This window comes from Gossypium raimondii, chromosome 8 (assembly GCF_025698545.1).
Source record: "Gossypium raimondii isolate GPD5lz chromosome 8, ASM2569854v1, whole genome shotgun sequence".
NCBI classification, from domain to species: Eukaryota; Viridiplantae; Streptophyta; class Magnoliopsida; order Malvales; family Malvaceae; genus Gossypium; species Gossypium raimondii.
This window is the reverse complement of record NC_068572.1, coordinates 2,783,900-2,924,907: the sequence shown is the minus strand read 5'-3', so window position 1 is coordinate 2,924,907 and position 141,008 is coordinate 2,783,900. Positions and strand designations below refer to the sequence as shown.

The window sequence follows — 141,008 nt, the reverse complement described above, 5'->3', positions numbered from 1 at the left end:
TCCGTCTTCAGGTCAGCCTCCGGTCTCTCCTTGCTTTTTCTCCGATTCGGCCGACGGCATCATCCCTTTCCTTTTCTTTTTTATCTGGAATTTTTGAAAACTATTTTAATTGTTTTTATACGGAATCGGCGGTAGCCGTTCGATTTGCGTTCGACGGATCTGGTGCTACCCGTTCTTCATAGATCTGAATCTATTGTGTTATTGTTTGATTGTTATAAAAGAAATTATTGATTTTATCAATTAGGTCAAAGAACCCTAAATAAAGTTTTAGGAGAATCCAATTGATCAGCTGATGGTTGTCATCGGGTATTGGGAATATAGGAACATACGTATTTTGATCTGGTGTTTGTTTTGTGTGGGTTATTGAAAAGAAGACATGAATTCTGCTTTTGCAACTGTGATTTTATCGTTTTGTCATGCTTTTTAATTGTCGAGCTTATTTTGGTGCTTTCTTTGTGTGTTATAGTAAATACTATGTGTTGTTATAATGGTCATACCTTAAGACCCTCCGCAACATCTAAATATCTTGGAAGCTTTACTTGTCCAGCAGCAACTTCCTGTCAATAGCGTTTTTAAGTGTTGTTGGCCCTTTTTGCCAATGGAGAAAGGAGTGCCATCTAGCCTTTTTGTTAATGATGGTTCCTTCATGGAGAGGTTTAAACAGCTTCAACAACAGAAGGATGACAAGGACAAGGCTGCGGCTTTGGAGGAATCTAAACCCCCCAAAGTTGTAAAAGGGTCGTCAGCTCCCAAGCCTTCCATTGCTTTTAAGCCCAATGATGTACGCAAGACCACCCAACTTCCTTCAGGGGGCAAACTTGCTTTCAGCTTGAAACAGAAATCAAAGCTTGTGGCACCTCCTGTTAAGTTGGATGCAGATGAGGATGAAGAGGACCAAGATGCAGGGAGGCTAGATGACAAACCAGTTAAAAAGCAAAAATTGGGTCGATCAGATTCCTCTGAACAAGCTTTGAAACAAGTGGATGTTGGTAATTACTGCTTTTTTAATATTGTTGTGTTGCTGTCGGTGACTAGTGGTCCTCAAGGAATTTACATGCTTAGGTTGCATGTCAGATACATTTCCAACTAGAATGAGTTTATGATTTATGAATGTTTGAATTACTAGTTTATTGTGCCTGCGGTTAAGTTCTCACAGACTTAAATAGAGGTCTAGACAAAAATTCCTCCTTTCTCTTCTCATAAAGAAATTTTTTATAGTTGTCTAGGTTAAAATAGTCCCCTTCATAAACTGCTGTGATTTATGAAGTCATCTGGCCATCTTCTCTGATCTTAAAGTGGTGGATGAAGAGGGCAAAACATTCTTGAATATTTCTTGTCTCATGAATGCAGCTTATATCTTAATTACCAATCAACATTGGTGGAAAGAGATGTTCAATGAAAGATTTGGAATATGTGGCACGCCTGCTACAAGAGTAATTTGCATTCTCTTCTTCATGCTCTTGGTATTAATCAGTTTTGTAAGTGATATGCAGCACCAACTTCCCCAAGCGATCTCACTGTGAAGAAAGTTGCCGACAAACTTGCTAGTTTTGTTGCCAAAAATGGAAGGCAGTTTGAACATATTACTCGTCAAAAAAACCCTGGCGACACACCTTTCAAGTATGTTTTCTTGGCATTAGTCTTTTTAGTTCAGTTCCATGAGTGCATTGATTTTTTTGGCTCCTTTTTGTTTTCTGTGTTCTGTGTATTTGATATTTTACTGTGTCCAGATTCCTTTTCGATGAGAGTTGTTCTGATTACAAATACTATGCATACCGCCTTGCCGAAGAGGAAAAAGCTCTTTTAGAGAATAAGGAAGAACAAACTCCTCAAAGCGGTTAGTATCTTTTCTCTCCTTGACCACGGTATCGGATAGGATCTTTTTGGATTTGTATGCTAGAATTTTCTGTTGCTATTATTTCTTTCTTGTTACTTCATTCTGTTCTGCACCATAGAATATATATCGGAGTTACTGTTCATGCACAACTAGTCTAGGAATTAGCTCCAAAAACCTCAAGAAATTTATGATTGTTGCATATGTAAAGGTGATATGTCCCATCCTTCTGTAATGACATGACCAATGCTTTTCTATGTGGTACAGGCATTTCAGCTTCTAAGTCCCCAAGCAGCTCTAGTAGGGCAGCTCCGCAGCAATCAAGTTATCAAATTCCTGCCTCTGCTTTGTATGAGAATGAGGAGCCTAGATCTTCAGGGACTTCAGCGGGAAGAGCAGGTGATGATGCATGAGATATTTGTTGTTAGTTATTTCTATGGGGTGAATATGAGTCTGGCTTTCCTTGGTTTGCATGTCTAGGGTTATCAAGTTCTTTGAATTAAAATTATATTTCTTTCTTTTGTCTAGCAAATGTCTCCTCGGTCATTCTGTCTGTTTAAAGGTTGTCGATCATGTTCTGTTTTTTTAATTATAATAATCTGAAAAAGCAACTGTCCTGCTACTTTGTTTTAATAGTAACTGCATTATTTCTTTCTAATCTACACTTAAGATTGTCAATTAATGATATAATTTTTTTTTTCCTTCTGTTAAATCGTCCATGTAGATTGTAAATTCATACATTATCAATTTGCAGTTGTATTGTGATATCAGCAGGTATTACTAATGGACAATTTTGTTTGCCTGATGTTATATACATGCTTTTCTATGACACAGGTTCATCCAGTGCACCTTCAGGTGCAGATCCTATAGCAATGATGGAGTTTTACATGAAGAAGGCTGCTCAGGAAGAAAAGATGAGAACACCTAAGCAGTCCAAAGACGAGATGCCACCACCTCCTTCCCTTCAAGGTGAATGTTTGAAATGTGTGTACTTCTGTGTTCACATGGACATGATGTGTTTTCTTTTTTCTTATTGCTAAAACCCATTACCCATATTCTTTTGGCTAGCTGGTCCAGTGAAGAAAGGTCATCATATGGGCGATTATATCCCACAGGAAGAGCTTGAAAAGTTTATGGCTGCCTGCAATGATGCTGCTGCACAAAAAGCTGCAAAGGAGACTGCCCAGAAGGCAAAGATTCAATCTGATAATGTTGGGCATAAACTCTTATCGAAAATGGGTTGGAAAGAAGGTGCTTTATCTTCTCTCTCTAACTTGTATACTTGCTCGTCTCTAGCCTGGTTTGTGTTGACCAACAGATTGAAACTCAACTCTAAGTTCTGTCTAAAATGAATCACAAGAACTGAGATACGATAAACCATCTAGGACAAGGGATTTAAATGCATGTGACAATTAATCTTTTTCTGTATCTTGCAATCAAGCAATGACGTGGGTGCCAGTAATTTTTTATTGTTTATTTTGCCTTTGCGATAGTATTATCAAACTATTAATTACATATTATGAGCACCGTTTATAGAAGGGAGAAGTTTAATACCTTGGCTTGCATTGGGCTGCAGGTGATGGTTTAGGGAGTTCCAGAAAAGGCATTGCAGATCCAATCATGGCTGGTGATGTAAAGATGAACAATTTGGGGGTCGGTGCTCATAATCCTGGAGAAGTGACGCCAGATGATGATATATACGAGCAATACAAGAAGCGAATGATGCTTGGCTATCGATACAGACCCAATCCCCTGGTATTCGATCTGTTCCTTCATATTATATATATTGATAAGGGGTAGATAACATTTTGGCCTTGGAAGTTGATCTCTGATGATATGTTTGGTATTTTTGTGCAGAACAATCCTCGAAAAGCATACTATTGAGAACACAGTTGTGGAAGAAATCTACTATGTGTGGGGTGGGTGGCTGGTTGGAAGAATAACTCTAAAGAGTTGAAGGATGCTTATTGCATATCATCATATACATACTATATATTTATGTATATATTTGTGTTTATGACTGAGGTTTCTTTCTTTTCTATGGGATTCATTTCGTTTCGTTTATTCAGGTGTCTAAAGACAGCTTTTTTCCCTTCTTAAAAAACCCAAGACTGTTAAGTGTTAACTGACTATTTTGAATCAACTGGAGGGAAGGTAGTTTTGTATCAAGATAGCTTCTGTTTTGTTCTGTTTGTGAAAGGGCAGTGTTGGTCCAAAAATAATTTAAATTCAAAAACCAACGTGTCCAATTTATTACCCGGAAACTCCAGCAATAATCCCCATTTTCTTTTAAAATATCTCATTGATTATGCTTTCACATTTCTCATACCTTTTCCAATTTTATGATTTGGAAATTTATATTTCTGTAAATTTAATATTTTATCATTTTTTGGTAAATTTTATTTTTGCTTTTGTCTTGTATGAGTTAACATTCAAATTCTTGTGCAATTATTATTTTCAAGGATTACAGAGGAGGGGCAGCCAATAATTTTATTATTATTATATAGCTGAAGACCCTCTTCTCTGTCAATGGCCTGCTTGGTGATACTATCGGCTTCTCTGTTCTCGTCTCTAAGAACATATTTAATCAACCATCTTTGCAAAATACGCCTGATTACTATAGAATTTGATCTCTTCAGCTTTGATAACTTTCAATTGTATTATGTATTCTACCTTGTGTTAACATTACACCGTCGAGAATGCTCCACAATTTAGCTTAAAAAACATAACATTTACCAATTTGCGATTGAACTCGAATATCCATTCACTACTGTGATCTCTCAATACACCACCTGCTGTAGCATAACCTGTGTTAATTTTAACGGTTCCATCGGATCTTAATCGAATCCATCTTCTTGTTGTCACCGTCTTTGCTCTCGAGCTCGATTTCAAAGGATTCCTCGCTTGCAGGACAAAATATATTGGGCAGCCAAGAATCTTTAAAGTAGATGTTGGTAATAAAAGTATACTTTTTCAAAAGAAAAATGTTTTATAATATAAATAAAATGTAATCTAATCTCGAAATTAATTTGAAGTAATAAAAAGAGAACCAAAAAAAAAGAACCTATTTGATGGAGAAATCAGAAGCGTAAGGGAACATTTCTTACGTCATATTCCCGTTTAAGACTACAAAGAATAAGAAAAAACTTCGCTTGAGATTTATTGCTTACCCATCCTTGAAGCCGAAATTCAACTTAGGAGACATGCCTTTTTTTTTTAATATCCGATAATTATATTCCGAATCGAATTAATCGAGATAAGACTCTTCAGATATTTATTCAATATTCGTATTTACGAATTTACTTAAAAAAAAAAAGAACATTGGAATCTACATCATTGCGTTGGTGAGATATATGCTTTGGTACCATATTCACCAACATCAGATGCAGATGACATAATAAAAATTTAGATGCAAAGGGAAAGGGCATAGAAGGAAGGATAAATTCCACTCCTGAATCTCTTCTCTTGTTGGGTCTATTCACGGCATTCACATGCAACCACATTTCCCCTTTACTTCTCTCTACCATCATTCTTTTTACAATTTGGTCCTCCATTATTTTTACTCCTATTTAGGGAGATTTGCATTTTTAATCTTGAGGCCAAATTTTTTTTGGGTCAATTCCATCAAGTTCTCTCTCCTGGTTCATTTTTTGGGTTAAATTTTGCTATCAATTTTTGTACTATGCATTAATCCCTGTACTTTATTTGGTCAATTTTAGTTTATACTTTTTTCGAAATTTAAAATTTCAGTTCTAACTTAAATGCTAACAGTTAAATTTTGCTATTAGTCCCAAGTACGAGTAACGTTTTAGATTTAGATTGTGTTCCCCAATTAGATCTTTTTCTAGTCTCTATACTTTTCAGATATTGAAATTTTAGTCTTGACTCAAACGACAACCAGTAAATTTGCACCCATAAACGACAACAATTAGATTTTGAAAATAGCAACTTAAATTAATGGATTTAACATGTATAGTTTGATTAGGACGGAAATTTTAAAAATCGAAAACCACCCATAAATTTTGGTTCATTGTGTAATGCTATACATGAACTTTAATTTTTTTGCAATTTTGGATCAATTATTGTAAAATTATACCAAATCAAAGTTCATGTATCAAATTGCATATCAAATTAAAATTCACGTGTAGTTTTGAGATTTCTCCCGAGTTTGAAACAACCAAATTAAATTCAACTTTTTATTAAATTAGAAGTGACCAAATTATAATAAAAGGACTAAACCCATAATAAAAAACATATAACATGGGGACTTTTTATAGAATTTCACCTTTTCTTCAAGAATGATGGTGACATAAAAGAATCTCATTCATTCATCTCCATAATTATGACTTGATCCATCCATCCACCTATGGTGGCCACTTGAATTCATAAAACTATATTAAAAATAATAATAATCAATGCCGGATCTAGAGGCGTAGGAGAGACCTAAAATGAAATTTTCTTCTATTTACATACTTTATAATTATAAAATTTTAAACTAATAATAATAAAATTATATTTTAACCCTCTTTGAATGATAAAAGAATTCTCTAAAATTATAAAGATATAAGCTATTAAAATAACGAAATTACATTTTTACTATCATAAAAATATATAATTTAATTCCAACCCTCCAGATCTTTTTTCCGACTTTACCACAAACCCCAAAATCGTATTTCTAGATCTACCACTGATAATAATAATCAAAGATTAAGTTAATGAACCACATTTCCATAAACGTTAATATGTAATTAAGTATTGTTTAATTTATTATTAAATTTCCACTTTGAAGCTGTCTTTTAATGTGAACTTTACTAGAAATAAAAGTCAAGTCATCCAAAGTGGGCTTCAAAATATCGTCCTTTGGGTTCATATTTGTGGTAAAACCTTTCATTAATTTAATCTTACTCTTGAACGAACTTTTATTTTGACCCTTTATTTGTTATTATATTCAAACTTTTTTTGGGTCGAATTTTGCTATTAGTCCTTATATACTTTTTGAATGTTGAGATTTTAGCCTTGGTTCAGGAGATAGTGGTTAAATCCGTTGAGTCGGATTCTTTTATTAGTCTCGTACTACATGCAGGTTGTGAATTTAGTCCTTCTTATATTTTTCGAATTTTGGAATTTCAGTAATAGCCCAAACGTTTTTAGCAGTTAAATATGTTAAACCAGATTATGTTATTTGTGTCGTACTGCACGTAGGATGTGAATTTAGTCATTGTTCTCCAATATGATCATTTTTACTTCCTATACATTTTGCATTTTGAAATTACAGTCTCGATTCAAATGATAACCGTTATATCAACTAATTAAAAGTCGACATGACATTACACATGTGATGTTATGTCGGCGCATAAGATTTTGAAAATAGCACACAATTAATGGCCATCATTTGAGTTATCTTTGGAATTTCAAAATCCAAAATGAACATGAACTAAAATTGATCAAATTAGAATATATGAACCAAATCCACAACTTGTACATAATATAAGGACTAATAACAAAATTTTACCAAGGTCTCATTGATTTTGCTTATTTTATTACCAAAACTGTGGCTTTCTACTGTCATGCCATAAAATACAAGATGATATATATATATATATATATATGATGTTGATACAGCTTTAGAATATTTAACTTTAAATTTTTTTTTTTTGTCTAAAATGTTCTTTACATCCATCAAAAAGGCAAATTCGGATAAGCATTGCCATCGCATATTTTAGGATCAAAAAAAAAAAAAAACATAAAGTATGTTTTGTTTGATTCTTTATAGGCATATATACATATACATATACATATACAGGCCTGCTGGTGTTGCTGGAAAACATCTACAAAAGATAAGCTGTTTTCCTTCATTGGTGTTGGAATTCATTACGGTTAACTATTATTTAGTTTTTAAATTGATTCTTAGATTTTAAAATATTTTAATTAAGTCCTTAAAGAATCGACATCGTTCCAAGTAAGTTGTTATTATCTTGGATGTTAACGTCTTACATGTTAAATATATATATATATATATATATATATAGTGCCGTAAATTTAAAAGGTCGATTTTTTCGTATGTCAAATGAAAATTGTTTATGCAATAGGCACATATATGTTTACAATTTTATGCACGTGTTAGAAACATAAATTAGCTTTGAGGACTTAATTGAAATATTTAAAATTTAAAATCAATTCAAAATCTAAACGATAATTTGGGTTCATTGGTTCAATTATCTTTATTAATAATGATAAGGGTGTAGCCAAACGGGGTGGAATGGAAAAATTGCTTTATATAACCTCTTTCTAAAATTAAAAGATGTAATTTAGTCTCTTTTTTTACCTTTGATTAAATGGATAATTATAAGTTTAACCCTTTTAAAAATGTAAACATTTTAATACCAGAATTTTATAATCTTATCTCGATCCTTAAACAAAATTTCCGATTTCACCGGATAACAAAATTAGGTTTTAAAAGGATGAAATATTCTCCATAATCTTGCTTGTAGCTTTTAACCTTTGTTTATGATTATATATATATGAAGGTATTGATATTATCAATTGTGTGTGGATCATATAAATTGTTAAGAATTGGTCCCCAAATATATGCTTAGTTTCAATATTTTTTTAGAGTTGAATTAAGATTTAGGCAGCCTGACCTACCCTTTGACAAACTCTTAATGTTTAACACATGCTTTAATTGCTTGTTGGGCATTTGTTGAATAATTTGTCTTTCATAAATTACGAGTCGCCAATTAGGTTTTAGCTCGATTGGTATTAACATTGTTGTCAGCGTAAGAGAACATAAATTCAAGTATGCTGAAGCGCATTATCCTCCTATTTAAGGGTTGGGGAGGGGCTATGAGTAGTTCTAGGCATTGTATCAAAAAGAACAGATATTATAAAAATCTATAATGAAAAACAAACGAATGATACCTTCTGCTTGTGAAATTTAAAAACTCATCATCAATATATCAAATAATTATTCATAAATTTATAGGCGAGTTACATCCAATGTCACTAAATTATTCGAAAGTTTTCATTTAAATCACTGGACTGTTAAAAACACGTTGTTGTATAGCCTTTGTTCGAACCACCTACACCAATCGAAAACTCTCGTTCCCTTTCTTTTTCTATGAAACAACTTTAAACGTCACAAGTCTACAAACCAAAATCCAAATAACTTTATTTTTCGATCTTCGACATTGACTATCAGATCAATTTGGATCTAAGATATATTATTCTACTCGTTGATGAATACTAATTTATCATACTAATTGTTAAATTATCGCTTGGAGCTTGCTAGCTAGACTTCTTCTTCTTTTTTTAAGAAAACTTAATAATCTAATGATTAAAATAAAAACTTCCGAATAGATAAAGGATTTAAATGAAAACTTTATTATATAATTATATGATTAGGACATGAATACCGCTTGTAATAAAACAAGGAAACTCTCATAAAGTAAGTGGTTTTTTTTCCTTTTTTATGTCGGCGCAGACTTGTACTTTTAAATATATTATTTTCTTGGACTAAAATCCAAATTATTTTATTATATCTATATCATATTTAAATCCCTAATTTAGGATTACCAATTAATTCAATAAAAATACAAATAAAATAAACAAATATAAAAACAATATTACTGTTTTATATCTATATCAATAATTTTAATTTATTTTAAAAATCATTATTTTAAGTAAATTTTAAATAATTATTTAGTTTAAGAGTGTAAAAATTTTCAAACTTTTAAAACAAAAACAATTAAGCTTCTGTTTTATTTTTTTAAAGTTTGAGAGTTTTTATATCATTAATCGTAATTATTTTTAATTTATTATTTTTTAAATTTGAGTGCTTTTTACGCCCTTAATCCAAATTATTTTTGGGTGCATGTAATGAATGTAGTATAAAAGTATAAATATGGATGAAGGGTACATAGTATGTCTTACTTTATTTTGAATAATTAAGAGTTGAAAAAAGAGGGTTGACATTAGTACAAAAGTCAACTGATTACTTGGTGTAGGATAGAGCCATGAATATGGTTTTCTAAATTTGTTGAATTTTGTAAGCTAAGCTATGCTGTTAGAGTGGGAGTATGTATTCATAAGTCCCCTATGTATTTCGTAATTTTTTTTATTTACGAAAATATTTTTTAATGGAAAAAATTACGAAGAAATATGAGTATATCGGTCCAACGGCTTACCACGAATATGATCAGACAGTTAAGGGTCTTTTGTTCTTTTTGTTTTATAGTTTTTTTTTTCTTCTTCTGATTTCTCAGTTTTTTTTACTAAGTAAGATAAAATATTTAAAAATCTTGTCAGTGCCGCCTAACACACCGACGACACCATTAAAAAATATTTTTTTGTAACCCAGTATACCTATATTTCTTTGAATATTTTTTTAAAAATACATATTGATGTTGCCTGATGCAGTGTGTCAGGCAACATCGGCGGAAACCATTGAGTTTACCTATTTTTTGTAAATAACTTTTTACCTATCCCATTTTCGTAGTTATTTATTTTTTTATATTATTTGCATAAAAAACTTAAATCGAGCGAATTAAATTATAATTTTTAAAAAAAAGTGCACCCAAAAGAAAATTTAAATTAATCTATTCAAATTTTTAGTTCGAGAGTTTTAATCTTTAAGTAATTTTATCGAGTTTGAATTAAATTTAAAATAAAATTAAATAAAACTCTTAAATAAAAGATTTTAACATTGGGTGCTACTTCCATTACCCAAAGGGGCACTTATTCGCTTGTTAATGTGTTTGGAGACAATCAAGCCAATTAGATTATTGGATCTATTTAATTTTTAAAAATAAATAAATAAATTATAAAATTCGATTCAATCAATTCAATCACCGACTCAATTCACGAATCATCTGAATTTTTATCTTATTTTAAATTGATTTATCGATTTAATTGATTCCGATTCCGATTCTGAAAACATTAGAAAAAAGTCTTACCCCCTAAAGCAACTTTTTTAGACTTCGCAGTCTACGCGCTTAGACTTCGGCTTCACCCATAAGCCAAAAAAGGCCAAAAAGCAAAGGGTATCACATGCTTTGATGTCTAGATAAGGTTGTTTTCAAACTTTTCCTTTATTTAAAAAATAAAATGAAAAATTAGAAGTCTATTAATACTGTTTCCACAAAACCTGGTAAGCAAGTCTGTTCACACAAAAAGCAGACTGTGGAAAACAAAAACCATGAAATCTGCAAATCAGGGTTAGTTTAGTCAACCCTACCCCCATTTAATGAATACATCATCATCCATACCATGTCTACTATAAGTATCTCCATATCTTTTCATGGGAGCTTTGCTCAACAAACAAACAGTTCCTTAATGGTATCAAAGCTGAGAAAAGAACAAACAAAAGGTGAAACCTCTCTCTCTTCTTTCAACTTTTTTAGTGGAAGATTATTGTAAAACACTGTTCCATTTGTTTTAGTAACTTGGGTATTGTTTTCGTCACTAGAGAGAAGGGTTTTTTCCAATGGTGGAAATCCGGGAAGATGTATTGTTTTTAATGGTGTTTTGTAAATTTGTTTTGCTTTCTATTTTGGCAGCTGTAAAAGACCATTTAGTCCTTGAGAAGATCAAGAAAAGTTTCACAATTTGAATTTTATTCCGACAATTCAGATATATGCATGAAATCTAGCATTAAAAAATTTGGGGTTTTGATTGAATTATCATTGATGTCTGTATGGTTTTAGGGTTTCAACAAGAGAAAAAGAATGGAGACCGCTGATTATTACTATCTGCAACAAAACCAGCAGCAGAGTTGTGGTCTAATGCGGTATCGGTCGATGCCGGCCGAGAACCGTGTCGGGTACGACGAGTACGGTAGCGATTTTCGGTCATCTTCGAGTTCCGAAATGGAAACATTGTTCATGTTGTGTGGTAATGGTTCATCAGGGAATGTTTCAGAATATGAAGAGAAATCAGTGAAGCAAGAGGAGGAGATGATGTATCAAATTCAAAGCTTGCCATTGGAGAATGTTGAGAGTTCATTTGGTGTTGGTACAAATTTGGGATTGGAGAATTCAATGCAAAGAAATGGGAATGGTTCAAATCTTGTTAGGCAAACCAGTTCTCCATCTCAGGTTTTCTCTAGCCATGGCCTTGATAATGGTACTATTTTCTCTCTTTTCTTCCCCTTTCTTGGTAAACTTAAACATAAAAATATTAGTTCGATTGGTATAAGTAATCGTATTAGCTGCCATAGGTGAGTTTTTAAAAGGATAAATTTAGTGATTTTAAATTAATTGTTGAAATACGAAGAACATTTTTAAAATAATTAAATTATAAGCACATGTGTATCTAACTTAAATTTAATATGTTAAAAAATTGGGCGTATTAAATTTTATGGATATTACTTATTTTTTGAACAAGTTGAATCTAAACTATCCATGGAATAGGCACAAATACCCTTTGAGCCATGTGTTTTAAATGCTTCACCCCAACTACAGATCTTGGGATTATGTTTTGAGGTTCCTAGTAAAATTTTCAAAATATTTAAGAGTTGAATGAGAATTTTATTAAAAAAAATTAAGGTCTAATTAAAATTTGTGAGATTTAATGAGAATTTTCAAAAATTTGAGAGAAATTAATTAAAGGTTTTTAAAAGTTTCTCAAAATTTTGGCCTTAAGCCACCATAACGGTCCACCTCTACTTCATCTCATATTTGAGGGGTGTTTAACACTTAAACTAATGATTCCCGATTATAATACTTAATTAAAATATTTTAAAGTTTGAGAATGAATTCAAAAGATGCAGTTAACCCTTTTTAAAATTCCAATAAATGCACCAAAAATGTGTTTCCATTTACAGTTATCCTTTGGTACAAATTCTGAAAAAGGTTATTTCAATCCAGTCCCTTTTTTTCATGTTCTTGGCTCATATTTTCATATTGTCTGAAAAGGGAATGGTTTTTTATCAATGTAAATTCTTAGGTTTTAATGCAACCAGAAAAATGACTACTTTAAGGGCTTGCAATGGTATCAATGGTGAACCAACATCTACGGGTAGATTGTATAACCATATCAGCTTCTCCTCTGGGCCAATGCCTCAAATAGCTCAAGTTGAGAATGGAGGCTTAGCAAGCAATGGTAATGGTAGAAATGGGATGAACTTCATCCCCAACTTGATGTCTGATTCAAGGAATAATGCTTCACTTAGTGGGTTGAAAAGAGCCCGAGAGAGAGACAGCGACTTGTTGAGTGGTTTAAGCCGATTGCAAACTCGGGTACATAACTTAGCGATTTCGATTCGTTGATTGATTTTTCTCGGGTTTTGCGGTAATGAATGTGTGCTTTGTTCATCAGAACCAGGATTGCAGAGACTGTTCTACTGCTTTAACACACCAGTTGAGTTTACCTACAACCTATGAGGAAGTGGATGTTTGGCAGTTTCAAAGCTCGGTCCCTTGCAAGATTCGAGCGAAACGAGGTTGCGCTACTCACCCACGTAGCATCGCTGAGAGGGTATATAATATATATACACATATTGGTTTCCATCGTTTTATATCTCGATACCCTTTATTCATTGGCCGGTCTTTTGATTCCGTTTATATGCAATTTTCTAGATGAGAAGAACACGGATCAGTGAACGAATGAGGAAACTGCAAGGTCTTTTCCCGAACATCGACAAGGTAGTTTATTAGACCTTATATCTCTCTTTCTCCATATTTCGAATAAGTCCCTCAATTTCGTGCTTTCATGTCGGGTTTGGCAGCAAACGAATACGGCAGATATGTTGGATATGGCAGTGGAGTACATTAAAGATCTTCAGAAGCAGGTCAAGGTATGTACAATGAAGTAAATAAAAAAGATAGATAGGGTTAAAGAATAAAGATGAAGGGGCAATTCTTCTCATATAAATGCTGTTTTGTTTTTGTTTTTTTAATTACCGCAGATATTGAGGGACACTAAAGCAAAATGCAGCTGTTGAAGCAAAAATGACAGAAAATAGATAGCAATATAAAGTATCAAATATGGGGGAAAGTGAAGATGTAGCCATTTGTAATTATAATTGTAATGCAATGCAATGCATTGAAAGAATAATAGGGTCTTAGATTAGAATATCATAGGGCAGGAAAGCTTTGTGATTTGTGATTTTGAATGCAAGAGATAAGCTGTTGCTAAAGCCCTTTTTGTTTGTATGTATGCATATAGTGGTCTAAGAACCAGTATCCGGTAATCACATTGAGCTCCGACTAAATCTGGAGTTAAATTGGATCAATCCCCTAAATGGAGGGCAAAATTCTCCTAACACTGTCTTCTCTATCTACAAAGACTTGAAACCGGGACCTAACTTAAGGAGTATCGAGCTTCATACTGCTCGATTCAACAAACATTAGTAGCCTCATATGATGGTGCTAAAGCTCTTTGTGTGTGTAATGTGTATATACATATATATTGGTTTGAGACCCTCCAGTCCAGTAGCCACATTAAGCATTGACTAAATCTAAAGTCAAACTGGATCAAACCCCTAAACAAAGGACAAAGTTCTCCCAACACTGTTTTCTCTATCTACAAGACTTGAGCCTGAGACCTTACTTAAACAGATGTCGGATAGCTTCTTGGGTATATTCAACATATGTATATTTAAACAAACAAAAACAATGCAATGATGAAATCCAATTTATGCACTAAGGATAAAATCATAAGAGCGTATTATATTTTAAATTGAATTTGCAAGAATGAATAAAAGAATATCGTACCATTTGACATTTTGATATGCCATAATGTCAATCACCCTTCTTGCAAATAAATTATTTAAACCCCCTTGAACAAAGGATAATGTATGATTTGTTACAAGACACGAACCGGTTTGTCATGATTCCCCTTTATTTCCTTTCAGATTAATTACTGAAAGCTCTTGTTCAACAAACTCTCCCGTACATATGGATGGATATTTGCTAGCAAGGGGTGATTCTGCAAAGTGTCCGAGAGGCTTTAACACAGCATCCGAAGCTATGTGCGCAAACAACTGCATGAAAATACCAGAAAATATATCGGATATTTTTTTCAAATGCTGGCTCAATAACTACAACGTGGTTCAGTTTACTTACCGTTGAGGATACTCTCCATAGGCTACGATTTTGCTCTGATGCTAACTTTATAGCATTGATTGTCCTCTTTGTGACAACAACTTCATGCATACCAGCAGTACACTCACCAGCAGTCAACCATTCTATCTGCAAGAGACGGAAGTGAAATGAAATGCTTATATGTATGTAATGCATCAAGCTTATTCAATAAACCAAGGAAGAAGTTAGCTAAATTGCCATCCACAATTTTCAGAAATAGCAGGAAGAAAAAAAGATTAAATTGAGGAGGTATAAAAACTATAAGAATCAGTAGGTTTTCATCCTTGGTGCAATGGCTGAGATGTACGAAAGGTGTTCAAGTCCACTGCCAACAATCTGAGACTTCTATTACATTTTTAGCTATAATCTATGCCTCTATGGTACTAGACCATTTACAGCAATCAGTGGTGTCTATCAACCAATGCCAAAGCATTACATATTCTTTTGTACAAGATAGGACAAAAATAGGGGATTCATTGGAACAGTGCATGGATTTATATTACATTAATTACCAAGAACAGCAAACAACTTGGTTGGCTGGCCACTTCACAAGCAACACCATCATCATCAAGCAATGGAAATTAGTGCTCATGTCTCTTACCTGCTTCCCAGTCTGAATTAGAAGACATCCTATAGGAACTTTCACCTCAATCTTTTCCCCATTCCTTAGCCAGATGTTTAGACCAGGGAACCTGCTTCTGCCGTGAATAGTTAGAAAGTTAAGGTCATAGTGGTAGCCTGCAAAAACAGTGCCCTCCTGCCCATAACGTTTGAGGTCACTCCCTGTTGGAGCTAGAAGATGTGGCCCCTGGATTTGGAAGGATAAAGGATTTCTTGTCACGTGCAATGATAGATAAATGATAAGTTTCCTAATGCAAAATGGAAAACAACAAGCAATGTACAATGACTCCATTGCAAATAAAGAATATAAAGCCTGGCACTGAGAGATAGAACTTGAGTGGCACTGATATGCTTATGTCACCATGAAAAGGTAGGGGTATATTGGTCTTAATATAAAAAGAAAAAAACAAGAGATGTAATGGACAAGCCTGCATGCCAACAAAGCTTTAAATAGACCATTCAATCTTCATTTCTCTATATTATTCCACATACTCTATATCACAAGAATGAACCGCAGTAAATTGAAGGCAAAATCAATGCAGTACTAAAAAGATTGAATATGAAACTGGTTAAAATTACATACCTGTTTCATAAGGGAAGTGAATGCATCTTTAGGCAACCCAAATCCAATTGCTGCCATTTCAGCAACAGCCTACGCAAGAATAGAGACATCACAAACTAAGTTTAGCCTTTCCATAGGATGGATCATATAAAGGCAAGCAAACCAAACAATGAACTCACCTCTATTGCCGATATCATTTTGTATCCCCATGAGTCCATGGTCTCTTTCCATTCAGGGAAACCTTCAGGTATGACAGGTTCTGAATTAAGTTCCTGCAAGGGAAGAAAGGAGAAGATAATGAAAATAGTAAACCTTTATATCTTAACATTTCTGTGAGAGGAGACTGAAAATACCTGAAAGCGGGTTTTTGAAGGGCGAGGGCCCACTCTCCACATATATCGCCACTTCGGATCAGGGCCCTTGGGAGTTAATGGTTGGTGTTCTTTGGGCATTGCCCTTAACTTCTCTTGCATTTCTTCATCAACCAAGCTTCTTGGCACTTCCACTCCCTCTGGCGTTACTCCAACCTGTAATCTCCATTTGCATAAAAAAGATTAAATCAAGTTGTTATGCAGGTTTAACTCCAATATAAACGAATAGTCAGGTAAAAACTAAGAATTTTTCCCCATCTGAAATACAATCAAGCCCTTTAGTTAGGTGAAGATTTTAGCACCTTTTCTTTCTTTTCAACAAAGCAAAAGAACCTAATTGAGCCAATTTGAATAATTTAGCTATTTTACATGACAGCACCCAATAAGGCACAAAGAAGAAGTTTTAATCGCTTGAAACTATATTTGTAACTTGAGTTGGAATTGGATTCATTTGCTATAAATGTAGTTGAGATTCAATGATTATATATTTGAAAAGTATAAAAACAAGAATTTCAAAGTCACAATACCTATAGCTATTTCAAGTTATCCACTGAATAGGCTTTCAACAAATCCAATTTGTGAAAGTTACATCTACATGTGTTTTATCACACATTTGAACAAATTTTAAAAAATCCAAGCTCCTAAACATAACTTGAATATTATGCTAAAACTTTATTTGGGCAATGCAATAAACATACTGTACTTTTTCAATAATTTCCTCTCTTTTCCACATATCAATCGAATTTGTTTCCTTTGTAATCTTATACTTCTAATAAATCAAATACACTGCACAGTTATTTTCTGTACAAATATCTGAGCGGCTAGTCAAATTCTAGCCAATTATACTTTTTCGCAAACAAAAAGACACTGAAAAATAAAAAAACAAAGCATAAATTCGAGGATAGAAGATGAAAAAAAAAAAAACGGACCTGGTAATGTAAAAAGGGACGCTCCTGCAAGCGCTTGAATTCAGCTGGCTTCTCGAAGTACTTCTCCATCATATCAATGAACCTATCGTTATCTTCAGCCGTACAGCGTGGATCCTTAACCAGTAAAGCCCCGGTTTCTTTGAGGAGTCGACTCACCTCGTGGCACAACTCGGTGAGTCCACTCGCTCGCTTTGTAGACTCACTTCCACGATTTCCGGCATCGGCAATCGCCAAATACGGTGCTAGATCTATCACCGGCAACTCCATCTGTTGATTTTTCGTTTTAGACAAAAATCTGTGATGTTAAAATCTGGATTTTCTTTTATTTATTTATTTATTTTTCCTTTTTAAAGAGGGAATACGTAAAGCAAGTAAAATTGTGGGCTGTTTTGTGATGGCGGGAGAGGGGAGTTTTATAGGGTGCAGCGGGGCATAGGATATCAAGCTAAGGTTCTCCAATTATGCAATTAGGAATAATAACAAATTTAGCTCCTTTTTTTATCAATTTGGACCTTATTATTTTTTGAGCTAAAATTAGTCATTAACCTTTCAAAAATAATCAAACCATTTTTTTAAACAGCGACACTAACTAAAAAATTATGTTTTTCATCATATTTCGTGGCAACTCACATGATAGTCTGCGTATACTTCATGCTAACATGACACTATTTATTTTATAAGTCACGCCAATAAATAATTTTAATATTATTTAAATTTTAAAAATATAAAAATTTCATTAAAATTTTTAAAATAATTAGCATGAAATTTATATGGATCGTTAGACTCTCTTTAAAATATTCATGATTAAATTTGATTCTTTTAAAAGATTAAAGGTGAAATTTAACTAAAAAGAATAAAAGTCAAATTAATAAAAGATGTAAGTGTTAAGGACTAAATTTATTATTATGCCATACAAATTGCAGTTACTATAATTTTCTTTTTTTGTGTGTGTGTTTTTATAAAATCCAACCATAATAAAATTGAAGAGAATATTTTCAATTTTTAAAAATGGGAATATTTGTTATTTTGTTCATTGTTTTCTTTGAAAATTAATTTTATATAATATTTTTAAATTATTTTATAAATTTAAATTTAATATATTGATTTTATATTATAAAAATAAATATTTGGCAAAAATTATTATAAAAATAAATTTAATTATAAATTAAATAATAAAAATTGATTCAAAATAAATTAATTATAAATTGGAGACAACACTACCATAAATAATTGTATTCATTTAGTATTTTTAATAAGATGTGTTCATGTGTTTCAATTTTGTTTTACTTACAATTTAATCTATTTTTTATTTTAATATCATACATATTTCATGTGTTATTATTAGTAGTAGTTAGTTTCAAACCATATATTTCGTTATTTATTATATGTTATTTTTAAACACACATTTATGTTCTAAATACTTGGTTTCCCCACGCATACGCATGTGATAGAGTTTCTAGTATATCTAATGATCGAAAGTATTTTATATAAAAATAATTAAACATTTTTAATTTACTCAAAATTGATATGTGTAATGCACATAATATAACATAAAATGCAGTGGTCAATTTATGCGAATAGTACTCGTACAAAAAATTATGCACGTGCATAAAAGTACTATAATTTTACATCAGTATGAGTAGATCTCTTCTCTCTGTATATATTATAGTAAAATTGATTAGGAAAAAAGTATTCAAATCCCTTGAGGTTTGATTAAAAAATTCATTTATCTTCTTATGTTTTGGAAAATACTCGCTTATTCTTTGAGGTTTAACGAAAAATATAATAAAGTTAAAATTATTACTATTTAAAATAGGGATAAATCTCAAAATTGCACACGAGCTTTGGTTCAATGTGCAATTTGGTACGTAAACTTTAATTTGGTGCAATTATACACATGAAACTTTGGTTGTGGTTCAAATGTATACATAAAACTTTAATTTGATTCAATCATACATATTTAAAGAAATAAGTACATCAAATTATTTTATATTGAACAAATTAATTATTTATATATGCAATATGTAAAAATAAAATGATGTTATGTAAGTAATTATGTTAATAGTTTGTGAGAATTTGATCAAATCAAAATTTCTGTATAAAATTGCTTATTAGACCAAAGTTAATTTATAGTTTTGAGATTTATCCCTTTAATAAAATTTTATATACTACAAATATAATATATACTTGTAACGGGATGAACTGACCAATATATATTTGAATTAGATTTTGAATGAACCGTTCGAACCGGTTAAGTTGGACTAAAACCGATTGAATTAATTTTCTCTATTTTTATGAATTTTAAATAATTAATTTAATTAGAACCGGACCGATCAATTGAATCGAAACCAATAATTTAAATGATTCGACTACTGTTACCAAAAACTTGATTTCTTTTACCAAATGGGAAATGATTGACCATTTTAATTATTAAATATAAACTTGTTTTTTTTGAAATTATTAAATATAAAATTATTATTTAGTCACATATTAACAAATATAAACATATTAAACGATAAAAACATTTACATTATTATTTAATTATATAAATGTTATTTATTCAAAAATTATAATTTCAATAATAATATAAATAAATATTAAATGAAAAATATGACCTCAAATTTCAATATAAAATCATAAGTTAAATTCCTCGTATTAAACAAAGTAATCTTTGAAACACTAAACTTAATTTGAAGATCTCTACTTGAATAATGAGATTTTGAGTTATCTGCTTTACTTTCATATTTGATTTTCTGTTTTCATTCTTTGTTGCTTGTAACTTTCTCCCTTTGTGGTTTACTTAGCGGAGGAGTCAACATTTTCTTATCGCTGCTTACTCCATCGCCATTTGAGACCCTAAATGACGTTTTGGGAGTTTTTTTTTATGCGTTAAGTTGATTGGGGTTTCTGATGTTTTTGCATTCATCTAATTACCAATTTGTGATAATATGAATGAATGAATCTCTGATTTTTTTATAATATTCACTCGCGTAGAATTATGATTGGATCAAATCAAAATTTTTTATATAAAATTGTACATTAGACCAAAGTTAATATATAGTTTTGAGATTTCTCCTTTAATAAAATTGTATATACTACAAATGTAATATGTACTTGTAATAGGATGAACTGGCCATATAAATTTGAACCGGATTTTGAATGAACTGTTTGAAACCATTTAAGTTGTTTTTCTCGATTTTAATTTTTATGACTGTTAAATAATTAATTTAATTAAAATCAAAATCAATTATTTAAATGATTAGACCACTACCATTACAAAAAACTTATTCTTTTTACGGATTGAGATCCTCTCTATTACTCTTTTAGATGAGAAATGATGGCCATTTTTAATTATTAAATATAAACTTATTTTTTTGAAATTATTAAATATAAAAGTGGTATATTATCACGTATTAACAAATATAAACATATCCCATCTGTCGCTCATGCTAGATTTCCTTTCGCCGGACAGAATCAATCATTTTGTCCCGTAAATGAACAAGCTGCGAGTCATGGTTATCTCCCTCCGCTTTCTTTACAAGAAGCGCAGGCAGATGCTAATAATTGGTTGAATCGAGCTATCCAACGGAAGGTTTTACTTGCTTATATCCAGCACAAGAATTCAGCGGCATTTTCGGGGAATGATGCTCCGGCTTATTTTGCGGACTATTTGCATTCGACTGTCTGCTGTCGATATGCCTGTAGATGCACCAAATTCTTCTCACTTGCATCCATTATGACGGCTGTCGTGATGCTAGATGTCACATTTGCAACACTGTTCGGTATAATGCTGTCGTCAATACATTTCATCCTGACTTTGAACATGTAAAAGGTCTTCTTACTGGTAGTGGAGACTCTGGCCAGCCCAGATATGGTAGTTCAGAAGCCATGCAACCTTTGCCGAAGCGTTTGAAGCTGGAAAATCCTACTGCTCCCAGCTTTCCTCATCATGGTATGTTTTATACAATGGCTCCATTGAATGTTCAACCAAGTTCTACCGAGCTTCCACCCTTGGTGCAGTTGTCAGAATCTCCTGTATCTTACAATTCTGAGGCGGGCGTTGAATTGCTACCAAAGCTTTTAGATGATTCTACAATGGCCAACAGGATGGGTATGAATATGGAGGTGAATACTGAATTTATAGAAGATTCTACTAGTGCTAAAGAGATGGGTCATAATATGGAGCAGTGGCTATCACTGGTTATAAAGTGGTGGAAACTGATGCTGTTGGCAGTCATAGAGAAGAGGATATTGGCTTCATAAATGCTATTAATAATGCAAGAGGCCACTTTAACAATTTGGAAACCAATGCTTTGCCCAGCTTCTCTGAAGAACTTGCAGCTGGTTGTGAAGAGGGAGAAACAGAAGCCAGGGCTAATTACACAAAAAGTTACAAACATATGTATAACAATTTTGAAATTGCATTAGTGTATAAATATTATTGAGTGATTCACTAATTTTTACATTCGCTTATATCTTTTTCAAATCCATCTGACATGCCTATGATATCTTTCGAAAACATACAAAAATCAAGAGCACTCTAAATAAATAATCTAATCCATGTATTGAAAACAAAGTATATACGATTATCCCAACTTGTTCCTGTAAATTACACTGTTCAAACAGTCCGCTAAATCCATCCTAGAGATTCTGACAATTTTTTCTTCTCTAATATTCTACAAAAATTTTCAACCAACCCCCATAGCCAATTTTCGGCCATCATCATCATTTTTAGCTACACTGATTTGGATGGATCAACCTTGGATAACATTGAAGGATTTAACTGAAGTGTTATATCACCATAAGCTTCTTCTTGTCGTACATCAATCATTCCATAACTCTTCAATACCTGCAACAAAACTCAATCAATCAATACATACATTGAAATGCCTTAAAAACTTACCAATGTCTCGAAGAACATTCGAGCACATATTTGCCTTGTTTTTCCTTCTAAAATACTTACATACAGCTAAAAGCCTACATTGAAATACCTTAGAAACTTACCACAGTCTCGAAGAACATTCGAGCACATATTTTTCTTGTTTTTCCTTCCAAAATCTTGTTTAAACTAAGATCTATACGACCATCTTCTGGGATTGGGGTAATAGGGGAATGACTATTCAAGTATTTAGCCACTGCCCTGCAAATGCATCAAAACAATCGATGTTGGTTTCTTTGTTTCTAAGAAAAAAAGTTGAATCTTGTGAGTGGTCTAATAAAAATAAGTTACCTTGTTCTCGCAGATAAGGAACCAACCCCTTGGCTTGCTGCCGATTCTGCAGTAGAATGCAAAGAGAATATGGATATGAAAGAGATAATTAAGACAAGACTGTATACATAGAAACTTAAGGTGTACTCAACTTACCTGTCGGTGTATTAGCATCTTCTTCCAGAAAATAAAGATCCTGCAATACAATTCTTATGTTTTAAGGCAAGACACCATCAAGGCGCGCCAAAATGGACTAAAATGGAAAACTATTAAAAAATAGGAGACATCAATTAAACATTCGGGCAAAAGACATACTGTTTCAGAAGTCTCAAATTCGGGAATGGTTGAAAACCCGGAGTTTCCTAGACAAGATTGCTCTTCCATAAATGTCCTAGGTGTATCGATGTCAGACCAACGAGTTGCAGTTGATGCTGCAAAGTTTGTTGTGCTAGCAGTTCCCGCTGTAGGTGCCAACTCTGATTCTAAACTGCGAGCTGAGAAAGGAGTATCCTCCCTTCTGAATGGAGAAGGCATGGATCCAGCTGGGAAAGACTCAAATTCAGGGAAAACATTGTCGGCAGCATTGCCTTCGATATGCCGAAGACGTTCAACTTCCATATCCATTCCAGGTGCTGAACCCGGAGACAATCCAGCTCTAGGATCTGGTGTAGCAGGCCCAACCCTAAGCTCGGAGCTGGCTTCAGTTGTAGGAACAGTGGACTGTGGTACCATAGGTTCGGGGACAATTTCCTCTGGCACCACCAACTGGGATTTTATAGAGATACCATCTCTTTTGAACATATTACATATACCTTCACTCAGCCCTGCCAGTGTACAAGTACCAACTTTCTAAGAACCTATCTTTTGATTTTAAATTTAGAACCAAGCAGAACGTACCGGTTAATGAAGGCTCATTAAAAACCTGGTCCATTTTTCGATCATTATTTGACTTCCATACGCCAAAAGCAGAGCAAGGGATTTTCTTTTTCTTCCTTACCAGATCACTACAATCTTCAAGTGCCCTCTTCATAAATCTTTGCATACATACATATCAATAATCAGTAACAAAGAAGGACAAAAGGAGAGAAAGACTATATAAATAACAAACGAGCTAATACCTATTTGGTAACACCAATTTCTCGTCAAACTTCTGCCGTGTTTTTCGTCTCTGCCTTGGCTGCGGAGGTGGTGGAGATGGTGGAATGACCAGTTCAGGTGATTCATGCACTGAGACAAAATAAAAACTACAATCAGTTCAGTTCCATTTTACTTAAAATTGAAAAAGACAATAGTTTTAGGCATCATTTCACACAGTTCACCCACCAAAAGCCTCCGGAGGCCCATTCGAAGCAGAAGTAGGTGGGTTTGAGTGCTGCTGAAAAGGCAAAGACAGCTCTCCGGAAGCTAATAAGTGCAAACTAGGAGAACATATTTCCTTCTCGTCCAAGGCTTGCTCCAAAGCGTCTGTGTTTTTGTCATCCGGACACATTGAGGGGAGCTTTTGGGTGGAAAAATCATGAGAAGCATCACGCATCATTTCAATTTCCGGAAGATCTTGAGAACCTTCATTGCTAACAGACTCAAGTACTTGTGTTTGATTACTTGGACCTGCATACTGAACACTAGGCACTTGTTCTTGATTGTCTGGACCAAGATCTTCAAAACCTTCATGGCCACTCTCTGGAGGTTCATGAAGGTTGCTATAGTTGTGAAAAAGAAAAAACAAATCATAAATGTGAAACAAGGATTGGCCTTTAAGAATATCGATGAAATTATGGGGCTTACTCATCCATCTGAGGTAATGCATCATCCATCATGATATCCTGCAGAATATATGTTTTTGATAGCAAAAATGTAATCCCAGCAGTTTAAAACAATTGATAAATGAACCCTAAACTTCAATTTGCTAAAGGAAACGAAAAGGACTTACATCATCAAAAGTTATAGCAACATAAGCATCCCTCTCTACAGGAATTTGATCTGTCAGTGTTATATCTTCAGGACTCTTGAGATGATTATCTGAAGCACTGAAAATGAAAAAAAAAAACAAAGTTGCACATTTCATCGCATTACTTGATATCTAGATATCACACAAAAAATATAAAAAAAAAAAATTAATTTATCCAGAAAGTCTTACTCTTCAGTATACACATCAACATCCAAATCCATGGCATCCAAATCCAAAGTTTCTGGCAAAGTGATTGCTTGAACTGGTGCTTGTCTTGCATCCTCAGGCAAATTAACTTGTGTTGTAGCAAACACCTTGCTTAAACCAATAAGGATGATATTGCAATCATGAAAAAGATAATCAACTTTCTTAGAGTATATACGAGAAATGCCTAAAAGCAAATGGGCTGACATTCTTAATGCAATGGGAACTTCAGGGAACATAATGTGATCTGCATTTAGAGGAAAACCGGGTTATTTAACGGCATTTTTTTCAAAGTTTCATTAATACAAAATATAATTACAAATACAAATATATGTCCACATCGTAGAGTCAAACTAATACAATGCACAGCAAATGAAAAATCAAACAAAAGCTGAGCTAATCCAAAAAAAAAACTAGACAAAACTCACATATGACATTCGCACATAGTAGGAGAAAGATCCACATATCACAATTACATGCAGATTAACACGCATGATGATTAAAGAGAATAGATGCTAAAGTGATTTCATTTCTCAATTCAGTACCAAGCAAACTTATAAATTGTCGTTAATGGTTGAAATACTCAATTGCAAAACGAAATATACAACACACTAAGGCTTTGTTTTAAAAGAATGGGGCCAAACCCAAATGTGATAGCACTTGGCATTAGCAAGCACAGCAGATTAACATGTATAATGATTAAAGAAAATAAAAGCTAAAGGGTTTTTTTTTCTCAGTTCAGTTCAAAGCAAAGCTTGTAACTTTTCATCAATGGTTGAACCATTCAAAACCGCAAAGCAAAAATGGGGCCAAACCCAAACGTGATAGCATTTAATAATAGCGATGGCAAGGGATATTAACACGCATATAGATGCTAAAAGGCAATTTTTTTTCTCAATTCAGTTCCAAGCAAAGCTTAGAGATTTTCATTAAAGGTTGAACTATTCAAATTTGCAAAGCAAAAAGAGATACAAATGGACTTTTATTGATCCAATGTCTTTTATAATCTCTTAAAAAATGTTAATGAAAAATAAGAACTAATAGGTAGCAATGAAAAAAAAAAGAAAGAAATTGGGCAAAACCCTGGCACTTAGCATTAGCATTAGCATTAGCATTGGCAATAAAAAAAAAGGTGGAATTTAGGGTTCTTGAGGAAGACGGACCGACGGTGGAGAGGATATCGATGGAGGCGTAATGAGACTTCTTGAGGCGGTGCTGGAGATGAGCGGCGGTCCACACAGTACCAAGCGGCGCCTTACGAGACAAAAACGTATGGGAATAAAACATCTTTCGATTTTTTTTCCACTTTGATTAACTATTCTGTTCGTTCAGAGATTAGAGTGTGTTTGAGAAGAGAGAGACAATCGAAAAGGAAGAAACTTTCGGGTCGGAGCTTAAAAACAGTTTAAAACTCAGAACTGTGTTAAAGGCTAAAAACAGGGAGGGAAAATGTGAGCGCGGGAACATGAGGAGATTAAGCGCCAATTTAAAGATTTTCTACAAAAATGTGTTATTTATTACGGAAAACGGACTTGGCTTTCATCAATATTTACGGTGTTGCCACTGAATTTTTGACCGTCCGCCGTCCGGAACCGGACCTATTTTGTATTGGGTTAAATTCTGCTGTTAGTCATTGTACTTTATGGTAGGTGTGGGTTTAGTCCTTGTACTTTAATTTGATCATTTTTAATCCTTGTACTTCTTGAATTTTAAATTTCAGTTATCATCAAATGATAATAGTTAAATTCATTAAATTCAGTTTGCTATTTCTAAAATCTGATGCTATGAACATATTATCATATGTGTAACGCCATGTCTGTAATACCCAAAAAAAATTACTACAGAAGAAAGTAAGATAATATTCCTAATATAGTACAATAAGGAAATAAAGCGATAAAAGGATAATTTTGAGTTATGTCAACATTGAGAAGTATATTATGACATATTAAATCAAGAAAGGATTAAATCGCAAAAGTAAGAAAATTTTTATGGCCTAAGAGTAAATACTCAAAATTTAAGGGGTTAAAGTGTAAATGTGAAAAGTTGAAGGACCTATAGTGCAAATATTTAAGGGTTGAATAATCTAGAAACCGAGGAAAATGGATGAATTAGAACCAAATTGAAAAGGTGAAGAAATTTAAGGGACTAAATCACAATTTTACCAATTTAAGTGATGACTCAATGATGGAATTTTCAAAGAATATAAAGGGCAAAATGGTCAATTAGAAGAGAGAGAAATCTAGAAGGCAATGATGATTTTGGTGATATTTTAGATTAATTAATTAATTAAATATTAGTTTATTAATATTTTAATTTGATTTTTAAATGATATTTTATTATTTTATTATTAATTTATTTAGTATATATAAATATGTGGAAAGAAAGATGAAAAGCCACCATTCCACCATCTTTCCATGCATTTCATATTGGAAGGGAAGAGAATAAAGAAAATTTTGCTTTCTTTACAATTTGGTCCTTTTACCAAAAATTTATCATTTTCACCTACAAATCAAAAGAATTTCCATATCCCTCAAGAGAGAAAGATAACAAGGAGACTATGAGGAGCTAAAATATCAAGTTAGATTCAATAACTAGAAGCTGGAGGAGAGAGAAAATCAAGTTAAATATTGAAACCAATAGGGCAAGGTAAAAACATCAAGATTTCAATATGTTTTTAAGTTTGATATTATTGAAAAAGTATAGAAATGATGTTATAGTAGAGTTTTCTTATATAAATTCTTATGTTATTGATATATTAGTGAAGGAAAATAAGTAAAAGTGATGGAAAATATTATAGAGAAAGGGAATAAGGAGTTATAAACTTAGTAACCAATATATTGCACTAAAATAGTTTTAGACAACAGCAGTAGGTTAACTTTGAAAAATCACCATAAATTGTGGAAATTGAATTAGAGGATGAAAAAATTATTGAATTGAAGCTTATTGAGTCTAGTTTCTTATAGAAGAAACATTTTAAGTAATGGAATTGTAAATCATGAGATATAAAAAATTTTGTGAGACAATGTCAGAATGAATTTGGGTTCCCCTGTTCTGACTTTGGAAAATCATCAAAAATTTGAGAAAAATAATTTGAGGCTTAAATTTATATTTTTAAATCATTAATGAGTCTATTTTCAATAGAAACAAACGGTAACATCATTCAAATTCTGTACGAGGGGATAATTACTTTTTAGTGAAGAAGGGTCGGAATTGTCAGACAGCAGAACAATGATGACTTTAAAGAATAAATTGTACTTATTGGCTAAACCAAAAATTCTGAAATTTTTAAGTTCTTTAGCTCAAGATATAAATAATTTAGTGACTATGACTCAAGTGGACAACTTTGAATGAATATATAAATAAATGGTGAAATTATAGATAATGTTACATATAAACATGTTATATACATTAAGGATGTGGAATGAAGAGGAGGAGAGGAAAATAGATGATTATTCAACTAGCATGAGTTTTCATTAAAATGACCAATTTACATGTTTTAGGTTCAGGGACTAAATAGAACAAATGTGAAACTTTAAGGGTAAATATGTAAAAATGTCAAAAAGTGACTTGTATGAAATGAATTGTTTTATTATCTAAATTAGTAAATTTAATGAAATATTAATTTAGATCAAGATTGGGTGGAAATTGAGAAAGATAGAAAATTTTAAAATGTCTCTAAATTTTGGTATTTACGCAATTAGGCACAGTAAGTTCGTATGAACTATATTTTGTATAATTTTAATTGAAGTGAATGCTATTTGGTATTGAATATTATATATATGCTATTTGGTAATGAATTATTATTCGTATAATTAATATGTATAATTATTAGATGTTTTGAAATGATTATCGAAGCTCGATTGGGTTGGAAGCTTGTTGGAGATATATCACATTATCCATTGGTTCTATTGGAAATTTTGGATGATTTGATTCTGGTTATAATGACTTGTATAAGTTAAATTGGTTAATGTTAGCTCATAAATGTTTTGATTTTGATTGGTTATAAATATGAATGCTTGATGAAATGAAATGTCTAAAAATTAAATTGTAAACTCCGGTAATGCTCTATAATCCTATTCTGGAGAAGGATACGAGTTAGGGGTGTTACAATATCAGTTTGTTGTTTTCACATATTACTCGTTGAAAATTCAGTTAATGGATTAACGACTATCATTTGTGTCCAGGGGCGAAGCTAGAAAATTTTTTTAGGGGGGACCGAAATCAAATTGCAACTGTTACAATAATAAAAATATAATTTAATCATTTTAATAGCCTATATCTTTATAATTTTTGAATTATTAAATCCAATTTTTATTATTTTTAGGAGGGCTAAAATGAAAAATTTTCCATTTAGAGGGGTCAGGGCCCCTGCCAGCCCTCATAGCTATGCCCATGTTTACGTCAATATTGAAATTCCAAATTTAAAAAGTAGGGTTTAAAATGATCCGATTAGAGAATATGGACTAAGTTTACAATTATACGCATAGTACAAGACTAGTAATTAAACTTAGCCTAACAGATTTAAGTAGACCTGTCCATGGGCCGGTTCGGGCCGGGCCCAGAAAAAAAGTTTAGCCCGCTTCCTAGGCCCGGGCCCGGCCCGACCCGAAATATGGGCATGAGATTTTGTCCAGGCCCAACCCGGGAAAAATATGTGACCCGAGCCCGGCCCGACCCGTTTTTAATTAAAATTACTTTTTTTGATAAAATTAAAACTAATTGTTAGTAAAATTATCAATTTTTTAATTGTTAATTGTATTAATTGTTGTAACAAAATCTAACATTTGATTAGTAAAATTATCAAATTATTAATTGTATTAATTGTTGTAACAAAATCTAACATTTGATTAGTTTACATTTTTGTATTATCAAATATTTTTGTAAACAAATAAGTTTACATTTTTTTTATCTTAAAACCAACCAATATTACATGTGCAGGATTTACCAATGTTATCACTTTCAATTGCTATCCTGTCAATTGCTATCAAGTTTACGACTTGATTTTGAAATGGGAAAAAAAAGGGAGGAAGGCACAGGTTAGGGATTTTGGAAGCCTTTGTCGGGGGAAGTGAAAGTAAAGGAAACAGAAGTTAAAACTTAAAACTCAATATAAAACTATAACTATTATATTTTAAAAATAAAAAATTATATTTAATATATTTTCGGGCCGGGCCAGAAAAATTTTGCCCGAGGCCCGACCCGTTTTCTAAACAGGCCTCATTTTTTGCCCAAGCCCATATTTCGGCCCTATATTTTTACCCGAACCCTCCCATATTTCGGGCGGGCTGTCGGGCCGAGCCTGGCCGCCCGGCCCATGGACATGTCTAGATTTAAGCATTACTATTTAGGCTTGGACTAAAATTGATCAATTCTAACTGTACATAGACTAAACTTGATCAAATTAAAATATAGAGACTAAATTCACAACTTTTTCAAAATGCAAGGACTAATGGCATAATTTAACCTTTATATTATCAGTATTATATAAACTCGATTAGGGCTCACTCACCATTCCCCATTTAAGTGAATATTTATGTTTTTTTTTTAATTTACATAATTTAAAATTACTAAATATAGTAATATTTATTGTTATATATATATAATTGTTTAAATGAGTTGAGAACTAATTAATGGATGACTCTAGTTCAATTAACCCTTTAAATATAATATGATTTTTATTTAAGAATTTTGTTTGGCTAAAAAAATATCAGCTTTAAATTTCATTTAATCTATTTATATTTTGTAAACTAGTTAAAAATTTTAAGTTTATTAATTATTTTTTTATTTTCTAAATTCATGTATTATTAAAAGTATATAGACTTGAGTTACTTGACCAATAAGAAAATAACACTTTCTTTGTCTTCGGGCAAGTATGGTTAACTCTTGACTTATACTCTATTTTGTTTACTTGTAAAATTTTATACTCGATTATTTAGTATATTGATGGTGGAAATTTTAATTTCACAAATAAAGTTAAAATTTTATCACGTGTCTATAAGTTATATTTAAAAATTAAAAATAAATAAACAAGATATGCAACAAAATCTCAAACTCGCTTATAAAATTAAAAATTTTCAATACCAATATACTAAATAACCGCTCTAATCTTATACCCAATTTTATGTTACGATGATGAGTGAAAATACCTTGAAATGCAATTCTAATAAAGAAATTGAATCAAATTAATTTTTATACTATCAATTTCACCGATTAAACTTATATATCTTTAAAAATTAAATAAAGCTAAAATAAAATAAAATAAATATTTTATATTAAAAATTATATATATTTTCATTTGTAATTTAATTTTAAATAAAAAAATTACAAATCATAAAAGTTTTGAAAATATTAACTCTATTAAATAGTAAACAATAAATTTTAACTTTATTAAGATTTAATCTTATTTGAAAATTATACTAAATCCATGGATAGAAAAATAGTTTGCATACAAAATTGGATAAAATTGAAGAGAATGTGTGAAAGCACGCTTTCTGCTGACATGTAAAGGAAAACACATCCAGTTGGACGATTTTTCTTTGAAATTTTCAAAAAATATTTTTAATTGGACGCACTTTTCTTAACATGTCAGTAGAAAGTTCACTCGGCTGGACGAACTTTCAACACTCTCTTCAAATTTCAAAAAACCGACCTGTTGAGCCAATTAACAATTTTCTTTTGACATATATGGCTAATTTAGCCAATATATATAATTTAAGAGTGGAACCATAAATAAAACCTTTTACTTAGAAGAACAAAAATTGATAATATATTTTTATTTTCTTTCCCCTCACTCACTCATTCACTTTTCTTTTCTATCTATCGTACTCAAAATGATTTCCATTTCACTTTTTCATTTTCTTTCCATCCCTGCATTTTTCCACCCTTTCCAAACACATCCTTAGGGTGAGCAAATTCAAAACGCCTGCACCACCAACAAAGATGACACCAGCATTTATTTTCACAATTTATAGTTCAATTAGCTACTTACCTTACCAATACAGGGTTTATCATCAAAGCAAAAAAAAGAGAGAGAGAGAAACCAAGCAATCTGGGCATCTTTCCACATGTTCATGGAAAATGTGGCCTGTATTTAACCCAATGATGCATACAACATTGAACAGAAAGCTTACTGCATAACTTGTAAGCTCTTTAATGGAGTTGAGTATGTTCCTTGTCATTGTGATGACAAACCAGCTCTTTTCCAGCCGCCGTCACCTGTCCTCTCAAACACTCGTGGTTGCCTCATCGGAAAAGTCGTTCTCCAGTCTGGATTCTTAATTAGATAGTTCCACAACCTTTAACGGAGATCGAGTATCTCACTTAGAATAAACTCATTGACTTGAATGTAAAACACAGTACGCAAGCCAAACCATCCATGCCGCAACCAATTTCCAGGCATAATCACTTTTTTGTACCTCCAACTTTATAAAAAAAATTATTTTAGCTCTCTATTTATTTTTTAAGTCTTTTTTAACTCTTAAATTTCTGTTATTATTATTATTATTATTATCAAATCAGCCTGGATAAAAAAGTTAACATTAGTTAAGTATAAAAACTATAAAAAATATTTTTAAAATTTTAAAAATTAAATAAATGCTGTCATGTTATCTACATGGCAATCTACGTGTAAGCCATGTTAGTAAAGTTAACAAATGCTAATTTTTCTACCCATTTTTGGGTAATTTGACCAAAACATACCAGTTCAAGAGTTAAAAAAAAATTCAAAAAATAAAAGGACTAAGATAACTTTTTTTATACAGTTGGAGAGCCAAAAAATTCAATGCACCACATTTCTAGTTAATTATCAAGCTAATATGCAAGTGCAATATCACTTAGAGACCCTTTATATGTTCTAGTGTTTGCAAATGTCTGGAAGCTTCTATCCTCATAATGCTACTACTATCCTATCTGTACATTCTTTTCTTTTTTTTCACTTTAATTTTGGAGCACCCTTTTTTACCTTTTTTTGGTAAACTTTGCTATCAGTTCTTGTACTTTGCAAAAGATGTAGATTTAATCCCTGTACTTCTCAAATTGGAAAATTTTAATCCCTGTACTTTACATATGATAATATATAGATTAAATTAGATTTTTAGTGAGTAATATGTAGAAATAATAAATTGATATGACATTACACATGATAATATGTTACTCGCACCAAATTTTAGAAATAGCATAACTTAACTTAATGAATTTAACAATTATCGTTTGGTGAGGACAAAAATTTTAAATTTTAAAAGTGCAGGAACTAAAAATGATCAAATTAAAGTACAAGGGTTAAATCCATAACTTTTGAAAAAATACAGGGACTAATAGTGGTATTTAACCAATTTTTTCTTATTATTGAGAGATTGTCATAAATTGTTCCAAGTCACTTGGAAGCCAAAATGCAAAATCACTTAATTCTGAACTAGATGAGTGCTAGCTTAACCTCTTAATTGCTTAACATCCGACAGTCAAATTTAGATACTAACCAAGGCAAGTGCAAATGTATAACAATATGATTATATGTATGTATGTATGCATGCGGGTGTGTGCGTGTGTGTGAATGTGAAGAACCATAAACATGAACTTTGCCTTTAGAGATGTGCTGACCTTCTCTCATTATCCACAAACTCTGGACCCTCAGCAAGAGGTGAAGTAGAGCATGAAGCAAGTATTTCTGAATCAGAAAGGCTTTGAAGTGACAAAACAATTTGTACGAGGCGTTTGGTCCTATGTCAACAACAAAAACAAAAATAAAATTAACAAATCCGAGTTCATAAAAGCATATTTATTTTTTGAACTATAACTTCTGATCATATTTATTCTTTCTGACACAATGCCTAGAACTACCCATAGCCCTTCTTCAATTCATAAATAGGAAGATAATATGCTTCAGTGCACTCGAACCCACATATTCCTGCATTGGCAACAATACTCATGCCAATCGAGCTAAGACTCATTCAGCATAAAAGCATATTTATTTATTTTTACAGGAAAAAGATTAGCTAATAATGTAAAAAAACATGATTTGTACAATTGATAGTCATAAGTAGAAGAAACAATAAGTTGTTAAATAACATTATACCAACTGCAAGGAGCAATGATGAATCTATCAGTTTTAGTGTCATAAGTATCCAGTAATTTTCCCTGCCAACTGGGGTCTTCATGCGAAGAAGAGACTCGAAGCCTCCGAACAATTTCATCCGGGCATCGTGAAGTTTTATCAAAGCTGGCAGGGATGAGGGTTCCTGAAGAAGTTTCCACCTGAAAACATGTAAAGGAAAACAACTATTGGAGCTTGAAGTTTGCAGCTATTCTCGCATTGAGGATTGAACTTTTTTTTTACAGGATTCGGTTTCTGGACAAAAATTGAACCGAACTGCTCCATTCAGTTTTTAACCTTTGAAACTGAAATCATATGGAATAAGAACTGAAATAACCAAAACCGATAATTGCAGTTCGGTTCGATTTGGTTCGGCGATTTTTAGAATATTTGGACTTTGTAAAAAAAAATATATCACTTTGTTTTACGCTCAAAAAATCTAATACAATACCTGCTCTAAATTCAATTTTACATTTATAAAGTGAGTTAAATAATTAAATTAATATCATAATCATCATAAGACTATTTAAAAAATCATTTTAAGTTAAGCTATTATATTGATAAATCATTTAAAGTTGTTAAAAGGAAAGCTAATACATAAATCATTTATATAACTAATGTTTTATTGTGTCATTTCCGTTAATTAATTTAATTAGTTGCTAGCTTTGATTAGTTATAATTGACTCATTACAGTATGTCATATAATTAATTAAATTTATAACTATCAAATATATATACAATAGACAACTTATGAATAATTATTTCTTTTATAAATAAAATATTATAAAGTTTAATAAACTATTTTTCTAAAATTAAAATTATGCATATAATTATGATTATTATATTTAAGAAATATTCACTTACTCCGATAAAACTACACTTTCATAATCTTTTGTAAAATATTTACATAACTTAAAACTTTTTATGATCATATCTAATTTTAATAAAAATAATAATCGGGTTAAATAAATTAGTCCATATATACATTAAAATGATGAATTTATTATTCTATTAGAAGTATTGCTTTATACATATATTTTTTTCATTCGTTTTTATTTGGATAAAATGGGTTTTATGTGGAAAAACTGAATCTGAACCTATTGTACAGTTTGGGTGATAATATCAACCCAAAACCCAACCAAACATTACAAATCGGTTCGGATCATTTTTTGGTTTTATTGATTTATTTGCTCAGCCTTAGTCCAAGTTAAGCCCTGAACTTGACAATTGTTCTCACATTGGAACTTAAATTTTTCTTTGTCCAAGTTAGTTCCTAAACTTGGTACTTGTTCTCATATTGGGGCCTGAACTTTGCAATTGTTCTCACGTTGAGGCCTGAACTTTAAGTTTTTCAAGGAAATATCAAGTACTAACTTAGATTTTTAAAAAAGTTGAAGTTGCAATATTAGAACAATTTTCAAGTTTAAGGCTTAACTTGAACAAAAAATTGTTCAGGCCTTAACGTGGGAATAGTTACCAAGTTCAAGCCTCAAAAAGTGATTTAACCCTTGTATTTATAAAAAAGTTTCAAACAGCAAAAGTGACATAAACTCGTAATCTGAAATACAGCATCTAGCCATCAGACTTTAAGAACCATCCTCTTTTGTTTTTCTGTTTTCGTCATTGCGAATTTAAACAAATTTCTTTTGTCATGAACCACTAAAAATGGGATAGAATGCTTCACTAAGCCCTTAACTTCCATTTTCCATTTTAGATAAAGGAATTGTGAAAGCTTGAACTTACCAGGAGTCCATTGAAAATGGGAAGCGCATTTCCTTGAGAATCGTATTTCGTGTTATGTCGAAGAACACAGAGAGTCTTTACATGAAATTTTTCCGGCCTCTTCTGCATGGTTTCCACTATTTTTCTGCATAAAGGAATGGAATAACCATCTCGTTTCCCCTGTGATATACTTCGGCCGCTAGCATGCTGTATAACAGGTCAAAAGATTCAACTTAATCATTCTTTTTCCGAGCAGGTAACTACAACTCTGTTAAAATCAACAACAAATGAGAAGATCAAGGACCATACATTAGGTGAAACATCTTCGAAAGCACCGACTAAATGCACCTGCATTTTAACATTCAAAAGCTTTAATTTGAGAACCAGTATCATGTTTCGATTATGATAAATCACCAATGAATCAACAAAAGGGAAATATAATTAAGATTACATCCAAACCAGCATCTAAATTGTGATCAACAACTAGTGCCAACATCTGGTAGAAGCCAATATCTACAATTTTTGGAGAATCCATATGGGAAACGGATGTCCTGAATGAAAAACACGAAATGAGAATTACATGTCTGGTAAAGAAAAAAGCAATCAAGCAATTCTGAATCTCTACAGCAAATTCTTACATCCCGTTTTTTCGGTTCCGAATGACAACACCCACGCAGGTTGTGGCTTCATCAGTGCCGACATACTTTCCATGCAAGAAATGAAATAAGGTGAAGGCAATCAATAGAGCTATTGAATCGAGAAAAAGAGACTGGGGTGAAACAAGGCAGAATATTTATGGTAAAAAAGATGTTCAAAAAACAAGGCAAAACACATGAAGAAGGCATATAAATATACAATGAGTAAGCACCATTCGAGACAAAGTCTACAAAAAGATGATGAAAAGGTTATCTTCGGTTGAGGATTCGATGAAGGGAAGCATTGATCCATGCAATGTAAGAAAATGAAAGATAATAACCAAATACTCTTTCAAGTCTTAAAAGAAGATTAAACATCCCACAAGGTATTCAGAAAATCAAATGAAATAAAATACACATGCATGAGATTGGCATTAGTCTTTCAACTTTCAAGTCTCAGCTAAAACATACAAGAAAACTGATATCCTTTCCAGCCCATGACATTTAGGTCTGTAAGCTTCTACTCACCATGAAATATAATTAATCTCCCAAATGCTGCAAGAAAAAAATTTGCCTAAAAACCGAAGCTTAACATCTGTGCCAAACACGACATTGAGAGCTAAGAACCTAGGAATTTTTGTCTTCTACATGTCATATTGCAAAATAATTAGAAACAAGAAAACTTGGAATGAGGTATAGATTAAGGCTTCCTCTGGATTACTGGTGAGGTTAAAATCAGCAGTGACAGTAAGATTAGTTACTATAGCGGTGAAGTTGAGTAATGTACAAGTAATATTAAAATCAGCAGTGAGGCGTATGTTTCGATTCAAACGCAGCTGTAGGAATGAGTTGAGAATAGAAAATGTTCATTTAAGACATTAGATATTCATAAAATAAAAGTAGATGTGACTTCAACAATGAAGCAGCAGGAATTTATGTCACATGAACTTGGGCATGATTAGACTTTTTTTTAACGATTTTCCATATATTTGGAGGATTTTTAGAGTTCATATCTTCATATATGCTGGATATATTACTTTAAGAAAAATAAAAAGTCTGAGCAACATAGGCAAGAAAGTCTGTATCTCAGTTATTCACATTATATAATTAAAGTAAGAAGTTTGAAATGAAATTCGGAAGGAAGTAAAAGAGAAAAACATACATGGACAAGTGAGGGATCTACAGTAGCGTATTCCCTCTGGAATAAGTAAACATATCTAGAGCTGTTAGACGATGTTATTAGCTTGGAATCCATGGATGCTGAGACTTTCCTTTCCTGGATAGACTTGAAAGAATGTGTGGCAGACACTAAAACTTGGTGTTCCATCAATGCCACTAATAAATCCGATGGCTGTTCACAAAAAAAAAAAAAACCCATCAAAATGAAAGAAACGTGGGGTTGAATTCAATATGACATAATCCATCATCGATTATCAGAAAGTGTTAAATTGAGCAAATAACAAAGAAAGCGAAGAAATGAAAACACACGCGCGCGCGCACACAATACTTTTGAACAGATCTCTGTAAATTTGAATTTGGGTAATTTGAAAGGAAAATACCTGAGACTTGGACGATGATGATGATGATGAAGAAGAGTTGAGAGAGAAGGGAAGTCCATCCACAAAAATCATGATGATGATGAATTGATGATAATTTTCAACTCAAAAGTCAAAACTAAAACCCTTCACTGTCTTGAGCACCTGAACCCAAATTGATTTAAAAAAAAAAGTTTTCCAGATTTTGTATTTGATCTCGAAACGAAACAATTTGATCTTTGATTACAAGTTTTTCAAATCGAAATTCTCCCTCTCCTAGTCTCTCAGCGTACTCTGTAAGTTCTTTATTTTCAATTAAATTTTAAAACATTGCGTACATGTGACGGGTATTTTTACTTTTTATTTTGGGTTAATACCATTAAGCATTCTCAAACTATAGCATAGGTTTTAAATTAGTCCTTAAACTTCAAAACATTCTAATTGAATATTAAAAGTATTAATATTGTATCAACCAAGTCCTTATGTCACGGACTTAGAGTTTTCTCACGCGATTCGTGGGGCCTTAGGCAGTTTCTTTGCTCAAAAACGCCTAAGTCAGCCTAACTCACAACAATTATGGATTCAACAGAATTTCCTTTAAGGCAACCACGAAGAATAGCAGAAGAACGAACTTGAAAGATGAACAAAAGCAACAGAAAAGTAAGAAAGCTTGAGAGAAAAGTTTGAGTGAATACTCTCAAAATTCTATTAACAACTGAACAATGTACAATGAGCAGAGAGTCCTCTATTTATAGCTGAAGCTCTCCAAAATCAACGGTTTAAATCAAAATACATCAATGGCTACAATTAAAAGCTATCAAAATATCAAATCTCTAAGATTACATAATCGTATCTTCTAAAGATTACATTTAATATCTAGGATCACATATCTCAAAAGATCACATTCCATATTTGCCAAGCATATCTTTAGAATATCATTTTCCTTATTTGCCAAGCTCCAGAGATGGGCTTTTAATTTCTCCAGGCAATGGACCAGTCCAATTTGGCCAAATGACTTCCCTTGAATGCGATGGATCGTACGAGTTCGTCATGGTTGCGATATCTCATGCGCAACCCATGACATTCTCCCCCACTTGTTTTAGTGACGCCTTCGTCGCATCCTCCTCATGGAACTGGTTAATCTTTCCTTGAAACTGCCACAATACCTCAGCAGGTTCCCAACTTGCTTCACTATCAGGAAGTTCATTCCATCGAACTAAGTATTCATGACGTGGTCGATGGTACTTTCGTCTAATCACACGATCTGTCTCAATGGTTTCAACGTCACGGTCATAAGAGACCTTTAACCCCATTGGCGCTCTTTCAAACTTGTCCCGATTCGGATATTCTTGGTCCTTATGAAATGGCTTAAGCATACTTACAAAGAACACTGGGTGGACTTTAAGTTTTGAAGGTAACTTAAGCTTGTAGGCCACCTTGCCCACTCTCTTCACAACTTTAAACAACCCATCATACATTCGCACGAGCCCTTTGTGTAAGCCCGTATATCGCAAAATCAAATGTTATTTGGTAATGACTGAGACACCCATTTGAAATTGCACATCTCTTCGATTCTGATCGACCCACTTCTTATTGCGTTTATTTGCCTTGTGTGAACAAGCCCTAGCCAAGTCGTTATTTTCTTGCCAATCCTTCGCAAATCGATAAGCTACCGAATTTGGTCCTGTATAACAGGTCAAAACAGCATTGGGTGTGAGTGGCTGGTGGCCCGTCACTATCTCAAACAGACTTTGGTTCGTTGCCCCACTTCGCTGCAAGTTATATGAGAATTGAGCCACATCCAATAACTTTGGCCAATCCCTTTGTGTGGCACTCACATAGTGTCGCAGATATGTCTCCAACAATGCATTTACTAGTTCAGTTTACCCATCGATTTTCGGATGCATACTCATGGAAAAGTTCAAATCTGAGCCCATTGACTTGAACAACTCCGTCCAGAACCGACCTGTAAATCGCCCATCTCGATCGCTGACAATAGACTTTGGCACTCCCCAATATTTCACCACATCTCTAAGGAATAAACGAGCTGCCTCATCAACAGGGCATTCCTTGGTGGCCGGAATGAACGTCACGTACTTCGAAAACCTGTCCACCACAATAAGAATACTCATAAACCTATCAGACTTAGGCAAACCAACAATAAAATCCATGGATAAACTCTCCCATAGTCTTTCCAGAATGGACAAGGGTTGAAACAGATTGACTGGGGTCTTTAACTCGACCTTATCTTGTTGGCAAACTAGACAAGTTTTCACATAAGTTTCTACATAATCACCCATGTGAGGCCAATAGTAAGGTTCCTCCAAAAGGGCCAAAGTACGGTGCATCCCTGGGTGGCCTGCCCATCTCGAGTTATGACACTCATTCATGACTTCCTTACGTAGCTTCCCATAATGAGGCACATAGAGGCGATGCCCATGGGTGTATAACAACTCTCTATCAAGCCAAAATCTTATTGTTTTTCCCTCATTGGCCAGCTTAGTCAAATTTTTGGCTGTGGGATCATGGGACAATCCTTATCGAATGCACTCCAATAAGAAACCATCAGGTTGGCTAATTACCGTAAACTCCATCTTTCGGCTAAGTGCATCAACCACAATGTTGGCACTCCCCAGCTTATACTCCATTGTGAAGTCAAACTTAGCTAGAAAAACCTGCCAACGAGCCTGTTTGGGAGACAACTTTTTATGGGTTAGAAAATAACTGTTGGCAATACTATCGGTAAGGACCACAAACCTGGAACCCAATACATAATGTCTCCATGTGCACAAGCAGTGCACCACCGCAGTCATCTCATTCTCTTGAATTGTATATCTTCGCTTCGTCTCATTAAATTTTTTACTCTCGAAAGTAATTGAATGTTCATATTGCATTAGTACTCCCCTGATAGCATAATATGATGCATCCGTACGTACCTCATAAGGCTTCGAAAAATTTAGCAAGGCAAGCACAGATTCCCTCGTCATTTATTGTTTCAATTGATCAAAGGCCCTCTCACATTCCGGATTCTAATCCCATACATTCCATTTTTTCAACATGTCCGTCAAGGGTGTGGTAATTCTAGAGTAGCCTTTAATAAAGCGTCGATAGTAATTTGCCAACCCAAGGAAAGATCTCAACTCCGTCACCTTGGTTGGAGGCTCCCACTTGGAAATGGCTCGAACATTGCTCATATCTATTCAGATCTTACCCTCTCCCACAATGTGGCCTAGGAATGACACCTCTTGTTGGGAAAATGAGCACTTCTCCTCCTTAACGAACAACTCATTTTCCCTCAAAGTTTAGAACACCTCCCTCAAGTGTCCCACATGCTCCTCGAGAGACTTGCTATATACCACAATATCATCAAGGTAAACAACCACAAAACGATCAAGAAAAGGTTGAAGTACCTTATTCATTAGGGTACATAATGTAGTTGGGGCATTCGTGAGTCCGAAGGGCATCACAAGGAACTCATACGAACTATACCGTGTCACACAAGCTGTATTTGGCTCATCCCTATCGGTTATCCGAACTTGATGGTACCCCGATCTCAAATCCAACTTGGTAAACCATCTTGCACTACCAAGTTAGTCGAACAAATCTGCAATAAGAAGAATAGGGTACCTATTCTTCACAGTGATCTTATTTAGAGCCCGATAATCGATGCACATTCTCAAGGACCCATCATGGTTCTTTTGAAACAACACTAGCGCACCGTATGGGGATTTAGATGGTCTAATGAATCCCGCATCAAAAGCTCATTCAATTATTTTCGCAACTCTTCTAACTCTGGAGGAGACATATGATAGGGGGATTGCTAGCGGCACCATGTTGGATACTAACTTAATTTTGTGGTCCACCTCCCTCTTTGGTGGTAAACTTTTGGGTAACTGAGCAGGCATCACGTCCCGAAAGCACTGCAACAATTGGCTCACTTCTTTCGGGATTTCACTAACGGACTTAACTGTATCCTCAATCTTCAAGGTGGCTACATAAGAGACTTTATCCCTGCGCACTCCTTTAGCAAATTGAATTGTTGACAGCGTTTTTCCCTCTAAGCTTCTTTTCCTTGTCATTTTCACCATGCATGGATGGTTCGAACCCGAAATCACCATGTAATTACTTGAAGGGGCAATAAGCGCATTAACCTGATCAAGAAAACTTAATCCAACCATACAATCATAGTTATGGTATTACCTTAATGGAGGCCTTGTCGGCCCAATCACCCAGTTGAAGATCCACTCCCTTAGCAACACCCTTGATTGGGACACTTTCTGAGTTCACTGTTTTGATTTGACCCAACTCATTCTTTACCTTGAGCCCAAGTTTTCGAGCTGCCTTTTCAGATATGAACAAATCAAATGCACCAGTGTCGGCCAGCACATTCAATTTTCTGTTGGCTATAATGATGTCTACAAACATCAGCCCATGACTCGTTCTATTGTTGACACCCCCAAGAATCGAACCAAGATTGTTATCCTCCACATCTGACTCCACCTTTGCTTCTATATCCGTGAGTGCGACCTTTTTTGGATAGTCCCTAATCATATGTGGACTATCACAGTGAAAGTAACTTATAGGCCCACTTTTCCTCTTGCCCTAAGGCTTCTTACCGTTGTCATTCCTAGTGGGTCTTTATTTGTCTCCCCCGCTATTACCCTTTTGATTGAATCTGGGCTTAGAAGCACTGGCATTATCTTTCTTCCCTCTAAATTCAGCAAGTGATTCGGCCACACACATTGCCTTGGTAAGCTCTTGGACTCTTCGGCGTTGCAACTATTACTTCGCCCACGATTTCAACCCATCCATGAAGGAAAAGAATGCATCTTTCTCACCCATATCTAAGATTTGAAGCATGAGTTCGCTAAATTCCTGCACATACTCCCTCACTGTACCTTGTTGCGCAAGCCGATGCAACTTTGCCCGAGCCTCATTGTCGAAACCACTTTTTTTGAAAACAAAAAAAATGTAGTTGTCGACTTTTAAAAACAAAAATTAGAGTCGCCACCGATCCTTGATTGAGGTGTGATCAGCTCACCTTAAAAACAATTTTGGCCTGCGAAATTTGAGAAAACAGGTTCGGGAGTCAGTTACGCACGAGGAAGGGTTAACACCCTCGTAACGCCCAAAAATCGGTACCAAATTGATTATTTAATGTCTTTGATGTCGAAAATTTGAAAAGAGTTTAAATAAAAAAATTTAACTCGAGGATGAATTAAAAAGATAACATTCCTATTTTAAAGAAATAAAATATCACACTCAGTTAGTTAGGGCACAATATTTTTAAATCTTTAAAATTAAGTTTGTCTTTTGATTTTAAAACTCACACAATTAAATCTAAAAAGAGTATTCGATTATTTAGATCAAATAAAGAAAAATCGAAACCAAAGAAATTAGGGCACAATTTCTCGAATTTCAAATACCGAATAGCACCTTTTGTTTTAAAAACACCTTATTTAGAAGTTAAAATATCGAACCGATAAGTTAGGACCAAATTTTAGATCCCGAGAACAAGCTTTTATTAGAAATTTGTGTGAATTTATTGCAAAATAAATACTCGGCTTTCTAAATTAAATGAAAAATAATCACGATCCAAAGAAGTTAGGACACGATCTTTCTCGAGAATCATGAATGCCAAATATTTAGAAATTTAAAAATAAAACGATTTTAATGCTTTGACGAAGCCAAAATAGATTTTTCTTTAAAAGTATGATAAAATGCTAATGCGTAACATAAAATCATTACTTTAATTTAAAATATACCTATATATGTATACAAGAATTATAAAAAGAACATAATCATAAAATATAATGAGTTGTCATAAAAATAAGAACGTAAGCATAATATATTAATAATTATGAAAATATGGGTATATATGTATATATAAAATATATGGAAAATATATTTATAAAAGTTTTGAATAATATATGAATATATATATATACATAAAAACATGTATAAACATATATAGATTATAAAATATGGGAAACGTATGAATATTATAAAACATAAACGTATAGACATATATATATATATAAAAGTATGAAAATAAAATAATAGTAAAATATAAAAGATATATATGTATTTAAATCCATTTAAAATATATACATATATATATATATAATGTATAAGCATATAAAAATTGTAACATACGAAAACATTTAAATGTTATAAAATATAATGTATATTATATACATATGTAAAAACAAAACTACGAAAGCAAAATAATAATAAAATATATAATATGTATATGTATCTAAAAACATTTGAAATAAATACATATATATTAACATACATATGCGTATATATATAGATATAATAATAATATAATATAATAATGACAAAAGGGCCAATTTAAAACTTAAAAAAGTGATTTGGGGCAAGTTTGAAAATAATAAAATACGAATGGACCAATTAGAACACGCAATTAACAGTAGGGGACCAAAATAGAAATTAATCCCTTCCACTAAAACACTGCACTGCAACACAGGTTAAATTGAAACAGTTATAAAACATGTGGCCAAATTTATAAGAAATAAATAATTTAATTTAAAAGCACTGTAAAAAGAAGGGACCAATTGCGAAAATAAACCATTTGAATAAAAAAAACAAATCAATGGCCATTAAACGGAACCACTTTTCGTTAATATTAAAAAAAAGAAAAAAATTTCCTTTAAAACATCTTTATTTCATTTTCTTTAAAGAACAGAGGGAAAAAAAGGGGGGGGGTTTCTCTGCTAGGTTTTTTCTTAGCACCCCCTCACACGTCGCCGCCATCAAAGATCCACCGCCGCCAAGCCGTCCCTTGGCCTCCGACAACGCTCCGACGACACCAGGTATACCTCCTTTCTCTCCCTCTTCGTTTATTTGCTTTAAAAAACAAAGAAGAACGTCCAAAAAGAACTGTAAAAATAAAAAGAAAAAAACAAAATAATCACCTTCAAAATCTTTCTTCTTTTCTGTTTCTTTTTCTTTTGTATTTTCTCTTAAATTCCGGTACAAAAATTTTCTAACCCCCTGTTACAGAAATTGACTAGCTTTTTTTTATCCCCAAAAACTTTACCATCTGTTGTATCTATCCTATTAGTGTTGCTCATGGTTTATTTGTTACAGGTACGGGCATTGTGCGCGGCGTGGAAGGAGAACGTGCGACGGTTATTGCGACGTGCGTGGGGCGCGGCTGCTGATTTTTCTGCTAGCTGCTAGGGTTCCTTTCTGCCTCTGTTTTGTATATTGGGCTAGCAGATTAGGGTTAGCAATTTAGTTTTAGGTTAATGTAATTGGGTTATTGGGTTTAGTAATAGGCTACAATTTGGGCTTGTAACATTTGTAATTGGGCCACGTAAATTAAGATTTTAAATGGACTGGGGACCTTTGTTTATTTAAGTCCGGGCTAAAATTGGGTATTACACTCATCCTTTGCATACTCTGGGTAAAACTGTGTTTTAAACTCACATCAAAACTCCTCCCAAGTTCCAATTTCAGTCTCACCACGTCTCACATCAGCGGACCTACGACGCCACTACAACAAAGCAACGTCAGTGAAATACATAACAGCAGTAGTTACCTTAGTGGCATCCTCCGTGATGTCTTTGGCACAGAAGTATTGCTCGATTCCCCACAGGAAGTTGTCCACATCTCTTGCAGACATTGTCCCCTTGAACTCTCTGGGATTAGGAACATCAACACTGGGCTTGGGTGCGATAGCAGCTAACCCTCCATTGCCCCAGGCAGCTTTATAGATTGTGAGTTCACCATTGAGCTCTGTAATCTCCTCTTTCAAGGCTGTTATCATAACCTCTATGGCATCATCTTGCCATTCAGCTTTTTAACACTATCCAACACATACTCTTTGAGCTGCTCTTGCATGGACTGCAACCCACCATGGAGCCTATCATCGATGTTATCAATCCTCTCATTGATATCTCCCATGAATTCCTCGATAGTGACGACTCGATATTCTAAAGCTGACAGTATGTCCCTCAAACGACTAGCTTTCCTAGCCCTCCCATGGGTCTCTATTCCCTCAACATTCTCAGCAACTTATTTTGACATCTTTCAGCGGTGCCTACAAACACTAGCTCGGATACCAACTGTCACAGACTTAGGCGTTTTTTAGCAAAGAAACTGTCTAAGGCCGCATGGATCGCATGGGAAAACTCTAAGTCCGTGACACTTACACAAGCTTAGTTAGGGATGAAGCTCATGAAAAATGAGGGCATGGATGGATTCCTCTATCGTCAAATATATTGAGTTGAGATTCTGAACGAGACTAAGAAATGGCTATTTCGTGCTCAGCAATAATAGACAAGTTAAACAACCTTTCCCATAATTGAATTCAGCCCAACCAAACATTTGTTTTGGAGAGTTTGACTGTGGAAATCAAAATCGGGCCTGAATGAAATAGCCATTCAACCCAACCCAACATGCTGTAAATGTGGTTGGAATTTGATGTAGAGTACATTTAAAGTATGTGTAGCAAATTTTTAAATACGTACGCACTTATCACATTGATAGTTTAAATATGACATATTGAAATATTGAATGTTGAATATTATTACTTTTTTTTTATATGTTAAATATGATTTTACAATTTGGTTTATGTGCTTTTCATATGCTCTGCGTTAAACTTGAGTTTAGGGGTGAGTATTCAATCGAGTCGAATCGAGTAAAAAATTTTTCAGTTAGTCGAGTTAACGAATCTTATTTTAACAATCAAACTCAATTTGAATTTTTTTTCAAATTGAATCGAATCGAGTAAAAAAATTTCGAGTCAAGTCGAGTCGAGTTAACGAATCATATTATTTATACTCAATGTTGTATTCACATGGACTGGTTATTTAGCTAGTTAATGAATTACAATATTATTTAATTACATAAACAATATAATGATTTTGCTCACCCTTATTTAATTCAAAATTTGAATTATTTATATAATTTTTTAAATCGAATCGAATTTTGCTCACCCCTACTTGAGTTGACATTTGACATCCAAACTAATGACTAACGCGACAAAAAAAATTATTTAATATGATACTATACTTTGAGAATTTAATTAGAATATTCTTAAATTTGAGAAGTAGGGACGTAGCTAGTGGCACCCTTCTATTTCTCGAACATTTCGAAAGCCATGCAATATATCTTTGAATAAATTGGTAAATTTTCATTTGCCCTCCCGACATTTTTAAATTATCTTTATATCACCACTTATGGATGTAAAATTACATTTAACAACTCCAAAAAATTTAATTTAGTCTTATTAATAGGGGTGTTCAAACGATTGGTTCGGTTATTAGCTTAACCAAACTAGCATTAATCGAATTGTATAATCCTTTAACCGTTAATCAAATCAATCTTTTTTTTCAAAAAAAAATCGAAAATTTTCGGTTAACTCGGTCAGTTAACTGAATAACCGAAATTTAGATGTTATTGTCTTTTGGTTAAAACAAGTATAAAACATATAAAAAAAATACATTGATAATGCTCATCTATCTTGAAAGTTAACCGAATTAACTGAAATTTCAAGTCTTGAAATACTAAATAATTAAAAGCACTACATAAGTTCAATTAATTCGGTTAGTTACTTGATTTCGAACCGAATTAACCGATAATTGAAATTTCAAAAAATCATTAACCGACCTCCGATCGAACTAAGTTCAACCACCGACCAATTAACTGAATTAGATCAGTTCAATCAGTTAATTCAGTTTTAACTGAAGTTTGAACACCCTTACTTATTAGACTATTAGTGGTTGTTAACTGTTAGCTGGTCAGATAATCTGTTAAGCAGTTGCTTATAACTTCTGTTAGTTAGTTATGGTACCAGAGTTAGGTGTGTTTAGTATTGTTTCTAAGAAGCACTTTTGTAACAAATAACATTTTTGAATAAAAATATTCCTAAGTAAATTACTTTTTGAGAGAAAAAGTGATTCTCCCAAAAAAGAAAAAAAAAAGAAGTCTAAAAGCAATTTTTTGGAAGCTGAAATTTTAATTTGTTCGAAAATGAAAATTTCAATAATTAATTATATTATATTTCTTTAGAAATTGAAACTTTAATAATGATAGAATATTCTAAATTAGTAATCACAAACATAATTTATAATATTTAAAATTTAAAAATATTATAAGTTTTTATATCAAATAGCAAAACTTTTTGTTGCTTAGCTCAATCTTTAAATTGACATATATATATTTTTAAATCAAACAAAGTATTTTTAAATTAAAAATATTCAAATTAAAAAACAAATTAGACAAATATTTTTTTATTTAAATCATTATATATAATTGACATATATTTTGATATTGTCGTAATTTTAACTTCACTCCTATTATATATATGCTGTTCCTCTAAAATGAGAATTCTAGCTTCGTTTTGAATATGAATAATAATTTTCATGTGATGTAATCCTTCTATTTTTTTTTCAAAATAAAAGCCGAGAAACAATATTAATATTTATTAAATACTAGAAAAGAGATAAGCTTGGATTCTAATTTTTTTTGTATATATTGATTTTGGAATTTGACATTTTTTTTAATTTTGATCAAAATATGATGAGGTGTCACTATGATATTATGCCATATCATTATTGAAGATTTTCGTCATTAAGAAAACCAAGTTTAAGGATCAAATTGAGAAAAAAAACTACTAAGTTTTGAATATAATGTCGACAAAAAAGTTTAGGGATAAAGATGGAAAAAAATTAAATTCAAGGACTAAATATTAATTTATCAACAAAACAAAAACAGCTACTAGAATTTAATAACACCCGCTTCTAAATTTTAGGTTTTCGAATTGAAAATTTTAGGGCGCGTAAGGTTGAAGAAGATGTCAAACACAAGTTCGAGTCCGACGACCGCAATTCGGGGATCAAGCAGCGGAGCGAACGCGGCGGCTACGGCGGTGGTAGTCGCAGCAGGAGGGGTAGGAGTGACTATGACTATGAGAGGGCCATGCCCACCGACAACGGCTACAGCAACAACGATTACAACATCATATCACGAACAGCAATGCCCGCCAACAGCGGCGGTGGTGTACCCAGTAGCGTCCTCCGGTAGGGGTTTCCTTTCAACAAACCACTCTTGTCGCCCTATCCTTCCTTATCATCCTCATCCTCATTCTCATTCTCATCCCTTTGGCAACCCCAGGCCGCCGCCTCCACCGCCACCACTTCCCTATCCTACTCACTTCCATCCTCCTCTTAAAGGCCTCCCCCCTTCTCTCCATCCCAAGGTTCGTTATTTCTCTTTTTTTCAGACGTTTACCGTTTTGGGTTTTCAAATTTCAATCTCCACTTGATGTGCTATTTATTCCAAATTCAACTTTTTTTTATTTTTTATATTATTTAGGTTGCTTCATCGCCATTTTCACATGCTGAAACTAAAGGATATAAAGGTGTTAGGTAGTGTATCTCTCATCTTTAAGAATAAATTGCATATCTCGTTTCAACCTTAAAGCCAATTCTAACTTCTTTACTCTGCTTTGCCCAGGGAGAGAACCAAAGATGATTCTCTTGTCAATGTTAGGGACCGAAAGGTAAGCTTTCACATCGCATTGCCCTTATATTCTGGTTCAGTCATTGCATTTTCATTTCACTATGTTTCTACGCTAATTGCCTTTGATCACCTTTTCTTGCAGGTCAGAATATCTGACGGGGCTTCGATTTATTCTCTTTGCCGTTCATGGTTGAGAAATGGGTTCCCAGACGAACCTCAGGTTTGTCCCCCCTTTTTTTTCCTGGTAATTCATTTAAAGTTTAGCTTCCATGGAGCATATGAACGACTCACTTTGCCCAGAACAGTAATTTCCTACAAGAACATATTTATCTTTAATAAGCATGTCAACTGAGCAAGTTTTAGGCATGTAGTAGTGGTTTATTTTTTTTACAGGTATTTATGTAGTGATGGTTCAACTTTTAAGTACTGGGACAATTGAATTCTCATGAACCCAACAATGAAAATAAGATTCAATTGTATGCAATTCCCCCCCCCCCCCACCCTCTTTTATGTGGCTGAGTAGGAGTTCCATTGTCAGACCTAGTTGCTTCTTGGTTTCATTCATTCTATTGCGCCTAGTAATGTTAATTATATGGCAGCCCCAATATGGAGATATTTTCAAGTCTCTTCCACAACCTTTACCTATACCGGTTACGGGTAGTTTGCCAAAGGAAGCAGAAGATAGAGAAGAACAAGTAGAGGAGGATAAAAAGGAGGTTAGTTCCCTTTGATGGTTTTGTTATAATGGTGACTTTTTTTTTTCTTTCACTTTTCATATGTTTCTCAAGTTATTAGTAATCTTTTTAGCCATAATCACAAAACAATAATTAAAGCAAGTCATAAAATGATGCAAGTAAGATTTGTGAAGTTGTAAGGTGGGTGTGCATGACAAATATAGGAGTTAGTGTCACATTTCAACAGCTGCCTCTATACAAAAATGCAAGTCATGAAATGATTTGAGGAAGAGTTTAAGAGTTGTGTATGTATGTGTGTGAGAGAGAGATTCTAATAGTACCTGGTGCAATGATAACTAGTCTAAGAGCATTCAGCTGAAAAGTATAGGAATGCCAAATGCACATGCAGGTATATGAGCTGAAATGCTTTTGAGAACAGCTGTCTTTATGCAAAACTGCTAAATTTCCAATTCACTGCTTGCATTACATGACTCCAGCATGACTGTATCTGTGTAATAACTCAATTTGTGGTCACGGTTAACATCTTAGACATGAGCGTCAGCCCATATAATTAATAATTAAAATGAATTGTGAAGATTATAAAGTTATCTAGCTTCTTGGGTCCGGGTTAAATTTTCTTATCTATGTGAGAATCTTCTAAGGATGTACGCAAAATATTCATTAGATTGAATCAATCTCTCATGTCAACATCACAGTTTTCTCGACTCTTCTTATAAAAAAATTAGCGTCCCACTGCCACTAGTGTATGATGTTTATAAACTGCAGCCTCCTCTCTCTCTCTCTCTCTCTCCCTCTCTCCCCCCTCCCTCCCGAGTATTTTTCTTACACGAGATGAGCCTTTTACATCTAAGATGTTTGGGATACTGTTCTCTTCTTATTTTAGTTTTTGTTTGTCTTTTGGTCTATATCCAAATTTATCTGGCTGGTTGCATATCATAATCATATGCACTTAGTGTTGCTGTTACCGTTAATCCTTGATTAGCTCCTGGGTCATCTGCTTATTTCTGATAATAAGGGCAGTTGCATGTTCGTTGGCATTCTTGCAGTAGTTCTTAAAACCAGAATAAGCAATTTCATATTTGTTTTTTTTCCTTTCTTAGACTGAGCTGATTCCTGTTTCCTGATTTTAGGACGAGCAATCAGTTGAGAATTTGTCAACAGAAGATCTGTTGAAAAGGCATATTAATCGGGCTAAAAAGGTTAGATCAAGGTAAGTTTCTTTTAATTCATTATTTGCAATTTGGTGAATTTCTCATGAAATTTAGCTGCTGTAGTCATTTTATGCTGGTGTCTGAGAAATTGAAACATTAATCTTTTAATTCATTTTTTCCAATGTTTTTCACTTTGTTTCTCATTTATCCTCAAATAGTATCTTTTCGAATTTCAACACAGAACGCCTAAGATGACTGTGTATACGACCAATGATTGTTGTTTTTGTCATAGGTTACGACAAGAACGTTTGAAACGAATCGTGAGATACAAAACAAGGCTTGCACTTCTGCTACCTCCCCTTGTAGAACAGTTCCGAAGTGATGCTGCTGCTGCTGCTGCAGCTGCAGCCTTAGGGAACTGATGGGACGATTAGCAAGCATCCGAAGAAAGCAATGACATACAGGGGCCTCCTGAATTCCTGATATGATGAGTTTATTTTATATATATGGTAGGTTTTTTTTTTTTTAATAATAGAGTAGGAACTACTAGAGTGTAAAGGCAGTGACCCAAGTTTTTATGTTAAAGTGTGAGTGTTATAGTTTGGGTTTAGAGCTTCATATTGATTTGTTAATGGTGTGGTATTATTGGCTTTGGAATAGGTTCTCAATATCAAGGGAAGGGTGGATGGTTAAAAACCACACCCTGTTGGTTTAGTTACTACTAATTACCTTGGTTTTTATTAGTATGAATAAATAATTACTTTAATTAACTAAATTTTATAGTGATATCATTATATAGGTTTTGCTTATGTTGGTAGGACAAATTTTGATAAAATAAGCATTATCTATGCTTCTAATAAACTACTTGACTAAGTTTGATGTTTGGTGTTATGGTATAATATAATAATTTAATAAATTATAAGCTAAATAATAATATAATAAGGGTATTTTTACATATAATCGAGGTGCAGTACGATCTTAATTCTCATGTCAAACAACGTAATAATTTTATCATATTAAAGTTGTTTATATATATATATGTTTTAAATTTTAAACAGTCAAAAAAAGTACATTTTCATGATAATGAGTATTAGAAGTTCTATGTTAAAATCATTTTAGTCTAATTATGCATCTAATCTTCATGTTATTTTACATTTGAAATTTAATCTTTGAAATTAATAATGTTATTTTATTTTAAAATTCAAAGTTTCGATTTTTAAAATCCAATTTATAACACATGTCCAAATCTAATTGAAGCTAATTAATAATGTTATAAATAGACTTTAATTTTAAATCAGACAAGAAAAAGGACTAAATTCTTAGAATTCGAAGCAGAAAGATTAAATTTCAAAAGTTTTAGACATAATTAGATCAATAAAATTGTCAATTTTGATTTGAACTCGAAATTCAAAAAGTCTAGAAAGCAAAATTGAATTTACATGAACTCGAAACTATCTTAACTCAAAATTATCCTAACTCAAATAGACTATATTATGTATTCGATCCCAAAAAAACCTAAGCTTTAAATCCTACCGATCTAACAGCACGTTTGGTTCGCTGTATTGGAATAGAGGCGTAATGGAATAGAGGTGTAATGGAATAGAGGCGTAATAGCAAATCAATTGTTTGGTTGAATGTAATGGAATAGAGGCGTAATAGTATTCTTGTGTTTGGTTGAATGAAATAGAGGTGTAATAGCATAAGGAAAAAACTAAAATGACTAGAATACCCTTAGCATAAATTTGTTTGGGTAAATGATTATTGTTATTGTTATTTAAATTTTAATAAGATTATTAATATCAATAATAAATAATTTAATCATATTTAAACATAATTATTGTTAAATATATTATAATTAAATATATATAATTTAATAAAATTCTTAATAATTAATATTCTTATATGAATTTACTCAAATCATAATATATGATACTATAAAAGATAATTTAACATAATTATTATTAAATATATTTTAATTAAAATATATAATTTAATAAAATTCTTAATAATCAATATTCTTATATGAATTTACTAAAATCATAATATATGATACTATAAAATATAATTTGAAATAATTAATATTAAATATATTTTAATTAAAATATATGGTTTAATAAAATTTAAAATAATTAAAACTAATAAATTTTCTTATATGAATTTGTATAATTTAAAATAATTATTATTAAATATAATTTAATAATAATATATAATTTCATAAATTTCTTGATAATAAATTTTCTTATATGAATTTATATAATTTAAAATAATTAATATTAAATATAATTTAATAATGATATATAATTTCATAAAATTCTTGATAATAAATTTTCTTATATGAATTTATACAATTTAAAATAATTAATATTAAATATAATTTAATAATGATATATAATTTCATAAAATTCTTGATAATAAATTTTCTTATATGAATTTATACAATTTAAAATAATTAATATTAAATATAATTTAATAATGATATATAATTTCATAAAATTCTTAATAATAAAATGTTCTTATATGAATTTACTAAAATCAAAATATAACTTGAGAATTATATTCTGCATAAACATAATTAACTTATATTAAGAAAAGGTTAGATGAAAATGAAATTCTACATCATAATCCATATGTTATATAATTTTACAACATCAAAAAGTTTGAACATTGATTTTTAATGGTCAGAAAGAAATCTTCTGACCCATTCCCATTCCAATCGCGTAGCAGAAGGTAAACTAAAGAAAACGAGCATATATGCTTGATCACAGCCGTGAGAACCCACACATCTTCTTTCTCCTTGCCTGTTCTTGTGACAGGCGCTGTTTAGCAATATCAATCCCCTCCTTGCACTTATTTTGCTCTTTAAGCCGTTTGAGACGCATTTTGTCCCTCCATATCCTCCTCTCAAGTTCATCCACATCAATTTCTTCTTCACTATAATCATCCTCCACCGTCGCCTCTGGTTCAATTTGTGAGGCTGCCACATCTTTTTCCCCAAGTGGAGCACTGAAGAAATCCATATCCCCACAAATTCCATCTCGTCAAACATCATCATTGTTCCAAGATAGGAACTCAAATATGTCTGAAACTTGAGAGAACCTCTAATCTGCTAGTACTGATATAAGTTCAACCCACCCAAAAATAGGCCTTAGTTAACCTATTAAAAATTGAATAAATATACTGGTCAACAAATACCCAAAGTTCCCTGATAAACTTGCAGCATCTAACCAATAAAATTATATACACAGTCAAAATATAAATTTAACACCACACACAAACAGACACATATGTATATACATGTATACATATATGTAAACTCTGGCTAAAGAAACATAGATGAAGTAATCAAAAAATTAAACAGATCAAAGTAGCCTATCAGCTGATCATCTGCATATATGACATAAGAAAGATAAACGGGAAAATAAAGAGAAACTACGATTCATAAATCTTAAGGAACAAAACAAAAACCAAGGAACTATCAGATACAAGTCAGATCTCCAGACTATCAGTTTGTTTAAAAATAAAGACTTCAAGATGAAGAAGTAAATGGAAAAATAGAACTAAGCTCAAATTGATTGGATCTGACAGAAAGAGAAGCTTAACTGTATCAACCAATAATTAAAAACCCGTGTTAGAAAATAAGTAGAAAACATAAATAGACAATCAAAATCTCAACTTTTTTTTTCTTTTCAAATCAATAGCAAAAAAAGAAGAAGACCAAGCCAAGGCAATCAAAACTTCAACTTTATTTTTGGCCAAAGAAAACCCTTAACTTCATCAACAAATAATCAAAACCCAAATCAGAAAATTAGCTGAAAACCCCATTCCATGCAATCAAAACTCAGGTCCAATATGAAATCAATCCTTGAATTTATGGACCAATGATCAAAAACCCATATAAAATAAGCTACATAAAGATCCACACCAGAAGAACTTACCAGGAAAAACCCCAGCTTTTGGCATACTCCACAAAACTAAAAAGGAGTAAATTCTGCAACAGAAAAAGGATTTTGAGAGGATAAAAAAGAAGAAAAAGAAAAAAAGAGGGAGAAATGGATGGACAGAGAAAGAGGGAAATGGATTTTATAAGTTCTACTGTCTTAAAAGAGGAACCCTAAACTGGAAAAAATTCATTTAAGTTCTTTAAAATTTTAAATTAGAAAGATAAAATTATACTTTGGCCACCCCTAAAATTATAAAAGTTGATTCAATCCTTTAAAAACTATAAATAGATTATTAAAATAGTGAAATTATATTTTACTATCGTAAAATTATAATTTAATTTCGTCACCATAAAAAATTTTCAAGTTTCGCCTCGCCAAATATGAATGATATCTGATCTAAATTGAAATAATTTAAACTTGAAATTGACTTGAATGTAAATGAAAATGATGAAAATGATAAAATAAAATTATACCATAATTTAAATATGTGATTAAGTTAACGTTATAAAATGAATGAAAATATTTAAAAAAAACTAAAATTTAAAGCAGTTAACAAATATTATAAACTCTTATTATAAAGCGTTTTTGTCTTTTATACTTTTGTATAAAATTTATAAAAGTTATTTAAATTAAAAATAAAAATATATCAAACTTTCTAAATATTTTATATTTTTCAAACCCTGATTTTATTTTGTATAAATTAATTATTATTTTTATATATTGAGAAATGAGAATGTGATAATCTAATGTTAATAATAATTAAAGTTATTATTCATAAGTCCTTGTACTTTGGGTAAATTTAGAATTTAGTTCATATACTTTTATTTCCATCAATTTAATCTCTCAACTTTTTAGATTTTAGGTTTACTTGTTAACACTATTTTTTTTGCTAGATTTATTTGCCTGACATTTTAAATAAAAGATACTTACTTGGTAACAATATAATTAAAATAATGATGTTGTAATGAATCTGAATCTAACAAATAATTTTAACAACGTTAACAGTTGGACCTGAATTTTGAAATATGAAAAGTAGAAAGGCTAAATTCCTAGAAATAAGGGTAGAGAGACTAAATTTTAAATTTACCAAGAGTACAGGGACTTATGGAAAATTTTAACCAATAATTAAGAAAAAAATAATAATGGGGTAAGGGAAGTAGGAGCGTATGGGGACACTGGCAGGTGTAAGTGATGGAAGGAGTTATTTAACGAGTCAAAGACGTGGCAAATGGGATTCTGAAGGTAAAAAGGAAAAAAACTTAGGCAACTCGGTGAAGAAATTATTGAGATTTGAGATCAATCATCACATAGATTTCAAAGATTTTCAATGGCAGCCGAAGAAGGCAAAACGGCAGACGCACAGTTTTTCCACCTCCTTTCCAATCTACTCCATCAGGTATATTTTTCGATATTTCATTCAATTTTACCCCGTATTTTGTTCAATTCCTTCTCCATTCTTAGGTTTCGGTCTTAATGAATCGAAATTCACTTGATTTACTTCTGAAATTGTTTCGACTTAATGAACAAATTTCGCATTCGTTTTTCCTTTATCTCTTTTCTTTTTGCCCTACCAAAACGAAGACATTGAATTATTGTTTGGTTAAGGATCCAAATTGCTACCGGTATTCATAAGCTAGATTACAGATTCACACTAGGGCTCTAAATGAATCGAGCTTTTTGATCAATAGTTAGATTTTTTATTGTTTATTGAGCTAAATAAACGAATATATGTCTCGTTTTTTAAACAAATTGAACATGAACGAGCTTGTTTATGTTTGTTTAAGTTTGTTTATTATTGGATTATTATATAATCAATAAGTATTACTGTGTAAGAAATATGTTCATTTATGTTTTTTCTTTTTAAATTATCATTCATTATTAGGTTTAGATTTATAATTGTTTGTGAACATTGCGAATATATTCAATTCTTTCTTAATGAACATTCTTCGCAGAAACCTTCGTTATTGTTCACTAATAAGTTTGTTTAATTTAAAGAAGAAAAATGAACACATTATTTGAAGTAGAGAAACACGAGCACAAATTTGAAATTATTAACGAACAACACGCGAATAAGCTTAAAAACAGACTAATGAATAAGAACAGAGGCTTGTTTGTTCAAGCTTGATTCCTCTAAGCCTTAATTAACACCATGCTTTGTGATTCATATATATATATAGGTAGAAGCATTGACTAACCAGGAAGAAGTTGAACTGCGTTCGAAAATCGAAGCCCTTGGATTGGAGGTTACAAAAGTTCCTTCCAAGTCTACACACAGCCTTGATGAGGTATATATTTTTCCAGGGCCAAATCCTGAACTATTCTCTATCAGTCGGAAATTGCTCACTTTTGTCTTCTTATTTCTTAATCTTGTATGTATTTATGTGTTATCAGCTGGAAATCGCGAGAGAGTTGGACAAGTTATCGGCTAAGTTAGACGGTGTGGATGAGATGATATCCTCTGCCATGGCAGCAGACCCGCAGGTGCGATCCCTTTTGAGTGGCACTGCCGATGTATGGATGCCGGTTATTACTGCCAATGCTGATGAGCGACGCAATTTGGCTGCATCAATCAGTACCGATAACCCTCTTGGCAACAACGAAGACGACAACAAACCCGACAATTGATGTTTCACCGGTCAGTCACCTCCCCCATACTTTGTTCTAATACTAATTTGTTTTCGGGTTTTTGGGGATTTGTCGTATGACTAGAATATACCATTGCATTAATCGTTTTGTTTTGTCTATTGGGGAACAGAAAGTAAGTTTCTTATTCTGTTGTATCCGTAGTTACATTGGGTCTCATTATTTTAAACTCGAATTGGGTTAGACGCAAGACGGAGAAAGCTCTTATAAAGTGTTTATTTTTACTTATTCTCTATCCACAAAACTCAAAACCGATACCTTGTTTTAGAGGCTTCGAACTTCGAAAACAATAGTGTTGCTCATGTTGGAACTAATGGCTGCTCTTCTTCTTCCTCTTGATGCTGTTGATGACGATGATGATGATGACCAGCTTCATTGGTTTTTTTACCTCATGGGGGAGATGATAATCTGTTAGATATAGAGTAAGGGACTTGGTTTATTAGTTTAAATTTTATTCCTTTCTTTTTGTTCCTAATTAGTTTAATTAAGGATCATCACACGTTGCTGCTGATATATAACCTGGGATATGTTTTCTTTTTCGTTATTTAAGATCTAGAAATATGAAAAGGGAAAATTTTTCCCAAGTCCTTATCTCCTAACCTTTTTAACTTTTCCTATTAATCATGTCACGTGTCTCTCATCCAATGGGCCTGTGCCAAAATCTGACACATTTTAACGCGGTCAGGTGGGGTACCAAAATATAGAAAGTACAGGTACCAAAACAAACAAATTGAAAGTAGAAGTACTACATTGACAATTTTGTTAAAATACAGGGGTAAAACATGCCATTATCCCAAAGACAAATGTAAAAAAAATGTCAAATTGTGGTTTTGGCCCTTTTATTACTCTTTTATTATATGCATATTTGAGATTTAGTTCCTATGATTTAACATAATTTTCTCATCTACTTTTATAATATCAATTTGTGGTTTTGGTCCTTTTATCATACTCAATTTTAGGTTTAGTTTATAATTTAATTTGAAATAATTTTCATCTATTTTTATAATTATAGTTAGTTCAAATAATTAACACGTTAATCATTTCAGTTAAAATGTTGAAGTGAATTTTTGGCTTGAATATACCCATTCCCACAAGAATATTTAGTATGATTAGTTAAAAGGTGATTAAGCAATAGTCTAATTAATGTGGCTAATAATTTCATTTAAAATATTGTGGTGGATTTTTTTAAAACGTACTTGTTCCAAAAAAAAAAGCCATGATTTAGTGTACTAACCCAACTTGAACCCGAAATCGGCCCATTATTAGCTCTAATCTCAGCCATATTATGAAAATTAACCTTTGATAACACTTATGTGAAATCCATTATTAGCTTTAATCTCAACCATATTATGAAATTAAACCTTTGATAACACTTACGTGAAATTAATGTAGATTTAAATACTCATATTAGAAGTTAGAAAATTCCAATATGGATATATTAATTGGTTCAGGTCTATATAATCCGATCCATCAATACAATGCCTAGAACTATCCATAGTTTTCTCCAACCTTTAAATAAGAGGACAATACGTTTCAATGCACTCGAACTTACGTCTTTCTGTATTGACAATAATACAAATGTCAATCGAGTTAAGACTCAATCGACGGTAGCATATATTTACTAATGCTAAACTGACATTTTGGTCATCATGCATGCCTTGAAATATAAAAAAGTATGTGTGAAAAAAAAAGATTTGATAAGTGACATTTCACACTAAAAATAATTTGAAATTAAACGATTTAAAAGGGCTCAATGATAAAATTTATCTAATTGTCACCTAAAATTTAATTAAAATTACTTTCATTTGTGAAGATTATTCTCTTGTGGTGATCATATAGTCTTTAATTAGTTTATGTGAGATTGATTTTCTCAATTTAAATATTACTTGAGAGTTGGGTTAATTATTCAAATTTGTGAATTTTTTGGTAAAAACATTATGAATATAAATTTAAATAAAAATAAATAAATTTGTTTAAAATATGAGTTAATTTAAATTTTAACGTTCAAGGTCCGAGAATGTGGACTTATCTTATTTTCTGTTTTCAATAATTATGTAATTTGTATCATTAAAAAACAAATCTACAATAATTTATATAATACCATCATATAAACATTAAAAAATATATATGTTAACGATGTATTTAAAATTTTAATAATAGAATATATATTAAATTAAAAACAGGAAAATAAAATTTAAAAAGTAATATAATAGAATTTAAAATATAAACAGATTTAAGCAAAATTTGAGGTTGATATTTCAGACTAGACTAAAACTTGAGTAACTGTGAAATTACTAATAACATATATAGGTTTGATGGAGACCCGACTTGGCCCATGAATATCTCTACGTCCAACTTTTGAATTATCGGTGTTTTAATAATCGAAATGATGATCAAATCGATCAAATCATCGACTCTCAGTTCAACCAGTTGATTGTCAATCCACTAATAATTTAATAAAAAATCAAATAATCATAAAAATTTAAAGAACACATTAAAAAAACTACAAAACCAAATCAACTAGTTACATCTTCAATATTTTGTCTTGATTTTTGTTTTTTTATCAGTTTTGAATGGTTTGTTCAAAGACCGATTTAACTCTTACATCCAAATCAATATATCAACTAGTTCTCAATTCAACCGATCTGATCAGTCAATCGGTAGATTATGAGACATTTTTTATAGACAAAATAATAAAACTCGAATAAGTGAAAAAGTACAATAGAGGCCTTTATATTAGGATTTAGATTGTATTTTGCCTCATTTACTAAAAAAATGGACAAATTATTCCATGTACGTTAGATCAAATCAAAGAACAAATTGGCCTTTTTGTTAAAAATTAACTTATTTCTAATATTAAAAGGTAGTTATTATACATCAACATGAGGTACATGTGACACGCCGCATGTAACTGTCTAGTTATTCCATCAGTAATGCTAATTTTTAATAGTACAAATGGATAAAATTTTTAACAGAAAGGACCAATTTACTCTTTGGTTTAACATGTAGGGACTAATTTGCTATTTTTTAAATAAAAAGATAAAAAGCATGACAAGTGGCAGTGCATTACCGGTTGAACCCCTCACACCAACCAGTTTCCCATCACGCGTAATGTAAAACCAAAAAGAAAAGCCTCAACTTTATAAGGAGCCGAGACAATGTGAACAAAAGCTAAAAGCAATGGAAGTGCACTAGACTGCAAATGCCACTTTAATTATTACACTCAAAAACACTAATGAAATCTACAAATGATAGCCAACCACCTCATCCCCCCATATTTTATTACAAGTGTGGACATGCCACTTCAGTTTCCCCAGGCTCAACCACTACAATCCATTATATATAACCTACCAAAAACCATATTAAGCTCCGTTCCAGTTGAGTTTTCAGGCAGCTGTGCGTGTTTGGTTCATTTGCGTTTTTTTATCAAACACCTTAGCAGCATGTTAAACAGCGATGAACTATGTCTTAAACTTAGAATATTGGTGCTAGTTATAGCAACGATATTCATGGTCAGTGCCGCTGGCGTTATGGGAGGAGATTCAGGGGAAGACAAAGACAAAGAGGAGTGCACGGAGCAGCTAGTAGGGTTGGCGACATGTTTGCCTTATGTCGGGGGAAATGCTAAGGCACCTACACCGGATTGTTGCAGTGGTCTGAAACAAGTTCTGAAGAACAACAAGAAGTGTTTGTGTATTATAATTAAAGATCGAAATGATCCTGACCTTGGTCTTAATATCAATGTCACACTTGCTTTGTCTTTGCCTTCTGTTTGCAACGCACCTGCTAATATTTCCAAGTGCCCTGGTACGCTTTTACATCATACATATATGTATATATATAATTGGCAGGATCAAATCTAGAATTTTTTTACTCAGAGCCGGAATTAAATTATAAATATTTTAGAGGTATCATTTATTAAATTTTTGAGGGGTTTGAAGTTTAATTTGATCGTATATTAATTTAAAGTTTCATTTTTTAAGAAGGGACTAAATTGCATATTTTCCCTTTAAATTTTAGTTCAATGACATTATTAGTGTATTATATCAAAATTTGCTTACTAGATATGCTTATGAAGTTGGTAAGTGTATTTAAGGCAATTCTTTTATGGAAAATACTAGTAGTGTCAACAACCACACTGTTTTTTTAAAAGGTTAATATATTGTTTAGTACCTGAGTTTGATTTTAATGTTCAATTTGATACTTAAGGTTAGAGTTTGGCTTCGATGTTCAATTTAGTACCCAGACTAAATGACATCACGTGACCCAATGAATGTTTGACATATGTGCTTTAATAAATAAATATAGGTACTTAATTGGGATACAAAAAGTTCAGGTACCAAATTGAACATTGAAGCCAAACTCAAGTACTTTACCGAGACAAAAAAAACTTCAAGTATCAAATTGAAAAAGAAATTGGTACCAAAGTGAAAATTGAATTCAAATTTAGGTACTAAAATGGGACAAAATTTTTAAGTACTAAATTGAATATTAAAGCAAAACTCAAGTACCAAATGTATATTATAATAGAATTTTATTTTATCTTTTTTCTTTTAGAATGATAGATAAATAATTGACTGAGGAACATGCAGAGCTGTTGCACATGGATCCCAATTCCCCAGAAGCCCAAGTTTTCTATCAGCTTTCCAAGAGCTCCTCTTCCAATGGTGGTCTCCAAAGCCCTGCTTCTGCTCCTACTGCAAGTGGTATTTTTTTTTCTAATTCTAATTCTAATTTTTTGGAATAAAACAAGATTAAATTGATAGTTGATGTACTAAAATGGAAAAAATTTTAACAAAATATAAAAAAGATAAATATTAAAATTATACAAATATGCAATGTTATATATGAGCTACGATTTTATGTAATTTTATACATGAAATTTTGATTTGATTCAATTTTACGAACCTCTAACACAATTATCGATATAACATCGTTTCACATTTACATATTGCAGACATAAATATTTTTATTTATCTATATAAAATAAAGTGATGTATTTATTCTCTTTAAATGTGTATGCTTGAATTACAATTAAAGTTTCATGTGTATAATTACATCAAATCGAAATTCATGTGTAGTTTTGAGGTTTTTTCATAATTTAAAGATTAAATTTTGATTAAGTCAAAGAAATTTTCAATTGTTGTAATTTAATCACTAAGGGTGCCTTTGGATGGACGGTGGCTGTGGTGCGATAAATTTTTTTACCTAACACCTACAATAATTAATCTCACCGCTACCGTACCGTTGTTTTTAACCTTACTAGAGATAAACACACCGTTCATCCAAAGTCAACCCTAGATTATGAGGGTAAAATAAGTAATTAAGTATGCATTTGGAATGTTGAAATGACAGTGGGAGGGAGTCCAATAAGCTCAAGTGAAGGAGAAAAGAGCCCAGAGTTGCAGAAGGGACATGGGAATTGCTATGGCTGTAGAAGAAACACATGGGTGATTGTTACACTATGGACCTTCCTGCTTTGCTATTTCATGCCTTATTTTTAGTTCCTTTATATATATATATATATATATTATGTCATATTATATAATAAAAATATAAAGCTTGACATATTGATATTGTTCGGATATGTCAAGGAGAAACTCTTTATTTGATTATTTATGTGTATGCTTTATATATATATATCTAATAATTTATTTGTTTTAAATCGGATAAATTAAAAATTAATAGTTTAATTAATTCGATTATTAATTTGATTTTACAATAATTATTTAGAAAATTGTTAATATATGAAACGTCATGTAAATCAATATTTTTTATGGCATTGTATTAAAGAGTAATTATTAAACAATGACATATTTAAAGTTTTGTCCTCCGACTTTGAAGATAGTGTCTAAGGGTATCTTTTGATGTCTGAATTGATGACCCCATGACTGTGGAAGAGCTTTGTGCATGGGGATGTTTGAACTCATACAGGTTAAACCATACTTGTCCATAATATCTTTCATAGTCTAATGGTTATGGGTTTAAGTCACCCTATGCATAAAGCTTTTCAGTGGTTATGGTTTTGCCTATTCAAACATCGAGAAGTACCCTTGAGTGCTCTCTTCAAAATTGAGGAACAAACTTTGAAAATGCACAACTATTCAACATCGGTTGTCAATTCATAATCTTTCTCTTAACCTTTTATTTTAGGCTAAACTCAACCAACTACCAATCAATTTGACCGAAGAAGGTCAGATTTAGACTCGTTGTTAGTAGGAAACATTAGCTTGAAACAAATTAAATATGTTGCATGTTCCCATATATTATCTATTCCCCTTAATTTGAATTCATCCCCAAACATTAAAACGTTTTAATTACATTATTTACTTATCGATGTTACATCAATCATATCCTTTCAATTATTAAAATTGTTAATTTAATCATTAAATAATATGTCTAACCTGTAGAACATGTAGCAAATAATAGAGGAAAACAATAAAAATAAGGAAAGCTGAACTGAACTTATTGATTTTTTCTAAAACCAACTGAATGCCTTACAAAGGCTTACATCCCATGACGTCACACCACTATTCTTAAAACTAGGGATACATCCCATGACAAACCACTATGCTAGAAAACAAAAACAACTGATTAAATTAACCATTGACTAAAGACTCAATTAATAAACTAGCAAAAAACAACATTGTTGGTGTTGTTGCTTTAACACTTCCCTTCGACACCATCTTACTTCCTTTCTAACATACCGAGCTGATGATAGAAACCTTCAATCTTGTTGCCACTCAAGCCCTCCGTGATTAAGTCTGCAACCTGTTCTTCCGTATTAACATGTTGCAACTCAATCTAATCTTGCAACACCTTTTCCCTGATGAAGTGATAATGAACCTTCATATGTTTAGTTCTTGCATAGAAAATCGAGTTCTCTGCCAAATGCATTGTTGACATGTTGTCACAGAATAAAAGAGTAGCATACTCTGTTGGCTGATACAAATCCCACAACACTTGCATGAGCCAAGTACTTTCTTGAGCTGCCATCACTGCAGCTCGATATTCAACTTTTGTTATTGACAAAGACATAGTCAGCTTCCTTTTACTGCACCAAGAAACCATTCTCGACCTAAGGAAAAACACATACCCAGTCGTTGAGCATTGGGTATCATTGATTACCCTCATAATCAACATCATAAAAACCAACCAGCTTGCAATCTCCTCCTTTCTTGTACAAAACACCATAACCAATAGTACTTTTCACATATCTCAAAATTCGTCGAAGAACTTCCAAATGAGGCTTCTTTGGACTTTGCATATATCAACTCATCACCCCATCTGCATAAGAGATATTGGGTCTTGTCAAAGTTAAGTAGATTAAACTACCAACCAGTTGCCGAAATATTGTTGCATCTTCCAAATCCTTCCCTTCATAAGCACACATCTTGGCATTTGGTTCCATGGGTGATGAAATCAGCTTGCGGTTCAACATTCCAAATTTCTTCAATAAGCCTTTAGAATACTTTTACTGATGAAGGAGGATCCCATCTCGACTACGATCAACCTCCAAACTAAGAAAGTGCTTGACCTGTCCAAGTTCTTTCATATGAAAACGCATAGATAAATTCCTCTTTGTTCGGAGAATTTCTTCATCCCAATCTCCTGTCACAATTAAATCATCTACATACACCATAACCATAGCTAGCCTTCCTTTAGCGACTTTAACGAACAAGCTAGAATACACACATGTCATTGAATAATCACTATGAGTTAAGAATTCAACGATCTTGCATACCAAGCCCTTAGTGCTTACTTTAATCCATAGAACACCTTTTGAAGCTTGCCCACTTGCTTTGGATAATCTCGACTCTAAAAGCTCATCGGTTGATTTCTGTAAATCTCCCGGTCTGGCTCCCGTGAAGAAACGCATTATTCACATCCATTTGCCACAAGTTCCAACCTTTATTGGCTGCAAGTGCAAGTAAAACTCGCATTGCTGTAAGTTTTGCTATCTGGCTAAACATTTTATCATCGTCTAGTCCATACTGTTAAGAAAATCCTTGAGCCACCAAACAAGCCTTATGCCTCTTGATTTGTAATGACTCGATAGTCAAGAGTGTCGAAAAGTGTATTTCTGAGACTCTGTTACCGTAAATTGGACCCGTAAATATTTATTAAATATATTTACAAAGCTAGTTGTGTGATTAATTAGGTTTTGGTTAGGTGAATTTGTATGAATTAAGAGTAATTAGGTAAAAGGACTAAATTGTATATAGGATAAAAGTTGAATTATAGATTAAAGAAAAATTAAAGGGACCAAAAAACCAATTATGCCATTGTCTTTAAATGAGGCGGTGAAAATATTATAAAATTTTAAGTTAAAATATATACTATAATATATTTACCTTAAGAATTAAGTATATATTATATTATATTATAATAAAAATAAATAAAGAATGAATAAAGAAAAAAAGATAAAGAAAAAGAAAGAAACAGAGAAAGCCAAACGAAATAGAAAAGAAAGAAAGAAAGAAAAAGAAAATGGAGAAAGGAGAATGATGAAGGGTCTTAGGGGTTTCAAAGTTCCAAGTTCAATTGATCAGTCAATTTAGTCCATTTTTCTTATAATTTTTATGTTTTTGGAATTCCGGTGTTAAATACTACCCGACCTATGCCAAAATTTTAGAAATTATTGAGTTTTAGGTGTTGTTAATGTTCAATAATTTTAGTATTAAGGACTAAATTGATATATTTTAAGTTAGAAATGAAAAAGGATTGAATTGTAAAATAAATTGTAAATTTTGAGTAATAGGGACTAAATTATGAAAAATTTTAAATTTAGGATTTAAGTGATATTAGGGAGTTAAATTTAGTTTAAATTAGAATTTGTATGAAAACATAAGATTAATTGTGAAGAAATAAAATTAGTCTCAGTTTAGGGACTAAATTGAAATTTAGGCAATATTTGAGTAAAATTTAAATATTCAATATGAAATTGAATTGTGTTGTATTGATGATTTTAATTTTTTTAATTCCGTAGCTAACGTCGTACCATATATTTTGTGAATTAATTATAATAAGATTATAAGTTAATATTGGTTGGTTATATATATATATATATGTGTGTGTTTATGTTTGAGGTCATATTATGACATGTTTAAGTTAATGTTTGAATGAACATGAATTAGGCAAAATAGATTGAATTTGACATGTTTACAAATTGGATTTGATTGATATTTGATTGATATGTTTTAATGATATAATTGTGGTACCAATGAAGGTACATTGGTTAGGTACCTAGGATGATTGTTTTGACATGTTTTGGATGTGTTTGATCGTGTTTAGAATTGGTTAAATGAATGATTTTTGAGTTGTTTATTGTCCAAGCTTGCAGGGAATAGTAAACTTATTTATTAAGGTACATTTTGAGTCCATACGGCCAGACACACGGGTGTGTGACTGGACCATGTGAGACACACGGCTAGCACATGGGTGTGCGAAGGCCATTTCAAAAGGGCACACGGTCTGGCACACGAGTGTGTGGCTTGGAGGTGTGACCCAAGTCAGAGAGTTACATGGGTATAGACATGGGTTGGGACAAGACCGTGTGTCCCTATTTCGAATACCCACGCAACCTGAGACATGAGTGTGTCTCCTGACCGTGTGAGTCACACGGCTTGACCACACGACCGTGTGAACCCTGTAGCTTTGAAAATTTTATTATTTTTCGAAAAAATTCTCTGAGTTTCTGAATTAGTCCCAATTTGTTTCTAACACGTATTTTGGGCCTCGAGGGCTCAAATAAGGGACATTATGTATGAATTTAATTGGTTTTTGACCTGAATATTATATGATATCAATGTTTAAATTTATGTTTGTTTGATCGATAAACTTCGGTAATGTTTTGAAACCCTATTCTGGCGATGGATGTGGGTTAGGAGTGTTACACGATTGATCCATCTGTGTGATGCTTTATCTTATAGATCCACTTGCAAGAGACAGGCTCCAATTTATTAGCTTTGACACAAGCTCCCAAGTCTCATTTCTTTTTAGTGCAACAATCTCTTCTTCCATGACTTTAACCCACTTCGGACTTTTGAAATACTTCCTCAAACATCTCCAATTCCTTCTCATCTTCTTCGACTATAACAATATTGGCCTTGTTATACTTGGGATTTGGTTTTCTAACTCTTCTCGATTTACTAAATGGAGCTAGTACTTTCGGTTCATTCGGCTCATCTTCTCTGTTTGATGGTTGATGCAGATCAATTTTGGTTGGATACTGAAGCACATCAGTTTCAACTGGATGTTGGTGCACGTAGGTTAGCTAAGGACTTTGAGTTTTAGCTTCATCATCAACAACCTCAGCTTCTACCAAACTCAGGTGGATTTGCAAATCTTGCCACTCATACTAGCAAGCATCTGATTGTAGAGTACCTCTTTCTCCGATGGCCACCATGAAGATGATTCATCAAACACCATATTCTGAGACATATAACACTTCCCGATTATATAATCACAGCATCTCCACCCTTTTCTTTGGCTGTCATATCCTACAAAAAATACACCTAACAACTTCTTGTCTATCTTGCTACGTAAATGATCGGGAACAAATACATAACTTATACATCCGAACACTCGAAAATAACTAACTGTAGGTGTCATGCTCCACAGTTTCTCAAAAGGAGAAAGAAAAGATAACCTTTGTTGAGGAAGCCTATTGATTACAAAAGCAGTTGTTTTCATCACTTCTGTCAAAAATCATCCCGAGACATTTTTCAAGTGAAGCATACTATGACATATCTCCGCCAGGTGACTATTCTTCCTCTTAGACACACCATTTTGCTGTGGAGTGTTCAAACATGTGAATTGGTAACGTATTCGACATTCCCAAAGAAAATTTGAAAACTCGAATGAGGTATACTCTTCTTCGTTGTCAGTGTGTAAACAACAAATCCCTTGACAACCTCTACTTCAACCACCTCCCTGAACTCCTTAAACTTTGTAAGAATTTTTGATTTTTTCTTCATAAAATAAACCCATACAAATATGAAAAAATCATCGATAAACGTGATCATATACTTCATCCCACAAATAGACGCTTGGTTAATTGGTACTGACACATCAGAGTGGATTAAATCTAATGGTTCCTTTGCTTTAAACTTGGACTCTTCGTAAGGAAGTTGGTGTGCTTTCCCATATTGGCAGCCTGCACAAACCATATCCGTCCCCACTTCAAGTTGCAAAAGACCTTTCAACATCAACTTCATCATCACGCCTAGCTTGGAATAACTAACATGGCTCAGCCTCATGTGCTAAAAATCAACTATCTAATTTTTCCTTGTCTTGTCTACCTATGCAACTTCGGTAAACATCATGTAGACCAACTGCAGTCTTCACCCTTGCATCACCGACTCCTCAGTAATCTCCAGGTTGAGATAAACCTTCACACCTTTAGGACTGAACAAAACATAATGTCCCGAAGATGTTAACTATGCTACTGAAAGAATATTTTTCTTCTCCCTGGCACATGGTAAACGTTTTGCAACGACACCTCAGTAGCACTATACTAAGGAGGGACTGCAATTTTAGCGACATAAGCTATTGGTAACTTCGAATTGTTTACAGTCACCACCACACAACTTCCTTTATACTCCGACAAATTTTGCAACTTCTTATTACCTACAATATTATTTCTCGTCACCTTAAAAATCGAGTTATCAAATACCATTTTAACAGGTTTGGAGAAACTATTAGTAGGTCATTTCACAATGTATTAAATGCAGTCATGCGTTTGCAATGTGTTTTGTTTAAAAAGCCAGAGACAATTCCAGTTAGTTCTACAAATTCGAAGTGAAAATGGTTCAAAGTATTGGAGTGTATATATATTTGTTTAGAAATAACTTACTGGATTTAAATTTTAATAGACTATATTAACTCTACATTTTCTTTTATTTGTAGAATTGCTTAGGTTCTTTAGATGAAACCTATATCAACATTAAAGTTCAATCAGTTGATAAAACTAGATATCGAACTCGAGAAGGTGACATAACAACAAATATGTTAGGTGTTTGTAGATTTGATATGCAACAAATATGTTAAGTGTTTGTACATCTAATATGCAATGGACACCAACCTTTCTGTGAAAGTAAAGGGGGGGTTAAATTTGAATATAAAATAACTAGCAGAAACTAAATAAAAATATGAACGCAGTAAGTAAGCAAACAAAATTAAATTTGAAAAAACCAATAAAACGAAAGCTCCTCTCTATTTGATAAGTCAATTATAGTGATCCAGGAACAATCTCATATCACCACCCTTTCCGTATGTAAATTAACTACGAGAACAACTCGACAATTAACTCATGTCACGTGAATAACCTTGAAAACAGCTTCTACACAATTTAATTCCTTAGTAGCCTTGTGAAGTAGAAGAACCCGATTCAAATTAACAGCCTCAACTGTGTAGATTGTTTAAACTTAATCGTTAATTCTCTTAACAAATCCAACTATTCGTTCAATTGATCATATCAATTTATTATTTAATGGACTGAATACGATAATTATAAACCGTATTAATTTACCAATGATATGCCGTCTAACACTTAAACAAGATGTACCCTTCTTAATTTAATGCTGAAACGGAGTTATGAGACAATTAAATCTATCTCCTACACTGAAAATTTAACAAACACGGATGTGAAGAGTGAATGCTATTTCGTAATACCAAATCAACTAATCCACCTTTGGCTACAGTGTCGCCCCGTCATAAACGCCTTACCTATCTAATAATAATAATAATAATAATAATAATAATAATAATAATAATACCTCAAGACACAAAGTCGGCCAAGTATGTTCCAATAATAGTAATAATAATAACACCTAAGACACTTTTTGAAAGTCGGCTATGTATGTTTTAATGATAATAAATTTTAAATAATAACAATTTAAATTAATAAACTCCTAAAATAAAAAGAGTTAATGGTGTAACGGTAAATTGACGTAGCATGTTAAGTAGTTATTTCAAACAAACATTTTAGGTTAATTTATACAACCGATCCCCGTATTTTTTGTTTTGAGCAATTTAAAATTTTCTTTTATGTTTTTTTTAATTTTCATTCTCTTATTCTTCTCCCTCTGTTTTCCTCCTTTCTCCATTTCTTTTAACGTAATTTTTCTATATTTTTCATTTATTAAAATTAGTCCCTATACTTTTATTTTTTTGAACAATTTAACTTTTTCGAGTGAGGCGAGCTTGTGGACTAGTTTTAACAAATGAAAAACATAGAAAAACTACGTTAAAAGAAATGAGGAAGGGAGGAAAACAAAGGGAGAAGTAGAAGAGAATAAAAAAAAAGTTAAAAGAACATAAAAGAAAAAAAATATAAAGGATCAATTATAGAATTTAACCTAAAATTTTCATTTGAAATAATGATTTAACGTGCTATGTCAGCTTATAGTTACACCGTTTACGGCAATTAACGGCTCAATGACTAAAGTGTTACAACACGATAACGTAAGTTACTAAAACGTAACATTTTAAACATAAATGACTAAAATATAATCTGTGGCAAACAAAAGTGACTATTTTAATAATTTATCCAAAAATAATAAAAATAAAATAATCCTAAAAATGAAGAGTTTCTCAAGCTCCCGCGTGTCAATTTTTCCATGCTATTCACACATCAATTCGTTTTTCAACATATCGAATAATTGTTATATCTACCTCAATTAAGTGCTAAAATTTATATAACTCATATTCAAAATTAAACAAATAGTAAAATAAACTCAATTAAATACATTGTCAATGGAATATCTAAAATTCGCATTTAATAATTATAATGATTTAAAAAATAAATTTGATTTAAAAATAAAAGCGGTGATTTAAACCCCAATATTACTAGTTAAATTTAAATTAATTAAATTATCTCCCTAATATCTAAATTGACTAAATATTTATATTTTTAATAGTTATCTAGTTGGTCATTCAATTTTTAAGGCGCTTTCATTTTAGTTATTCAAGCGTTAAAACTCTAACGGCGGTTGACTGTACACGCCATATCATATTTGCACTTTCATTTTAGTCACTAACTTCTAAGTCGTTTTCATTTTGGTTACCCAAAAAATATTTTTTTTTAAGTATTGATAGGAGTAAAAAAAAATTAAGTGAAATAACAGTAGAAACTAAAATAATTCATTAAAAAGAATTAACAAACTGTATTTGTTTACAGCTGGAAGTTCTAATTTTTTTTAATATATCAAAACATCAAAATTAAATAAATAAATTATTGAAAAATTTATCCATCAGAGTATCATTTGATTTGTTACTATAACATTGAAATTTAATTAATTAATTAATTAATTTAATCTCTATTTAAAATTTAAAATTTTATTTTATATTTTCAAATTAAAATCAACTCATATTTTATAATTGTAAACCTAATTTTTTAATTATATAATTTTAAAATTTTCATGTTAAACTTAAAAAATATAACTCCTTACACTTAATTTAATTAATTTTATCTTAATGAAAAAAATCATATACCTATAAATATCCAAAACCACATTATCCAGGACCATCCTGATTGAAATATCAGAGTTGGACTAACATGCACAGAGTTTGAAAGTTAAGGGTTAATTAGACAATTACTTTTTCTTACATTTTACTATGGTTAAACTATAAAAATAGTTATTTTGATTTGTCTCAGGTTATATTTTAGTCACTTACGTTTGAAATGTTATGTTTTAGTCATTTACGTTATTGTTTTGTTACGAAATAGTTACTCTACCGTTAAGTTCTATTACCTCCCTAATGGCGGTCTTACGTGGTAGTTCAAATGGGTTTTAAATGCCAAATTAGATGTCCTATAGAGCAATCCAAATTAAATTTATTTAATTAAAAACCTATTTTCATCCAATATCCAAATTGGTATTTAAAACCTATTTGGACTGCCATATAAGACTAAGACTGTCGTTAGGGAAGTAACAGAGTTTAATTAAAAAAATTACCACTTCGTAACGAAACAATGACATAGGAGACTAAAATATAATTTAAAGTAACTAAAAGTGACTATTTTTACAATTTAGCCTTTTAATATTGTTGGGGACTTGGGGGGGTTAAGGTCTTGATTTTCTGTTTTGTTTTGTTCATTGCTTCCTTCTTTTTCTGACTTTTTGGAGTTTTGTTTTCTCTTATCCTTGAGTTGCATTATGTCCTGTTTCCTTACGAATTTTAATATATATTTCCTTTTCAAAAGTTAGCTATATTTAGCATGTACGCAATTCGGTTCACAATTTCCAACGGGTTTCCAGTCTTGCAGTCCCCCACAACAAGCCAGCAGTCACCAAAACCTTCATCTCCACCAATTGTATGTACTCTTTTTTTACTAATTTGATTTTGGGTCGTTTTGTTTAAATGTTAAGAACTTAAGCCATCTACTCCTTTATTTGCTTCGTTGGGTCAAAGGTATATTGCTTCCTTTCTATATCTTCTTTTCCCTTCACCTTGGGTTTTGCAAGCAACGTTTATAACATTCTATTTGATTGGTATTCCGTTTGATTTTCACAAGCACGCTTTATCAGTTTTCAATGAAACAATAGTCTTTTTGTTTAAGAAATCTTTATTGATTGATTTGTTGGAAAATGGGTTCATTTCAAATTCATGGATGGGGATGGGTGCTGTGAGTTCCACTGGGCTAAAACAGAAGCTTAAAGGGAGGGGTTTGATTTGAAGGCTTTATTTTATTTGCTTTGCGAGCAAAAATAGGATATGTTGGAAAATGCCTGAAATGGGATTTTATTTTTCTTGTTGTAAAGCTGGAGGAAAGAAAAGAAAAGACTGGGAAACTAAGTGATTACTGAAGTTTAAAATTACAGGATGAAGTATATGCTAAACAGTGGAAAGTGAATTAGAATTACTGATTTGGTAAAGACTGTGGGAAACTAAGTGATCATTAAAGTTTAAAAAGACTTAAGTTCTTCAATTGATGTATATTTGTTCTGCTTATATTGTATGTTATTTATGAATAGGATATCATAAGGCTTGTAGTCTTTTGTCTCTGCCATATGTGCTAAATGTGATTTCTTGTGGTCTTGTATTGCTATTAGCTAAAGAGCATTCAAAACTTTATCTGTTTCTTGACTCACTTTTCTTCATACAGAGGTGTATTTTCTTGTTTTCCTCTCTCAACGATGAATGTTTTGCTTGTAGGTTTGGGTTGATCAGGAACTACACTCTTTGCACGTTCAGTAGAGGTTCCTGTCAACTCCTTTTGACTGTAATGAGTAACAGTATCGAAGATGATTCATTTTCTAAGCCTGTTGGAAGATGGTCTGTTTACTGTTATGGTGTGGGTCACATGCTAAATGACATCACTTCTGCATGCTGGTTTACTTATCTTCTATTGTTCTTAACTGAGATCGGGCTCTCCTCTAGGTATAAAGTCTTTCTATTGGGTCAGAAATTAAAATCTTCATGATTGATTTGCCGTGTATTTTTCCTCTTTAATCTATTTGTCACTTTTAAACTTGTTTGTTTATCTGAATTTGATTAAAAAATGACCCTGAGGCTGAAAATGCTTTGCTTAACCTTTCTTATGTAGACTTTGGTATTAGTAAAACTTTAATCTAGTTGCCTTTCATACCTGCCTTTCATTGTTTACTGGAAGTTATATCTGTTGCCTTTGGTTCACATATGTGCAAGTCTCTTGAAGGAGCTTTGTTATTATTTATGCATGCCTCTATTCTCTACCCATTCGTTAATCCTGTCTACAAACTCATAGCATGTGGAGAGAAAAAAGGTAGAAGCTCTTAAAAGTCCAATTTGCTACAGTTGGCGTCTCCATGTTGATGTCCAAAGTATGTCAAATCGACCATGTTCACAAAAATAATCATTTTGGTACAAATGAACTATATGAATCTGATTTATGTGCAGCAGAAGGTAGAATGTAGGTCTTAGATAATGGAAAACTAAAGCATGACTAGATGTCATTCTAGTATTGTGGACTTATGCTATGAACAAAGAAAACATGTCTAAACATTTTAGATTTTAAGATTCTTTTTGCTTTTACATGGCTTCTAAAATTTCTACTTCGTTTTGGATTATTATATAATTGAACTTTGTAATTCTGTTATTATAACGTATCTATATAGTTAGCTTCTTGGAGATTATGTATGTAAATTCCATCTTCATGTATTTCTTAATTTTTTTTTTTGTAAATATAACGTTCCATGTGTAATTATTTTATATTTTTGTAGGGATGCTGCTATTGTCATGCTTTCCGGCCAAATAGCCGATGGTCTAGCCACCATATTTTTTGGTGAACTGGTAATTGATTTCAAATCTTTCTTTTAATCCTTGTCATCTTGTGGCAACATTTACATGTTTTACATGTTTGTTGTGAGTGCAACATGATTGAAATTAGTATTATAGCTCTAACCTTAAGCAAGGTTTTTCAATTTATGCTCCTTTCTTTTATTTCCTTTTGACTTGTGGCAATAACTTTCATTCATTTACTTGATAGATTGACAGGTTTGGACATTTCAAAATCTGGCACGGTGCAGGAGCTATCTTGGTTGCTGTTTCTTTTTCTTCGGTTTTTGGTGGTTGTATACCTTGTAAACTCCTTTCGTCTTTCTCAGCAATAGTAGAGACTGTTTCATACAGTACATTTGCTGCAATTTTTAATGTCGGCTGGGCTGCTACTCAGGTTTCACACATGTAATGTTTCAATAGCTTTATCAATCTTCTCATTGTAACATACATGATATCATATTTGATTCTTCTACGCAGAGAGATAAGCAAAAGCATAAAATTCTGATTGGATTGGATGAAGTTTTTTCTGCAAATTCTTATAGTGCTTAATGGATTCTTGTGATAGAATATCATTCAGGTTAAAATATGTTGTTAGTCCCTATATTTCTATAGAGTTTGAGATTTAGTCCCTGTACTATGAAAGGTAAAAATTCGATCTTCTTACTTTTTTAATTGAAAAATCCTAGTCCAATAATTATCATTGTTGGCAGTTCTTGACAAAATTTCTCAATTTATCATGTTTATTTTTTGTTAATCATATACCATGTCATATGAGGATTGCCTAATCAAAATTCCAAGTTGACAATTTTTGGTAGAAAATACTTACGATTTTGATAACCGGTCTGAGATTTTTAAATAAAAAAGTAAGAGGACTTAAATTTTTACTTTTTAAGTACAGGGACTAAATCTCTAATTTTGTCAAATACAAGGACTAACAACATATTTAACCTATCATTTACATTTTTCTTTTGATCTTGGAATAAAATTGGTTTTTCCCTGTATCTTTTCTATATTGCAGGTCCATGGTGAGTTGCATCACTCTCAATTCAACAAGCAGAGTAGTACTGGCAAGCTGTCGAAATGCCTTTACAATGGTCAGCTCCTTTCACCTATTGATTTGTTGCATGGCTCATGAGCATTATGGCTGGTGCTAAACTTACTGGTAATCTAGGTTGCAAATCTCAGCCTATATGGAATTGCTTTTATAGTATTTGAAGTCATCAGAGCAGAAACACGTGCAGATATTGAAAATCAGGTATGCTTTTTTTTTTTTTTTTATGGAAGATGTGATCCTTATGCTAGGTGTTCCTATTCGAGCATAATCATATATTCACCTCTGCTGAGCAGTACCGTTGGATTGCATACTTATCAATATTCATTGGATGCTGCTTTGTGGGAGTATTTTATCTTGGAACAAAAGAACCGAGGTGAGCTGTATCTCCCGACACAATTCCCCGGCATGTTTTGCATGTTAGGCTATCACTAAGAATTTCATATCTTTATTATGTAGATCGAAGACAGGTATACATGGAGATATTCATGCAAGGATTTCGTGGACTTACTGGTTCTTGAAAATTTTATACTATCAAGTTGCTATTGTTTATATGCTTACAAGACTAGTACTTAATGTTTCACAAGTAAGCATACTTTTTATTTCTTCGATTTATGGTGCTTAATATTTTTTTCAGTATCGCGGAGACTGAAGAATAGTAAATCTAATATCACAGATTTTAAATTTAAAGATGGTTTCTTTTTGTGAAGGCATATCTCGCATTCTATGTAATTGATGATTTGCAAATGGCACAGTCCTCTAAAGCTTTGGTATCTGAACTGAACTTGTCATCATTAAATTTATTTTCGGTCTTCAATATGTTTTAGAGATGAATGCTAGGCTAATATCTTGTCTTATTGATCGGTTAGGTTCCTGCCATTATCTATATTTGCAGCTTCGTAGTATCTATTCTTCTTCAGGTCTGCCTCGTTAAAACTTGGTTTTTATCTTCGGAAAGCTTTTATATAACATTGCTTAAGCTTTAGGCATTCACCCTATGTAGGAGATTGCATGGAAAGAGCAACGCCTGAAGGCTTATTATACTGCTGGAGGAATTCTTTGGATTTTTTGTGGTATAGCGATTATCCTCTTACCTCGAAGGATGAGTCTATTCGTGTATGCCATATCCATATTTATTGGAATAGCAAATGCATTAATGACGGTATGTTGGAATATTTGTGCCATGCTCTCCTAGTTTGTTTTTCTTTCGTGTTTTGCTTATTCCAATTCTTAAAGCCATGTAGGTGACTGCTGTGAGCATGCAGAATGTGCTAATCGGTCAAGATCTTAATGGTTGCGCATTTGTCTGTGGATCATTGAGCTTCTTGGATAAAATCTCATGTGGGCTCACCCTATTTGTTCTTCAATCCTTTCATAGTAAGTTCACTGTCATATATGAGCTTTTGGAATCATAGATGATAATTCAAAAGAATCTTCCTTATGTGTGTGAATGGTATAATAATCTTCACTGCCTGCTGAGTGGTATCATCAAAACTATTATAAGCTTGTACCTGAACTGCTTTAGATTTTTCATCTGATTTGTTTTTGATTTATCGTGTAATTCGACATCCGAATTTCAGCCTGCCATCTAAGGGGTGAAAGTACCACGAAAACCTCTGTACTAGAAGTCGGATTGCACTTTGCCCACTTTACTCAAAAAATGGGCAAATTAGCCTCTGTACCTTAGATCAAAAAGCAAATTGATCCTTCTATTAAAAATTCTATCAATGTTTACCGTTAAAAACTGATCTCGGTATGTCAGCATAAGGTATACGTGGCAGGCCACATGTCACTGTTTGGTTATTGTATCAGCCACGCCAGTTTTTAATAGTATAAACGGATGAAATTTTAAATAGAAAGGACCAATTTGCTCTTTGATATAACATCCATGGATTAATTTGCCTATTTTTTAATAGAGGAGGCAAAATGCAATCTGACTCGTTGTAGAAGGGCTTACATGGTACTTTAACCCCACCTAAGGTATACATGGCTATTACTGTCATGTTTGTTGCAAATGAACGGCCATGATCTTGGATTATCCAATTTGTAGACTTCATCCTATAGTTGTAACTTGCAAACACTCCTTGAATATGTTGCTTGAACTCAGGTGTGAGCGTTGGATACAAGTACGTATCCAACATCGGTGTATTAAATTTTTCATAAGTTTTTCTATGTACTTAGAAGCTCTTTGAAGGTCGTAACAATATAGATCATTGCACTTTGGCAGCACAAAACTTTTATATTGAACCATGAAACTTCAATGCAGGTAGCTCACCAATAGTTGCCGGAAACTATTCAACCGGTAACTTTTCAATCACAAGATACGGTTTAGGACTCGTGCCGGCATTTTGTTCACTTGTTGGCGTGGCGGTTACTTGGACCATGGAACTACGTATCCCGTCGTACAAACCACTGACTGAAACCCTACTGGAATGACATAAAATGTTAATAATACCAATAAGTCATTTACAGCTTAGAAAAGAAAGCATAGCATCATATGGTTGATTGGGGGAGGAATTGAAGGGATAACAAGTGAAGGACATTTGCTCAATTGCAGTACAGTCCAAGACAGTCAGCAATGGAGAATATCAACAGTTTGTTAACAGTTATAGTGACAGTAACTACTATTATTGAAACACTAACTTGCAAGATTCAACAACTATTGTATTGATTTTAATGATTTATTTCAGCTTTTTCTTTATCACACTTGTTCTTAGTTTATGCATGAATAGCAGTTGTTTTAAGTTACTTTGTTCTTTCAGATCATTTTAGAATATGGATTGGGTCTTAACTAGCACCAAACCCCTCTGGAGTTTACAAAATGTAGTAATAATATATTTTATTGATTAAAAAATTAAATTAAATTTATGATAATTATTTAAGTTCTAGCATAGATTAATTTAAATTAATGTCTGTGGCAAAGGGTTTGAAAAGCAAGCAGGACCGTCTTTAGGGGTCATTCATCTTGCAGCATTAGACCGCCATTTCATACAGCCATCATGAGCTGCTGTATATCTAGATCTTGTTCTTTAGATTGAGGATTTTTTTTATTTGTTGAATTTTCCTCTCTTGGTAACTTGGAAGGGGGTTTTCTAGTTGGTTTCTTCAGAAAATTATTTTCTTTCTTTTAGTAGTTGTTTCAGATGTATTTTATGGACACTTATTCTCGTACGCCTGTTAATAAAATTAAACGAATTATTTTTAAAAAAAATAATTATACATCATTTGATAGCAAAATAAAAGAAAATTATTTTTCCTTTGATATTTTTAAAAATAAAATAAAATAATCAATAAATTTATTTTTCATTTCTTTAATTAATAAATAAACATAGTATCATACCATCATTATTCCGTGAAGCTCAGCTTTACTGTCTTGCCATAGCCCTTAAATTATAGGGGAAAAAGATCCTTACAACACCCGTGAATCTATAAAATAAAATTTGTAAGTAAGAGGGTAAATATTAAAATTATACATGAATTTTGATTCAATGTTTAATGTATGACATAAACTTTAATTTTCTGTGATTTCGTACATGAAATTTTGATTCGATTCGGTTTTTACAAATCACTAGCAACATTATCGAATTAGCACCATCTTAGATTGGCATATTGCATACACAAACAATTATATTAATCCAAAGATAAAATAAATGTATATATTTCCACAATTGAATCAAAATCAAAATTTTATTTATAGATACGAACCATAATTTAAGTTTCATGTGTATAACTATACTAAATGAAAATTCATGTATTAAATTACACATTTGACTAAAGTTCATGCACAAAGTTAATATTTATCTCTATTTTCAGGAGATTAATTTTAAGTACTTTTGATAATTTATAATAAAAAGTTAAATAATAGATTTTTTTCAAAGAAAAGCGTGGAAAATGATAGATAGATAAGAAGTTATTTATCACTTAACGTAAAAAAAAAACTTTCTTATTTTATTTTATTTCTATTAATATTATCCTTTAAACACTTTACCTTTAAAATTTTAAAAATTACATTTATTAAATATTTTAATTATATTCCACATTTAAATTTAAAAATATACAAATATTTTATAATTTAAATTCAATATTTAAATTTTCACCATTTGCAATTTAATAAAAAAATAGCTTGAAGGCTAGAATTTACTCTAAAACAATATGAAAATTGAACTAAAATAATTCTACTATGGATAAAAATATTATAGAGGTTCCCATATACTTAAAAGAATGGCTAAATTAGTCTTTATACGTTAAATCGAAAAGTAAGTTGGTCCTTTTGTTAAAAATTTCACCATTGTTACTGTTAAAACTCAATTATTGTACGTCAACATGAAGTACACCTATGGCATTATTTCGTCAGTTGTTTCAGTTTTTAACAGTAGAAATAAATGAAATTTTTAACAAGAATAACTATTTTACTTTTTGATCTAATGTACGTGGATTAATTTACCTATTTTTTCAGTAGAGAAGATAAAATGTAATCTAACTCTTAGAGATTTATCGGCAAGCTCTTCCAACTTTTGTTTATCTATAAAATTCAAACTTGAAACTTAAGTGTTGCTTGATAAATTGAAAATTAAATATTGAAAATTTTAAGTGTTAAAAGGTTAATTGTTGAATTTGAATTATGAAATCTGTTTGGTATGTTGCTTAAAATTAAGCATAGAATATAATTAAATTATTTTATAATTTTAAATTTTAAATTATGAAAGTTTTTATTTTACATTTGTATCCTTAGATTTTATACATATTAAAAATTTGGAATAAAGTATACGCTTAATAAATATAAATATTATAAATCTAAAAAATAAATACTAAATCGAGAACAAATTCGAATTCAATATCTTAAATAAAATAAGTAATTTAAATGATCATATAATTAATAAGATGGTCTTCAAAATAAATAAATAAAGTAAATTAACTTAACGGGGTTGTGGGACAGCAATAAAAGCGTCGTGCTTCTAGGCGAAGCGGTGAAGTGCCAAATCTAAGATGGCGATAGTCCAGTGGCCGAAAGCATCACTAGCTTACGCTCTGACCCGAGTAGCATGGGGTATTCTTCATTAAGTGATAAGTAGCTCTTACCTATTTATTATTTTTAACAGTGGCAAAGCCAAGGGGGCCAGCAAGGCCTCAGCCCCCAGAAAATAGAAAATTTTTCATGTAAGCTCATTTACAATTTATAAAATTTTAAATTAGTAATAGTAAAATTATACTATAAGCCTCCAAAAATGATAAAAATTTTAATTTAATCCCTTAAAAACTATAAAGATATAAACTATTAAAATGGTGAAATTACATTTCTAGACTCCGATGATTTTGAACACTTATTTATTACTTAACCCAACAATCATTAAATTAGTTAATATGCTTTTAACAATCAACAATTTGCCTATCTTCTATAACATGATAATTCTCTTTAGTGTGACATCAAATCCAGATATCAAAAGGAATATACATTAAAAAAAGAGAGAGAGTGTGTGTGTGTGTGTGAGAGAGAGAGAGAGAGAGAAAGGGTATAATAATAAATAGGAAAGGTGATGTTCCATGGAAATGGATGCATGGTTTCAACATTAAAGTAGTCTCTGGGATTTGCCTTTTTGGCCATTAGACTTGCACAAACACTCTTTTACCTTTCACTTATTGCTATCTATGCCCCTCTCTCTCTCATTCATTTGCATGTGAAGATGCTATACGCTACCCAAAATTCTAATGCTGCTTACTGTAACTGTACCCCAGCTGCTTCATAAAAATGGAAATAAAGCAGCCATTTTACACGCACGTGCGCGTGGTCACAACCTAATGCCAATGGGGACAAAAAGAGTGGAACCCCCCTCACCACCCCTTTTGAAGCACAATGAGGAGAGAGGGGTTGCTTGTGCTAATTACCAATTTCTCTGAATACTGTTTTATACTGAATGCTGACACCAAAATGGCCATCGTTTGATACCCTTCCCCAGCAAGTAAGTGACTGTGTTTCAAGCAAAACAAAATACAGCCATTGCCCATTGCCCATTGCCCATTGCCCATTGCCCATTGCATGCATCATAAACATATACACTGTTGTTAAATGTCAACTCCTTTTTCTTTTTTTTAATAAAAGAACGAAAACCCAATGTTCCATTGTAGAATGTAGATATGATGATTCATTTTCATCCTTGGCGAAGGAGAGCTTGAAAGAGACCAAGAAGCATACATGAGAGGGGGGTGGGGTTGGTGGAGGGGGGTGGGGGTGAGGTGAGCGAATCCAAGAAGCGGACAAGTAAGGAAAAAACAGGTGTCAGCGTTAAAATGGCAGTGCCGCATATGTAATGTAATTCCGCATTTAAGGCTTTGCGTGTCTTGAATTTATTATAGCAGACAGTGTGAGTGAGAGAGAAAAAGAAGAAAGAAAAAAGAGGGATCAAAATATCCTTCTCTTTTACCCTGCTCTTTGTCTTTTCCATTTTCTTTCTTTTTCCATCTGTTTTATCTCTCTGCCTATACATATATATATATATACACCTATTCTCTCTCTAAAGTCTCTTGTTCTATCTATGTGTAAAAACATTCTCGTACCCTCTTCTTACATTTTTATTTTTAAAGCACAAATTAGTTGATTAATTATATATAATTATGGTACAAGTATCTATATAAAGAGTCTAATTATATTTTGTTTTTTATCTCACTATTTCTTTTGTTGAAAATTTTATCCATTTTTACTATTAAAAATTAGTTACTATACGTCAAAATGCGATATACGTGGTACATCACGTCTCACTGTCTGGTTATTCCGTCAACCACGTCAGTTTTTAACATTACAAATGGATGAAATTTTTAACAGAACCAATTTGCTCTTTAATCTAATGCATAAAGACCAATTTATTCAATTTTTTAGTAGAGGAGGCGAAATACAATCTGACCCTAGTACATGAGTCTCCATGGTACTTTTACCTAGAACTATTACATTATTTTTGTATTATATGTTTGTTACGAGTTTAGTTTCTGTAGTTTATAATCTCTTTTAGCTTTTATACTATTTGAATTTCATAATTTTAGTCTTAGCCCAGATGGTAACTGTTAAATTTTGTTGTTTCTTAAATTTTATGCAACAAACATACTATCAGAATGTATAATATCATATCAACTTCCTAATTCTATATAGCACTCGCAAAAGAGGTACATTATTTCGCTTAATAGATTTAATGGCTATAATTTGAATTAGGGTTTTCAAAATTCAAAAATATAAAGACTAAAATGATCGGATTAAAGAAAAGCAACTAAGTTTAAATTGGGTTGTGGGGCTAATTGTGCGTAAGTTGCAACTTTAGTATTTATATTTTTCAAATTTCAAAACTTTGGTCCTAATCTAAATGCTAATCATTAAATTCTGTTATTTCTTAAATTTTATACGATAAATATATTATCACATATGTATAATATCATGTCAACTTAATCCATCGCACCATTTCGATTAATGAACACCGTTTAGGGTTGATTGTTTTGTTTGTAGATGTAGCGTTTCCTGATTAGGCATTAAAGACGTACGGCTCTACTTGTGAGCATTAATTCCTCTAGTCTATAGTACTAAATGTATAGTGGTGGAACATGCGAGTCATTTTCCATGCATTAGTAACGCCTAGTATAGTATTCAAAGTACAAACCAATTTCTTTCCTAAGCAATACAACTATGAATCAATGTTGTTGAGATTGATTTTCCACTCATTTATTGAGAACCAACAAGCTTTTAGTTTGATGACAAGGAGACTAGACTTGTATGGGTGGAATTAGATTTGGGTTGTATCAATTTCGAGGGATCATTTTGGTTTGAGTCATTCAGGTGGATTTAAAATTGGGTTAATTTGAGTTTGTGTCATTCGAGTTTGAGTATTGGATTTTTTTGGATAAGCTCATTACGGGTTTTGAATTATTTTAGGTTTTAATCAATTTAGGTTCAAATCATTTCAAGTTTATTGTTTAGATCATTTTGATTTCAAGTTGTTTCAAGTTCAGATCATTTCAAATTTCAAATCGTTTTGAGTTCAAGTTGTTAATTTAGGTTCAGATTGTTGATTTTTATGGTAAATTTGAGTTAGGTCGAGTTTAAATACAAATTGATTGGGTTAAGTTCGAGCTTAAAATTTTAGGGTAACTTTAGTTTGAGTCATTCTAGTTCGAGACTCGACTCTTTTAGGTAAGTTCATTACAAGTTTCAAATCATTTTGAGTTCTAGTCAATTCAAGTTACTTGTTTGAATCATTTCGAGTTTTGGTCATCTGGGGTTTAGATTATTTCGGTTTCAAATCATTTCAATTTTAGATCGTTGAGTTGGATGGGTTCGAGCCATTAACTTTTATGGTAAAACTAGGTTAGGTTTAAATTTGAAATGATCAAGGTCAATCTGGGCTTCGAATCACTTTAGTTCGAGTTGGTTCAAGTTATTCAAGATTTTATGGTAAGTTCATTAAAGGGTTTCGAATCACTTTAAACTCGAATCATTTCAAATTACTTATTAAGATCATTTTGAGTTTAAATCACCTCATATTCAAATTATTTCAGATTCATATCATTTTCGATGATTTACTTTCTATAATCAAATAAAATACTTTAAAACTTTCAAAATAATAAACAAAACTTATAATATTCAAACCCTAAAAACACTCCAAATTAAGAAATACTAACAAAGTCAATAACTTGCCATTAATTAGCCCCCATAATTAATCTCATATATTATTTATATTGTTTGGGGTGGGGGGGGGGGGGGATATCAACACACCACTAGGCCTACTATTTTGCATTAGTGACTACTACCAGTATCAGTTTGGTTCCCTGTTGTTTGGCAGATAATGTTCCATCATACGAACTCTCTCTGTATCATCATCATCATCACTAACTTTACGTTAAAAAACCCTAAACTATAACCACCACAATTTTAAGCTTCTTCAGACCCCACTTCCTTACTCCTTTGTCCTTATATATCCCCTATCTCAGCATTATAGCATATCCCTATTTATATATATATAGCATCTGCTATAGTTTTTGCTTATATACGTATGTATATATATCGGTTTTCAAGCTTTGTGTTCATTACTGATTTGACACACCTATGTTGAGTTTATTGATTTCACCATTCATTGATCAAGAAGAAGAAGAGGGTTTATTTTTATTCGTAGCTTCAGATCTACACCACCAACACCGTCAGCAGCGGCGGCAGCCACCGTTAAAGATGCGTCAATTACTTATCAGTTGCGCGGAGCTTGTTTCTCAATCTGATTTCCCGGCTGCCATTCGCCTTTTGTCTATTTTATCCTCCTCGTCATCGCCTTCTGGCGACTCCATCGAGCGGATCGTTTACCAGTTTGTTAGAGCGCTTTCTCTTCGAATCAATCGTCTTCACCACCACCATCACCACCATGGCCTTGCAGGTTCGAGCTTGATGAGGATGATGAATGATATTAGCTTTCCGATAACGAGTACCGCCGGTCCGGTGAATTACGACATTGATCCGTCGTTACAGTCATGTTATCTTTCTTTGAATCAAATAACTCCGTTCATTAGATTTGCTCATTTAACAGCTAATCAAGCCATTCTTGAAGCTATACAAGTAGGGCAACAATGTATACATATTATTGATTTCGACATCATGCAAGGTGTACAATGGCCGCCGTTGATGCAAGCGTTAGCGGAACGATCAGCCAACACTCACCACCCACCGCCGATGCTTCGAATTACTGGAACCGGACACGATCTAAACATTCTTCACCGAACCGGCGACCGTCTTTTCAAATTCGCACAATCATTAGGTCTCAGGTTCGAGTTCCACCCGCTTTTAGTCCTTAATGAAGATCCAACATGGATAGCTACTAATTTTACTTCCATGGTCACGATCCTACCCGACGAGGCACTAGCTGTTAACTGCATGTTGTATCTCCAACGGTTGTTAAAAGACGATTCTCGTGATATCCGTCTCTTCCTCCACCACATGAAGGCCTTAAACCCCACCGTGGTGACCGTCGCCGAAAGGGAAGCTAACCACAACCACCCACTCTTCTTACAAAGGTTCGTTGAGGCCTTGGACTATTACACCGCCATCTTTGATTCTTTGGAAGCAACGTTGCCGCCTAATAGCCGAGAAAGACTCGCGGTGGAACAAATATGGTTCGGCCGGGAAATAGTCGATATAGTGGCGGCCGAAGGCGAGAATCGAAGAGAGCGGCACGAGAGATTGGAGACATGGGAAGTGATCCTTAGAAGCTCAGGGTTTATCAATGTTCCATTGAGTCCATTTGCACATTCACAAGCTAAGCTTCTTCTTAGACTCCATTATCCTTCTGAGGGTTATCAACTTCAAATTGTCAACAATTGTTTTTTCCTAGGTTGGCAAAATCGTCCCCTTTTCTCTGTATCTTCATGGCGCTAGCTATATACATTTAACCCAGCTCCTGTTACAGTGACGTTAAAATCAAATCCCAAAACCCTCACTATGCATGCATGGCTATAGCATATACGTTGCATGAAAAATTCTTTTGCAAGAAACATCTCTTTCAAGGGAAGCTAAGGCCATGGTGTTCCTCCATCTTCAAAAACCCAGGTCGGGTCGGATCGGGTAACGAAATACATTGACATAATGGGTTTTTTCCCCCCTTTTTTCGTCTTTATATAGCATTAAATCTTATTGCTTTTTAATTAAATTGTGTAACCAAAAGGGATCTTTCTTTAAATCCACTAATGTTTGCCAAAAATACCTTAATTTATTCCATTGAGAGAAAGAAAAAAAAGTTTCAAACTTTTGAACCATCATATGGGATTGTTTGTCTCTTTTTATTTGTGCTCTTTTTTTAAAAAAAAATTAAATATTTGATGCTGTCTTTTCTTCTTTGTGATTAAAGTATAGGAAAGAGTGATAGACCTTAGTATTTTGTTCCCCAAAATTCCTTTTGATGGGTAGGTTTTCAAGGGGGTTATTTGTTTAGTGGAATTAAGTAAGGGGGGATATGCTTGTTTGTTGTGTTTGAGATTGCATGGTTACCTTAATTTCAGCCTTATGTCCCCTCAACAAAACCATAAAAGTTCACAAAATAGAGGATTTTATGCTGGGACTTTGCCTCCTTCATGCCCATGCAAGTTTCAAATACCCCTCCTCCTAGCTAGGGATCTCTCGTGTCCTGTGGAGCTCCATTTTGGACCACTCTCGTATGCTAAACATTTGTTAAACAATCAATCACTGCTCTCAATATATCCATTTGTTGAGTAGCCTTTGTTGTTTTATTCGTTTTTCATCCAATTCCCTTTAGCTGATTTCATGAATTTTTGTCATCCTACGGTTCTATGCTTCTGTTGGAAAGCTGGTTTATATTTGATGCTCCAGATAATCATATAGTTATTAGCAAAATAATATTCCTTTGAAATTTTTAAATTTTTTTGATAAATAGATGTGTTATTGTCTTAGTTGATTGTGTATTCTCTCAAAACATATATATTATGAAAAGTTTAAATGAAATAGGTTTGATCTTTCCAAAATAGAGAGTATCAAATAAAACCCTAAAATTAAATAGATTGAAAGATTAAATATAATAAAATATAATTAATAATTAAGTTTGTATTCATATTATTAATAAAATATAAACAAGTTTTGAGTTGACATCAAAAATATATTTATTTAATCAAATGCTCTTTTAAGCAATATTTTGATTTCATATATATTTTTGTGTTTATGATTCGACTCGATTAGATCCGAAATAGAAAGGATACAAATGTTGGGACATAAGGGTATCCGGGAGGGGGGGTTTAGGTAGCTGACAGTGATAAGATGGTAACAAGAGGGTGACGACGCCTTAAATATTATTATATATGTATCAGAACGTGTGCGCACAGTTAAGGTTTTGCGTGTTGAGGCGGCGTTGTTGCACAGAGCTAAAACGAGGGGTGGTAGGGGTGGGGGTGGGTTTGGTTGCACTGCACGCATGGGCATGGCCGCATGACAGACTCTGTTCCATCCATCCATCTTTCCATTCCCTCTTTAGACGTAACCTCTCCTTTGCTTAGCTCGCCCTTATGGTCCTCGGTGTTTTTCGTTGAATCCACCCAGAAGGTTTTGATTTAGTTGATTTAATTAAATAAATTATTTTAAAACATAAAAAATTAAAAAAAATTCATGAGTAATTTAGTTTAATCATTTATTTTTAACTTAAACAAGTTAACTCATTGATTTTCAATTCACTTTTGAAAATAGTGATTGCGCATAGTAAATGAGTCAACCCTTTATTCTAAATTGATACATCTAACTAGTTTTCGGTCTAGTTTTGAAAATAATGACTACATGCACCCAAACGAATCAACTCTTATTCTATATCGAAATCCCAATGAACTTTTCAATTTAGTTCTAAAAATAATAACCACACATACTTAAACGAGTCAACTTATTTCTTTTATTTATATAATATTTATTTTATATATAAACTTCTGAAATTTTTAAATAAAAGAATATGTAAGTACACTCAAACTCACGAGGCTGAATGTGCAAATCAGCTCACTCATTCGCAATGATGTTGGAAAATTTTTCTGTTGATGAACTAAGCATAATTTAAGTCAATGATGGAGAAAAGCTTAAGTTGTTCTTTTATATGTTTAGATTGTTGTTTATTTTCTTTCTTTACTTCTTTTAGCTGATAATAATCATTGCGAAGCAGGTTGAAAAAACATAATATAGAGAGGGAAATGATGGGTTTTTTTGCATGAGATGCGATGAGGTCATGAGGATATTCTTCTGTGAAAAGTTCCATCTTTCTTATATATAGTATTAATTTTGTAAGGATATAGTGATAGGGTATCTTCCTCACCTTTTATAATATATATATAATTTTTCTTTATTAAAAAATACCCACAATTTAAGAATAAATTAAGAATAGTCCTGGTTAAAATGTCAAAGTTTGATATTATGAGAATGTTGGTGTCTCAAACTCAAGTCTCGATATTGTATATAGATTCTGTTTTAATTTAAGTCTAATCGTGAATTTTATTTGGATATATTTTAATCATAATAATTTGATTTTAATTATAATCTTCGGATATGTTTGTAGTAGAGCTAACAATAATAATTGGGGAAGGTAAAAGTATTATGTAAGTTTCGTATTAGGAGTCGATTTTATTCTTTTATTTAAAATTAAATTAAAAAGTAAATTGATTATTTTATTTAAAATTTCATCTATTTCTATTGCTAAAACTAGTGTAATTACTTAATTAATCAAAATAGTTATACAAAATGTACCACATGTACAAGACTGATTTTTAACAAGAAAAACAGATATCATTTTCAATAGAAAGACTGATTTATTGTTTGATCTAACATATAAGGATTCATTTGCTTATTTTTTTAATAGAAGAGACAAAATATAATCCAACTCTAAGTCCAAGAACTTCTATAATACTTTTACAACCAGAAGAGTTTAGTATTATATGATACACATGTAAAACAATATATGAAATATATATTTATAAAAATTATATAAAACCAAATAAATTTTTATTAAAAGGTTTTGATAAATAGATGTGTTATTGTCTTAGTTGATTGTGTATTCTCTCAAAACATATATATTATGAAAAGTTTAAATGAAATAGGTTTGATCTTTCCAAAATAGAGAGTATCAAATAAAACCCTAAAATTAAATAGATTGAAAGATTAAATATAATAAAATATAATTAATAATTAAGTTTGTATTCATATTATTAATAAAATATAAACAAGTTTTGAGTTGACATCAAAAATATATTTATTTAATCAAATGCTCTTTTAAGCAATATTTTGATTTCATATATATTTTTGTGTTTATGATTCGACTCGATTAGATCCGAAATAGAAAGGATACAAATGTTGGGACATAAGGGTATCCGGGAGGGGGGGTTTAGGTAGCTGACAGTGATAAGATGGTAACAAGAGGGTGACGACGCCTTAAATATTATTATATATGTATCAGAACGTGTGCGCACAGTTAAGGTTTTGCGTGTTGAGGCGGCGTTGTTGCACAGAGCTAAAACGAGGGGTGGTAGGGTGGGGGTGGGTTTGGTTGCACTGCACGCATGGGCATGGCCGCATGACAGACTCTGTTCCATCCATCCATCTTTCCATTCCCTCTTTAGACGTAACCTCTCCTTTGCTTAGCTCGCCCTTATGGTCCTCGGTGTTTTTCGTTGAATCCACCCAGAAGGTTTTGATTTAGTTGATTTAATTAAATAAATTATTTTAAAACATAAAAATTAAAAAAATTCATGAGTAATTTAGTTTAATCATTTATTTTAACTTAAACAAGTTAACTCATTGATTTTCAATTCACTTTTGAAAATAGTGATTGCGCATAGTAAATGAGTCAACCCTTTATTCTAAATTGATACATCTAACTAGTTTTCGGTCTAGTTTTGAAAATAATGACTACATGCACCCAAACGAATCAACTCTTATTCTATATCGAAATCCCAATGAACTTTTCAATTTAGTTCTAAAATAATAACCACACATACTTAAACGAGTCAACTTATTTCTTTTATTTATATAATATTTATTTTATATATAAACTTCTGAAATTTTTAAATAAAAGAATATGTAAGTACACTCAAACTCACGAGGCTGAATGTGCAAATCAGCTCACTCATTCGCAATGATGTTGGAAAATTTTTCTGTTGATGAACTAAGCATAATTTAAGTCAATGATGGAGAAAAGCTTAAGTTGTTCTTTTATATGTTTAGATTGTTGTTTATTTTCTTTCTTTACTTCTTTTAGCTGATAATAATCATTGCGAAGCAGGTTGAAAAACATAATATAGAGAGGAAATGATGGGTTTTTTTGCATGAGATGCGATGAGGTCATGAGGATATTCTTCTGTGAAAAGTTCCATCTTTCTTATATATAGTATTAATTTTGTAAGGATATAGTGATAGGGTATCTTCCTCACCTTTTATAATATATATATAATTTTTCTTTATTAAAAAATACCCACAATTTAAGAATAAATTAAGAATAGTCCTGGTTAAAATGTCAAAGTTTGATATTATGAGAATGTTGGTGTCTCAAACTCAAGTCTCGATATTGTATATAGATTCTGTTTTAATTTAAGTCTAATCGTGAATTTTATTTGGATATATTTTAATCATAATAATTTGATTTTAATTATAATCTTCGGATATGTTTGTAGTAGAGCTAACAATAATAATTGGGGAAGGTAAAAGTATTATGTAAGTTTCGTATTAGGAGTCGATTTTATTCTTTTATTTAAAATTAAATTAAAAAGTAAATTGATTATTTTATTTAAAATTTCATCTATTTCTATTGCTAAAACTAGTGTAATTATAATTAATCAAAATAGTTATACAAAATGTACCACATGTACAAGACTGATTTTTAACAAGAAAACAGATATCATTTTCAATAGAAAGACTGATTTATTGTTTGATCTAACATATAAGGATTCATTTGCTTATTTTTTTAATAGAAGAGACAAAATATAATCCAACTCTAAGTCCAAGAACTTCTATAATACTTTTACAACCAGAAGAGTTTAGTATTATATGATACACATGTAAAACAATATATGAAATATATATTTATAAAAATTATATAAAAACCAAATAAATTTTTATTAAAAGGTTCAGTTGAAACTTTAAAACATTTTTTTCAAGCCTCGTTAGAGTAATATTTTATAATAAGAATATAAAACAAAAACAAAACCATTATCATATCAATATTTGTTATTTTTTAAAATATTCTGAATTATTTCGTATGAGTTTTTATTTTCTTTTAGGGTGAATTATTTGAAGATTTAAAGTAATAGTAGCATCGCATTTCGCACCAAAATATGAAGGAAAAGGAACATATAGGTAGGAAGATAGGGGGGGTTATAGGGACATGCCAAGATAATTAGGTTTGATGAGGGCGTGCTCAGCAAGTAAACCATGAAGTAAGAGTTGGCAGTGACAGGACCAGGCCCGCCCACTCTGTTCATTGTGTCCTTCATTTTCAGATTTTATAATAATCCTAATCCAACCCCATAATCATAAATGTATAAATATTAATAACTCTAATTCAAAATTATAAAATCATCTAAACTTAAAATAACTTAAACATAAAAGTAATTCAAACTAATCCAAAAGACGATATTATTGAGATACACAGTTACGAACCTCAAAAATTATTTTAAGAATTAAAAAACCAAAATTTTTAGAATTGGACCGATGACCAAACTGGTCAGGCCATCAGTTTGTTGGTCTATTCGGTTCGATTGATCCGTCCAGTTCCATTAAATAAATCTTTAAGAAAAAATAAAAATCTGATTCAATCAATTTTTTACACATTTCAACCGATCCGTACTTCTCAAGTCAACCGATCTAAAGACTTTCTCCAGACTCGTAGCTCAACTAATTTCCAGTCCAACCTAACAATCCAGCCTGACTTAAACATCATTGAGTAAAACTAACAGAAGATACATTGGTTCCATGATTCGAAAATTTTAAAATCCAAATTAACTAAATTCGAAACCAACACGAGCTATCCAATTGACCGGTTAAATCATATCACTTTCTTCCGTTATCAAATTGAGTTTAAAAACACTGCAAACAGAAACACCATCATCACCAATCTCTCCAATCAAAAATCCAAAAACTAGAAATGAATAATAACAAACAAAGTGAGAAGCATCTAATTCTCGTAACTATTTTTTTTTAATCTCGCAAGGAACCTATGTGCTATGCACAAAAAGAGTCATCAGGTTTACCAAAACTCAGATGAAAGCAGTCCGGCCACCCCTTCGACTGTGTCTATCGTATGTGGTGTTGAATTTGTCGACCAGCTCGTTCATTGTGCTGGAAAATAGTAGAATAGAACATCCCATCACTTCCATCTTTCACCAAAAGCATATGGAAAAGATCAAGTTTCTTCATAAAAGTACACATAATCTTACCTTGAACAGTTAGTGAACATAGCAAGATAAGTAATCAATAATGTGTCGTTATATTCCTGCACAGAAAAAAAAAATTGTTAGTGATCAAAGGATAAAAACCGCAGTTTTCAAAAGCAAAGTGAAACTAGCCCTAACATTAAAAAATATGTTTATTTTCAAAAGCACCAGTTTTGTGTAGATCCCAACACCATAATATGACTGAAAGTCCAACAGGCTTTCAAGTTATAAATTGGTCTTCCAATTCTTCGCAGAAGAACTGGTACTTCAGTTTGGGGATTAACATCTTGAGGGGATGGTGGTCCATTTTAGAATGGCACACTTTGAAGGTGATAATGACAAATTGGCTAGAAGAATCAAAACATCCCCCACAACAATAGGTAGAAAACAACTCTACCTTGTTATTACAGTTAGCGGCACTTTACTAGCTCGAAAAGATTTTTCCTTTTTTCTAAAAACGGCTCACCATTAGAAAGTCATCTTGAAATTTTTCTGATTCAATTGCAGGTAACCTTCGGAGGAGGCTTGATACTTGCCTTAACAGTGAACTTTCGCAAGGAATATCACCTGAAACAGGGAACAAATTCTATTACCATTAACTCAGGACGCCTGATCCACAATAGCCCAAATACCAATGAAACTTAGTCATAGCTTATCCTCTAGAAGTAATTTATCCAACATCAATGGGAAATCAGAAATGACTGGTCATAATCATAAAGACAATCAATGATGACGTCTATATCTTTAAAAAAATGCAGGACAAGTCCAAATCTAGTCTTCAAAACTTCATAACAAAATGAAAAGCTATACTCTTATTTTGAAGTATTTTCTATGTCTAGAGCTTTCATACGCCTCTACAAATATATGCTTCTTTTCTTAAAGAAATGTCAAAACAACCTTTCAAATGTTAACATAATTCCAACTAAATTTAATTTGTACTACAATTACAAGGAATGGGCAAATACCTTTTGCATTCCAACAAGATATTGATGAAGCACCCTGATTCTGCTATTCAACATCTTGATGGCGCTATGTATACCGTAAGCTGAGCAGCCACTGGATGCAGGAAAACATACAAACATAAACAATTCCTGATAATCATAAAATACAAAAAAAAAGGGGCTTCGATCAAATACGAATATCAGTTTTGACAGAAAATGCTACAAGCAAGCAAGCTTACATTGAGTTGCTGCTGAACCTCCAGATGGCTTTAGATGGGCAACATGATCCACAGAGATCCTTTCTGCTTCAACTGTCTATAACACCCCCAACAGAACAAAAAAAAAGGCGATCTCAGCAAATCCAAATTGGTGAAAATTAAAAGAAAACCAGGTAGGTAAGAACGACAAGTATGAACCTCAATTGTGTAGCTTGAACGGACAAAAATAAGCTGTGGAACCCCATCTATGACATGCAGCTCTTTTATGTTGAGATGATGAAGAAGAAGAATAGTAATTGTTATTGCCAAAGAATAACCGGAAAAATAAAGTTCATCAAAATTGCCATAAACTAGAGAAAGACATTGTGTATCCTCATCGAGATGAAATTTAGTCTAATACACATCAAGTCCATGGACTTCCTTCAATAGGAGATAAGTATGATTTCCACAATTAGTCAGAAAGAAAAATAAAATCTGATTCAATCAATTTTTACACATTTCAACCGATCCGTACTTCTCAAGTCAACCGATCTAAAGACTTTCTCCAGACTCGTAGCTCAACTAATTTCCAGTCCAACCTAACAATCCAGCCTGACTTAAACATCATTGAGTAAAACTAACAGAAGATACATTGGTTCCATGATTCGAAAATTTTAAAATCCAAATTAACTAAATTCGAAACCAACACGAGCTATCCAATTGACCGGTTAAATCATATCACTTTCTTCCGTTATCAAATTGAGTTTAAAAACACTGCAAACAGAAACACCATCATCACCAATCTCTCCAATCAAAAATCCAAAAACTAGAAATGAATAATAACAAACAAAGTGAGAAGCATCTAATTCTCGTAACTATTTTTTTTTAATCTCGCAAGGAACCTATGTGCTATGCACAAAAAGAGTCATCAGGTTTACCAAAACTCAGATGAAAGCAGTCCGGCCACCCCTTCGACTGTGTCTATCGTATGTGGTGTTGAATTTGTCGACCAGCTCGTTCATTGTGCTGGAAAATAGTAGAATAGAACATCCCATCACTTCCATCTTTCACCAAAAGCATATGGAAAAGATCAAGTTTCTTCATAAAAGTACACATAATCTTACCTTGAACAGTTAGTGAACATAGCAAGATAAGTAATCAATAATGTGTCGTTATATTCCTGCACAGAAAAAAAATTGTTAGTGATCAAAGGATAAAAACCGCAGTTTTCAAAAGCAAAGTGAAACTAGCCCTAACATTAAAAATATGTTTATTTTCAAAAGCACCAGTTTTGTGTAGATCCCAACACCATAATATGACTGAAAGTCCAACAGGCTTTCAAGTTATAAATTGGTCTTCCAATTCTTCGCAGAAGAACTGGTACTTCAGTTTGGGGATTAACATCTTGAGGGGATGGTGGTCCATTTTAGAATGGCACACTTTGAAGGTGATAATGACAAATTGGCTAGAAGAATCAAAACATCCCCCACAACAATAGGTAGAAAACAACTCTACCTTGTTATTACAGTTAGCGGCACTTTACTAGCTCGAAAAGATTTTTCCTTTTTTCTAAAAACGGCTCACCATTAGAAAGTCATCTTGAAATTTTTCTGATTCAATTGCAGGTAACCTTCGGAGGAGGCTTGATACTTGCCTTAACAGTGAACTTTCGCAAGGAATATCACCTGAAACAGGGAACAAATTCTATTACCATTAACTCAGGACGCCTGATCCACAATAGCCCAAATACCAATGAAACTTAGTCATAGCTTATCCTCTAGAAGTAATTTATCCAACATCAATGGGAAATCAGAAATGACTGGTCATAATCATAAAGACAATCAATGATGACGTCTATATCTTTAAAAAAATGCAGGACAAGTCCAAATCTAGTCTTCAAAACTTCATAACAAAATGAAAAGCTATACTCTTATTTTGAAGTATTTTCTATGTCTAGAGCTTTCATACGCCTCTACAAATATATGCTTCTTTTCTTAAAGAAATGTCAAAACAACCTTTCAAATGTTAACATAATTCCAACTAAATTTAATTTGTACTACAATTACAAGGAATGGGCAAATACCTTTTTGCATTCCAACAAGATATTGATGAAGCACCCTGATTCTGCTATTCAACATCTTGATGGCGCTATGTATACCGGTAAGCTGAGCAGCCACTGGATGCAGGAAAAACATACAAACATAAACAATTCCCTGATAATCATAAAATACAAAAAAAAAGGGGCTTCGATCAAATACGAATATCAGTTTTGACAGAAAATGCTACAAGCAAGCAAGCTTACATTGAGTTGCTGCTGAACCTCCAGATGGCTTTAGATGGGCAACATGATCCACAGAGATCCTTTCTGCTTCAACTGTCTATAACACCCCCCCCCCCAACAGAACAAAAAAAAAGGCGATCTCAGCAAATCCAAATTGGTGAAAATTAAAAGAAAACCAGGTAGGTAAGAACGACAAGTATGAACCTCAATTGTGTAGCTTGAACGGACAAAAATAAGCTGTGGAACCCCATCTATGACATGCAGCTCTTTTATGTTGAGATGATGAAGAAGAAGAATAGTAATTGTTATTGCCAAAGAATAACCGGAAAAATAAAGTTCATCAAAATTGCCATAAACTAGAGAAAGACATTGTGTATCCTCATCGAGATGAAATTTAGTCTAATACACATCAAGTCCATGGACTTCCTTCAATAGGAGATAAGTATGATTTCCACAATTAGTCAGAAATAATTTATAGTCAAGAGCATGAATTGATAACTCCAAGATAAGGGTTTCTTTTTTGGGTTGGGGAAGTTAACATAAATGAATCAAATTAGCAAATATAGGGCACAAAAAACAATAATGAAGGAACCAATTAGATTGAGACCAGATCAACTAAACTCAACAAATCTTTCAAAAATTAAGAAAGGCTACATACCACTTTCATAAATTGTGACGGGAAGATCCTTTTGGGCAGGATTGATTGCAGGATTTAGAAGCACATAGAGAGGGCTTTCATTAATATCCATCAACTGTAACAGAAAATCATTAGTGTTGAAATGCATTACATAAAGAAGAAGATTCAACAAGATCACCATCACAAATAGTTTACATATGAGAATTAAAAAAAAAAATCATTATAAAGTAATTGCAAATACTGGATTTAATCACTATGTTCTATCAATGCTTGCTGATGAAATTCAAAAATCAAAATCATTTAATTAAATTTTAACAAGCGAGGAAAATGACTGAGAAAACATACGGCTTTATGGAAATGCATATCAGATTCCTGAGCATCGCTACCGGTAGAGTACCATCCAAGAACATAAAAGTGAGGGAAAACCTTCTTATCTGGAAAAATATAATAATTTAAACACATTGTTAAATCCATAACTAAAATAAATAAATGACTCAATGGAATAGAATAGAATAGAACAGAATTATACAAAGCTCTTGTTTCTTCTCGAGGAAGGACCGGTCGAGGGAACGTGTAGAAGGATCGTAAATAAGCTCGAAGCTATTGAAGATCTCGACGGTTCGACCTCTTTGGACACCTATGACGCAACCGTAGACTCTAGGCGGTGGATTTTGATTGTTTTCGCCACCGTTGCTGTTGTTATTGTTATTATTTGAGGTGGCGGCGGAAGAGGTGGATGTGAGTGACGGAGGAAGGCTCAACTGAGACTTGACACGAGTGTAGTGATCCGATATGTTTACGATTACCAACGGATGAAGCTTGAAGGTGAGGCCGCTGCTCGACGATGACGCCATTGTTACCCCTTTTCTTGTTTTCTCTTTAATTTTACCAGTCGACGGTTTCGGCTTCGGCACTCTTTTAAGTCTCCGCAATTTACTTTTTTTTATTTTTATATTTCTTTTTCCTTTTGGGTATTTATATATGATACTACTGAACAAACGAGTGAGCCCACTTTTCCATTATAATTACAACTGTTTACATGTCGGTGACTCGCACGGCCCAGTTTAAGCCCAAAGGTGTTCATGAGTTCAGTTAAGTCAGTTTTGTGCCGAGGTTAAGTCAAATTTTTTAATATTGGATCAATGGTCGAATTAATTAGATCACCAATTTCTCAACCAACCGTCCAGACGATTCGATTAAATTAAATCATTAAAAAATTAATAGAATTTAAGAAAATATTAAATTTTGTTTGGTTCTTTCGATTTTTTAGATTGGTTGAACTGGTCCAACCGATTCTCGACTCAATCAGTCCAAAAACCTTTCTACAAATTATTATCCTGGCCAATTCCGATCTAACATGTACGTCCAGCCAGTTCGACCAAGTTTAGATAACATTAGTTTAAGCATGATATTAATTACACTTTCTGCTTGCCTAAATCTAGTTTGGCCTGAAACATGGGTTTAAAATTCTATTCAAATTTGCCCATGTTTATAAATAGTTATCCAAACCTATTTTAAGCTCAGCCTTATTATTTCTTTTTTTAAAATATTTATATTATTTATAATTTAATATTTAATATTTTATATATTTTCATTTATTAAAATTTTATAAATAAATAATCTTAACAATTTTTTTAATATCTACATTATAGTATCAGATATTACTATATACTCCATTTTTATGTTACGGGAGCATATATAAAAACTTTAAATTCTGACATAATTTTTGAATTTTAAAATCCTTTTTTAATTATATTTAAAATGATCCTATTTTAAATCAAGTTTTAAATATGATTTTTTGTTAATAATAATTATATCAATAAATTAAATTTAATGCATATTTCACATTAAAATTTGAAAAAAATTCTGTCATAAAAAAAAACAAAGGTAAAAATATATATATTTTAAAAAATCCATCCTTGTTCGATCTCACGACAAAATAGAAACGAAAGGGTTTTCGAAGATAATTTTTTAATGGCAGCATTTGACAATGGCAGCATTTGACCCTTCGTGTTTTTGAAGATAATTTTCAAGGGTATTTGTTTGTAAATTTATAAGTTTAGTCCTCCAAGGTTTTAAATGCTTTAGAATTTTGAAATCATGGCTTGATTATTTGCTCAATAAACCGCATTGTCTCTACATTTTTTTTATGGTCTCTACATTCAACAATATGACTATAATTGTGTACCAAAGTGAAAATACGTTAAAAAACAAGAAATATCATCATGTTCATAATCAATATCCAACTAAAGAACTCACAATTGGGCTGATGACGATCCGGTGACTGAGAACTTGATCGGTCACCTTATTGGCTCGGAAAGGTAAGGACTACTGCTTTAGATAGACAGTTCCATTTTCGAGATAAGAATGCCGTCACTATCGGCATACAACCATTCGCCATCACGGATTAAGCTTCCGGCAATGCTGATCGGGATATGCTTTTCACCAATTGCCTTCTTATTTGATTTCAAGGGATTAGATCCCAATGCTCGGACGCCGATATCGCATGCATTAATCTCATCCACATCTCGAATGCACCCGTTCACTATGATACCAGACCAACCCATGTTTTGAGCCGACTGCGCCAAGTTTCCTCCGACCAAAGCACACCTTTTGCTTCCCCCGCCATCTATGACTAGAACTCTTCCTTCACCGCGGGTTTCAAGAAGCTGCCTCACCAGGACATTGTCCTCAAACACCTTGAGTGTTACAATGGGTCCTGAGAATGAACGACGTTGCCCGTATATCTTGAAAATCGGTTCTAGAGCACGCAGTTCACCGCTTGCCAAAAGCGCTGTGTTTGAATCACAGGCCTCGGCAGTTGCAAAGGCAGCCATATATGTTTTCCTGCAGGGCATATTCAGTTCATTTGTAGGCTAAAACAAGCAGGCAAAGATGAATCATATGAAATACTTTAAGTAAATCACATACAGTACAGCATATCCTTTGAACTCGTTGCCATGCATTCATAGAGCATATTACAGAATAAGTTAGAAAGTAAAGTTGTCTCAAAACTTAACAGTCGCTCCTCCAATAATTCCCCCCTAACGCACCCCACCGAAGTACTCCAGATGTTAAAGCATTTGGTTTTCAAAGCATCAATAATAAAACAGGCGGTCATATGTCGTGACGATTCCAGGATCTAATTTCAACCAACGGAGATCTTTTGCCACTAAACCAATGACTTAGTTAACTTCAACAATAAACATTTCGATGTTTTCATCCAATATCAAAATGTTGCAAAGAAATAAGCGATGATAACTGAGAAAAATCAATTGAAGGGTTTAAGTCCTAATTAGTTTCTAGATTCTCCTAGATCTAACTATTTGCAACATCCAGGATCAACATTATCGGTGCATATTTAGCAAAAAACAAGCCACAAAGACAATCTTCAAACAAAATACAGTTACAAGTGAATGAAATAATCTGTGTATATATATATACATATCATCAAGATCTCATGTGTTTCAATAATGAAACCCCGGTCTTAACAAAAATATAAACACTACCAACCAACAAGTGTTGCCTATAATAATAACACATTGCATTTCAAGGGGATGTAGGTTTGAACCTCGAAAACAACAATCACGAATCCCGAACATGGATAATAAAACGGACATAGAGAATTAAAAAACAAGTATAAAACCGACACCTTCGATAGAAATCTTTGAAATATCTCGCAGATCAAGATTTTGTCTCTCGACTTTAACGAGAGCCAGAAAACACTAAAGAAATGTGGCTCACAAATCGGAAGCGCCTCACCTACTATAGAAAACGAGAACATTTGCCCATGGTAGGGCATGAGTTCAAACCTCCGAAATGCGGATGCTCACATCTCATTGAAAGGTGATCGCGCGTAGTTCATCTCGATGAGGAGCTCCCGCTCCAATGAACCTGCTGCCTCAATCACCCGAGCACTATACAAATTCGGGAAACAAAATCTTGACCTGAAGAGGGAGTCGACCTCCCTTCAACAGGATTAAAAGGTTATTTGTTTCCATTACTTCCATTAAATGTAATCACCATCTCTTGTTTTCTTTTTCTTTAATAAACTTCCAATGGATAATGTTTCAAATTGTGTATAAAGAATGATCAGCTTTACTGAGAAACTTAAATTCTATGTACAGAGAGAATAAATATATGCATATATATATATATGGTAATGAAACTGCAAAACCATAAAGTAATACTTCTAAACGGTAAGTCACCAAAATTCAACCAGCAGATCAGAGAATCAAATGAACTTACTGTATCAATCTCAGCTGCACAAACAATTATCTGAATTTCGAAGCAGCTGATCTTCAAATCGATTGGGTCTTTGCTCTGTATATTGATATAGTATAATTGTACAGACCATGAGAAACTTAAAAAGAGAAAACTAAAGAAAACAGACAAAAGGATCGCGAAGCCGAAGGCGACGGGTAAAGGGGAAGATGATAAGGTCTTAGTTATCCGTGCCCGCTGGTAGTTTTGCTGACAACGTGTGTCCGCACACCACTGTCACGGCCGACGGTATTATCTTTTGGGCCGATATGCCTAAAAATCAGTCGGATGGGCTTGAATTCAGATGGTGGGATCCGATCCATCAAGATTTTATGCCTAATTGGTTGAATTAATGAAATATGATTTTCTACATGAAAATTTAGGACCCTTTACATAGTGGTGCGTTTATTTGCGATTAGTGTAAAAATAGTGGTGGCAGTAAGATTAAATATTGTAGCGATACTATAATCTGAGTAAAAAAAAAGCTAAACGCATCGTACTAGAGGTAAACACCCATCCAAAGGGACTCTTAGTAGAAAGCTATGAATTGTATCACGATGGATTGAGATATAAGCTAAAAGAAAATATTTTTTAAATTATATTAAAATGATTTAAATAAAATTTTGGGTAAACTATACTGGTAGTCACCCGATTATTAGTAAAAAGAAATTTGATAACTCAATTATGAAAGGTTACAAAATAATCACTCAAATTGTTATATCAATAATTGTGTTAGTAATTTACGAAAATTATATTAAAATAATATTTTATGTATAAAATTGGTCAAAATCAAAGTTCATGTATAACATTGCACATTGAACCAAAATTCCTGTGTAATTTTGAGATTTATCCCTAAAAGGATTAGGATTGCAATTGTGCCATCAACCTAGAAGGGCCAAAGCCCATGTCTAATACCTTAGCTACGCCCCTTACCCTACGTTTGTATGAATGTTGAAACCATTTATGATTAAAAAATTTGGAGGGCATAATTTAAATGTTTTACAATTTTTCAAGAGTGTAAGGAGAAATTTACCATCTGCACCGGTTCATGTATAATTATATTAATTTATTAAAATATTATTAAATTAATTTATTTCCTTTTCATTTCTAATATTATGTCTAAAATAAAATTTTAATTTTCTAGTGTAAATTTTAGCTACAATGTCAAATACTTACTACTTAAAAGGTACCTTTTTCGCAACATTTTTTCTGACAAAACTTTTCAACAAGGTCAAAGCTAAACAAAATTTTTATGTGATGAAATTAAATTGTATATTTTTTACGAGAGCTAAAACATATAGTTTTATTATTTTAATAATTTATATTTTTTAAATTAAAAAGCCAATTGTTTTTAAAAGATTATTTATTTTTATTTTAATATTATTAATATTATATTTTATATTATTTTGGATAGTTTTGGATGAAAAATAAATATGGTAATTTAATTTTTAAACAAAAATTATTTCAATTTTTCAATAAAATAAAATAAACTTAATGTTTTTTACGTTAAGAGATAAGTAGCTACTTGCCTATTTATCTTATTCAACCTTTTTTAATTTTATATTAAATAAAAATTAAAATGATTATCAAATACATTTTAAATATTAAATGTTGAAAATCTTCAATTTCAATGAAATATAATTTTTATCATATACTAACTTAAATTTTCATAAATTTTAAAGTACCAAAAATAATATTTCTAATTTTAGGAAGCCTGAGCCTTGCCATCCCCTAGTGTCACTTTTGCCTTTCAAAAGCACTTCTTAACGACAAAAGTAATGCCAATTTGATTATTCGTAAGAGTATTAGGGATTCTCCTATATTAGGAATCGAATTGTATTTTGTCATCTCTACTACAAAAATTAAGAAATTAGTCATTGTACGTTAGATCAAATAGTAAATAGACCATTTTGTTAAAAATTCCATTCAATTCTACTATTAAAAATTGGTTATTGTACATCAACATGAGGTACATGTGGCATATCACGTGTCACTATATGATATTCCATCAACCATGCTAGTTTTTAACAATACAAATAGATGAAATTTTTGACAATACAGTAATTAATTTACCCATTTTTTAATAAATAGAACAAATATTCGTAATTTAACTCTTAATACAAATAACTCTATGGCACTTTTATCTTTCACCTACTAGAGTTGTTCATGGGTCACTCTGGGCCCTAACAAAAATTTAAGCCCTATTGATAGGCTCGGGCTCAGTCCGGCCCAAAAAATGGACCTAATTTTTTTTCCTACTCGGCTCAGATTATAGATGCTGAATCCAAGCCCGACCCATATTAATTATAAAAAAATATTTTATTATATAAAACAAATTTAAAAAAATATAATATATCAAATACATTAAAAACATTAAAACAAATGTTTCCCAACAAATTTTAAAAAAACCCATTTATCTGGGTCGGGCCAAAAAAAAGCTTACCCGAAACCCAACCCGTTTAAAAAATAGACATCATTTCTTTGTCCAAACCCTCACATTTTTCATACTGATTTTTATGCATGATGGAATGACCCGACCCATACCTATTACAACAATTTTAGAACCTTCTATTTAAAAAAAATCCATCTTCTCAATTACATTATATTTAGGATCTAAAGTAAGGATACAAGCTTCCATAAACATGTAGGAAATTAAGTTAGGGTTTGGCTGTGATTTGAAGACCAAAAGAAGAAAAAGTAAATGTTAGGCAAAAATCAACTTTCGTTATATGCACCAATCATTAATATTAATATGAAAACTGCAAAATGAAATGATTAGCAGGATTTTTATTTTGATGTGATGATTGATACGGTTCTTTGGTCTTAATTGGCATGGGTCAGTCAATCGGTCAGTAAATATAACATAAAAGAGATTTGAATGTAAGTCTTTTCTTCTTTATTTCTTTATTTATTTCTGACAAAACTGGGTTTCGGTCTGTTAATAAGGAAACCTCGGAAACACCAACATAGAAGGTTAAAGATAGTTGGAAAAAAGGGACAAAAGACAAACTTGGTCAAACTTTGTGTTTTTGACCCATTTTTGGCCTTCTTTTTCGGTTGGGGGTTAGATTGTTAATTCATATATATTTCGGTATTTAAGTTTGATTTAATGCTTAATATTGTATTTGTTTTTTTATTAATTTGATAAGTGAGTTTGATTTTAATGTTTAAATTGATATTCAAATCAAATGTCATTATATGACTCGATGAATATTTGACGTGTTTGCTCTTATAAAAATATTATTTAATTAGGATTGAACATAGAATTTAAACTTTGGTATTTAACCAGGGCAAAAAAAATTCAAGTATCAAATTAGAAAAAATCAGGTGCCAATTTGAACATTAGTGGCATGCCCCGACCCCCTAAAATAAAAAAATTTCTCATTTAGGCCTTTTTATAATTTATAAAATTTTAAATCAAAATGATAAAAATTTGATTTAATCCTTTAAAATTTATAAAAATATATATATGCTATTAAAATGGAGAAATTGTATTTTTTCTATCGTAAAATATATACAACTTAATTTCAGTCCTCAAACAAAATTTCTAGCTTCACCTTGATTGGAACCTATAAGAAAATCTGATGTCGTATATAGTATTAATATGTCAGTAACAATGACAATGCAATACAATGCAGTGGCAGTAACGCAACAGAATACTTGTAATCGAACAAAGTTGAAAATTAGAAGAAGAATTTTGTTGATGCCTGTATAAACTGTTTCTTTAAGACAAATTCGTCCTCTCCTCGATGCTTTAAGTAACGTTGGACGTCTGTCTCCCAGGATACAACAACAAAAGATCACTTTGGTATTTAACCAGGGCAAAAAAATTCAAGTATCAAATTAGAAAAAATCAAGTGCCAAATTGAACATTAGTGGCATGCCCCGACCCCTTAAAATAAAAAAAAATTCCATTTAGGCCTTTTTATAATTTATAAAATTTTAAATCAAAATGTTAAAAAATTGATTTAATCCTTTAAAATTTATAAAAAAAAAGTATAGGCTATTAAAATTGTGAAATTGTATTTTTTCTATCGTAAAATATATACAACTTAATTTCAGTCCCCAAACAAATTTTCTAGCTTCACCTTGATTGAAACCTATAAGAAAATCTGATGTCGTATATAGTATTAATATGTCAGTAACAATGACAATGCAATACAACGCAGTAGCAGTAACGCAACAGAATACTTGTAATCGAACAAAGTTAAAAATTAGAAGAAGAATTTTGTTGATGCCTATATAAACAGTTTCCTTAAGACAAATTCATCCACTCCTCGATGCTTTGAGTAACGTTAGACGTCTGTCTCCCAGGATACAACAACAAACGATCACAGTAGTAGCACAACAACAATGATCTATCGAACACAACCTTGCCTTTCTCTATTATCGGGAGAAATGAATTTAGAAGGAATTTTTTATATTTATAGTTTTTTGATGATATGTTTTGAAATCTCCTAACTTGGCTTTATATAGAGGAGAGGAAATGAATGAAGAGATTTGTTGAAAATTTAATAGATATGAGTCAATACAGACAGTGAATGAAAAAATTCAATATTAAACCAAGAGATACATTTTTATTCGAATCATTTTTAGTTACAATTGTTTAAAGGTTTGAATCTAATGAGTTCGGTTTCTTTTATAATTAAATCAATTTTAAACTTTAAATGAATTGAATCAAAGTTTTATAATATATAATATTTATAAAGTAAAGTTTTTATAAACTGTCCAATAATTTTCACCGTACTTCTTATAAATAATATAATTTGCCCATTATTTTTGAATAGATGAAGTAAAATACAATCTGAGTTCTAGTACTTAAAAAATACAATATGAGTTCTAGTACTTTCACCCATCAAATTTATGATCGAATTTGAGATAAATGTGCCCAAAACTTAAATACAAATCTTAGACACTTTATCTATGATTCGATTGATAAAAGAATTATTAATTAACGGAATAATGGTGCACTTAAAAAGTAAATGAAAAGTTTACGTAAGAAATATATTTATTAAAATTTGATATAAAATTAAATGAGAATTTCGCTAAAACAGTAAAATTAAATGTTTAAAATTTACATTGCATAATTCAAATCTCATAATTAAGTTCTTAAAACGAAAAAAATATGGGGATCAACTGTATAATTTAACCTAAAATTTGTTGTTTGAAATGGTGATTTAACGTTTCACGTCAACTTACCTTTACATGTTAACGGTAATTAACGGTCTAGTGATTAAAATACTACAACACGTTAACGTAAATGACTAAAACATAACATTTCAAACATAACTAATTAAAATAAAATAAAATATAATATAATATAACATAATACATTAAATTATTGTTATTAATAGAGATAACAACACCAAATTCATCATCAACCAGTCATTATCTTAATTCAATTTGTTTCATGTCAGGGCATATAACTTTTAAAAATTATATTAAATGAAACCCACATGTTTATAGTTTTTAAATAAAATCCTTTTTCATCTTTTTTTCCCTTTATTTAGATTAATTTTATTAAAATTTAAAGTATGAGTATAGTATGAATTACATCAATTTTTAGTTTAAATTCAACTCATGCATTAAATATTCCTTTACATATCACATGGAATATATTTATTTCTATTACATAGGTAACTTGAATCCGATGGTGTATAATTAAAAATAATAATGTCATTGAAATTTAAGAGAATCGTTTTTTAAATAAATAAAAAAACACGTTGGACTCAACTAAGAGCAAAGCTAGAATATTTTTTTTAGGGAGATCAGAATTAAGTTGCATATTTTTTTATGTTTATAGTTTTTCAATATTCTCGAGGCTAAAGTACAAATATTTCATTTACTAAATTAAAATGTTATAAATTTTAAAGGGGTAAAAGTGATATTTTTCATTTTAAAGGGATCAAGGCTCTCTCCGCCTCCCTAACACCACCCCTAGCCCAACTTTTCCATGTGATAAGTATAAACATGTTTAAAATATGATTATTGTGTTTTAAATATGGACTATTATGATTATTATTTTGAAAAATGTTATTATAGGTTCTGATTATATCTACTCTTTTTGACATAATGCTTAAAACTATCTACAGCCCCTCCCCAACTCATAAATAGGAGGATAATGTGCTTTAGCACACTCGAACTTACGTTCTCCTATATTAACAACAATGTTCATACTAATCGAGTTAAAACTCGATCAACAAATATGAACTATTATTTGATTCATTACCTATGAAAATATAATAACAAGTATACTTTTGAAATATATTTAAAATCTTAAAATAAATAAACAAGGCACATGCTATCATTTAGTTTTGCTTCTGGATTTTTCTTTCCATTAATAACATACCTTATAGTCATCCTTTAAAATATAAGCTAACCTCATATCTAAACAAACATTTAACACATAAGTTAATGGATAGTTGGACAAAATGACCTAATTGGTAATAGGGATGAAGTTAGAAAATTCTTTCGAGGATTGAAATTAAATTGTATATTTTATAAGAGTTAAAATGCAAATTTACCATTTTAATAGTTTATATGTTTTTAATTTTTAATGGACTAAATAAAGAATTTATTATTTTTGAAAAGTTAAAATGTAAATTGTCATGTGCTAATTTTAAAATTCATAAATTTTAAAAGATAAGAAATATGATTTCCCATTTTAGAGAGTGTCGAATGTCTGCCAATACCCTAGTGGTGAGCAACCAATTCGATTCGAAAAATTCGATAAAAAATTCAAATTTTGAATTAAATAGTTTGAGTTATTCGGATCAACTTGAACAAAAAATCAAATATTTTGGTTTAACTCAGATATGAATTATACAATTCGAGTTATCTGAAAATCCGAATAAGAAAAGGTAAAATTACGTCGTTTTGATAAATGTTTACCCATTAAGTCAAAAGACAGAACCATTATATTGTTTATATAGTTAAATAATCTTGTACTTCATCTATTGGTTAAATATTCAGTCAATGTAAACGCAACATTGAATATGAATAATAGGATTCGTTAACTCGATTCGACTTGATTTGATTCGATTCGATTCGAAAAAATTTCAAGTTGAGTTCGATTGCTAAAATAGGATTCGTCAACTCGACTAACTCGAAATTTTTTGATTCGATTCGATCGAATGCTCACCCCTACCATACCCTCAACACCGCCCCTGATTTAATGAAAATTTCTGAAATTTGTGAATTAATTTAAAATAGTGTAATAATTACGAGACATGTTGTGAAATTAGCCCATTATTATTATTATTTATTAATTTACTGTAATTAAATTAAATTAAACCAACCTTGGGAGCTCCGACACCCTACCTGTCAATCCATATCCAATTGTCCTTTTTTTATTTTGTAAAAAGAAAATAATTTAATTTAATTTCTATATTATATATATTTTGGTTTTATTTGCAAAGGGCAACGATTAAGGGGGCACCTGCCAAGTGGAAACACTAAAGAAGCGGTTATAACATCTTCACTTTGCAAGGCTATAGGCAACAGGTGTTAGGCACATATTTATTAATTAAAATAATAATTAAAATGCCAGCCAGCGTTTTTATTTATTTATTTATTGGATTTAGAAATAAATAAAAAATTAATTTAATTAAAAAAGAAAAACAAATTACTCTCTAATTAAGGCAACAAACAACACAGCATAATCCATCTCATCCTCTCAACCGGCTAGCTGGCTGGCTGAGCTTCCCCAATCACCGGAGCGGGGCCCATTTTAGTCATTTTCTATTCTGTTCCAAAGCTGAAAAACCCATACCCCCTTTACCCCACTCCGAAAACAAGAATTAAAAAAAAAAAAAACCAAAAACAAGAATATTACAAACTAATTAAAACAAAAAATGTAAAAAAATAAAAAAATAATCTGTCTAACTTTTTCCTTTTATTTTTATTATTATGCTCCTTGCATTAATTAATAATTTAATTTTAAATTAATAATTAATTAATTTCCATTCTTTTCATTCTTCAAAGATTCCATTCATAGAGAGGGTCCACCACCATTGCAATACCATCTCTTTTTTCTCCTCTTTCTTCATCTTCCTTTTCTTTTTTTTTTTTTTTTTTAAATTCACATTATTTATTAAGAATAAATATATATCATTATTTTATTATTACAGATACTGTAAATGCATCTGTTTCTCTTGTAGTTTTCTCCATAGAAGGAAAAAAGGAACATCATCATTAAATCATATATCATATCATTTTAGACTAACCCAACAAATTTTCAACAACAAAAGAAAAAAATTATAATTTTTTTCCAACTATGATGAAGAAAGTTGGATGCTTTTAATTTCCATTTGTAATGAAGAGAGAAGATTTGGGTTTTATCTTCTTCCTGCTCTCATCATGGTTCTTTAATCAATCAGGTAATCATTTGTTCTTTTTCCTTTTCAATTTATTTCTTCATTTATTTGTTGAAATAATGCCATTATGTTATGTGTTTATTGCAAATTTTGAAGCCAAATTCTGGTGTTTGAAATTGTTTTATGATCTTTTTTTTTTTTTTTGCTTCCAAATCTTACAAGTATTTTATGCTGTTTTTGGATCTTTTTTTTAGCTTAACCCAGCAATGATTCAAATTCCTTATCATTAGATCTTGATGGGCAACAATTTTGATTACTTTTCCTTTAAGATATGTTCATCAAATTTGGAATATTTTGTTTACTTTTTTTTTTGGTTAATTTAGGGTTCTTATGTTAAAAACAAAAGCAGAAAAGGGTAATAACATGAACAAAAATGGAATCATTTCTAGTTTTTTTTATCTATGGATTTCCTTTTCATGATATATGTGTTCCTTATTCATTTTGGTGAAGCTGAGGAGTGAATGTAAAGCTTTTCACTTTTTTTTTTTTTACCTTCATCTTCTTGTTACATAATTTCCCTTTCATTTTATTTTATTTGCCATGGAAATAAGTGTCTTTTACAGTATGCTTATAAAGTGGGAATTGCCTTGGTTGAATTGAAGTTTGAAGATTCTAATTTTTCACATAATTTCACTTTCAGTTCAAGGACTTATTACATCTCTGCTACCGGATTTCGGGACCAAAACTGCGATTTTTCCTGTTGTGATTTCAGCATATATTTGTGTTTTTTGGTTGTTCTTCTTTCAGGAATTCAACCGTCTGCATTTTGAAACGAACCGATATTTGAGCCAAGGGGGTTGGAATTTATCATGGCCGGTATCGATGATAACATTTCTATTATCGGAGATTGGATTCCTCCTACTCAGAGTCCAAGGACCTTTTTCACAGTTATGTTAGGTGATGATAGTGGTTCAAAACAAGTGTCTAAAGCTCCTCTTGAAAATAAAAGTGAGGGACTCTTTCTGGGAGAGAATAGTGATAAAATGGATGTTAACCAAGGTTGTGAACCGTCAAATGAATCGACTTTTGAGCAAAAATCAAGTACACGGGCTGGTTTGTTGGAAAGGATGGCAGCCAGAGCCGGTTTTAATGCTCCAAGGTTGAATACTGAAAACATCAGGTCTACTGATACTTCGCTTAACCCCGAGATTCGTTCTCCTTACTTGACAATACCTCCTGGTCTCAGCCCTACAACATTGCTGGAATCTCCGGTTTTTGTTTCGAATTCCTTGGTAAGTTTGCTTAACTTGAAAGTTTTAGTACCATCATAATTCTGCTTTTTGGAACAAAGTATCGATGGTATCAACAAACAACTGTTGTGGTCACCCAGGTCCATGATGTCCATACTCCACTGAAGGCATTTGCAATCCTAAAATCAATCTTTTGATGTTTATTGGATTTATGTTGCTTATGAATTTCTCGTTGTATCACTGCAGGCACAGCCATCCCCGACTACTGGAAAGTTCTCATTCATTCCTAATGTTAATGATAGGAGCTGTATCCCAGAGTCTCGTGATAAAAGTGAGGATAACTATTTTGAAGACATCAATGCATCATCATTTGCCTTCAAGCCCATTGCAGAATCGAATTCCTCTTTTCTCCTTGGTGCGATGAGTAAAGTATGAGAGAAAAAGATTTAATGAATAAAAAGGTCTTTCTTCGGAAATGCACAATGTTATTCGCATTTGTTCGTAACCCATTTTCCTTTCGACTGCAGGTTACTCCGGCCAGTCTTCCTCAGCAGTCTTTTTCTAACGTTGAAGTTTCAGTTCAGTCCGAGAATTCTCAGCCATCTCGAAGCGTAGACCCGAGGAAACTGCAACAACAAAACAGCAACATGCTTAGCCTTCAGGCAGATTTCTTGAGGTCATCAACTGAAAAAGATACGGGGAGTAACAACTCTGCAGACCAAAGGGTCTTTGATCCCGTTGGTGGGAGCGTTGAACATTCATTGCCTCTTGATGAGCCCCAGGATGAAGAAGGAGATCAAAGAGTCAGTGGAGATTGCATGGCTGGTGGTGCGCCATCTGAGGATGGATATAATTGGAGGAAATATGGGCAAAAACAAGTAAAAGGGAGTGAATATCCTCGTAGTTACTATAAATGCACACATCCAACTTGTCAGGTTAAGAAGAAAGTCGAACGTTCTCATGAAGGTCACATAACGGAAATAATATACAAAGGAGCTCACAACCATCCAAAGCCTCCACCTAACCGTCGATCATCCATTGGATCATCTAACCCATTAATTGACGTGCAACTGGAACTCCCCGAACAAACTGGCCTTCAAAATGGTACAGATGGTGAGCCTGTTTGGGCAACTGCACAGAAGGCAATGGTTGCTGCTACTCATGATTGGACGCATGAAAACATCGAGATGACATCTTCTGCAACTATATGTCCAGAGAACGGCACTGCACCGGCCCCAAATGGTACTCACATTGAATCAGGTGATGCAGTGGATGCCTCATCTACATTCTCTAATGATGAAGATGAAGATGATCGGGGGACACATGGCAGTGTCTCGTTAGGTTACGACGGTGAAGGAGATGAATCTGAATCAAAGAGAAGGTTTACATCTGATAAAATGTTTGAATAATATTGCTATTGAGATCACTATGTGAATGTTTTCGTGTTTTATTTATGCCAGGAAAATCGAAGCCTATACAACAGAAATGAGTGGAGCCACACGAGCTATTCGTGAGCCTAGGGTTGTGGTCCAGACAACCAGTGAGGTAGATATCCTAGATGATGGATATCGGTGGCGCAAGTATGGCCAGAAAGTAGTGAAAGGAAATCCAAATCCAAGGTTTCTTTTCCTTCTGTCATTGTTTTATCTTGTATATCCTCTTTCAGTTTACTGCTCTCGACTGCTGATATAATGCTGAGCTCGTTTGCTATTGTTTCAATGCAGGAGTTACTACAAATGCACAAGTGCTGGCTGCACCGTGAGGAAGCATGTGGAGAGGGCATCACATGACCTTAAATCAGTAATTACTACTTACGAAGGAAAGCATAATCATGATGTTCCGGCTGCTCGTAATAGCAGTCACGTCAATTCTGCTACTTCAAACACGGCAACCGCCCTCGCTTCTTCTTCTGTCCAAACCCATGCCCACAGGCCAGAGCCATCACAACTTCACAACAGCATGGTTAGACCGACATCATTCGGTCCATTTACCCTGCCTGGAAGGCAACAACTGGGGCCTTCACCCGGCTTCTCCTTTGGAATGAATCAACCAGGCCTAGCAAATTTGGCAATGGCTGGATTAGGCCCTGGACAACCGAAGATGCCGGTTCTGCCTCTTCATCCATACATGCCTCATCAACGCCAGGGTAACGAAATGGGTTTCAGGTTGCCAAAAGGAGAAGCAAAGATGGAACCGATGTCTGACCCAGGTTTGGATCTATCCAACAACACATCAGTATACCAGCAACTAATGAGTAGGCTGCCCCTTGGACCACAGATGTAAAATTTCCTTCTTTTTTATTCAGTTCTGAGAAGAAATAGAAAGCATTTATGTTTTCAATATAGAAATGAGCATTTCATCAGTGCTTATTTTTTTCTTCCATATTATATTCTCTTGATTTTTGATGACTTGAGAACATAAGTTGAAATTATTATGAAATGCAGTACTATTTTTCCTCCATTTATGTCTATTTGCCACCTACATCATGTGATAACGTATTACCAGAAGTGGAACTGTAATTGCAACTGCAAACAGTAGTTGTTGGAACTTGATTTCTTTGTTGGCTACCAACTTGCCAAATATATTAACTATAGACTTGTTCTGGACATGGAGGTTATCAATGTACTCATAATATATATATTCAAATGGTAATCTATGAACTCGAATTAGATAGGAGACAACAACCTTCAATTGTAGTCTTTCTACTTTAGGGAAAGTGAGTCTTCATACATTGAATGGTCACCTTAGCATGTAATAAAATATTTTCCGTGCCCCTCTAGCAAAGACTGTCAAGAGTGTGGACTTCCATACTTTCACTGCTATCTTTCATGGTATTAGAGGTGTAGGACTGGTCCCATTTAAGTCAGCAAGTTGTTGTGGTTACTGTTATGTTTGTGGTCTTTTTGTTGCTGTTTATGTTTGTTACACATAGGTTAAGAATCCACCTCCACCAAATAAGGAAACCTTGCCGAGGAACCTTCATGCCCCACCTAGAATCAAGTTTACGCCAAGCTCAACTATTTTGATATGATTGTTGTCGCTTATCATTAACATACCCTATAACTTCATTATGTCAAAGGTAAATTTAAAGGGACATGTAAGATCCTTAACCTCTAAAATGGAAAAATTGTAATTCAGTCCTTCATTAGTGATGAAATTATAAATTAATATTTGATAAAATTTTATTAACCTCAAAACGAAAAAAAAAAAAATTGTTTAGTCCCTCCAAAAATGATGAAATTATAATATTTTACCTATCAAAATTTTATAATTTAATTACAGCCCTTCTAATTTATTTTTAAATTTCCCTAGCATCACGTCAAGTCATGTAATCAACTTAACAAAACACCTACTTTGAATGATAAACCTACCAATAAGAGTACATATAAATGTTCCCCTTATATACTCCCCAAAACTTTATAGCTTTGGGGAACTTTTTCTTCTACCCCTCTCTCAACTCCATATCCTTTTCAGTTTTCTCCCTCAACTTTACAACTTTATATAGGTGTATATATATATATATATATATATATGTATGTACATATAATTGTGTGGGAAGGTGTATAATAGTGGCAGACAAATCAACTAGGTTAACAAGGCCAACAATATAGACAATGCTTGCCTCTGCTACTACATACAGTAGGAGCCAATATGCCAACACCCAAGCAATGTTAAGGACTATTGCTATATCACGTACTAATTTCTATAATCTATTGAACCCAAAAAAAAAAAAAACTCTATAATCCATGGTATTCTCCATATTAAACTCTATAAATTTCTGGTAAAAGAAGAGTATAAAATAATTTATATATTACTCTATATTAAAATAATTTTATCTTTAAAAAAATAAATGTAAGATAATAAATTTAGTTTTTCTTTATTTCTTCTTATGAAAAACTGATTGAACTATTAAAATTATAATGATACTTGCATAGCAGTTTACATATACTTCATTTTGAATTAAATATATATAATTTAATTTTTACAATTTTTTAAATTTATTGAATTTTAACAACTTTTTTTGAATTTTTTTGCATTATCAAAGTTAAATTTACATTGAAACAAATCATAACATCCATACGATCTCAATATTATTTATAACTTTTGATATTTTCAAATCAATATCCATATCTCAATTACACCAAATCGAGTAGCTTAACTCGTTTCATAACATTATTGGCCCTCAAGGCTCATTGCACTCAATCGGCTTGGTCTTTCACATGCTATTATTCATTGCATTCAATTCATCAAATCAACATGATTTATTCATTTTTCCAATATCAATTAAAATAATCAATCACATGTAAAATAGTTTACAACCCTTATCAATTGATCACAAACTCAAGACGGGTACATAGATCATCTTATCATCAAACCAATAAAAATTACACCTAATGCATCATTGGTATGTCCAAAGTAATATGCGTTTCACGCCTCATTGGTATAAACCGAAGTAATGTGTGATCCGCACTTCATCGGTATGTCCAAAGTAATATGAGCTCCGCGCCTCATTAGTATAAACCAAAGAAATCACCATATAACTAATCCTATGACATGCCAACTATACGTGACTCTATCGGAGATCGTTTAATAGGGCATTTACAATATTACCAAGAAATAGTTCACATAATACTAATCATTACATAACCTTTCATATTACTTCTATTACATTTTCATTCATTCACATGTCATTCATGCATTATAATATATTTACATCAAACATTCATATTATTGTCTAACTTTCCATAGTTTTTCATTATAACATAGAATATATACTCATGCATATATATTCATGATATTTCAATACTCATTCTATTATTTATGATTTATATTTGAATAAGCTAATTACTTAAAATTTATATGTAAGAAAATGAAATTATGCTAGCACAAACCGATTTTGCTATTCGACGCACATTCTCGCCTTTAACCTCGAAAATCCGATCTTCTCTCAACTACTTTCAATTATTCATACGAAATAGTATTAGATTCACTAAAACATAACCAAAGCTAAGCATAGTTACATACTTTACAAATAAGTCCCTTTTAAATCTTTATACCCGAAATGCTCGTATCTCGATATTTAGTCGATCGAGCCGTAACCCGATTTCGTATTTATTCTCAAGGAACCTCGAATTATCAATTTATAACATCTATTTCCAAAGCTTTTGTTTCTTACAAATGAGTCCCTAATGATTTAACAATTTCCATTATATTACTAACATGATTCAACCATGGTTCAGCCCAACATCACACATGCATGAAGTCAACTCTCAAAACCTAAATTTTCTTAAGCTTCAACAATGGCAAGTTAACTTATCTATCTTAATTGAAAAATCTACTTAATGGGCAATGGAAATCTAGCATTTAGCTTAAAAATTTAACAAAAAATTACTTCAAAACTTACCTATTTTTCTTAGATGATAAACGGCCGTGGAAGAAGAAAACCACAATTTTTTTCCTTTCTTTCTTCTTTGTTTTTCGGTGATGGGAAAAGATGACGAGAATGACTAAAATTTTCATCTCTCGCCCATTTTTATATATACATAGTTTTATTAGATTAAATAAAACCTTAATTAATAAAATTTTAATGGCTATGATTTCATTTCACTTAGTGGAACCCATGGATGAAAATGGATTCATCCATCAAGTATATATTTAATAGTGGTTTAATTACCACTTAAGGCCAAGACGAATTTCCACTTAGGTCCCTATCTACTTATTCCTTCATTTCATGCTTCCTCAACAATTTAATTCATGTACTCTATATACAATAACTTAATCAATTTAATTACTAATTAATTCTATTTAATTAATTATTAAATAATTTTATTTCTAATTTAATTATTAATATTTTTATTTTCAATTTCATACTTGCTTTGCAACTGCTCAGTAAAAATCGTTGGACAACTCAGTTAATAAATTCGGTTTTGAATCTGACTTTTTCGACACCGACGAAAATCGGGTTGTTACACAAATAATAATGACAATCATATTTTTTTATGATGAAAATAAAACCTATTAAATAATGTTAAAATATTATTTTTCCAAGAAATTTTTAGATGTTATTTTGAATGAAAATGTCTTGCAATTGCATATATTTATAATGCTAATTAAGTATTAACTTTAATTGGTATATAACTATAATATTAATTAATTGATAATTAATCCAAAGTTTAATTCAGTGATAATAACCATTACATTGATAATGAAAACATTATTAATAAATTAATTATAATTATTTTTATATTATATTATATTATTTATGTATTTAAAAGTATGAGAAGTATATATAATACAAAATACTAATTTTTAATTGATCGATTTTCTTTATTTTAATTTCTCAAACAAATTTAAGTTATACTCTTTGTTGAGTCGGGATTTGTGTTGAATTGAACTGATTTGATTAAATGAATTATTATTTATAAAAAATATTATTTAATTTAATTATAAAATATTTATTTTCTTTTCAACTTTGATATATAAATTAAGAATAAATAAATAAACTTATACTAATATATTAATATTATCTTATATATATAACGCTAATCTCACACCTTAATTTTTATTAATTATAAAAATTAATTTTAACATTATTAATTAACATATTTAAAACAACATCATATTTATACATAAATATATATTTATTTAATTAAAATTTATCCAATTATATTCAATGATTTTATAAATTTAATAATATATTATGTTATTTTTAAGTAGAATTTTAAAAGATACAATCAAATTAAATAATTTTGCATTAATATACCATAATATTAATTAATATTAATTTTATTATTATCACTTAATAATATTAATAAATTATTATTCTAATGTCAATTTAGTAATATAATTAACAATAACGGATATGACTGTCAATTCAAAAGTTTTTCAAACTCTAGATTTCTTTCTCACCTACATTGCAGTGAATAACACATTTATTTTTATAAATTAAAAATAAATAAGATTCTATAAATAGAAAGTTGAAAATAATATAGAAAATTAGAATTATATTAGAAAATAAATTGTAATATTAAATAAAAAAAGTAAAACACCATGCATCAATTATAATAATGATTCATGATAAATCTGAAAGATATATATATATTTTTAAAAACCTCTCTATTTACAACTTCATGTATAATAATAATAATAATAATAAGGTAAAAAAGTATAAATGGATACTTGCTTCTCACGGAATAAACAACTTATCAATTTTTTTAATAGCATAATATTGTATAATGCCATCACCAATTAAAATGATCTTATATATCATTCGGATATTTCTTTTTGAGATATTTTAGCTTATTAATGCTAATAATTTTCATTCTTTTTATTGATTATTTTTCTTAGATGTTACTAATGGATGCTATTTATAGATCTAGACTTAAATTTTAATTGAATCTCTAACACTAATTAAGTAATAACTAAAAGACAAAATCAATCTCTCTTTATATATTTAGACTTCTATTTAAGTTATAACTTTTTTTATTAAGTTAAAGTTTGTTTATAAAAATAAAAATAATTCAAAACTTTTAAAACAATATTTTAACCTTAATTATTAATTATTTTGTCTTTTGATAACGAGTATGTTTAGAGTTTTATTCAAATTATAACTCTATTCTAAAGTTAATAAAATTATCACAATTTATTTTTAAATAGAGTTATAAGTAATATTTTAAATTAAATTATAAATATTTCAAAATGTCAATTTAGTAATATGGTAGAAAATAAAGGGTATTCTCGTCGATTCAAAAGTTTTTCTAAATTAACTTGTGCTTTTATATATATACACTAGCTTTTAGTGTCATATGCATTGCATGTAATTTTACGTGTTTAATATTTTATTATTAATTTTTAAACATTGTATTTTTAACTGTAGTAATTAGTGTAAAGTAATATTTCTTATTTAAATTATTGTATGTATGTAACCTATGCATACGAATCTGTATCTGAACCTTGGATAGTATGCGAGTTACATAGGATATGCGAACCCTGGGCATGTGAGAGCTACATAGGACGAGCGAACCCTGTATAGTATGCAGACTGTACATGTTTAGTTATGCAAAACGTACTTGTTTATTATGGGAACCCTACATGATAAAATATGTGAACACTATATACATGTGAGCCTAATACTTATGCGAACCCCCAAATAGGCGACCTCATGCATGTAAACCCCTTGTATGCGAACACCTATAGGCGAACCCCTTGCATGTGAAACCTTATAGGCAAGCCTTTAGTGTAAGCTCCTATTTGTGACCCCTTCTGTGAGAGCCCCTTTATGTGAACCCCTATAGTACGCAAACCCTTGCATGCAAACCCTGATTGCGAACCCATGTGTTAAAACATATAGGATTTATTAGGCGAACTCTTAGTATGTTTATGCTAACCCTAGTAATAATATGCGAACCCATGTGTTTCATTATGTGAGCCATTTATTTGTTAACATGAGAACCTTAAAATGTGTGAACCATTAAGTGCAAACCCTACTTGTAAACCTGTATATATGTTTAACCGAACTAGGTCAGTTAATTCTCATGAAGATACCGTATATGTAAAACTTTTGTTAGCTCACTCTAATTAATTGTATATGTGAAATTGATGAGAGTAAATGCATGAACACATGTTATTAAATGTTAGTATGTAATTCTAAATGTAGCATCGAATGATGATAAAAAGCATGATATGCTAAGAATAGCTAGGACAAATCGATTAATAATGGTTCGGCTCCAATTGTCTACCTCTACTACCTTGGTGTACCTCAACCAAGAATTTACCGATTCACCATACTTGAATTATTACCTTTTAAGGAAAATGTATAATCTTTACAATCCTTATATTTTTCACAAGGCTAAGATAGAACATTACCTTAGTTTTTATGACTTAACTAAAACCTTTCCTAGTTTTTGTAGCTAAACTAAAACCATCCCAATTTACAATTGGTGAAATGAAAAAGAGTAAACAAAGAGACCTCTACAAGGTGTGTGCTTACAAAAATTAAGCTTTCAAAACAAATATATGTAAATGATAAAATATTTGACACTAAGCACCTAGAGAATATTTACAAGAGAAATGAAATAATAAATATTTGAATATTTTTCTCTTGATCTTAATGCTTGGATATCTCTCTCTTGAGTCTTGAAGTGTATTTATACCAAGGAACAAGTTTGTGGACGTTTATGGTTGTTGGGGATGAAATCTAGCCATTGGAAGCATTAATTTATGTTAATCTTAAATTGTCCCTGCACATCATGTCTTGAGACCTAGCAAGATGTCTTGAGACAAGGCTGAAGAATAGCTATTATATAGCCGTTGGCAGGCCATGTCTCGAGTGTAACCTCCCCAACCCGGCCTAGACAGTAGACTTGACTCGGAGAGATCACATTTGCCACCTAGGTGGTTCGGTCTTTTTACAAATTAATTTTGAATACTAAACTTATTTTATGCAAGTGAACATCAATTTAAGATTAACATAAACTTTTCATGAATGTGCACAATATGTCATACAATGAACAATCTGTTGTATCACTCAATAGTCCTACCCCCAACTGCTACATATTACAATAGGGGATCCCCAAAACTCCTCCTCCAAATACACCAATTTAGTCATCCCGAGTTTTCCGGCAATGATGGCTTATGTCAGATCTTCCTCCTTACCATAATGTCCCACTTGCACATGTAATGCAATCATTCAATATCATTGTCAAAATTCTATCTTCAATGCAAGAACAAGCAATTCATGAATCAATCGTTAAAACATGTGAAACATTTATTCAACATTTATAGTAGTAATAAATATATAATCATTCGCGAATTAAATCAAACAATCATAAGAAATTATATCATAATAACAACCATTAAATCATTCACGGGTTTATGCCATCAATCATAAGCAATTAAATCATAAATTCATGTATTCACTCATTCTATTCCTAGTTCATGACCTAATTGCATAATCTAGTTCTCTAGATGCCATTAAAAATCTACCCAAGGACTGATTTGCATAAAATAATAAAAGATATGGTAAAACTGTGTTTTTTAAGTTTCAGGGGCCACATGGTCATGTGTCCAGCCTGTGTGTGTGGGCACAAGCCGTGTTCGATACGAAGGGTGAAGGTGCAGGGGCCACACAGCTGTGTGCCCAGGTCGTGTGCAAAGCGTGAATGCAAGGGATAACAGGGGAAAACAACCGTGTGATCCACACGGGTAAGTCACACGCCCGTTTGGTAGGCTGTGTGTGATAGGGAAGTTTCAAAATTTGACTTGATTTATCGTAAAAGAACACACACTTGACTTTTCTGAGACCTTAGGTGACTATCCCATGCTCAAGTTCGTTCCAAACACCTGCAAGGGGTCGATCTTGATAGAATTTCAACAATCTAATGACTCGAGTTTCAATAACTTGGAGAAGAAAATTTGATGAGGACTTGATTGAATTTTCAAAAGCTTTAGGAATATTTTTCAGTAAACGCAAGGGTTTTAAAAGAGTTTTGAGATGGAGAATAATGAGAGAAGACTAGGATATAGAGAGAGAGTTAGGTTTTCAATTTAATAAAATAACATATAGGGAATTTTAGTAGAACCGGGGAAGGACTTAAAAGTTGAGTAGAGGAAGAATTTGAGGACTGATGGGTAAATAGCCCATTGGCCTAAAAATCATAAAAAATTAATTAAGAGTGGCATAGGTAGAACCTAGAATACGAGGGAAACTCAAAAAAACTTTGACCATTAGGCTACATGTGCAGAAAATTTTAAAGAGTTAAAAAAAAAATTATAAAACTTGAACCTAAATTTCTCAAGACTTCCTACTAGGTTTCTAACAAATAATGTTAATTTTTAATTCTTAAATATTCCAAGAATTCTAACCCCCTAACTTTTTGGATGCTACATAGAGACAATTATTGTACAATGCCTCAAGATAGATAACTCCTGAAGTAAATTTTTGCTTCGAAGTTTTCATATCTTAAGACATATAGTCGTATGCCTCGAGACTTGCGTACCAAAGTCCCTTAAAAATATTTTAAACATCTTAAAAGACTTTGGTATCAACCAAAAAATATTTAGATAAATTAAAATGCATTTAAAACGTATTTTTGAGTATTTTGCAAGTCTTTGAAAATGCTTTGATAAGATTTTCAATCATATTTTCACCAAATGATTTAGGATATATAAAAGAAATAAAATTGTCTTAAATGTTGTTGTATTAAAAGTTTGAGACATCAAAGCTAACATATATATTCGGGTTTAAGTTTACGATCATTAATATAAGGATGTACATTATAATAACATAGTTATATATAAGGATACGTATAATTAATAATCTACCTTAATTATATAATGTTAATTATATATTTTACAATCTACTATAAAATTAGTTAAATATTTAAGGTTACGTTGCATATCATTAATAAAAGAATGCACATTATAATATCATTATTGTATAATTATTATACATTCATAATTTATTTATATATAACAATTTATATATTATATGCGTTAAACGTGTATGTATGCTTTTCTTTTGTAATATAATATGTACTAAATATAATTACATCTCACATTATAAAATAAATTCATATTATAATATTTATATTAATTATATAAATATTAATTATTTTTAAATTTAAGGATTCGATAATTCCATCTCATTGTTTAGGTTTACAAATAGAAAAAAATATGATTCAAGAACAGCTAAATAAGATTTAAGAAAATAAGATGTTAAAGAATATATATTCTTCTAATAAAAAATATTACATTTAATTTTATTATTAATTATTATATTTATTTTAGACAATATTTTATCATGTATGTCACTTATTTGCGTAAATTATAATAAATGTTAAAGGTAGTGATAAAGCTTAGCCTTATATATATAAGAGGTCTTGGGTTAAAATCTTGTTGGAACCATTTATTTTCTAATCGATAGATTTGGATATCTGATTCGAACTTGAATCCCTAATTATAAAAATACGGATTTAGATAATGAATATTTAAGGGGGTTTATATGTATCTGCAACGGATGATAATTTTAATATCCAAATATGAAATTCAAGTCGAATGTTTGTGGATATTTGAATTGTCATCCCTAGTTCAAAATAAGGGGTTAGATCGTTTGACACGCAAATCGGTTGAACCAACAATTAAACTAATTTTTTCTTTTTTTTTAATTTTTATAATTTTTAATAATTTATTCAATTGAACTGGACAAAACTGATTGGATCGAGAACAAGTGGTCTGATCGATTCGGTTCTAAAAACCTTGAATTCAACCACAAGTAAAATGAAAAAGGACTTGTGGTCAAGTCTTCAATCCACGTCAATATTAAATTTAATCCCTAAACAATCTCTACTCTTACCACTTATAAAAAAAAAAGTTAATTGGCTTTCCCTTAGTTTAAAAATAAAAATATAAGTACTAAATTTTAAATTTAATAAGAGTATAAGGACTTCTTTCATATTTTAACCAAAATAAAAAAGAGTTGTCACTTACTTTCTATTAATAATTAATAGCGGAATTTGAGCTGGAACTGGTTGAAAACAGGAAAAGATGAGTAAGTTCACCGTGTAACGTGCAAACATACATCATGGCGTGTGGACTATGGGAAAAAGGAGGTGACTAAATTGACATTTCCTAAATGGGATTTTTCATTTTATTAATTAAAAATCAGAGATTTAATTGGAATGAATTTAAATAAAAATATTAAGCTCGAAAAATAAGTTTGAACATAAAAATTAAGCTATTTAAAATACGAATCGAATTTGGGCTTGAACTTAAACATTTAAAACTCAAGTTTGATTCGACTCAATCCGTTTTCATGTTTATAATATATACTATGTTATATAGTTGTATATATAACTTACAACATATAAAAACTAAATTTATAATAATATATAATATATAATATAAATATTAAAAATATAAGATATATATAAAGTTTTAATAAATGAAATATAAAATTATTTAGGTTAAACTATGTAATAAATTTATATATTTTTCACAAATTTAGAATTTAGTTATTGTAATTTTATTTTTAAGAATATTGTCTCTCTATTTTTAAAATTTAAAATTCAGTCCAGTTGTTAATATTGTTATTTTTTGTTAAATTTATTAATGTGGCATTTTAAAATTAAAAAAAACTTACTTAGTAGCCATGCAAATACAAAAATAACGTTATAATAAATTTGAATTTAACAAAATAATTTTAATAGTATTAATAATTAGACCTGAATTTTAAAATATTAAAATTAGAAGGACTAAATTATTAAAAATAAAAGTAAAAGGTTTAAATTTCAAATTTGTAAAGAGTACGGAGTTATGACATATTTTAACCAAATATTAAATATTAAATATAATTTAAATATTTTAAAAATATATGGGTGAGCATAAAAGGAGTTTGGTCTAGCTATTTTTTTTTTTACAAATATAGATGGAGTTTGAGCAATATTTTTAGCTCATATATCGAATTGGACAAAGTCTGAACAAAAATAAATTATGTTAATATAATGTTTAAGCCCGACTTGAATTGGGTATAACTCCGCCCATAAATAACACCTCTACTTAAAAAACAATAAATGGTAAACTACACCTAAAGTCAGTAGATTATTAGTAAGTTTACGTTTTAATCACTCAATTTCAGAGAGTTATAAAATGATCATTGAACTATTCGAAAGTTTTTATTTAAGTCACTCGACTATTAAGGTTTTTTTTTAAAAGTATGGCTAGGAAGCTCCAAGCAACGATCAATACGGTGGATCAATACCTATTGAAGAGTAAACGTACATACTTTAGATCCAAGTCGATCTAACAGTTAGTGTCGGAGATCAGAGAAAAAAATTGTTTAGATTCAATTCACAAATTTATGGCGTTCAAAATTATTTCATGAAAAAAATTGAACTATAAAAGGTAATGGAAAGGAGAAATTTCAATTAGTGCAAGCAGTAGAACGTCATAGAAAAGTGATTTTAACAACCCAATGACTTAAATAAAAAATTTCAAATAATTTAATGACTATTTTGTAACTTTTTAAAATTGAGTGACTAAAATATAAACTTATTAATAATTTAGTGACTTTGTTTGTAGTTTATCCCATGGAAGAGAAAGGAAAGGTTGCAGTAATAGTAGGGTAGGATAGGGTAGGTATATGATAGGACAGCTTCGTGTATTTTGCAGAAAAAAACACACCCTTCCTCTCTCTCTCTTACTTTTTCTTTCTCTCCCTTGACTTTAAAAAACATTTGCATTTGCATTTTCACACAGATTAATGGTTGCTGTTGCCCCCATTTGCCCCCCCTTTTTTGCCCTTTTGATGAATGTGTGTAAGTGGGTTGTGCCTGCTCTTCGTCTCTCTTTCAACCCTAAAACACTGAGTCCATTCCTCCATTTTTTTCCTTCTTGTTTTTGCTCTTTCTTCATCTACTCTAAAACACCCAAGGTTTGCTTTTTTGATTGTATAAGTTTAATCTTAAATCTTTAATCTTCCATCTCGTTGTTTCTAATTCTGGGATCTCTTCTGCATCTCTATTCTTTGCTATTTTTTTTCTTTGCCTTGTTTGTACGTTCAATGTTGAAGCTAAGCTTAGCTTTGCTTATTTCATAAATGATTTCGCCATTTTTTTTCTTCTTCTTAGTTTCTGGGTTTCTTCAACTCTTAATGTTTCTCGACCCCATGGATCTAAACTAGATGCCCTTTATGTTCTTTCAAACCGTTATTTGATTATGGTTTCTAGCCCTGTAAAAATTCTCGTTTTAGCTTCAAAGTTTTCATATATTATCAAACAATTTGTGCTTTTTTTAATGGGATTTTGATAATCTGTTTGATGTAGAGAATTTGGTAACCAATGGTATCTCCTCAAATTTATGGATTTTCTGTTTGTTCTTTTGTGAGTTAACCCCACATAAAATAACGTTTCCCTACATAAACTGAGTAACAAATTTTCTTTTTTCTTTACTTTCACTTTGATCAATCAAAAACCCAGAATCATGCTTCAAATTCATACCCTTTCCATCACATAAAATAACGTTTTTTTTTCTTGTCCTATTTAATGGCAGGCTAAATATGGATGAAGACCCAATCAAAGATGAAGAGAGAAAGGTAATGTTATGTTGAAGATAAATGACAGTGTTGATTATAAGGACAGTATCACTATCAGTGTGCTTCTTCTTGTTGTTGTTGTGACTGTTGTGTAAACAGTACAACAAGAGATTAGCTTTTTCATCAAATGTTATCCATTGAAAACCCTTCATCAGATCCTTCATGTTCTCCCCAATTCACTGGTAGTGATGATGAGGTAGATCTGCTGAAGCAGCCATCTCTTGATCATCATCATCATAAGAACCCACTCCCCAATTTCTCCATAAGGTAAATTTCATAACTTTATTTTGATAATCCTTTGATGGGTATTTATTCCAACACTCTTTTCTTTGATCTCTCATCTTAAAATGACTTTTGTTGGGTCAGATCCAGAGCTCAATGTTTATATTGACACATCCCCGAATCTTGTCCCCTATTTTGGTCTCTCGGGACCTTAACTTTTTCTTATTTGTACATGAAATTTCATCTTGGACCAAAGTTGCTACCTTTGTACAACAAGTAGTTTTCTTTATTTCTTTTTTGTATTTTGGGTGTTTAGTTTTACATATATATATATACATAGATTGTTGAATCTTGGGTTTTTGTTTTTCTGATTGGCTGGTTACTAACAACAGAGATAATTTTGACTTTTTTTTGTAGAGATTACGTGTTCAATGGCCGGAGCAAGGATATCAACAGGAATTGGCCTTTTTCTTCAGAAAGTTTACAACTTGTTTTGAAACATGGAATGAAGGATCCATTGCCACCATTTCAGCATCTTGATATTGTGAGAAACCAACCCAAAGAGACACATGTGGTCGAAACCAATCCAATTGAGAAGCAAAGATCAACCCGTCATGGGGTACTAGATTCATATGATATAGACTCGGTTCTCGTTGACAAGCAATCCATTTCAGTGGAAGAAGGATCATCAGCCCAAGTTAAAGCTGTTGTTGCTTTGAAGTCTCAAAAGACTGAAAAAACAACTAAACCATCAGGCAAGAAGTGCAGGTTGATAGTGAAATTTGGTGGTCATTCTGATTGTAGCTCTACCGAAGATATTGCTTCAAATTGTTCCGTGGTATCGGAATCAATGGGTTCGAAAGTTTGCCCTGTTTGTAAATCATTTTCTTCTTCTTCTAATACCACTTTGAATGCTCATATAGACCAGTGCCTTTCTGTTGAGTCAACTCCCAAATGGACAGTGGATTCTAAGCTTACAAGGCATAAAATTAAACCAAGGAAAACAAAACTGTTGGTAGATGTATATGCTACTGCTAAATCCTACACATTAGAAGAGCTTGATAGGAGGAATGGTAGAAGCTGGGCCCTTGCTTCAAACATCTCTGACTTTGAAGGACTTGAAATGTGTGATGAAGGGAAAAAGAAAAGAACATATTCCCAAAATAATGGTGAGGGTACTGTCGATTTAGGTGCTGTTTATGTTGATGCTAATGGCACCAAGGTTCGGATTTTATCGAAAGTTAACGATGTGCCAGTGCTGGTTCCATTGCCACCAGTGTCAAAACATGGTGATGATCTTGGACCATCTTACAAGTCTTTGAAAATAGGTAAAGGAAGCAAAAAGAAAAGGTGCCATGCCCTAAAACATCACAAGTATCTCAAACACGCTCCTCAATGCAGAAAAAATTGCTCTCATAAGACCCCTTCTTCAATGGTACACATCTCTTTCTCTATATGGTCTTCTCTTAGTTGTTGAATGCTCTCCATGATTTTATAGCTTGTGGTTATAAATTTTGCATGCAGTGACTATGGTATCTACTTAGCAAATTTTAGCTTTTCATATTTTAATGCAAATATTTTGTGATATATTGAAGGATTCAATGTTTGGTAATTTGTTGCTATACTGTTCTTAAACAGATAGTTGGAGGTCGAGAAGGATATCGTGAAGAAGAAGACAGTTGCAAGAGAGTGGAACTGTGTGTGTCGAAGCAAATCAAATCCAATGATACTAGAAACTTTAAGGAAAGTGTGTGCTATAAACAAGAAGGTCTTTCAAGGACGCCTAATAATCAAGAGAAAACTGGGGACTTGCGGTTTCAGAGTGATCAATCTCATGAAGGTGGTCGTGTTATGGAGAGAAATTGTGTTCGAAAGTTAAAACATTCTTCTAAAAACCCGTTTTCTTCTCCTAGGAAATGTGCAAGGATAGAAAAGCCTGTTTATGAAGCACCGGTTATCTGTAGAAAGGAGCGTTCTTTGGGAATGAAGAGAGTAAGGAGTGCCTTGTTTCAAGCCAGCATGCAAAACAAGGTGGAGAAGTTGCTTCACCAACGTGAGCAAAATGCAAAACAGTCAATCAGCGAAGACCGTCCCTGTCTAGATGATGACCATACAATGAGATCTTTGAATAACGAAAATTGCACATCTTCGTTGAGTGAAATGATGGTTGATATTGATGCAAATAGTAATCCTGATTCGCCTATCGCTGATACTACAACAACTATTAGTCATCAGTTTTCCGCACCCAAATGCTTCAGCTTTTCCTTGCAAAAGAAAAAGATATCTGCTAGCAGCAGGTCATCAATGGTTGAATCTGGTTCTAACTTGGTTAAGAAACATTCAACAAGGGAGAATCAACTTCATTTTATGGCAGAAATAGATGAGGCAATAGCTCGGGATTATGAGGCAGATCAAGAATGTAAATTGGTGCATGATGATGCTAAAAATCAACGTGAGGGGAACGAGATTACTGAAGAACTACCATCGGAACCTCACTCTTATTATCATGATGAGACAGAGAACATGTATTCTTCTACTGGAGGCAGTGAGGATATTCTGGATAAACTTGATGGTTTGGAGTCTGTTGAGGAGACGATTACTAGTTTGAGTCAGTCACTAGGAACCAAGCCTGGCAAACTGAGTAATATTCCCAATAAAATATCCGATTCTTTTCAAACTAATGAAGATTACACCGGCCCTTTGTGTGGGGGTGAAGGACTAGTATTTCCTACTGAGCCAAATCTTGTTGATAAACCAAATATGTTTTGTGCTGAAGTTGGTCTCAATATAATTGGACAAGCTGCTAATGTAGGAGAATTAGATTCTGATGTGGCACAAAGCAACTCATTTCTTGAGGTTGATCCAATACTTATTCCTGGTCCGCCAGGATCGTTTTTGCCAAGTCCTAGAGATATGGGCTCTGATGATTTTCAAGGAAATGCATCAACAGCCAACCAGATTCGATCCTCTCGAGATCAGCTTGATTTGGTAGATGGGGACTCATCAGATTCACCCCTATCCGTATTGTCAACAATCTCTAATTCTATGGAAGCCAGGTTCGACTTGAAGTATGAAGAACCATTAGCATTTCTTGGTGCTCCTGCAGCTATGGAAACGGATAGATCTGGCTACTCTACTGCCAAGTCTGACACCTTAGTTGAGAATGGTGTTGCTGTGGAACATACAAGAACTTTTGAAGGAGAGAAATTTCAGGTCCCTCGAATATCTATTGAAAAGAAGCCTTTCTTTTCCAAAAATGATGATCAACCATGCTGTTGCCAAACAAAAGAGAGATCCTTCCAAGGTTTTGCTCTAAATTATCATGAGTCACAGCTACTAAGGCGACGAACAATGGCTTCGATGATGGTGCCTGCCATCAGAATGCGAAATGGTGCCAATCCAGGTTTCGGTCCCAATAATTTGGCGGCAAGACCAGAAACATTTTCTCTGACAAGTAATGCAGAACTAGGATCTGAACAAATGGTTCTCCCTGTCATGAAACCTCCTTTAGGTCCCATCCCTTTTAAAGGATGCCCCGATGGTGGTGTCAAGCTTTCTGGTCACGGTGTATGTGATTCTGCTAGTCCATCCTCATCTAATCCCGTTCTCAGGCTAATGGGGAAGAACTTAATGGTGGTTAACAAGGAGGAAGAAGCATCTATGCCACTTGGTCAAGGCCAGCCATGTGCCCAGAGTGATAACCGGAATCAAGACGAGATGCCCTTCCATCATGCAATGCCTCCATGTTCTATGATCTTCAGTCAGAATCCAAATGATTTGGTGGAGCGAACTTTTGACGCCTACTCGACAAATGGCTATAGAAACCGTGCCACTCTCGCAACCCCACCACAAACAACTCTACAACTTCCGGTTGGCTTGTTCCTCGACGAGCATAGGCATCACAGTTTCACTACCTCTATGGAGCCATACAAGCTACTTCCAACTGCAAGATGCAATATGGAGAAAGTTTCAACTCTAGACTGCAAAGATAGGAGCGAGGAATCTATTGTTTGCAGTAAAGAAGTCATTGTCATCGATGATGATCCCAAAATTGAATCGAACAAGACAACTGACATTGCAAAACGGTCTGAAGTCTCGGGGGACACACATGGCATATCAAAGCCATTAGATCGAAATCATAGTATTGCAAACCACAGGTATCCAGTAGTGATACAAAATAACAACTTCCATGGAATCACTTCAAGTTCTTTCATGGGAACAAGTCATTTCAGATAATATGCTCCCAATTTGTCTTAGATGGTCCGCGTATCGGCTCATTTTTTCGTATCAAACTTGCTATCGAGTCTGAAACTCGAGCTTCTTTTTCGGGGGATTGAAAATGATGGCAGTTTGATGTAATGGATTTTGGTTGCAAGTTGGAACAACAATTGAGAGATTTTAGAGATTGTATTTATAGTCTTTTTAATTCACTTATTGTTGGGCAAACTTTATGCAGCTTTTTTTATTCTTTTGCTCAAGCAAGTCTTGGATGGATAGTATACATACACACACACACATATATATATATATGTATAAGCAATCTTTGAATAAAATTGACACACTTTAAAAGGCAATGGAGTTGGGTGTTTCTATAGATCATACAAAGGATTTTATTTATTTTCCTTTTTTATGGAACTGCTTTACTTCTCTGAGATCAGTTTTGCTATTGTTGAGGAAAAAAAGGATTTCTTTTTTAAAGTTTAATTTATAATTTTTATAATATAAAATTAAACATTTTATATTTAAATTAGTAAAAATAATTTAAAACATTTTTAAAAAATAAAAATCATTGAATTAAACCACTTCGAACCACTGCAATTAGGGGTAAGCAAAACTAAAAATCGAAAAAAATCGAATTTCGAGTTAATCGAATTATTTGAGTCAACTCTAATAAGTAATTCGAGTTTTGAGTTGAATTTTACAATTCGAATAACTGTAATAATTCAAATAATGATTGGTATAAATAAATTTTGGTCTCTGTCAAGTTTGAAAATGAACAAATTGATCTCTTTCACAACAAAAATTAAAAAGAAAATTCAGAATAATTTTAAAAGATTCAAAATATTTATAAAATTTAAAATTTATTTTTAAAAATTATAAAAATATATAAAGAAAATTAAAAATTAAAACTGTCTAGAATAATAATTTTAGGATCTAAATAAGTTAATTAATTATTTGAGTTTATCATACGTATTTTATTATTATTTTGCTTTGAAAAATTTTCAAATATATATGGTTTCAAATTTATGTGCTCTAACATGAAATTAGTTATACTGTAACAAGATTTTAATTTGACATGTTTAATTTTTTTAATTTAATCCTTGAACAATTTCACTCGATTCGACTCGACTCGACTCGAATTTCATTTCACTCAACTCGATTTGAAAAAAAATTCAAATCTAGTTAGGATGATAAAATAGGACTCATCAACTCGATTAATTAGAAATTTTTTCACTCGAGTTGATCGAAAGCTCACCCCTAGCTGCAATGGTAATTGCATTTTATTTTAGCTTGATCATATTACTCGTTAAAAAAAAATAATAATAATAATAATTACATTTAACAAAAATGACAACTCTAGCTTTCACCCTTAAATTTTACATATAAATAGAAGTTTAAGGTTAAATTCAAAGGATAGTCATTGTATTTATCGATTTATATTAATTTAGTCCTATTTTATTTCCTTAAAATCGGTATCTTTACTTTTCAAATTATTTAGTTTTAATCATTTAAGTAATACTTTTTTTTCTTTTAAAATATTAAATCATAATCACGTTTAGTCGTCAACATTTATAATTTTGTAAATTTAATTTTCTATTTTTCTTCTTTTCTTTTGCTTTAATTGAACACTTAGAAATTGCAGTCATGGAACCCAACGAATATTTCATTTCATAATTAATATTATTTTATTTTATATGTAATGGTTTTTTTTGTTTTTTTAAAAACTTTATAAACATTTTCAAGAAATTATGAAAATTTTAAAAATAAAAACGCAAAAAGATACATAAAATTGATAAAAGTAAATTATAAAATAAATAAATGAAAAGAAGAAGAAAGTGTTAGATAATATTAGAGATGAGATCGAAATACATGCAATTAAATTTAGGTATAATGATTTATTTGGTCTTCCAATTTTATAAAGAAAAAGTCATTTTAGTTCTTTATTTAATTTTTCGCCTCTTTTATCGTTGAACTTGCATGGTTTCTTAAATCACCCAAAAATGGATAGAAAAATTAGTCTTTTTAACTTTGTTGACATGTCATTCACGTGGAAGTTTACGTGTATGTTATGTTAACAATTAATTAATTTTTATACTCTTTTAATAATTTTTAAATTTTAAATTTTAAAAAAATTAATTAATTGTTAATGTCCACATGACGATCCACGTGTATGCCACGTTAATAAAGTTAACAAATATTAATTAGGAAATGATTGTATGAAACAAAGACGTCACATCGTCATGTATCATTTGCCAATTATTTAGTGTCATTTCAACGTCTTTTTCTATGTTATTACACATCATTTTGATAATCTTTTTTAGCATAACCCATGAACCCTAGACTCTAGGCTTTGTACCCTAGAATCCTAGATCTGACCTTGGACCCAAGATTTACGATTTAAAGTCTAAAGACTAAGGTTTAAGATCTAGAGTTTAAGGTTTATAGTTTAAAGTTAGGTATACAATGATATGACGTCTTTGTTTCGTACAAATTTTTTTATATAAATTAGTTTTTAAAAGATAAATTTAACAAAATCACAAGTTCAAAAGTCGAAAGAGGCTTAAAATGGACCAAAATGATATTTTATAGCTCATTGTTGGTGTGCTTTAGTTAACTTTGACTGCTCTGCTGTAGATGGTAATAAATAAATAAAATAAAGAAAAAATAAGATTAGAAAATATACTCGCATGTCATACCCAACTGAGCATCACAACTACGATAAAACCAAACAAAAGCCGTCCGACATTTTCAGCTTTGGACTTTTGAACGCAAAAGTTAGTGGTTGCTGTCTTGTCTCGTCTCGTTTTTGGGTCAAAAAATAAAAACCAAACAAAAAACAAACTGGACTTCGAAATAACGACGAGATGGAGAACCACCAATCAACATCCGCCACGTACACCACCATCCCTATCTCAGCTTCTGACGTCCTCTCCCGCTCCCTTCACAATCTTTCCGTCACCCTCTCCCGGCACCTCCGCCCCTGGCCTCAGCTCTTGGGCTCCGGTTCCCAATCTTTCTCCCGTCCCCACTCTTTTCTATCTCACGCTTCTGCTAACATGCATTATTTTCGCGCCAATTATGCCGTGGTGATCGCCGCCACATCCGCCTTCTCACTCATCGGTTCTCCACTTTCCCTCCTCCTCTGCTCGGCCGTTTTCGCTCTTTGGCTCCTCCTCTACTTTTTTCGGGAGGATCCACTCGTGTTATGGGGCCACAGTGTCAACGATCGCTTCGTGCTGCTAGTTTTAGCTTTCCTTTCTGTGCTGGCCGTCTGGATTTGCGGAGTATTTCAAAATTTGTCCTTAGGGTTAGGGATTGGGGTCCTCGTCTGCGGCGTCCACGCTCTTCTTAGAAACTCCGATGGACTCTTTCTCGATGAAAACGACGCCGTGTCCACAGGATTGGTCCGCTCTGCTCCATCTTCGACTACTACAAATTTGTAGAAATTTAAAATTTCTTCTCATTTTTAATTCAAAATTGTGGGTCAAAGAGTCGGAATTGAGAGGTTTGCTTTGATTTTTCTTTTTTTTTCCATTGATTTGAAATTTGAAGTTTGTCTGATTCTTTTTGAAGTTTTGTGTTCAAGCTTTGCATCATAGTATTGTAATCTGTTTACTACAGCAGTTAAACTGAGATCAAAATTGTTGTTTTCTTCATATTCTTCCATTTCTTTTTCTTTCTGGGTTGGATCGAATTGAATCGGATTTTCTTTTTACTTTGGGGATTCACACATGGTCGGTTGATATTTACTGAGATTGAGATTGAGCTTTTCATACATTGTTGAGCAAAATCTGAAACTTTTTTCTGTTGAGATTTTGGTTGAAATTCAGCTTGATTTTCTTCCCATTTCTGAGCGCTCAACCAGTTCCAAATTGATAATGTAATCTTGATAGGAGAGAATCAGCATTTGCAAAATAAGTAAGTTTCGACGTCCAGTATCTCCTCTCTTCTCACAAGAAAGTTTGACTCGATTCATATAGATATTGTTTCGATGGAGTATTAGTTTAATTAATATTGTTGCTGTTGCCATGGGTTTGTATCGAAAAAGAAGACCTGTCCTAATGTCAGTATCTTCTTCAATTTAAGAGCTCGGAAGGAAATAGGGTATATCCTCGTATCCTTGAACAAAATCTTTCCTTGCCCACATTTACTTTCAAGCTTTGCTTGCAATGTGACCGAGCAGATGATTCTGCCAGTTATCTCGTGACTCTCACCATGTAAAGTGCTTGCCTCTATCTGCAACAATGGAAGCAATTCCCAGAAGCTCCACCTTTGACTTAAGCCTCTTACGGAAGCAAGCCAAGTTTGGATTTCGAACGCGTAAGCCAACGAATCTGTCGCAATTCCGGGGAAGAGCTTTTGCATGGAAAACTTCCGACGCTGGATGGATAACAAACTACACTGTACATGATCAGATTGTGAACCCCCTCCAGTTCCGCATGAGAATGGTGGTGATGGGTGAACAAGAGTCATCTTACCAAGTTGAGTTCTCTCGGGGTTTCGTGTTTACCGGTTAGTGACTCTTGGTGACATATAGACACCAGGGAACAATGCCCATCTCTTGTGCCTATGTACGTAATCAAGCCAAGTTTAAGGCCTTATATTATTAGATTCAAACTCGAGCTAAATTCAACATTTATTTTTAAGTTAAACTCATGTACCAATATCTCAAGTATACCCATTGTAATTTCATCTCATCATCTGTCAATGTAGGCTACAGTTGATATTTTTCAATTGAAAGGCAGGATGCATTGTCTTTATTATTTGATCCTAGTTTCTGAGAAACTTTTTAAGCATTGGTTTTTCTATTTAAACATACTTTACTCATACTTTATTATATAATTAAAACCAAATTAAATAATATATGTAATTATTTTATTATATATAAATATAAGACGAATATGACACAAATATACGAACTGTCGAATATATTTATAATAGTAATTTTTAAGTAACTTGATTGGAAAAAAAATTACCCTCTGAAAGACTTTAGAGCTTATTACACCACACCACCACTTCATCAAAGTATCCAAACGACCAAAGTTATTACTAATATTATTTAGTAATAGGTATCAAACATAGCATCCTAAGCCTGACCGACCCTTAATTCATTGCATATTTCTGAGTCCATGAGCGAGCAGTGCTCTCATATTTGGCTCTATCAGTCTTATACATGTGAGCAATCTCAGGCACCAGAGGGTCATCAGGATTTGGATCTGTGAGAAGTGAGCATATTGAAAGCAGCACCTGCAATGGGTACATAACACACATTTTGCAAGTTATTAAGAATAAGATTCCTTAACAGAAGACATCTAAATAGGTGTTGGTTAATAATAATGTTCCATGTTCGGGCTTGAATCGTATTTTGATGGTAATAACTGTTGTCTGCTTGTGACTCATGAGGATTTCATGATAGGGATTACATTAATGCTTCGCAGTTTTTACTCATCCTTCTAATACCAAGTTTATGAGGCGTTTTCCTTGTGTTAATGCACTAAATAACCAAACGAGGCATAAGTATATTTACCTTGGATATGGTAAGGGCAGGGCTCCACTGCTCCTTGAGAATGTCAAGACAGATGCTTCCATTGCTGTTGATGTTGGGATGGAAAACCTTTGTTCGGAAAGAAACCTTAACATAAAGACGACAATCAGTTCAAGAATAACTCAAACGAAACACCTAGTTTTTCCGATGTAGTATATAACATATACATAAATACGCCAACTTCAGTAACCAAAATAAGCTATAGATATAGCAATTAATAAGCTACACTTTTGAAGTAAAAAAATCAAAGGCACATAGATTGGATCATAGCAACAAAATAACAAACACAAACAAAAAGGTTTTTCTAATACATGTTTAAGGCATTCATTTAAACTTCAGTGAACCAGTGTTTGAAGACGCAAAAACCAAAACAGGGTTGAAACATGGACACCATTACAAGGCCCATTTTTAGCATATTTTAAATAATAAAACTCCCCGAACGTGATTATTACAGTGTATCTAGCTTTATCCCAAACACCAATAACCCGCAAACATACATACATACATACATACATACATACATACTTAGGTATATACACATGATAGAACATATTTGCACTTTTATTTTTTTTAAAATTACCTTGGGAGGCTTGAATGGATAGTCTGGGGGGAAGTGAATGGAAACAAGAAATAGTCCTCCAGCAAAAGGACTGTCTGCTGGGCCCATAATTGTTGCTTGCCAGTGGAACATATCGTCACCAACAGGGCCTGTATACAAGCCAAATATTATTTAAACAATAATAATAATAAATATCATGAAAAGGTACAATCTGACCGTGTTCTCTTCTACACCACTGACCATTATTAGGGTTTTTGGATATATTAATCAAAATATCTCTTATGTATCTAAAACCAAGAACCAGTTGCCACTTTCAAAGCAGAAACAAATTAAAACTGACACCTTAAACCAACACTACTATAATATAATCGAATTATCAGCCACTGGCCATTGTTAGGGTTTTTGGATATGTTAATCAAAAATATCTCCACACTTTCATAGTGGAAACAAATTAAAATTGACACCTTAAATCAACTATATTATATATATCGAATTATCAGCGGATCTTCAAGTAAACTATCAAAGAATACCATATAAAGACATAAATTCAACAAATTGAGTGATTAGAAAAGTAAACACAGACCAGCACTGCAAGATGCAGGAGGGTCCTTCTGCAGATCTTTCAACTCCTTATTAATCCGCTTTGAAGCCATGGGGATTCAAAAAAACTCGCTAAGTCTCGAACAAATAAACAATAAGGTTGGTAAACTGCAGCAAAAATCAATATTGAATTAAAATAATCAAAGATCTAAATCAACAACCACAGCAACAAAAAAATCCCTTTTTTAAATTAATTCATAGTCAACCCGGTCAACAGAAAACCTAATACGAGATTTTCAACCTTATCCTAAAATTTTCAGGATAAAATTACTGATGAAGCGGTGGCAAGTGAAAATCTAGTGTGGAGGCACTTAAAAAACGATGAAAAAAAACATGAGATTAGATTAAACAGCTTAGTTATTTCAAAATAATTAAAAAAGAGAGAGAGAAAACGTTAAACGCCGATCCATCATAATCAGATTACGAAACGATGAGGGGAAAAAAATACCGAAGAAAATACTAGTAAATTGAAACGTCAACATAACAGAGGGAAAATAAACCGAGAAAATCTCATATATAAAAAGTGAAGAAAATAAGTTAAATCTTGAAAAAAATAAGATAAAAATATGAATCTAAGAGGGGGGGAAAAAAAGAGAGAGAGAGAGAGAGAGAGGAACCTTGAGTTTGGCGTTGTAGAGTTGGGCGTGGCGAATGGGAATAAGTGGAGCAGTAGAAGAAGAAGAATATATATATATACACATATATTTGTTGGTGAAGGACGAAATTGGTGCTTTGGAATTAGGATTTGGTAGCATTTATTATAAAATAAAATAAAATAAAATAAAATAAAAATTGTAATACAAACAAAAGGAGAAAGAGAAAGGTGGCGACGATTCTCTGCCACGCGGCCTTTTTTAACTCCTTTCAATTCATTTTCTTTTTTCCTTTTTAAAATATTGTGTTAGCCGATCAGTCTATAATTCTATAATTATAAATTTTATATTTTAAAATAGAGATGGTGATAATTATATATTTAATTTATAATTATTATTTTAAAATATTGTGCTAATTTTATTTTAAAAATTTGTATTAATTTTATTGATTTACAATAGAATTATTACTTGAATAAAATTCTAAACATCTTAATTACTATTAATGTATTAGAGTTAATTATGTTAATCAGTTATTGTTTTGAATAATATTATTTTACATTAATTACCTAAAGTAAAACCATGTTGTTGGTTGAAATATGTTAAATAATGTTTTAATTATGATTTGAATTTTTTATTATAACATTTGAAATGATAAAATAATATGTTTTAATTATATTCAATAATTCAAATAAGAAATATTATTCCACGTTAATTACTATAATTTAAAAAATATTTAAAAAATAATTAAATATTAAACGATAAAGTCACGTGCAATGCATGTAACATTAAAAGCTAGTTAAGCTAAAGAGGATATGAATTTAAACGCGTTTAAGCATGTATTATCTTGTAATTGAAGTGTTTGAAAGTGTTATGAATAATAGTAAGAAATTTTAATTTTAATAGAATAATATTAGGAATCGTGTATTAAGAAAAGGGTCATTATTTGATACACGAACCTTGAACATCGACCTTAAAATTGATATAATAAATATAGAAAAGATTTAATTTTATCGTAATTAAATTTATTCAGGGTTATGGACAATTTTTTTCAACGAAAAATTGCATTCAAGGAATAAATTGGGTACAACATGAAGGCCCAACAAAGTCAAAAAAAGAATTAAATATGAAAACGTACAAGGGACCTAAAAGCACCAAGGATTAGCCCTACAAGAAACCCTGGTTGCAGTTACCCTGGCTGTCGGAGAAGATTGAGAGAGTACCCGATGTCGGAGATCGGAGGAGAAGCCGCACTAGATCACTGGCATGCACACCTCCGATTAGGGAGATCATGCCGTAACAATGCCCCTTGGAGCCAAATTAAACCTTCACAAAAAGGCTCCCACTATCAATAACTTAAAACTGGTACATTAGTTCTTAGATTCCGTCAAAATCTCTTCAATGAGAGACTGTGGATGAAAGCCGTCAAAATCTCTTGAATATGCAAGATTGTTATATATATCCCAAGCCTCCACCAAGTGAAGAAGTCTCACAGAAAACTACCAAAGTGCTCCACCAACCTTCACGCCCACTAAGACTAAGTCCACACCAAGGTCAATTAGTTGAATATGATTGCTGTCACGTAATACTAACATACCCTACAATCCCATCACGACAAATCACATAGCTACTTAATAAAAAACACACTTTGAATAACAAGCTCACTAATCATAGGAGAACATGTGGCATAAGGCATAAGTGTCACTCCCTCAAACTATTCCTCTACTATTTTATTAATTGGCTAAGCCCCTTCCAAGCTCTCTACAATTTCTCTCCCTTTAACTCCTAGTGAATTCCCATAAAGCCTTCAATTTTTCAGAAATACTTTACAATAATCATTCGACTGATCCTGGAGACGAAACAAGATATATTCAGCGTTTTCAAGTCCTTCCCTACTATTAACCTGCTAATTGCATATTCTACACAACCATATCCGAAAAGTTCGATTGTTTCTTTGATACCATCTTGGGTGCCAGAGGGTGTTGTTCCATGTGTTCTAGCTATGGTGTGCAGAGGCAATGGTGATTGAATCGCATCGCCTCTCCTCGGTCAAACTTTTCACTGCCTAGTTATGTATATAATTGTGTATGTAATGTATGTAATCAATGTCTTAACGTTTTGTTTCCCTTTCTTTCTGAGAAATACTTCATTAATTCGTACAGTTTCAAAATATCTATGGATAACAAAATCAGGACCCCCTCTCCCCAACTGTCCTGATAATGCAAAGCAAAGCAGAGCAGAGGGTCCTTACATGAAAACAACCAGAAACTTGTACAAACTTAACTGTGACTCCCAAAATCCTCATGTGTTTTCTTCATTTACAAGTCATTAAAACATAGTTGATGACATAAATGAGAGCACGGATACTCGCATGGTCTGCACCTGTAAGCAATGGCGAGCTACTTATTTCATGCACTCTCTTGTAGACTTCCTGAAAGATTGGTCGCACATGCACCGCAATCATTTGGTCACCTGGGTTGATAGCTGTGGCCACGTCCACCATCCATGTGAGTTTTCGTGGAGTGTCCTTGTTGATGTCGCATGCCAACTGCTGCAAGAGGGAGAGCAGCACTCCTTGGCTCAAAGGAAAAGGTGCAGTTGACAGAATCGTACGTAGATCAACCTAGTAAAAGGAAAAAAGAATAATTTCTTACCTAATGCCAAGGCTTCAAGTTTTAACTAGAAATTCAAATAGTAAATTCAAGACATTTTTGCTTACCTGTGAACATAACCAAGAAACAATAGAGAGGTCACTCCTTTGCAGCGCAATTGTGAACGCTTCTTCGTATTTGCCTTCAGATAACAACTTTGATAGCTCTTTTGTGGGATCCATGGGCACAACAACCTGAGAGGGATAGGAATTCATTTGAGAGATTAAACTAGCTAGGAACCAACTGAAAGTCTGAAACACCTATAAAAGAAGTGATACTTAATAGCCAGATTTGACTTTGGCAATCATGTTTAATGCAGGCATTAAATGTGCGAAACAAACATACCTTGTCATGAAGACCACCTAAAGGTCCATTGCTAAGTTGGGAAGAAAATGAAGTTGCAGCATTTGAGTTAGCTCCAGCAGCTGCAATTGCTAAAAGTTTCCGTTGCCCTTCAGCAAATTCCCCACTTAAGGTTTTAGCAATTGATGAAGCGGAGTTTATGGCATCCTGCAATTAAAAGAGATTTCAGAGGAGAAAATGACACAGAAAGTACTTTCAAAAAGCAGTCAAATAACAGACACACACGATCAAACAAGAGCTCTGTAGCAACAAATAATATTGCATGCTTTAATGCATATTACCTCAAATGGCCAAAAACAAAAACATCACAAACAAACAATAATCCTTAGTTCCTCACTAAGTCATTCAACGTCTAATGCTCCACATGTTATAAATCTTGGAAAAAAACA

At 32.2% G+C, this 141,008-nt stretch overlaps 17 protein-coding genes and 2 long non-coding RNA genes across 30 annotated transcripts in view; 11 read left to right on the top strand and 8 right to left on the bottom strand.

Annotated features, from left to right (window-relative positions):
* Positions 1 to 4,003, top strand: part of LOC105790278 (SURP and G-patch domain-containing protein 1-like protein) — a 4,138-nt gene extending 135 nt beyond the window's left edge. The window contains exons 1-9 of one of the 2 annotated variants that reach the window (XM_012617791.2): positions 1 to 11; positions 548 to 989; positions 1,494 to 1,620; positions 1,731 to 1,837; positions 2,102 to 2,233; positions 2,669 to 2,803; positions 2,903 to 3,085; positions 3,411 to 3,589; positions 3,692 to 4,003. The exon at positions 1 to 11 is cut by the window's left edge and continues 135 nt beyond it. In XM_012617791.2, coding sequence (XP_012473245.1) covers positions 599 to 989; positions 1,494 to 1,620; positions 1,731 to 1,837; positions 2,102 to 2,233; positions 2,669 to 2,803; positions 2,903 to 3,085; positions 3,411 to 3,589; positions 3,692 to 3,718 — 1,281 coding nt within the window. In that variant the 5' untranslated portion in view covers positions 1 to 11; positions 548 to 598 and the 3' untranslated portion in view covers positions 3,719 to 4,003. Of the gene's footprint in view, positions 12 to 547; positions 990 to 1,493; positions 1,621 to 1,730; positions 1,838 to 2,101; positions 2,234 to 2,668; positions 2,819 to 2,902; positions 3,086 to 3,410; positions 3,590 to 3,691 lie in introns of both variants that reach the window. The other variant, XM_012617787.2, reaches the window with a different exon arrangement.
* Positions 4,004 to 10,974: 6,971 nt separating this feature from the next.
* Positions 10,975 to 13,967, top strand: LOC105790277 (transcription factor bHLH130). The gene is made up of 7 exons (XM_012617785.2): positions 10,975 to 11,198; positions 11,536 to 11,953; positions 12,776 to 13,068; positions 13,148 to 13,306; positions 13,408 to 13,473; positions 13,557 to 13,625; positions 13,737 to 13,967. The coding sequence occupies exons 2-7, from the start codon at positions 11,557 to 11,559 to the stop codon at positions 13,770 to 13,772; spliced, it is 1,020 nt and encodes a 339-aa protein (XP_012473239.1). The 5' UTR covers positions 10,975 to 11,198; positions 11,536 to 11,556; the 3' UTR covers positions 13,773 to 13,967.
* A 512-nt stretch (positions 13,968 to 14,479) lies between these two features.
* Positions 14,480 to 17,759, bottom strand: LOC105790276 (uncharacterized). Its single transcript, XM_012617784.2, has 7 exons — positions 17,397 to 17,759; positions 16,450 to 16,623; positions 16,276 to 16,368; positions 16,118 to 16,186; positions 15,515 to 15,721; positions 14,896 to 15,021; positions 14,480 to 14,813 (listed from the first exon to the last, which is right to left on the bottom strand). Exons 1-7 carry the CDS (start codon positions 17,661 to 17,663, stop codon positions 14,658 to 14,660), a joined length of 1,092 nt encoding a protein of 363 aa, XP_012473238.1. The 5' UTR covers positions 17,664 to 17,759; the 3' UTR covers positions 14,480 to 14,657.
* Positions 17,760 to 21,795: 4,036 nt separating this feature from the next.
* LOC105790274 (sister chromatid cohesion 1 protein 3) lies at positions 21,796 to 26,195 on the bottom strand. The gene is made up of 12 exons (XM_012617782.2): positions 25,921 to 26,195; positions 24,743 to 25,004; positions 24,536 to 24,632; positions 24,391 to 24,428; positions 23,929 to 24,305; positions 23,724 to 23,832; positions 23,503 to 23,639; positions 22,921 to 23,429; positions 22,762 to 22,801; positions 22,627 to 22,672; positions 22,401 to 22,536; positions 21,796 to 22,245 (listed from the first exon to the last, which is right to left on the bottom strand). Exons 1-12 carry the CDS (start codon positions 26,042 to 26,044, stop codon positions 22,132 to 22,134), a joined length of 1,989 nt encoding a protein of 662 aa, XP_012473236.1. The 5' UTR covers positions 26,045 to 26,195; the 3' UTR covers positions 21,796 to 22,131.
* Positions 26,196 to 31,579: 5,384 nt separating this feature from the next.
* LOC105790273 (protein N-terminal asparagine amidohydrolase) lies at positions 31,580 to 38,045 on the bottom strand. Of its 2 annotated transcripts, none has more exons than XM_012617781.2 (9): positions 37,762 to 38,045; positions 37,365 to 37,553; positions 36,206 to 36,270; positions 36,019 to 36,118; positions 35,877 to 35,915; positions 35,589 to 35,774; positions 33,828 to 34,006; positions 33,353 to 33,472; positions 31,580 to 32,052 (listed from the first exon to the last, which is right to left on the bottom strand). In XM_012617781.2, the coding sequence occupies exons 1-9, from the start codon at positions 37,831 to 37,833 to the stop codon at positions 31,932 to 31,934; spliced, it is 1,071 nt and encodes a 356-aa protein (XP_012473235.1). In that variant the 5' UTR covers positions 37,834 to 38,045; the 3' UTR covers positions 31,580 to 31,931. The 2 variants fall into 2 exon arrangements, with proteins under 2 accessions (XP_012473235.1, XP_052490081.1); XM_052634121.1 differs by having other exon boundaries at positions 32,044 to 32,178.
* A 6,342-nt stretch (positions 38,046 to 44,387) lies between these two features.
* On the top strand, positions 44,388 to 45,126 carry LOC105790272 (uncharacterized). Its single transcript, XR_001132434.2, has 2 exons — positions 44,388 to 44,576; positions 44,854 to 45,126. It is a non-coding gene; the product is annotated as an uncharacterized LOC105790272 (long non-coding RNA).
* A 2,430-nt stretch (positions 45,127 to 47,556) lies between these two features.
* LOC105790270 (uncharacterized) lies at positions 47,557 to 51,877 on the top strand. Its single transcript, XM_052634464.1, has 9 exons — positions 47,557 to 47,572; positions 48,524 to 48,791; positions 48,886 to 48,970; positions 49,087 to 49,139; positions 49,228 to 49,273; positions 49,376 to 49,453; positions 49,833 to 49,949; positions 51,059 to 51,138; positions 51,372 to 51,877. Exons 1-9 carry the CDS (start codon positions 47,557 to 47,559, stop codon positions 51,499 to 51,501), a joined length of 873 nt encoding a protein of 290 aa, XP_052490424.1. The 3' UTR covers positions 51,502 to 51,877.
* A 1,753-nt stretch (positions 51,878 to 53,630) lies between these two features.
* Positions 53,631 to 55,194, bottom strand: LOC128042896 (uncharacterized). Its single transcript, XR_008198424.1, has 2 exons — positions 55,015 to 55,194; positions 53,631 to 54,233 (listed from the first exon to the last, which is right to left on the bottom strand). It is a non-coding gene; the product is annotated as an uncharacterized LOC128042896 (long non-coding RNA).
* A 1,039-nt stretch (positions 55,195 to 56,233) lies between these two features.
* LOC105790271 (uncharacterized) lies at positions 56,234 to 58,262 on the top strand. Of its 3 annotated transcripts, none has more exons than XM_012617779.2 (4): positions 56,234 to 56,416; positions 57,198 to 57,305; positions 57,412 to 57,655; positions 58,034 to 58,262. In XM_012617779.2, exons 1-3 carry the CDS (start codon positions 56,348 to 56,350, stop codon positions 57,643 to 57,645), a joined length of 411 nt encoding a protein of 136 aa, XP_012473233.1. In that variant the 5' UTR covers positions 56,234 to 56,347; the 3' UTR covers positions 57,646 to 57,655; positions 58,034 to 58,262. The 3 variants fall into 3 exon arrangements, with proteins under 3 accessions (XP_012473233.1, XP_012473232.1, XP_012473231.1); XM_012617778.2 differs by having other exon boundaries at positions 56,235 to 56,416; positions 57,932 to 58,262; XM_012617777.2 differs by having other exon boundaries at positions 56,236 to 56,416; positions 57,412 to 58,262.
* Positions 58,263 to 61,015: 2,753 nt separating this feature from the next.
* LOC105790269 (non-specific lipid transfer protein GPI-anchored 14) lies at positions 61,016 to 63,328 on the top strand. Its single transcript, XM_012617775.2, has 3 exons — positions 61,016 to 61,470; positions 62,256 to 62,369; positions 63,019 to 63,328. Exons 1-3 carry the CDS (start codon positions 61,107 to 61,109, stop codon positions 63,165 to 63,167), a joined length of 627 nt encoding a protein of 208 aa, XP_012473229.2. The 5' UTR covers positions 61,016 to 61,106; the 3' UTR covers positions 63,168 to 63,328.
* Positions 63,329 to 72,762: 9,434 nt separating this feature from the next.
* LOC105790267 (uncharacterized) lies at positions 72,763 to 78,683 on the top strand. 2 transcript variants are annotated; one of them, XM_012617771.2, is made up of 14 exons: positions 72,763 to 72,982; positions 73,038 to 73,080; positions 73,825 to 74,049; positions 74,871 to 74,940; positions 75,137 to 75,333; positions 75,947 to 76,022; positions 76,100 to 76,183; positions 76,276 to 76,355; positions 76,439 to 76,565; positions 76,690 to 76,749; positions 76,849 to 76,899; positions 76,983 to 77,141; positions 77,224 to 77,356; positions 78,246 to 78,683. In XM_012617771.2, the coding sequence occupies exons 3-14, from the start codon at positions 73,895 to 73,897 to the stop codon at positions 78,413 to 78,415; spliced, it is 1,362 nt and encodes a 453-aa protein (XP_012473225.1). In that variant the 5' UTR covers positions 72,763 to 72,982; positions 73,038 to 73,080; positions 73,825 to 73,894; the 3' UTR covers positions 78,416 to 78,683. The 2 variants fall into 2 exon arrangements, with proteins under 2 accessions (XP_012473225.1, XP_012473226.1); XM_012617772.2 differs by lacking the exon at positions 73,038 to 73,080 and having other exon boundaries at positions 72,764 to 72,982.
* A 6,340-nt stretch (positions 78,684 to 85,023) lies between these two features.
* On the top strand, positions 85,024 to 86,691 carry LOC105790268 (scarecrow-like protein 18). The gene has a single exon (XM_012617774.2). It carries the CDS (start codon positions 85,059 to 85,061, stop codon positions 86,370 to 86,372), a length of 1,314 nt encoding a protein of 437 aa, XP_012473228.1. The 5' UTR covers positions 85,024 to 85,058; the 3' UTR covers positions 86,373 to 86,691.
* A 5,543-nt stretch (positions 86,692 to 92,234) lies between these two features.
* On the bottom strand, positions 92,235 to 97,988 carry LOC105790264 (COP9 signalosome complex subunit 6a). Of its 5 annotated transcripts, none has more exons than XM_052635338.1 (10): positions 97,482 to 97,988; positions 97,298 to 97,386; positions 96,974 to 97,067; positions 96,520 to 96,581; positions 96,337 to 96,412; positions 96,118 to 96,210; positions 93,363 to 93,463; positions 92,900 to 92,955; positions 92,714 to 92,801; positions 92,235 to 92,549 (listed from the first exon to the last, which is right to left on the bottom strand). In XM_052635338.1, the coding sequence occupies exons 1-9, from the start codon at positions 97,804 to 97,806 to the stop codon at positions 92,720 to 92,722; spliced, it is 978 nt and encodes a 325-aa protein (XP_052491298.1). In that variant the 5' UTR covers positions 97,807 to 97,988; the 3' UTR covers positions 92,235 to 92,549; positions 92,714 to 92,719. The 5 variants fall into 5 exon arrangements, with proteins under 5 accessions (XP_052491298.1, XP_052491299.1, XP_052491297.1 ...); XM_052635339.1 differs by lacking the exon at positions 93,363 to 93,463 and adding an exon at positions 95,619 to 95,719 and having other exon boundaries at positions 97,482 to 97,978; XM_052635337.1 differs by lacking the exons at positions 92,900 to 92,955; positions 93,363 to 93,463 and adding exons at positions 95,159 to 95,214; positions 95,619 to 95,719 and having other exon boundaries at positions 97,482 to 97,973.
* A 1,054-nt stretch (positions 97,989 to 99,042) lies between these two features.
* LOC105790266 (putative 4-hydroxy-4-methyl-2-oxoglutarate aldolase 3) lies at positions 99,043 to 101,465 on the bottom strand. The gene is made up of 2 exons (XM_012617770.2): positions 101,201 to 101,465; positions 99,043 to 99,799 (listed from the first exon to the last, which is right to left on the bottom strand). Exon 2 carries the CDS (start codon positions 99,787 to 99,789, stop codon positions 99,289 to 99,291), a length of 501 nt encoding a protein of 166 aa, XP_012473224.1. The 5' UTR covers positions 99,790 to 99,799; positions 101,201 to 101,465; the 3' UTR covers positions 99,043 to 99,288.
* Positions 101,466 to 109,441: 7,976 nt separating this feature from the next.
* Positions 109,442 to 113,240, top strand: LOC105790263 (probable WRKY transcription factor 2). 2 transcript variants are annotated; one of them, XM_012617766.2, is made up of 6 exons: positions 109,442 to 109,593; positions 110,338 to 110,822; positions 111,027 to 111,209; positions 111,308 to 112,161; positions 112,241 to 112,399; positions 112,505 to 113,240. In XM_012617766.2, the coding sequence occupies exons 2-6, from the start codon at positions 110,400 to 110,402 to the stop codon at positions 113,061 to 113,063; spliced, it is 2,178 nt and encodes a 725-aa protein (XP_012473220.1). In that variant the 5' UTR covers positions 109,442 to 109,593; positions 110,338 to 110,399; the 3' UTR covers positions 113,064 to 113,240. The 2 variants fall into 2 exon arrangements, with proteins under 2 accessions (XP_012473220.1, XP_012473219.1); XM_012617765.2 differs by having other exon boundaries at positions 109,445 to 109,593; positions 110,231 to 110,822.
* Positions 113,241 to 124,961: 11,721 nt separating this feature from the next.
* On the top strand, positions 124,962 to 130,536 carry LOC105790262 (uncharacterized). Of its 2 annotated transcripts, none has more exons than XM_012617762.2 (4): positions 124,962 to 125,092; positions 125,826 to 126,135; positions 126,508 to 127,525; positions 127,729 to 130,536. In XM_012617762.2, the coding sequence occupies exons 2-4, from the start codon at positions 125,996 to 125,998 to the stop codon at positions 130,324 to 130,326; spliced, it is 3,756 nt and encodes a 1,251-aa protein (XP_012473216.2). In that variant the 5' UTR covers positions 124,962 to 125,092; positions 125,826 to 125,995; the 3' UTR covers positions 130,327 to 130,536. The 2 variants fall into 2 exon arrangements, with proteins under 2 accessions (XP_012473216.2, XP_012473215.2); XM_012617761.2 differs by having other exon boundaries at positions 124,983 to 125,208.
* Positions 130,537 to 133,025: 2,489 nt separating this feature from the next.
* On the top strand, positions 133,026 to 133,967 carry LOC105790260 (PRA1 family protein G2). The gene has a single exon (XM_012617758.2). It carries the CDS (start codon positions 133,176 to 133,178, stop codon positions 133,752 to 133,754), a length of 579 nt encoding a protein of 192 aa, XP_012473212.1. The 5' UTR covers positions 133,026 to 133,175; the 3' UTR covers positions 133,755 to 133,967.
* Positions 133,968 to 135,213: 1,246 nt separating this feature from the next.
* On the bottom strand, positions 135,214 to 137,781 carry LOC105790259 (ubiquitin-conjugating enzyme E2-17 kDa). Its single transcript, XM_012617757.2, has 5 exons — positions 137,633 to 137,781; positions 136,999 to 137,123; positions 136,437 to 136,564; positions 135,839 to 135,943; positions 135,214 to 135,558 (listed from the first exon to the last, which is right to left on the bottom strand). The coding sequence occupies exons 2-5, from the start codon at positions 137,066 to 137,068 to the stop codon at positions 135,415 to 135,417; spliced, it is 447 nt and encodes a 148-aa protein (XP_012473211.1). The 5' UTR covers positions 137,069 to 137,123; positions 137,633 to 137,781; the 3' UTR covers positions 135,214 to 135,414.
* A 1,921-nt stretch (positions 137,782 to 139,702) lies between these two features.
* The window catches only part of LOC105790253 (enhancer of mRNA-decapping protein 4), a 6,641-nt gene continuing 5,335 nt past the window's right edge, over positions 139,703 to 141,008 (bottom strand). Inside the window, exons 10-12 of the mRNA XM_012617751.2 lie at positions 140,602 to 140,766; positions 140,325 to 140,450; positions 139,703 to 140,228 (exon numbers count right to left, since the gene is read on the bottom strand). Coding sequence (XP_012473205.1) covers positions 139,920 to 140,228; positions 140,325 to 140,450; positions 140,602 to 140,766 — 600 coding nt within the window. The 3' untranslated portion in view covers positions 139,703 to 139,919. The remainder of the gene's footprint in view (positions 140,229 to 140,324; positions 140,451 to 140,601; positions 140,767 to 141,008) is intronic.

Bases quoted from the DNA above. Each gene is read 5' to 3' on its own strand.
- LOC105790277 (XM_012617785.2), top strand. From the start codon at position 11,557: ATGGAGACCGCTGATTATTACTATCTGCAACAAAACCAGCAGCAGAGT. The intron at 13,069-13,147 runs GTACATAACTTA...TTTGTTCATCAG, and splicing joins TAAGCCGATTGCAAACTCGG to AACCAGGATTGCAGAGACTG. The intron at 13,307-13,407 runs GTATATAATATA...GCAATTTTCTAG, and splicing joins CACGTAGCATCGCTGAGAGG to ATGAGAAGAACACGGATCAG.
- LOC105790260 (XM_012617758.2), top strand. From the start codon at position 133,176: ATGGAGAACCACCAATCAACATCCGCCACGTACACCACCATCCCTATC.
- LOC105790273 (XM_052634121.1), bottom strand. From the start codon at position 37,833: ATGATTTTTGTGGATGGACTTCCCTTCTCTCTCAACTCTTCTTCATCA. The intron at 36,119-36,205 runs GTAAGAATTTGC...TTTTTCATTCAG, and splicing joins CGGAACCGAAAAAACGGGAT to GACATCCGTTTCCCATATGG. The intron at 32,179-33,352 runs GTCAGCACATCT...TTTTTTATAAAG, and splicing joins TTTGTGGATAATGAGAGAAG to TTGGAGGTACAAAAAAGTGA.
- LOC105790259 (XM_012617757.2), bottom strand. From the start codon at position 137,068: ATGGCTTCAAAGCGGATTAATAAGGAGTTGAAAGATCTGCAGAAGGAC. The intron at 135,944-136,436 runs GTAATTTTAAAA...CTTTATGTTAAG, and splicing joins ATCCATTCAAGCCTCCCAAG to GTTTCTTTCCGAACAAAGGT. The intron at 135,559-135,838 runs GTAAATATACTT...TACCCATTGCAG, and splicing joins CTGCCCTTACCATATCCAAG to GTGCTGCTTTCAATATGCTC.
- LOC105790269 (XM_012617775.2), top strand. From the start codon at position 61,107: ATGTTAAACAGCGATGAACTATGTCTTAAACTTAGAATATTGGTGCTA. The intron at 61,471-62,255 runs GTACGCTTTTAC...AGGAACATGCAG, and splicing joins TAATATTTCCAAGTGCCCTG to AGCTGTTGCACATGGATCCC. The intron at 62,370-63,018 runs GTATTTTTTTTT...TTGAAATGACAG, and splicing joins TTCTGCTCCTACTGCAAGTG to TGGGAGGGAGTCCAATAAGC.
- LOC105790262 (XM_012617762.2), top strand. From the start codon at position 125,996: ATGTTATCCATTGAAAACCCTTCATCAGATCCTTCATGTTCTCCCCAA. The intron at 126,136-126,507 runs GTAAATTTCATA...TTTTTTTTGTAG, and splicing joins CTCCCCAATTTCTCCATAAG to AGATTACGTGTTCAATGGCC. The intron at 127,526-127,728 runs GTACACATCTCT...GTTCTTAAACAG, and splicing joins ATAAGACCCCTTCTTCAATG to ATAGTTGGAGGTCGAGAAGG.
- LOC105790276 (XM_012617784.2), bottom strand. From the start codon at position 17,663: ATGGAGTTGCCGGTGATAGATCTAGCACCGTATTTGGCGATTGCCGAT. The intron at 16,187-16,275 runs GTGAGTTCATTG...ATTCTTGCGTAG, and splicing joins AAATGATATCGGCAATAGAG to GCTGTTGCTGAAATGGCAGC. The intron at 15,022-15,514 runs GTAAGAGACATG...CGTCTCTTGCAG, and splicing joins TAATTCAGACTGGGAAGCAG to ATAGAATGGTTGACTGCTGG.
- LOC105790271 (XM_012617779.2), top strand. From the start codon at position 56,348: ATGGCAGCCGAAGAAGGCAAAACGGCAGACGCACAGTTTTTCCACCTC. The intron at 56,417-57,197 runs GTATATTTTTCG...ATATATATATAG, and splicing joins TTTCCAATCTACTCCATCAG to GTAGAAGCATTGACTAACCA. The intron at 57,306-57,411 runs GTATATATTTTT...ATGTGTTATCAG, and splicing joins CTACACACAGCCTTGATGAG to CTGGAAATCGCGAGAGAGTT.
- LOC105790263 (XM_012617766.2), top strand. From the start codon at position 110,400: ATGGCCGGTATCGATGATAACATTTCTATTATCGGAGATTGGATTCCT. The intron at 111,210-111,307 runs GTATGAGAGAAA...TTTCGACTGCAG, and splicing joins TCCTTGGTGCGATGAGTAAA to GTTACTCCGGCCAGTCTTCC. The intron at 112,162-112,240 runs GTTTACATCTGA...TATTTATGCCAG, and splicing joins GAATCTGAATCAAAGAGAAG to GAAAATCGAAGCCTATACAA.
- LOC105790264 (XM_052635338.1), bottom strand. From the start codon at position 97,806: ATGGCGTCATCGTCGAGCAGCGGCCTCACCTTCAAGCTTCATCCGTTG. The intron at 92,956-93,362 runs GTGAGCCGTTTT...TTTTCTGTGCAG, and splicing joins TTCAAGATGACTTTCTAATG to GAATATAACGACACATTATT. The intron at 92,802-92,899 runs GTAAGATTATGT...ACTATTTTCCAG, and splicing joins ATGTTCACTAACTGTTCAAG to CACAATGAACGAGCTGGTCG.
- LOC105790270 (XM_052634464.1), top strand. The intron at 49,274-49,375 runs GTAAGCTTTCAC...CTTTTCTTGCAG, and splicing joins TCAATGTTAGGGACCGAAAG to GTCAGAATATCTGACGGGGC. The intron at 51,139-51,371 runs GTAAGTTTCTTT...TTTTTGTCATAG, and splicing joins GCTAAAAAGGTTAGATCAAG to GTTACGACAAGAACGTTTGA.
- LOC105790274 (XM_012617782.2), bottom strand. From the start codon at position 26,044: ATGTTTTATTCCCATACGTTTTTGTCTCGTAAGGCGCCGCTTGGTACT. The intron at 24,306-24,390 runs GTAAGCCCCATA...TCACAACTATAG, and splicing joins GCATTACCTCAGATGGATGA to CAACCTTCATGAACCTCCAG. The intron at 23,833-23,928 runs GTGGGTGAACTG...ATTTTGTCTCAG, and splicing joins TGGGCCTCCGGAGGCTTTTG to TGCATGAATCACCTGAACTG.
- LOC105790267 (XM_012617771.2), top strand. From the start codon at position 73,895: ATGAGTAACAGTATCGAAGATGATTCATTTTCTAAGCCTGTTGGAAGA. The intron at 75,334-75,946 runs GTAATGTTTCAA...TCTATATTGCAG, and splicing joins GCTACTCAGGTTTCACACAT to GTCCATGGTGAGTTGCATCA. The intron at 77,142-77,223 runs GTATGTTGGAAT...AAAGCCATGTAG, and splicing joins TAGCAAATGCATTAATGACG to GTGACTGCTGTGAGCATGCA.
- LOC105790266 (XM_012617770.2), bottom strand. From the start codon at position 99,789: ATGGCTGCCTTTGCAACTGCCGAGGCCTGTGATTCAAACACAGCGCTT.
- LOC105790268 (XM_012617774.2), top strand. From the start codon at position 85,059: ATGTTGAGTTTATTGATTTCACCATTCATTGATCAAGAAGAAGAAGAG.